At 35.7% G+C, this 131,666-nt stretch overlaps 6 protein-coding genes, 1 long non-coding RNA gene and 4 other non-coding genes across 11 annotated transcripts; 2 read left to right on the forward strand and 9 right to left on the reverse strand.

Moving 5' to 3' along the window:
* Positions 1 to 12,621: 12,621 nt before the first annotated feature.
* LOC142234265 (uncharacterized) lies at positions 12,622 to 14,903 on the reverse strand. The gene is made up of 2 exons (XM_075305356.1): positions 13,093 to 14,903; positions 12,622 to 13,035 (listed from the first exon to the last, which is right to left on the reverse strand). Exons 1-2 carry the CDS (start codon positions 14,600 to 14,602, stop codon positions 12,767 to 12,769), a joined length of 1,779 nt encoding a protein of 592 aa, XP_075161471.1. The 5' UTR covers positions 14,603 to 14,903; the 3' UTR covers positions 12,622 to 12,766.
* A 20,738-nt stretch (positions 14,904 to 35,641) lies between these two features.
* LOC142236424 (uncharacterized) lies at positions 35,642 to 50,142 on the reverse strand. Its single transcript, XM_075307658.1, has 2 exons — positions 49,688 to 50,142; positions 35,642 to 36,547 (listed from the first exon to the last, which is right to left on the reverse strand). The coding sequence occupies exons 1-2, from the start codon at positions 49,696 to 49,698 to the stop codon at positions 35,692 to 35,694; spliced, it is 867 nt and encodes a 288-aa protein (XP_075163773.1). The 5' UTR covers positions 49,699 to 50,142; the 3' UTR covers positions 35,642 to 35,691.
* On the reverse strand, positions 44,330 to 44,966 carry LOC142236425 (uncharacterized). Its single transcript, XR_012722026.1, has 2 exons — positions 44,651 to 44,966; positions 44,330 to 44,592 (listed from the first exon to the last, which is right to left on the reverse strand). It is a non-coding gene; the product is annotated as an uncharacterized LOC142236425 (long non-coding RNA).
* A 4,771-nt stretch (positions 50,143 to 54,913) lies between the features above and the next one.
* LOC142236658 (uncharacterized) lies at positions 54,914 to 65,415 on the reverse strand. The gene is made up of 2 exons (XM_075307896.1): positions 65,278 to 65,415; positions 54,914 to 56,184 (listed from the first exon to the last, which is right to left on the reverse strand). Exon 2 carries the CDS (start codon positions 56,178 to 56,180, stop codon positions 55,278 to 55,280), a length of 903 nt encoding a protein of 300 aa, XP_075164011.1. The 5' UTR covers positions 56,181 to 56,184; positions 65,278 to 65,415; the 3' UTR covers positions 54,914 to 55,277.
* LOC142235634 (uncharacterized) lies at positions 56,234 to 61,388 on the reverse strand. Its single transcript, XM_075306897.1, has 2 exons — positions 57,722 to 61,388; positions 56,234 to 57,594 (listed from the first exon to the last, which is right to left on the reverse strand). Exons 1-2 carry the CDS (start codon positions 61,386 to 61,388, stop codon positions 56,234 to 56,236), a joined length of 5,028 nt encoding a protein of 1,675 aa, XP_075163012.1.
* A 127-nt stretch (positions 65,416 to 65,542) lies between the features above and the next one.
* Positions 65,543 to 76,459, reverse strand: LOC142236659 (uncharacterized). The gene is made up of 2 exons (XM_075307897.1): positions 75,935 to 76,459; positions 65,543 to 66,813 (listed from the first exon to the last, which is right to left on the reverse strand). Exon 2 carries the CDS (start codon positions 66,807 to 66,809, stop codon positions 65,907 to 65,909), a length of 903 nt encoding a protein of 300 aa, XP_075164012.1. The 5' UTR covers positions 66,810 to 66,813; positions 75,935 to 76,459; the 3' UTR covers positions 65,543 to 65,906.
* On the reverse strand, positions 66,863 to 72,046 carry LOC142235635 (uncharacterized). The gene has a single exon (XM_075306898.1). It carries the CDS (start codon positions 72,044 to 72,046, stop codon positions 66,863 to 66,865), a length of 5,184 nt encoding a protein of 1,727 aa, XP_075163013.1.
* Positions 76,460 to 82,149: 5,690 nt separating the features above from the next.
* LOC142237305 (U1 spliceosomal RNA) lies at positions 82,150 to 82,315 on the forward strand. The gene has a single exon (XR_012722442.1). It is a non-coding gene; the product is annotated as a U1 spliceosomal RNA (small nuclear RNA).
* Positions 82,316 to 97,965: 15,650 nt separating this feature from the next.
* On the reverse strand, positions 97,966 to 98,131 carry LOC142237308 (U1 spliceosomal RNA). Its single transcript, XR_012722444.1, has one exon. It is a non-coding gene; the product is annotated as a U1 spliceosomal RNA (small nuclear RNA).
* Positions 98,132 to 102,400: 4,269 nt separating this feature from the next.
* Positions 102,401 to 102,566, forward strand: LOC142237310 (U1 spliceosomal RNA). Its single transcript, XR_012722446.1, has one exon. It is a non-coding gene; the product is annotated as a U1 spliceosomal RNA (small nuclear RNA).
* A 24,862-nt stretch (positions 102,567 to 127,428) lies between these two features.
* On the reverse strand, positions 127,429 to 127,594 carry LOC142237304 (U1 spliceosomal RNA). The gene has a single exon (XR_012722441.1). It is a non-coding gene; the product is annotated as a U1 spliceosomal RNA (small nuclear RNA).
* Between the last annotated feature and the right edge of the window lie 4,072 nt (positions 127,595 to 131,666).

Here is a 131,666-nt window from a genome sequence, read left to right on the forward strand (position 1 = left end):
CGTTCCTCCGTTAAATTCGTACGTCTATGTAGTAAGGCACAATTTCTTTTTGAGTTAAAGAACTCGTCCTTAAATGAAATATTGAATCTTTAGACTTAAAATAAAAACGCTTCAGAGGCAGGCTAAGACAGGATTTGAGGATTTTGTATCTTTGGTTTAACATTTTTGTGGGATTAAAAAAAACATTTTTTTGAAGTATTTGTTATAACTTTAATTTTTAAACTGGTGTTTGTCCCTACGTGAATTGCATTATTAATATACGAGTATCGCTTATGAACATCGAGTACACCCAGAAAAAAGTGACCCTTCTTTAAGTTAAAATGAACTCATTGTGAAGAAATTGAACTTCGTATAGCGCCAAAGACATTTTTATTTGTTTGAACGATGTGATTTTCGTAGAAATTAGGTAGAATGCAATCCATATATTAGTTAACATTTTCCTATATTACTACAGAATGAAAAAATTTAACTGAATTGAATTCATATATGGAATGATTTTATTGAACTTTTTTTCATTCATTTGGACAAATCTTACATATTTGTGGTAAACCTTTTTCTTCAAAATTAGAACTGCTTACATACGTTTTTAAATACAATTTTATATATTTATATAAGCAATTTTTTCTTCAATAAAAGACATGTTTTATGAATATATTGAATATTTTTATTAAGAATCATCAGCATCGACTGGCCTTGAAATATTAGTTTATTATTCCACTATTACCAATTTCCATGTAAATTTACCAACTGTAAATCACATTTTTCTTCTTCTTGTACCTTTCACTTTTCATAAGTTGCTGCCTAACGATTTTGTCTTCCTTTTACAATTTCAATACCTATAAATATAAAAAATCATAAACCAATTTTTTCACAAAAGGTTAGCGTCACTGAATATTACCTGATAATTGAAGACGAATTAAGGGGTTTTTATTCTTCTGGTATTTTCCCACTAATTTAAAATAAGAAATATTTTATATATTTTATTTGTTATTTATTATATTATTTCACTAAATTATTTTTTAACTATCTCTCCGTATATCATAACAACACGATTCCAACTAAAAAACAACCCACGCGCAAACATATTGATTACATCGATGACAGGTATCTATTACAGGAAGATAAAAGAAATATAGGAAAATTTCCTATATTCTAACAAGTGTGTTTCCTTAAGTTTTGAAAGGATTGAATACATCTTAGTATGAACTTAGTACAATGAACTAAAGTATTTTATTATTAAACCGTCGAACTGTACGGGCGTGTTTTCTAATAGCGGAGTATTTCATCGTAATAAGTACTTATTACGAATTTCACGTGTGGTGGAAATAATAAACCACCATGCAGCGAAATTCAAAGTCATCCACTGGGTTGCTAACTTCAGGGCCCAGTGGACGGGTAACGACTGAAGTTATAAATTTGGGCAGCGACCAAGAGTCAGGCCCAATTAGTCGACCTGTAGACGGGGCGACTGGCGGTGACACTTTGGCAATTCGAACCTTTTCTAAGGTGACGACATCAAAAGCAGGCAATCCCTCTCGAAAGAGATTCAAGGAACGAAGAAATGCTTTGTTTATCCTAAAGAAATTAGGATCAGTCGACCCAAGCACGTTGTCGGCTAAGCAAAGCGATTCCTTAAAATGGGTTCAAGGAATTCTTGAAGCTGGAAAAAGGGAACGATCACCGGATGAGCTGCCATCCTCTAAACGGGATCAAAGATCGTTTGCCTCAGTTGCAAAAGACAGCCTTGTGATGGCTATTATTAATAAAAAAGCATTGGAAGGTATGATTCCAAGGCAAAAATGGGGGGAAATTGAGAACGCGATGTCTGGTGTCTACTCAGAGGTGCGAAAAAAGTTTCCCGGACCAAGTCCAAGACGGCAAGATGCTGGATGGTATCAAGGACGATATAAGTTAATAGCTTTTGCGGACCAGAGGTCTATGGATTGCTTTAAAGCTGCATTGATGCTACTTGGTGAAGTTTGGGAAGGAGTCGCTTTGGAGTTAGTCGATAAAAAAAGCCATACCGGCTAAACCTAGAGCACATGCACGGATACCGGCAAACCCTCCTGATCCTGAGTCAATACTAGAGAGACTAAAAGAATGTAACCCAGATCTTCCAACCGCCGATTGGAAGGTTGGTCGTTTGGATGAGGTGAATGGACCAAGACGACATGCGGTGTTTATATTCAACATAGAGTCGCTGCCACATCTAGCCCAGACCCAAGGACCTGTAAGTTATGGCTTTCATGATATCCATATGAAGGTATACAAAAGCGATCAACCAAAGGATTCCGAAACGGACAAGCCTCCGGTAGAGTCAGCAGTGAAAAAATCTCCTAGCGAAGCCGAAGGAGACATAAAAACTGCAGACTATGGCGAAAATCGTATGCGGGAAGTTTCTACAGGCTCAAAACTCACCAAAGCTGAACCGCGGATTGTTGCGAGAGTCACCGAGATCTGTGAAGAGGAAGCCCTTGATGACTCAATTGAAGCGGCTGATGTGACGGTCGTTGAAAATTTGGATGGTTCTACGGTTCCTCCAGATAAATCTTTACCATTGTAAGGCCTCTTGTGCTGCCTTAAAAGTTCTCCTGATGAAAGGACACATAGATATAGTTCTTATTCAAGAACCATACATATATAATAACAAGATCTGTGAATTAAGCACTCCGGGTTTCAAAATTTTGCATAATACCGGTAACGATATAAATCGAGCATGTATAATTGCTGAAAACGAACTAAACTTGTTTCTGCTTCCTTCATTGAGCAATGCAGACACTGTCGTAGCCAGTCTAGAGATATCCAAATGCAAATATTGGGTATCTTCGGTCTACATGGGACATGATAGGGAGATGCCACCCTGTGCCGTTAAGACCTTAGTTGAGGAGTCACACGAAACAAAGACAAAACTCATTATGGGATGCGATGCAAATGCACATCATAGTATTTCGGGAAGTAGTGATACTAATGCAAGGGGAGAATCGCTAATAGAGTTTATTTTGCGTACTAACATGGTAGTTTGCAATAAGGGAGATGCACCAACCTTCGTCACCAGAAACAGGCAAGAGGTTTTGGACGTCACGTTGACCTCTCCGGAACTGAATGATAAGATATCTGAGTGGCAAGTTTTGAGGGAACATAGCTTCTCAGATCATCGCTACATCAGTTTCAGATTGGCTGTTCGTACTTCAAAGACCATATTTCCGCCAAATGTTAGGAAAGCTGATTGGACAATATGAGCACTGTGCAGAGACAAATATGAGCACTGTGCAAGATATCGAACACGCAGTGGAGCGGATTACTAAGGCCTTCAACATGTCACTGAAAGCTGCTTGCCCTAGAGGAAAGCCAAGGGGAAAAAATTGGCCGCCATGGTGGACAACGGAGTTAAGTAATATGAGAAAATCCTGCAGGAAGCTCTTTAACAAAGCAAAGTCCACAAGAGCTCCGGAGGATTGGGACACTTACAAGATAAATCTGAGAGCATATAAACGAGAACTGAGAAGGTCTGAATAAAACTCTTGGGATGATTACTGTAGCTGTATTGAGAATACGTCAGAGGCTTCCAGACTATGGAAGGTTCTAGCATCCACCAACTCCGCTCCAAGTTTCATTAAAACATCGGAGGGCAATTGGACAACGTCCAGTGAGTAGACGCTGGAGGTACTATTGGACACACATTTTCCTGGAAATCAGACGGTTGAACCAGGTTCTGGAGGTGCCACAGTGGCTCAGCGGTCGTTTCCTATCGAGGAAATTGTATCGGAATCTAGAATAAAATGGGCTTTAAATAGCTTTGGACCATTCAAATCCCCCGGGCCTGATGGAATTACACTTGTAAAATTACAAGCAGTGGCTGAAAGAATTATCCCCTGGTTGACGGTGATATATAAACAATGTGTAAACTTAGCATATATTCCAGAAAAGTGGAATGAAACAAAAATCGTCTTCATACCTAAAGCGGGAAAAGCCTCTCACTCGAGTGCGAAGGATTTCCGACCAATCAGCTTATCCTCATTCCTACTTAAGGCCCAGGAGAGGATGATATACATGTATCTTAGAAGTAGCGTGGATTCAAGTTTGCTCTCGAAACGACAGTATGCATACTCGAAGGGCAGGTCTACTGAGACCGCATTGCATGAACTAGTCAGCTTTATTGAAAGCTCACTATCTGTCAAAGAATACATAATCGTGGCGTTTCTAGACGTCGAAGGGACGTTCAATAATGTCCATCCGAGCTCGATATTAAATGGACTGACAACTCTGAATGTTGATCCAGGTATACTTAGGCTGTTAGACGAACTTCTAATAAAGAGGCGTATTTCAGCCACACTAGGACAAGCAAACATACAAAGGTATGTGAACAGAGGCACTCCCCAAGGAGGAGTTCTATCACCTCTTCTTTGGAATGTTGCTATTAACAACCCTCTGGTTTCCCTAGAAAAAGAAAGGATAAAAGTGGTGGCATACGCAGATGATGTGGCGCTAGCAGTCAGGGGAAAATTCCCATCCACAATCAGAGATATTATATTCTAAAGATCTGGAAATTCGAATAGCGAAAATATTACCTTTTTCAGGCTGAAATGTTGGCAATAAGAGAGGTGGTGAATTGGCTGAGAAGTAATGTTCCAACAAATATTGGCATTAATATATACTCAGACAGTCAACCTGCAATAAAATCCTTGGACTCTGTGTTCCTTAACTCGAAAACGGCCATAGATTGCCGTCACCTAATATGGGTGCCTGGCCATAGGAACATACCGGGGAACTGCGAAGCAGATGAGTTAGCAAGGCTAGGAACTACCTTACATATTCCAGGGGAACTAGAATCTGTTAGTATGCCTCTGGCCTCTCATTCTTACTATTTTTAGTCATATTTCATAAAATTTTGAGACAGGCAGATTTCATTAGGCTGTACAATAGAACTAATAAAATTAAAGTAAAACGAAACAATTTTTAATTTAGTATCAGTTTAACGATGGATTATTTTTTTCTGTGTTCTTATGATTTAATAAAAATAAATCAAAATAACTTCTTGAAGAATTTATTCATTTCAATACATATACTACATACCCTCACTAATCTTCATGATATTCGTACAATATTTCATACATGGAAATCCTGATAAAAATTGATTATGCCCTCTTGAGGAGGGAGGGTAGGATGATAGGAACATTCCTCTTGCATCACTAGTTTCTTAAGTTTACAAAAAAACCAAAGCTCCAATGAAAAACCTAAAAAATGCACTCAGTATTTGGGAGATCATAAAACAAACAATTTATCAATGCCAAAACTGGAACTGGGGTTGTACGTCCTTGAGATGGGGCATGTAATGGATGTTCCTGCCATTGGCTGGGTGTGTGTGTAAACACCCACACTCCTCTTCATCTGTGTGTGTGGGTGTTTTTTTCCTTCCCCCTATTATTGATTGGCCCATACAGAAACGATTTTATGAAATTTGTTAGCATTTAAATAAGAATTTTTTCCACTTCCCTACTGATGTGGGTTTCCTTCTTCAGTTTTTCTTGATTTTTTTCTATAAACAATTTGGGATGCTACAATTTCCGATTGAGCATTGGTGTCCCCAATGGTGATTTGGAATTGAAAAAATAAAATAATGAGCAAATATGTTTTATTTCTCGGAATAGATGACGATGGAGAAAATAAAATTTTTCTAAACTTGGAATTTTATTGAAATTTAAGGTCAAATTAGAGATCAAATAGAAATCGAAACCGATGAAATTTCCTAGTATTTCTTGGAAATATCAAACATGGTCCATTCTGTAAACTCATAGAAAAAATAATCCACGGCGTGCTCATTTCAAAAGCACTCGTTCATGAAAGTGAATCGACACACATGTGGTGTCAATCTGACAACAATAAAATGACGCCACGAGTTGTCAAAACAATAACCAGCGTTCGTGATCTGAAAACGTTATGGTTACGAATTTATAAACAAAATTAAAAAAAAAAAAAAAAAACAAGTATATACGGCCGTAAGTTCGGCCAGGCCGGAGCTTATGTACCCTCCATCATGGATTGCGTAGAAACTTCCTCTAAACACTGCCATCCAGAATCGAATTACTTAAGTTGCGGTAACGCTTGCCGATGGCAAGGTATCTTAAAACCTCCTAACACCATCTTCTAAATTGATGTAAGTCCATACGTGGTATATATTAAATCAAAAAGATCGATCCAATACGTATATAATTCAGTTTGACAAAGTAGACATAAAATTTTGACAAAATTTTCTACAGAAATAAAATTTTCACAAAATTTTCTATAGAAATAAAAATTTTGACAAAATTTTCTATAGAAAGAAAATTTTGACAAAATTTTCTACAGAAATAAAATTTTAACAAAATTTTCTATAGAAATATACTTTTGACAAAATTTTCTATAGAAATAAAATCTTGGTAGATTACTTTTGGCTCGAGTGGCAACCATGATTATGAACCGAATAAAATTTGAACAAAATCTTCTATAGAAATAAAATTTTGACAAAATTTTCTATAGAAATAAAATTTTGACAATGATGAAAATTATATTACATGTTAGCCTGATACCGAAACAGGCAATTGACGTCCAAATGCATTATATCTAATTATACAATTATTTTTCGAGCTTTATGGACAGATATAGATTAAGGAACATGGTTAATAGAGCCATTGAGCCATTTCTTTTCAATGGCTCTATTAACCATGTTCCTTAATCTATATCTGTCCATAAAGCTCGAAAAATAATTGTATAATTAGATACAATGATGAAAATTTTATTATGAACCGAATAAAATTTAAACAAAACTTTCTCTAGAAATAAAATTTTGACAAAATTTTCTCTAGAAATAAAATTTTGGTAGATTATTTTTGGCTCTAGTGGCAACCATGATTATGAACCGATATGGACCAATTTTTGTGTGATTGGACCAATTTTGGTATGGTTGTTAGCGACCATATACTAACACCACGTTCCTAATTTGAACCGGATCGGATGAATTTTGCTCCTCCAAGAGGCTCCGGATGTCAAATCTGGAGAACCTTTTATATGGGGGCTATATATAATTACGGACCGATATGGACCAATTCTGCCACGGTTGTTAAAGATCATGTACTAACACCATGTTCCAAATTACAACCGGATTGGATGAAATTTGCTTCTCTTGGAGACTTCGCAAGCCAAATCTGGGGATCGGTTTATATGGGGGCTATATATAATTATGAACCGATGTGGACCAATTTGCATGGTTGTTAGAGACCATATACCAATACCATGTACCAAATTTCAGCCGGATCGGATGAAATTTGCTTCTCTTTGAGGCTCCGCAAGCCAAATCTGGGGATCGGTTTATATGGGGGCTATATATAATTATGGACCGATGTGGACCAATTTTTGCATGGTTGTTAGAGACCATATACCAACACCATATACCAAATTTCAGCCGGATCGGATGAAATATGGTTCTGTTAGAGGCTCCACAAACTAAATCTGAGGGTCCGTTTATACACTGTTAGAAAAATATGTTTTTCATATGTTCCGATATAAACAAAATGTGTTTCGGGCACAATTTTTAAACACAATATATTTAAGTGCAAACATGTAATGTTCCTAAACTAACACTAAATGTTTGGGACACATATGTTAATATGTTAGAATATATTATGTTTGGGGCATGAATGTTTCATAAAAATAATATGTGTGAATGTAAACATATATAAATTTACAAATTTCGAGTAAACATATATATGTTGTGATATTTTATTCAGAGAGCGACAGAGAGAGAGAGAGTATAGAGAAAGAAATAGAGATGGAAACCGGGAGGGTTGACGAAAGATATCAACATAACACAGCGAGAGAATCAAAAGAGAGCAATTTCTGTGAAACTGCTTGTAAAGTTGTTTCGGAAAGTCTAAATATTATTTAATTTGAATACTCGTGTAAAGAGAATAGACATTCGGAAGCGGGCATTAAGTTCGAGTTTTGCTAAAAAATTGAAAAAGGTTATTTTCTTTAAAGTGAATTATTAAAGAAAAGTAAAAGGCAAAACAGGGTCATTTTAGAACGATAATGCCAACTTAATACCGGCCTTAAGGGTAAAAATGAAATTAAGTACAAAACACGATAAGTTTTAAATGCATTTAAAATGGTGTTAAATGCTAGTAAAAAACTGTTCACGGCTAACTAAATTTATGTGTATATTATAAAATTATTTATGTATGTTTATACTCGACTCCACGTTCTTCTTTTGTTAGAGTTTTTGAATTCCTTCCAACATTTCAATCTTTTATACAAAAAACAGTTTTTTGCTACAAAATTGTTATTTTTGCAATAAAAAAAATTATCCAAAAGCTCAGTCCATTTCGTTTATATCAAGCACTGTTCTTTTCTGACTGTAAATCTTTAATAACACACATTTCGAAGTTTCATTGTAAAAATTTCATTTAATAATATAAAAATATAAATACAAAAATTAAAAAAAAAAATTGGTGTTCGGTCGGAGTAGGGATTGAACCCAGGACCTGTTGCATGCAAGGCGGACATGCTAACCACTGCTCCACGTGGCCAACAAATATATGTTTCTGTTGAATAATGTTTTGTTTGCATCGGGTAGTGGGCGCTGCAAACTATGCTATATAAATGTAACTTATAACGATATTTGTCTATTGGTAATTATAACAGCTACGTAGCCCAGTGGTAGTGTGTTGGCTTACAAATTGCATGGTTCCCGGTTCGATTCTCAGTCCAGGCGAAAGGTAAAATTATAAAATTGAATAATTTCTTCAACATTATTTGTATTACAGAAAAAGGTGCCAAGAACTAAAAAAAATCGTGGAAGTGAAAATTATGTGAGGGAATGAGCACAATCTTCTTTGGGGAAAATTCTTCCAAGCATATAATATTTTTGGGCTCAAAATGCTTCACAACATATATGTTCACATAAAACAAACATATTAATGTTTCGGCAGTATCCACTAATATATGTGCTTCCTGCAAAATATGTTTGGAACATATGTTAGAGAAGCGATTTTTTCTGAGGGTGTATGGGGCTATACGTAAAAGTCGACCGATATGGCCCATTTTCAATACCATCCGACCTACATCAATAGCAACTACTTGTGCCAAGTTTCAAGTCGATAGCTTGTTTCGTTCGGAAGTTAGCGTGATTTCAACAGACGGACGGACGGACGGACGGACATGCTTAGATCGACTCAGAATTTCACCACGACCCAGAATATATATACTTTATGGGGTCTTAGAGCAATATATCGATGTGTTACAAACGGAATGACAAAGTTAATATACCCCCATCCTATGATGGAGGGTATAACAAGTAAGGAAAGTCTTAAGTCGGGCGGGGCCGACTATATTATACCCTGCACCACTTTGTAGATCTAAATTTTCGATACCATATCACATCCGTCAAATGTGTTGGGTGCTATATATAAAGGTTTGTCCCAAATACATACATTTAAATATCACTCGATCTGGATAGAATTTGATAGACTTCTACAAATCTATAGACTCAAAATTTAAGTCGGCTAATGCACTAGGGTGGAACACAATATTAGTAAAAAAATATGTGACACATTTAAATCTGAAGCAATTTTAAGGAAACTTCGCAAAAGTTTATTTATGATATATCACTCGATATATTGTATTAGAAGTTTAGGAAAATTAAGTAATTTTTACAACTTTTGGACTAAGCAGTGGCGATTTTACAAGGCAAATGTTGGTATTTTGACCATTTTTGTCGAAATCAGAAAAACATATATATGGGAGCTATATCTAAATCTGAACCGATTCCAACCAAATTTGGCACGCATAGCAACAATGCTAATTCTACTCCCTATGCATAATTTCAACTAAATCGGAGTTAAAAATTGGCCTCTGTGGGCAAATGAGTGTAAATCGGGCGAAAGCTTTATATGGGAGCTATATCTAACTCTGAACCGATTTGGCTGATATTTTGCAAGTTTTTCGAGACCCATAAAATATTCGGATGTACGGAATTTGAGGAAGATCGGTTGATATACACGCCAATTATGACCAGATCGGTGAAAAATATATATGGCAGCTATATCTAAATCTGAACCGATTTTTTCCAAAATCAATAGGGATCGTCTTTGAGGCGAAACAGGACCCTATACCAAATTTTGGGACAATCGGACTAAAACTGCGAGCTGTACTTTGCACACAAAAATACATCAACAGACAGACAGACAGACAGACGGACATCGCTAAATCGACTCAGAATTTAATTCTAAGCCGATCCGTATACTAGAAGGTTGGTCTATGATTACTCCTTCTTGGCGTTACATACAAATGCACAAACTTATTATACCCTGTACATCAGTAGTGGTGAAGGGTATAAATATGTGACACATTTAAATCTGAAGCAATTTTAAGGAAACTTCGCAAAAGTTTATTTATGATATATCACTCGATATATTGTATTAGAAGTTTAGGAAAATTAAGTAATTTTTACAACTTTTGGACTAAGCAGTGGCGATTTTACAAGGCAAATGTTGGTATTTTGACCATTTTTGTCGAAATCAGAAAAACATATATATGGGAGCTATATCTAAATCTGAACCGATTCCAACCAAATTTGGCACGCATAGCAACAATGCTAATTCTACTCCCTATGCATAATTTCAACTAAATCGGAGTTAAAAATTGGCCTCTGTGGGCAAATGAGTGTAAATCGGGCGAAAGCTTTATATGGGAGCTATATCTAACTCTGAACCGATTTGGCTGATATTTTGCAAGTTTTTCGAGACCCATAAAATATTCGGATGTACGGAATTTGAGGAAGATCGGTTGATATACACGCCAATTATGACCAGATCGGTGAAAAATATATATGGCAGCTATATCTAAATCTGAACCGATTTTTTCCAAAATCAATAGGGATCGTCTTTGAGGCGAAACAGGACCCTATACCAAATTTTGGGACAATCGGACTAAAACTGCGAGCTGTACTTTGCACACAAAAATACATCAACAGACAGACAGACAGACAGACAGACGGACATCGCTAAATCGACTCAGAATTTAATTCTAAGCCGATCCGTATACTAGAAGGTTGGTCTATGATTACTCCTTCTTGGCGTTACATACAAATGCACAAACTTATTATACCCTGTACATCAGTAGTGGTGAAGGGTATAAATATGGGAAACATTTAAATCTGAAGCAATTTTAAGGTAACTTCGCAAAAGTTTATTTATGATTTATCGCTCGATATATATGTATCAGAAGTTTAGGGAAATTAGAGTCATTTTTACAACTTTTCGACTAAGCAGTGGCGATTTAACAAGGAAAATGTTGGTATTTTGACCATTTTTGTCGAAATCAGAAAAAAAAGTTTCAACTAAATCGGAGTTAAAAATTGGCCTCTGTGGTCATGTGAGTGTAAATCGGGCGAAAGCTATATATGGGAGATATAACTAAATCTGAACCGATTTCAACCAAATTTGGCACGGATACCTACAATGCTAATTCTACTCGCTGTGCAAAATTTCAATAAAATCGGAGTAACAGATTGGCCACTGTGGTCATATGAGTGTAAATCGGGCGAACGATATATATGGGAGCTATATCTAAATCTGAACCGATTTCAACTAAATTTAACAATTAACGATACTAGTAAACGTACTCCTTGTACAAAATTTTAATCATATCATGGCAAAACTCTGGCTTTTGAAGCCATATAAGTCAAAATCGGACGAAAGATATATAGGGGAGCTATATCTAAATCAGAACCGATTTCAACTAAATTTGGCACAATTAACGATACTATCAAATGTACTCGTTGTGCAAAATTTGAAGCAAATCAGGGCAAAACTCTCGCTTTTGGGGCCATATAAGTCCAAATCGGACGAAAGATATATATGGGAGCTATATAAAAATCTGAACCGATTTTGCTGATATTTTGCAGTTTTTACGGGACTGACAAAACATTCAGATGTACAAAATTTGAAGAACGTTGGTTCATAAATACGTGAAATATGATCAAATCGGTGATAACTATATATGGCAGCTATATCTAAATCTGAACCGATTTTTTCCAAAATCGATAGCGATTGTCTTCTACCCGAAGAAAGACGTTATGTCAAATTTGAGGACGATCGGACTTAAACTGCGACCTGTACTTTGTGCACAAAATTACATATACAGACAGACGGACGGACAGACAGACAGACAGACGGACATCGCTAAATCGACTCAGAATTTAATTCTAAGCCGATCGGTATACTAAAAGATGGGTCTATGACAATTATTTCTTGGCGTTACATACAAATGCACAAACTTATTATACACCACAGTAGTGGTGAAGGGTATAAATATGGGAAACATTTTAATCTGAAGCAATTTTAAGGAAACTTCGCAAAAGTTTATTTATGATTTATCGCTCGATATATCGTTACCTTAATATACAAAGGCCCTAACTCATGAAAAACAAAGTTTACAGGAGGAGGAAAAAACTTAATAAAACAAGAAACGCACCAGATACAAAAAAATTTTAAATGCAGTTTTTATTATTAACATCAGACAAATTCAAAATTATAATAATTTTTTTAATATTTACGTTTTTAATTAATTTGTATGACTTAGGGCTTTTTGGGTTTGAATTTTTGAAAAAAAAAATGAGTTGGGGCTTTTTCTTGCACAACTTAAAAGAAAACAAAATAATATATCAATTCATATTTAAGTAAAGCAAATGTTAGAATTGGTAAAACAGTTTATATTTTAAGAGAATATAAACTTAGGTTTTATAAGGTAATTGTTCATAGAAGTGATGGCAGTCTTTTGGTAGTAAATTTTTTAAGTCTTGCAAATGGTCCCACTTCTTTTTGGATAGTTCAATTTTGTTACTATAAAGTGGACTAGGTTGGGCAGATTTATAAGTCGTCGCGCGTCTTTGTGGCAAAATCACGTACTCGGCACATATATCTGTTTTGTAATATATATATCCTGAGTTGTCATAACCCAATGCTCGTAGCTTGTTAACAGTTGGGTCGCCACTGCTTCTACCTAATTTTAAAACTACAATTTGAATTACAAACAATTTTACTAAACAGTAATACTAACCTGGGCGAATTGATGTGTATCGCTTGGGAATGCTTTCGAAGTCTAAAAAAAAGTCATAATGCAGTTGGTGTGCTTTTAAAGGTGAAGGGGATTGTCGAGCCTCTTTTATCAGTTCCGCAAATTGAGAAGGTAAGTATATTTGCTTTCTTCGCACCTTTCTCTCAATAAGGGAGTGTGTGGAGTCGCATTCCATCTGTGTGTGTCCACTTACTAGGTACTTCTGCTCTATTGATATATTTGTCTCCATACAAAATGTAAGCAAGGCATTGGACAAGGTAACATTTCGGTTTTGGTAGAAGCAGCCATCAGAATAAATGATTATGTGGTGGATTTCTGGACAATAAGCAACAAAGTTTCTTAAATGTTTTATAATGCATGTCACAAAAACAGACGCTACGAGACTTCCATCAGTCTCATCCCACACGAAATTATCAGATTCATGCGTGATGACATTGTACATTGTGAAATTGTGAACTTGCAATTTCATTTTATAATATGCAGAGCTTGCATTTAATTGAGGCACTAGCTTAACTGCTTGCATATCCATACAAAAGACTGCACATAATCCGGAATGTGCATTCATTATGTCATTCCGTTTCTCTTCCCGCATCTTCTCTATTTCTTCTCTGTGTTTGTTGTAGTTTTCGTCAGACACATTCTTTGCCTTATACGATATGCAAATATCACATTCGTCTTTTCTAGGCTTAAAAATTGAGTAATTAGATTCTTTCATTATATTTGCAAAAACTGGATATGACAATTTTTTTATGGCACTTTCATTGCGTGATGCACATTTATCGACGTAAAGCTTATAAATCTCTTGTTGTGACGTAAATGGATGTTCAAAATATAACTTCTTCGATCTCTTTCTACAGTAATGCGATTCCATTTTCGGCAACTCATCTAGCCATTTTTGAAGAACTGCTCGTCTTTCCTTATTGCGTTTGCCATTGTCGGAATATATTTTAGATTGTATGGAAGAAATTGAGTGCTTCTCTGGACTGATTACTGTGCCGTGTTTCTCACCAGAGCGAATCCAATTTCGAAGCATTTTTTCTTTCAATCCTAATGTTGAAAGAAACATTGGCCGGCACACTTGCAATCGGGTAGAATTCTGTCTTAAGAAAAATGCTTTGGATTGCGTCCGTGTTGAATTTTCTGACAAAATTTGTTTTTTCAGCTCCAAAGATACAAGACTTATTACATATAGACGTTTTTGCTCCCATGACATCTCCCAAAACGATTTAAAAATTTCTTTTCGCGTAGACTCCCTCAACTTCGAACAATGCCTTAAAGCACTTCTTTCGCAAAAATTTGATGTGCAAGTTGCACCTTGCTGTCTTGGAGGCTTTTGGCAGAAACGATTGTCTGATATTCCAGAATATTCTTTACCTTTCATCCGATTCATTTTATTAACATTTTGCTTCCATTCTGATTGCCTCGGAACAATTCCTCTAATGCGTTCCACAACATTTGATTTGTCTGCAGAATTTTCGGTGACAAGATCCATAGTTTTTTCTATGTATTATTTTTTCACTATTTATTTAACCGCAATAACCGCTCACAGACATACATAACACAAAAGCAATAAGAACAAAATCCGAAAATCTATGCCTGCTATGTGTTTTGGCAGTAATAAATGAGTTAGGGCTTTTTTTTTGTACTTATTGTGTGGATATGAGTTAGGGCTTTACATTATTAACTTATAACTTCGCTATTTTTCAACGTATCTCCGTAAATTTTTTATGGAAGGTGTATCTGATGGTGCTCTGTCAGAATCGACAAAAAACGCGATTTTGAAAAATTATGAGTTGGGGCCTTTGTATATTAAGGTAACGATATATGTATCAGAAGTTTAGGGAAATTAGAGTCATTTTTACAACTTTTCGACTAAGCAGTGGCGATTTAACACGGAAAATGTTGGTATTTTGACCATTTTTATCGAAATCAGAAAAACATATATATGGGAGCTATATCTAAATCTGAACCGATGTCAACCAAATTTGGCACGCATAGCTACAATGCTAATTATACTCTCTGTGCAAAATTTCAACTAAATCGGAGTTAAAAATCGGCCTCTGTGGTCATATGAGTGTACATCGGGCGAAAGCTATATATGGGAGCTATATCTAAATCTGAACCGATGTCAACCAAATTTGGCACGCATAGGTACAATGCTAATTCTACTCCCTGTGCAAAATTTCAACTAAATCGGAGCAAAAAATTGGCCTCTGTGGGCAATTCAGTGTAAATCGGGCCAAAGCTATATATGGGAGCTATATCTAAATCTGAACCGATTTCAATAAAATTTGGCACACTTGACTACACTACTAATTCTACTCCCTGTGCAAAATTTCAACCAAATTGGGGTAAAACTATGGCTTCTGGGACCGTATTAGTGCATATCGGGCGAAAGATATATATGGGAGCTATATCTAAATCTGAACCGATGTCAATGAAATTTGGCACACTTGACTAAAGTACTCATTGTTCTTCTTGTGCAAAATGTTAAGCAAATTAGGGTAAAACTCTGGCTTCTGGGGCCATATAAGTATATATCGGGCGAAATATATATATGCACGCAGAGAAGAAACATGATTGTCACAATCATATTCGAAGAGCAAAATAATATGATAGGAGCTATTTTTGCGGCGACCATGTAATATTTTAACCTGCAACCATGTTGGCTCAGTGAACATGGTTCTAAGAAAAATATAATTGTCCTCATCTAAAATGTTATTATATTGATAAAAAGAATTTTGTTTGAATGAAAAGACAATGGTCACAATTTAAAATGTTATGGTATTCATTAAAAATGTTTTTCTCCTAGTTAAAAGAACATGGTCACAACCTAAAATGTTTTGATCTTTATGAAAAAACTTTTTTCATCGTCGAAAAAAGGACGCCACTTGAGAAAAGAAAACACAAAACTAATTTTTTTTTTGTTTGTTTTTATTTATTTATAAACTAATTCATTGTTTTTTTTTTTTTTTTCAGTTGTTTATTTTATTCAATTCATATTCTACAATTTATTTCTATAAATAAACAAAAAGATTTATGTATATATAATATTAATTGCATACATAGCCCATAATTGGATACTCAAGTACATTAATTATTACTAATATGTGTTTAACAATTCTAAATTTATAACATACATTTTTTTTGTATTGTGTATAATATATGTAATGAAAAAAAAATTATATAAAAACATTACTTGGATATTTTAATAAATAAAAGCTTGTTGGTATAAGTAAAAGAAGAGAAGTTATAGATTACTCAATAATCCACCAATATCTATTTTTTTTAATAAGTTTTCTTTCAATTACATCTTTATTTGACACGTTAGTATCAAATCTCAAATCATTGTTCATTATTATTTCATTGCGGAAAGCCTTTATGTTGGCTCTTCTGTATAAGTGATAAAAAATTGGAATACCATCTTTGTTCTGAATAAAATCTTTATGATCTAAGTATATGAATGCTTCAGGGGGCACGTATCCTGAGTTTAGACTTTCCCTTATGTAATTATGATCTGTGTAGTATAGAGCTTTAATAGTATTATTTGAGGTACATTCCACACTTCTTATAATGTGATTTCTAATAAGTTTTATTACAAAATTATCTATGCGTAAAATATTAGAGGAGTTATATAGTCTTTTATTTGAGATATATTTAGTAAAATCACTTTCTGCTGATCTGTTCATTGAGGTACAAGCTCGTAGGCATTTTCGTTCAAATTTCCTCAACAGTTCCATGTACGATGGTGAAATGTTAAACCATACAGGACATCCATAGGTTAAGATTGGCCTGACTACTGATTTATACAGTAAGATTTTCGTTTTCGATGTTATTTTCTTAGAATAGAAATGTTGTTTGACTCGAAAGAATGAGTTTCTAGCCTTGGGTATTTGATATCTGATATGGTCGTTAAAGTAGAGAAACTTATCTAGGTGGATGCCTAAGTACTTGACAACCTCACTATTAGGGATTTTCTTATGATCCGGGGCTTCAATTCCGAATGATCTCCAATGTTTTCTAATATTATGATTGCACTTGTTAACAGGTGGCCTAAAAAGTATCGTTTCGCACTTATCATAGTTAATAGTCATGTTCCAATCTTTGGAGTACTTAACCACGCAGTCGAATTTACCCTGTAGATTCACATTTAATTTCTGTATATTGTCATCATGGTGGAAAATTATTATATCATCAGCGTAACCTATAGAATCAGTGATATGATTTAAGAGATCGTAAATGTAAATATTAAATAAAGTGGGGGCATTGACAGTCCCTTGTTGTAACCCGTTTATTATCATGAATTCCCTTGAGCTAACGAATTTTCTGTCAGATACGAAAAAATGTCTCTCGCTTAACATATTGTGAAGTAGTATCCTAATTTTAAGCGGAAAGTTATACCTCTCGAGTTTGTAAAAAAGACCAGGAATCCATATACTGTCGAAAGCTTTCTGAAAATCGATTAAACATGCACCTGTACAAAATTTCTTGTTAAAGTTCCATTGTATAGAAGATACTAAAGTATGTGCAGCGTGGATGGTTGAATGGTTGTGTTTGAAGCCGTATTGGTTTTCATTTATCACAGAATTAGCTTCGATTAGTTTTACTAATCTGTTATTTATGCATATTTCAAAAGTCTTGCTAATATTTGGTAGAAGTGTTATAGCTCGAAGATTACGTGGGTCACTTGAGTCCTTATCTTTCTTGGGAAGATTAACAATTTTTCCAATTTTCCAATGATCTGGAAAGTGACAATTGTCAATAAGTTTATTAAAAAGATTACAGTAAACGTAGATCAGTCTTTCAGGAATGTTCTTCAATGCTATGTTCGGAATGTTATCTATACCTGATGAGAATTTTCCCTTTAGATTTCTGAAATATATGTGAGTTCACCAATGGTGATAGAGTTTTCATCATTTATGAAGTGGTTGGGGTTATTTTCGTTGGCAGATTTTTCTGCTAAAAATCTGTCGAAACAATCCACTACTTTTCTGTGCGTTTCATTTCCTACGTCTAAGTTTTTGTGCCCATATAATAATTCCAGATATGAGCCAATCGCGTCTAGTTTCTGTACGCCTTCTGTGATAAGATACATATCTGAATTACTTTCTACCGCCAGTTCATTAGTATCAATGTCGCAACTCTCAAGAAGATGTCTATCGCTCCGAGGTATACGAATAGTTTCGATTTCTGGTGGATCATTTTTCCTGTACAATTTTCGACATTCTGAAAATATTTGCATTGGGTCTTTTGCATTTATATTACTTAATCTATTGTAATGATATTTGTCCAGCGCATTAGCAATATTCCCTTGAATAAGTTTACGAGTCAGTTTAAGTTTCGACTTATATAAAGCGATATCATTACTTGTAATAAACGTTTGCAACCTATTGTGTTGCTTAATCATTGTTAAAAGTCTATTTTTCTCTTTTTGAAGTTTTCTTAAAAGAGGCGTATTGAATATCTGAAAATGATCACGTTCTTTGTACTTAGGCGTCGTATCGTCAATAGCTCTAATAATAATGTTGTCTAAACTCTTTAAATAATTGTCAATAATACCATTTGGTACATATGAATCGTTTGGTATAAAAAGCGTATTCAAAGAGTTATTTATCTTGTCTTGAAAAGACTTCCATTTCGTCTTTCTGTAGTTTAATTTATAGTCGTTCACAGACTCTAAAAAACTAAAATTTTCATTGCCCTGCGATTTTGAAATGTGCATTTGCACTGCGTTATGGTCGCTATCATATGGAATATTCATTGTTTATTTGTATTTATAATGTCGTTCAAGCAAACATCATATATTTTTACACACTCTATTTTATTTCAATTTCAACAATTAGTAATTATTCCATATTTACATCGTGCCCATCAAATGTACAAACGCAAACATCATGTAACTGCAAATAAAAATAAATGATACCATATAGCAAAATGCAGAACAAAAAACAGGTACATTTTTTCAATTACACTTTCCTTTTTTTGTGGTCACATAAAACCACGTGCCACTTAACTAAATTAACACAAAACACAAAAAATCCGTATTCTTCGTCCATTCCAAGAAACAATCAACACACGACTGATGCGCAAAATGAAAATCGTGTGTACCTGGTCAATGTTTTTATAAAATTCTTTTCGCTGCAAAAAAGTTAAAAAATTAAATGGTCACGAAAAAAATGTAAATGGTCTTTATGGCCATGTAATGGTTCTATACATGTCTATACTCAACCTATAAAAATACTTTTTTCCCTGTAAAAAAGTAAAACAATGGAATGGTCAGGAACATGATTTTCCCGACCATTTAATGGTTTCAAATTCTATCATTTAAATGATAAAACATGTTTGCGGTATTTGAGAACCATTCAAATGCTTATTGCCACCATACATTTTTCTCCGCTCGAAAACTATTTTTACAAAGACAAAATACATGGTTTTCGCGGCAATTACATGCTCTAGATAAGCATTAAATGGATGCGGCAACCATGTCCAAACATGGTTTTTCTGTGCGTTTGAAGTCGATTGGACTAAAACTGCGACCTAGACTTTGATTACAAAAATGTGTTCACGGACAGACAGACGGACATGGCTATATCGACTCAGGAGCCCACCCTGAGCATTTTTGCCAAAGACACCATGTGTCTATCTCGTCTCCTTCTGGGTGTTGCAAACATATGAACTAACTTATAATACCCTGTTCCACAGTATGGCGCAACGTGATTCGAGGATTGTTTCATATGCATTTCTATCGATTGATTGATTTTCCACCAAAGAAGAATTCCAATCAGAGGATGTCATTCATAATCAAAATTAAGTTAACGTGAAGGCAACATTCGTTCAATCGCTGCATAGGGGCGCGTTTGTACATGAGACTATGGTAGTTTTGGTCTGTAAGCTCGATTAATCACTGTCATGCAGTCCTAGCTAACATCCTGCTCTTGTAAACAAGGATTTTAAAGAACCTTGTCGTGGCATTGCACTGTGGAATATTGTTTTATTTTAAAACACATAAAAAAGAGTTAATCATTGGCATGGTAGACTATATGATACCCCAAATCAAGCCTTCTTAATTAGAATGAAAAATATACACCCGCAAATCTAATTCCTAACTACCAATGGAAGTTGTGAACATACGATCTTCGTTCCCAATGGGAATGAGAACTTCTCATTCGTTTTCTATGTAAAAAAGTGTTTGGAAAAAATAATGAATTTTCGTGATAAACGTACACGCAGAGAAGAAACAAGATTGTCGCAATCATATTCGAAGAGCAAAATAATATGATAAGAGCTATTTTTGCGGCAACCATGTAACATTTTCACCTGCAACCATGTTTGCTCAGTGAACATGGTTCGAAGAAAAATAAAATTTTCGCTGCAAAAAAGTTAAAAATTAAATGGTCACGAAAAAAATTTACATGTTCTTTATGGCCATGTAATGGTTCTAGACATGTGTATACCTAACCTATAAAAATACTTTTTTCTCTGCAAAAAAGTAAAAAAAAATTGAATGGTCAGGTACAGGATTTTCCCGACCATGTAATGGTCTCGAATTCTATCATTTAAATAATAGAACATGTTTGCGGCATTTGAGAACCATTTAAATGCTTATTGCCAGCATACATTTTTCTCTGCTCGAAAATTAGTTTTACAAAGACAAAATACATGGTTTTCGCGACAATTTCATTCTCTAGATAAGTATTAAATGGATGCGGTAACCATGTACAAACATGTTTTTTCTGTGAGTGTATACGTCTTTTATTGGGTGTGACAACAATTCTTTGTAGGTTAACTCAAACTTTTTTCAGAGAACGTAGAGGTTGATCATTTGGCGCAAATAGGGTACCATTTTTTATCTTGTCAGGGAGGGGGACCTCCCCTTTACCCCATTTTGGACGGTTCAAGGAAGGTTAGAGGGTTGTGTCTAGATCCACTACTTTACTTTTGGATATAAGACGGGGAGGGGCGTCCTCTTTGCCCGATTTTTTAAAGTGCAGTGAGAAAACTAAAACTCTCAAATTTATTTGAAATTTACAGATAATGTGCGAGGTGGTTATTTTTTGATATTTTGGTAGGGGAGGGAGGCTGCCCTTTACCCGACTTTTTTAATAACAAAAATTTTCGGGCGCTACGAATATGGGCCCCAGGAAAATAAGCCCCAAACAGTAAATGAAGCAGAACCCCAAATTTGGGGTCGTCTTTCATTATGAATACAAGCCCCATGAACATGGGCCCCATTTTTATGAATGATAGAAACGAAGATGGACCTCAAAAAAAACGTTGGGGCCCATTTTCATTAAGTATTTTTGAGTGTAGGAAGATGGGCCCCAAAATTGCGAAAGAGTGCCCCAAAATTAAAAAACATCCATCAAAATAATTACTAAAGATTTTGTACATCTAAGAGTATTTTTAAATACAACTTTTTAATGCTTATTTAAAAATTATAGTTTACATCAATGCACTAAAACCCAATCTTATTATTCGACTGTACTCCATTCGGGGAGAGCCCTAATGAAGAATGTCGCCACATAAAATTATTCTAAGACTAGTTGCTATGTTAATTGTTTACCCATAGCTACTTGTTTACCGTTATTGGTACTGTCGCGTCCATCTGCATTAGTTACACGCGATCAGTATTAATTTGAGTGTCAAAGAAAAAGCGTGCCTAGTTGAAAATGGAGTGTGTTATTTTTACTGGACGAAAAATTAATAATAAATTATTGTATGTGTATGATCAGAAAATGATATATAAAAAAAAAATCGTCGGATAAAGAAGTTGATAAATATGAATGCTGGGTGAAATCCTGTAAAGCAAGGGTTAATTTAATGCCAGATGGGAAATGTGTCTTAGCGAAAAATTATGTGGATCATTGTCATGACCATCAGGAAAATGAATTTAAAGAAATTAGTGTCTTAAACAAAATTAAAAGTGATTGTATCGAAGTTGCTAGCACCCTTTGCGGTACTGGAAATGCTGTGAGTTCGATAAAACATGCTTTTGAAAAAAACTGTGAGAGGTATGTATATAAATAAATAAATAAATAAGATTTTATATCATATTGTGTATGCTATAAGATTTCAGCATGAATCACAAAATATAAGTTTTCCAAAATTTCAGCGCGGATTGCAGTATATTGTCAGCAAAAACTATACACCGTCTCCTTCAACTCCATTAAAAGTGCTGGAGGCATTTCAATTAGAGAAAATTTGGCAACATTTTGGTATAACCAAAGAAGAATCTAAACCGGAGCACTTCTTTACAGCGTGTATCACAGAAAACGATATATCGTACTGTATATTTTCATCAATTAAAACAATAAAATTAATTAAAGAAAACATTGTTCCGGCAAATAGAACATATTTAATGGATGGTACATTTAGTTGTGTACCCCGTGGATGTTTTCGACAGCACTTGGTTATATATATATACAATATTTCGATGAAGTATATAATTTTAGTTATTATTTATAATATATATTAATATACCTATTTTTAGATATTTCCAGTCTTTTTTATACTAATGGATAAAAAGTCATATATTGCATATGCTTTTTTATTGAAATATATAAATGAAAACATATTTCAAATGGAACCGAATATATTCGTAACTGACTATGAATGTGCAATTATACGTGCACTGACAAACCAATTTCCCAGTGTAAGCCTAGTCGGATGCTGGTGAGTGATTAAAATATATAATTAAATAAAAGCTGACACTTTCAATTTCCAGAAATAATTTTCAAATTTTTGTAGAACTATGTGGTCGACATTTAAAAGATTTTTATTGGCAGAAAACAATGTTAAAACAATAGACTATTTAAAAAAATCGCGCGAACATAGTTCTACAAAAATTTGAAAATTAATATTACAATCCTTGTTAGACCTTTTGTGCCCAATTATATACTGGACTTTTGTTAGTGGGAGGAAATGAAAGCATTTTTTGGAAAAATATATTTTGCTTTCATTTCCTCCCACTAACAAAAGTCCAGTATACAAGATTGTTTCTTTTTGAATTATGTTTTGTTGATATTTCACAAATTTTAGGCAAGAATTTATTAATTGAACTTGAATTTATATTTAGGTTCCATTTTTGCCAAGCAGTTCGCAGGTATGTGTCAAAAAATCGTCCATTGTTTCAATACTTGAAAAATTCAAAAGCAGCTATGAATGAATATAAAAAGATAATGGCTCTTCCTTTGCTCCCCCCGACTTTAATAGTTGGCACATTCAATGATATAAAGTTAAAAATTTTATTAATGGACGGAGAGCAAAAATTCAGTTCTTTTTTGGCTTATTTTGAAAGACATTGGTTAAAAAGGTAAATAATTCACTATTTATAATCATTTTTCTTTTAATAATCATAGTTTTATATTATCATTTAGGTTGGACATCATAACATAAGCGTATATAAAAAGGATATACGTACGACGTCTGCGGTTGAGGCATATAATGGAGTAATGGGGAAGCTTATAGAAAAAAATGGGAACTTTTTAAAATTCGTCGAAGCCATCCGAAAAGAGGAATATTTTAAGAGCCGCTCTTTTCAAATGTTGTGCGATAGTGGAGTACCGGTGAAGAAGAAAAAGAAACGTAGTAGTAAAGAAGCAATTATTACAGATTGTACACATCTCCTTGACAATGCCAAAATTACGGCTATGAAATTTATTGAAAGAATTGTCTTTGACAAAAGTATAAGTGATTCCTTACGTGAAACAACTCCTTACGAAAATACGAACGTGGAAAATACAGATTCAGAAACAGACCACAGTGAGGATGAAATTGCTGATGAAGAGCAGATAGTGTCAAACGAAAGCAACAGAAGCTGCGTTGTTTGTCGGGGCAATAGTCCCAATATAGTTTTTATACCCACCACCATAGGATGGGGGGTATATTAACTTTGTCATTCCGTTTGTAACACATCGAAATATTGCTCTAAGACCCCATAAAGTATATATATTCTGGGTCGTGGTGAAATTCTGAGTCGATCTGAGCATGTCCGTCCGTCCGTCCGTCCGTCTGTTGAAATCACGCTAACTTCCGAACGACACAAGCTATCGACTTGAAACTTGGCACAAGTAGTTGTTATTGATGTAGGTCGGATGGTATTGCAAATGGGCCATATCGGTCCACTTTTACGTATAGCCCCCATATAAACGGACCCCAAAATTTGGCTTGCGAGGCCTCTAAGAGAAGCAAATTTCATCCGATCCGGCTGAAATTTGGTACATGGTGTTAGTATATGGTCCCTAACAACCATGCAAAAATTGGTCCACATCGGTCCATAATTATATATAGCCCCCATATAAACCGATCCCCCGATTTGGCTTGCGAGGCCCCTAAGAGAAGCAAATTTCATCCGATCCGGCTGAAATTTGGTACATGGTGTCAGTATATGGTCTCTAACAACCATGCAAAAATTGGTCCACATCGGTCCATAATTATATATAGCCCCCATATAAACCGATCCCCCGATTTGGCTTGCGAGGCCTCTAAGAGAAGCAAATTTCATCCGATCCGGCTGAAATTTGGTACATGGTGTTAGTATATGGTCTCGAACAACCATGCAAAAATTGGCCCACATCGGTCCATAATTATATATAGCCCCCATATAAACCGATCCCCCGATTTGGCTTGCGAGGCCTCTAAGAGAAGCAAATTTCATCCGATATGGCTGAAATTTGGTACGTGATGTTAGTATATGGTCTCTAACAACCATGCAAAAATTGGTCCACATCGGCTCATAATTATATATAGCCCCCATATAAACCGATCACCAGATTTGACCTCCGGAACCTCTTGGAAGACCAAAATGCATCTGCTTCAGTTGAAATTTGGTACGTGGTGTTAGTATATGGTCTCTAACAACCATGAAAAAATTGGTTCACATCGGTCCATAATTATATATAGCCCCCCTATAAACCGATCCCCCGATTTGGCTTGCGGAGCCTCTAAGAGAAGCAAATTTCATCCGATCCGGCTGAAATTTGGTACATAGTGTTAGTATATGGTCTCTAAAAACCATGCAAAAATTGGTCGATATCGGTCCATAATTATATATAGGCCCCATATAAACCGATCCCCAGATTTGACCTCCAGAGCCCCTTGGAAGAGCAAAATACTACCCATTCGGTTGAAATTTGGTACGTGATGTTAGTATATGGTATCCAACAACCATGCAGGAATAAGAAGTTTTAAGATACCACAACCCAAGTAATTCGATTGTGGATGACAGTCTTTCGTAGAAGTTTCTACGCAATCCATGGTGGTGGGTACATAAGATTCGGCCTGGCCGAACTTGCGGCCGTATATACTTGTTTTACCTTGCAAACATTTAATTGTATGCCATGAATGTAACTTAAAGCTGCAGGCGAATGCAATAGAAAGGCATGAAGAAGATTATAAATGTCCTTGTTGCCGTCATGTAGTCCAGGATGTAATGCAAGTGTACTGTACTAATTGTTAACGCTGAAAGCGATTTATTTCATTAATGAATTAATTTTTTGTTTTTAATTTTGATCATTATATTTCTATTTAATGTAATAAAACGATAAAACCAGATTTGATTTAAGTTTAATCTTTAAAATTAAAAACTAGGCATCTGAAAAGCTTAAGAATTGAAAATTGGCCCCACATTAAATGAAAACAGGCCCCAAATAAATTTTAGGGCCCATTTTCATTAGGACATTTTAGGGTCCATTTTCATTATGAAATAGAACCCCAAAAAATAAATGAAATACGACCCCAAAAATGAACCAAATTTCGTGTTGTTGTATCGCACGTAATTATTGGGGCTAATTTTCATTAGACACAGTGGGGCTCATTTTCATGGGGCCCATATTCGTAGCGCCAAATTTTCGCACTTAAAGGAAATTTACAGAGAACCTGGGGGCAGGTTATGAAATTAATATTGGATACCTTATTCTTTAATGTCTGGTCAGGGAAGAGGGACCTCCACTGTGCCTGACTGTTTCCTTAAGTACATATAGTGAAAAAATTACGCTTCTCCGATTTACTTAAAATTTAGAGAGTACATTGGGGGAATGAAGATGGTGTACCAGAATTTTGGGTATTTGATCGGGAGGGGGACCTCCCCCTTGTCTTGCTTTTTGAAAACTGGGCGTATGTTCACAGATTTGATTGATATTTTTAGGGAAGATGGCGTCAACTCAAAGATAGGCTACTTTTAGTATATTGAAAGAACTAAAATTCTCATATTTACTTGAGGTTATGAAATCATTATGGTATATCTGATTTTAATATATTTGGAAAGGAAAGGGACCTTCTCTTTGCCTCGCATTTTGAAATTGCAAGAAAAGTTCCCAGATGTTCTTGGAATGTCCAGGGAAAGTTGAATGTGGTATCGATTTTTTTTCGATATTTTATCGAGGAAAGGAACGTACCTTGTTTTGTATAATAGAGTAATATCTAAACTTCTCCGACTCACTTGAAATTTACAGGGAATGTAGGAGAAGGCAATGAAATTAATACAGTGAACATGATTTTTCGATATCCGGTCATAGTTAAAAAGTAAACTTCGTCGATTTACTTGGAATTGATAAGGAACGTTGGGTAGTTTATGAAATGAACGTAAGGTAAGTAATTTTTCGACATCTAGTTGGGCAGGAGCGAAGGAGAGGGCTCCCTTGCTCGATTATTTGAAACTTGAAAGTAGATGGTTGTGCTTAAATCAGAACTCGATACATAATTTTATGATATTTGCACAGACTTTTTTTAATAAAAAACTTAAATTTATATAAAATTGACAAGGAGCTTAGAGGGTGCTTCATTTTCCGGTATATGTTGCCCTATATTTAACTAATATGATATACTCAATTTTTAAGTACTTTTACTTTTTCCGATTTACTGGGGGGAACATAGATTTTTTGTATGTACACATAAAAAAAATTTCTGATTCAATCACGAAATTAATTCCAATTAGTTTTTTAATTGAAATGTCTTCAATCACAGAAATGATAGTATTAATTAAAAAATTAATTGATCCAATTAAAAAATGAATTGATGCTATTAATTTTTGTTTCAATTAAAAAATGTCTTGAATCAATAAAATTTTTAATTGAATATTTTTTAAAACTCAATTAAATTTTAATTGGAAAAATTTTCGTGAATTTTTTTCTGTGTAGTTTAAATATGATGTTTAATTTTCCGGAATATTGAGGAGGATACCTCCCAGTGACAAACTACACACGAAATCCACAGGAAATGAATTTAAACAAGTATATACGGCAGTAAGTTCGGCCAGGCCGAATCGTATGTACCCTCCACCATGGATTGCGTAGAAACTTCTACGAAAGACTGTCATCCACAATCGAATTACTTGGGTTGTGGTAATACTTAAACATGGTTGTTAACTGCCATATACTAGCACAATGTACAAATTTCAACTGACTCGGATGAAATTTGCTCCTCCAAGAGGCTCCAAAACCAAATCTCGGGATCGATTTATATGGGGGATATATATAATTATGGACTGATATGGACCAATACCCGCATGGTTATTAGACACCATATACTGACTCCACGTACTAAATCTCAATCAGATCGGATGAATTTTGCTTCTCTAAAAGGCACCGGAGGACAAATCTGGGGATCGGTTTATGTGGGGGCTATATATAATTATAGACCGATTTTGACCAATTTTTGGATGGGTCTTTGAGGCCATATATTAAAACCACGTACCACATTTCAACTGAATCAGATGAATTTTGCTCTTCCAAGAGGCTCCGGAGTTTAAATCTGGTGATCGGTTTATATGGTGGCTACATATAATTATGGACCGATACGGACCACTTCCTGCATGGTAGTTAGAGACAATATACTAACACCACGTACCAAATCTCAACCAAATCGGATGAATTTGGCTCTTCCACGAGGCTCCAGAGGTCAAATCTGCGGATCGGTTTATATGGGGGCTATATATAATTATGGACCGATGTGGACTAATTTTTTAATGGTTGTTAGAGACCATATACTCACACCATGTGCCAAATTTCAACCGGATCGGATGAAATTTGCTTCTATTAGAGGCTCCGCTAGCCAAATCTGGGGATTTGTTTATATGGGGGCTATATATAATCATGGACCGATGTGGAACAATTTTTGTATGGTTGTTAGAGACCATATACTAACATCACGTACCAAATTTCAGCCGGATCGGATGAAATTTGCTTCTCTTAGAGGCCTCGCAAGCCAAATCGGGGGATCGGTTTATATGGGGGCTATATATAATTATGGACCGATGTGGACCAATTTTTGCATGGTTGTTAGAGACCATATACTTACACCATGTACCAAATTTCAGCCGGATCGGATGAAATTTGCTTCTCTTAGAGGCCTCGCAAGCCAAATCGGGGGATCGGTTTATATGGGGACTATATATAATTATGGACCGATATGGACCAATTTTTGCTTGGTTGTTAGAGACCATATACTGATACCATGTACCAAATTTTAGCCGGATCGGATGAAATTTGCTTCTCTTAGGGGCCTCGCAAGCCAAATCGGGGGATCGGTTTATATGGGGGCTATATATAATTATGGACCGATGTGGACCAATTTTTGCATGCTTGTTAGAGACCATATACCAACACCATGTACCAAATTTCAGCCGGATCGGATGAAATTTGCTTCTCTTAGAGGCCTCGCAAGCCAAATCGGGGGATCGGTTTATATGGGGACTATATATAATTATGGACCGATATGGACCAATTTTTGCTTGGTTGTTAGAGACCATATACTGATACCATGTACCAAATTTTAGCCGGATCGGATGAAATTTGCTTCTCTTAGGGGCCTCGCAAGCCAAATCGGGGGATCGGTTTATATGGGGGCTATATATAATTATGGACCGATGTGGACCAATTTTTGCACGGTTGTTAGAGACCATATACTAACACCATGTACCGAGTTTCAGCTGGATCGGATGAAATTTGCTACTCTTAGAGGCTCCGCAAGCCAAATCTGGGGATCGGTTTATATGGTGGCTATACGTAAAAGTGGACCGATATGGCCCATTTGCAATACCATCCGACCTACATCAAGAACAACTACTTGTGCCAAGTTTCAAGTCGATAGCGTTCGGAAGTTACCGTGATTTCAACAGACGGACGGACGGACATGCTTAGATGGGCTCAGAATTTCACCACGACCCAGAATATATATACTTTATGGGGTCTTAGAGCAATATTTCGATGTGTTGCAAACGGAATGACAAAGTTAATAACAGGTTGGCTGATAAGTTCTAGGTCTGACACATAGATGGCGTTGCTGGTATTAAATGAAGAATGAAATGAAGAAGAATTATTTCAACCGTCGAACGGAACGGACGTGTTTTTTAATAGCGGATAAAATCATCGTAATAAGTACCTACTACGAATTTCAAGTGTGGTGGGATATTAGGCCACCATGCAGAGAAATTCAAAGACATCCACTGGGTTGCTAACTTCAGGGCCCAGTGGACGGGTATCGACTGAAGTTATAAATTTGGGCAATGACCAAGAGTTAGGCCCAATTAGTCGACCTGTAGACGGGTCGACAGGTGGCGACAATTTGACAAGTCGGACCTTTTCCAAGGTAACGGCATCAAAAGGAGGTAATCCCTCACGAAAGAGATTCAAAGAACGCAGAAATGCTTTGTTTATCCTAAAGAAATTAGGATCAGTCGACTCAAGCACGTTGTCGGCTAAACAAAGCGATTCCTTAAAATGGGCTCGAGGAATTCTTGAGGCTGGAAAAAGGGAACGATCACCGGATGAGCTGCCATCCTCCAAAAGGGATCAACGATCGTTTGCCTCAGTTGCTAAAGACAGCCTTGTGATGGCTATCATAAATAAAGGAGCATTGGACGGTATGGTTCCAAAGCAAAAATGGGGGGAAATTGAGAATGCTTTGTCTGGCGTCTACTCACAGGTGCTGGAAAAGTTTCCCGGCCCAGATCCTCGACACCAAGAGGCTGGTTGGTATCAAGGACGATTTAAGCTAGTCGCATTTGAGGACCAGAGGTCTATAGAATGTTTTAAAGCTGCTCTGATATTAATTGGTGAAGTTTGGGAAGGAGCTGCTCTAGAGTTAGTCGAGAAGAAAGACATACCGGCTAGACCAAGAGCACATGCGTGGATACCTGCAAACCCTCCTGACCCTGAATCTATTTTAAATAGACTGAAACAATGCAATCCAGATCTTCCAACAGCTGATTGGAAGGTTGGCCGTTTGGATGAAGTGGATGGGCCAAGACGGCATGCAGTGTTTATATTGAACACTCAGTCTTTGCCACATCTAGCAAAGTCCCAGGGCCGTGTATGTTATGGCTTTCATTATATCCAAATGAAGGTGTATAAAAACGATCAGCTAAAGGATTCAGAAATGGACAAGCCTCTGTCTGAATCAGAAGTAAGCGGATCCTCTTGCGAAGTCGAGGGGGATACCAAGACATTTGAAGACATGGATAGATACCGTATGCGTGAGGAGGCTTCTACTGCCTCAGAACTCACCAAAGTTGAACCTATGGTTATTGCGAGAGTCACCGATATCTCTGAAGAGGACATTCTTGATGACTCGATTGAAGCGGCTGATGTGACGGTTGTTGAAAATCTCGATGGTCCTACGGATCCTCCAGATAAATCTCCATCATTGTAAGGCTGCATGTGCTGCCTTAAAAGTTCTTCTGATGAAAGGGGACATAGATATAGTTCTTATTCAAGAACCATATGTTTATAAGAACAAAATATGTGAATTAAGTACTCCGGGGTTCAAACTATTGCAGTATACTGGTAATGATGTAAATCGAGCCTGTGTAATTGCTAAAAACGAGCTCAATTTGTTTCTGCTTCCTTCAATGTGCAATACAGACACTGTCGTTGCAAGTTTAGAAATAGCCAAATGCAAATATTGGGTATCTTCGGTCTACATGGGACATGACAGGGAGATGCCTCCATATGCCGTTAAGACCTTAGTGGAGGAGTCACTGAAAACAAAGACGAAACTCATTATGGGATGCGATGCGAATGCACATCATAGTATATGGGGAAGTAGTGATACTAATGCAAGGGGAGAGTCGCTAATAGAGTTTATTTTGCGTACTAATCTGGTAGTTTGCAACAAGGGAGATGTCCCAACCTTTGTCACTAAAAACAGGCAAGAGGTTTTGGACATCACCTTGGCCTCGCAAGAACTGAATGAAATGATATCTGAGTGGCAGGTTTTAAGTGAACACAGCTTCTCAGATCATCGCTACATCAGTTTCAAATTTGATGTTCATATCACCAAGATCATATTTCCGCCAAATGTTAGGAAAGCTGACTGGAATAGGTATAGGGAATCGTTCAATGAGAAATGTGCAAGATATCGACCACGCAGTGGAGCGGATTACTAAGGCCTTCAACATCTCACTGAAAGCTGCATGCCCTAGAGGAAAGCCAAGGGGGAAACATCGACCACCATGGTGGTCTACGGAATTAAGTAATATGAGGAAATCCTGCAGGAAGCTCTTTAACAAGGCAAAGTCCACCAGAGCCCCTGAGGACTGGGACGCTTACAAGAAGAATCTGAGAGGATACAAGCGAGAACTGAGAAAGGCTCAGCATAACTCTTGGAATGCTTACTGCAGCAGTATTGAGAATACGTCCGAGGCTTCCAGACTACGGAAGGTTCTAGCATCCACCAACTCCGCTCCAGGTTTCATTAAAACATCGGAGGGCAATTGGACAACGTCCAGTGAGGAGACGCTGGAGGTACTATTGGACACACATTTTCCTGGAAATCAGACGGTTGAACCATGTACTGGCGGTGCCACAGTTGCTCAGCGGTCGTTTCCTGTCGAGGAAATTGTATCGGAAACTAGAATAAGATGGGCGCTAAATAGCTTTGGACCATTCAAATCCCCTGGACCTGATGGAATTACTCCGGCGGAGTTACAAGCTGTAACTGACAAAATGATCCCCTGGTTGTCGGTGATATATAAAGGATGTATCAACTTATCATATATCCCAGGAAAGTGGAGGGAAACAAAAGTCGTTTTCATACCTAAAGCGGGAAAAGCCTCTCACTCGAGGGCGAAGGATTTCCGACCAATCAGCTTATCCTCATTCCTACTTAAGACTCTGGAGAGGATGATAGATATTTATCTTAGAACTAGCATCGATTCAAGTTTGTTCTCGAAACGACAGCATGCATACTCGAAGGGCAGGTCTACTGAGACCGCACTACATGAACTAGTCAGCTTTATTGAAAGCTCACTATCTGTCAAAGAATACACAATCGTGGCGTTTCTAGACATCGAAGGGGCGTTCAATAATGTCCATCCGAGCTCGATATTAAATGGACTGACAACTCTGAATGTTGATCCATGTATACTCAGGCTGTTAGACGAACTGCTAATGAAGAGACGTATTTCAGCCACACTAGGACAAGCAAACATTCAAAAGTATGTGAACAGAGGCACTCCTCAAGGAGGAGTTCTATCACCTCTTCTTTGGAATGTTGCTATAAACGACCTTCTGGTTTCCCTAGAAAAAGAAAGGATACAAGTGGTGGCATACGCAGATGATGTGGCGCTAGCAGTCAGGGGAAAATTCCCATCAACAATTAGAGATATTATACAGAGAGCCCTCCGGATGACTGAGAAATGGGCGAAAGATAATGGTCTTGCGGTAAATCCTGCAAAGACAGAAATAGTCATGTACTGCAAAGATCGCAAAACTCCCACGGTTAGGCCCATTTCCTTAGGGGGTATTGAAATTCCCTTTAGGGAGTGTGCAAAATACCTTGGCGTTATTTTGGACAGGAAGCTGAACTTTAAGCTTAATATTGAAGAAAGGGCGAGGAAAGCAACGGTAGCTTTATACTCGTGCAAAAAGGCAATAGGAAAAAGTGGGGACTAAAACCAAAAATTGTACATTGGCTATACACGGCAGTGGTTAGACCTATAATGCTATATGGTGTTGTAGTCTGGTGGCCGGCACTTCACCAGCCGACAAGTTTAGACAAAGTTCAGCGTATGGCGTGCTTGTGTATCTCAGGTGCATTCAGCAAGACAGGAACAAACTCCCTTAATGTCATACTGCATCTATTGCCTTTAGACATTTTGGCCAAACAGTCAGCTGCAACAACGGCTGTGCGGTTGCGCGAGCTATCGCTGTGGTCGGAAAAAAGTTACGGTCACAGTTCGGTCCTCAAAATAATGCCAGATGTGCCTAACGTAGTGGATTACACTTTGGCGAGTCCACTTTTCGACAAAAAGTTTAAGACTCTAATTCCCAACAGTGAGGCGTGGTGTACACGGACCCCGGGGAATAAAAGATATATAGATTTCTACACTGATGGCTCCAAATTGGATGGCCAAGTGGGTTTCGGAGTATATTCTAAAGATCTGGAACTTCGAATAGCGAAAAGATTACCTGATCACTGTAGTGTTTTTCAGGCTGAAATATTAGCAATAAGAGAGGTGGCGAATTGGCTGAGAAGTAATGTTCCAAAAAATGTGGGCATTAATATATACTCAGACAGTCAACCTGCAATAAAATCCTTGGACTCTGTGTTCCTCAACTCGAAAACGGCCATCGACTGCCGCAAATCTCTCAATGAGATGGCTGAGCAGTACAATATTCACCTAATATGGGTGCCTGGCCATAGGAACATACCGGGGAACTGCGAAGCGGATGAGTTGGCAAGGCTAGGGACTACCTTACATATTCCAGGGGAACTAGAATTTGTTGGTATGCCCCTAGCTACCTGCAAGCTCATGCTGCGTGAGAAGGCTGTTATGATGGCAAATGTTCGATGGGAGAATTGCAAGGGTTGTAACGACACCAAGCAAATATGGCCCCATTTCAACTTAAACCGCACACTAGATATGCTAATGTTCTCGAGACGTCAGATATCACTCCTGATATCTGCTATAACGGGTCGCTGCCTGATAGGAGATTTTGCAAAAACTATTGGCGCGAAGTATAATGACTATTGTATGAGCTGTCATGATGCGGAGGAAAAAGAATCAATTAAACACCTCTTGTGTGAGTGTCCTGCACTTTGTGTAAAGCGCAAGCAACTTTTAGGAGCATATAGCTTCAGATTACTGGCGGATCTGGAAAACGTTAACTTAAGCAGTCTGCTAATATTTTTGGAACAATCTGGTTGGTTCAACAAAGAAAAATAATCAAGAAGGTTCAGCGGTTAAAACTAGAAGTGCCCATATGTAATAGTTACTTTTAGTTAATGTGGTATCACAATGGACTGAATAGTCTAAGTGAGCCTGAATCTTAATCGGGCTGCCACTTTAACCTAACCTAACCTAACCTAGTATTAAATGCATATTATTTTTATACCCTCCACCATAACTTTGTCATTCCGTTTGTAACACATCGAAATATTGCTGTAAGACCCCATAGAGTCGTGGTGAAATTCTGAGTCGATCTGAGCATGTCCGTCCGTCCGTCTGTTGAAATCACGCTAAAAACGGACCCCCAAATTTGGCTTGCGATTGCTCTAAAAGAAGCAAATTTCATCCGATCCGGCTGAAATTTGGCACATGGTGTTAGTATATGGTCTCTAACAACCATGCAAAAATTGGTCCATATCGCTCTACTTTTACGTATAGCCCCCATATAAACGGATCCCCAAATTTGGCTTGCGATTGCTCTAAAAGAAGCAAATTTCATCCGATCGGGCTGAAATTTTCTACATGGTGTTAGTATATGGTCTCTAACTACCATGCAAAAATTGGTCAATATCGCTCCACTTTTACGTATAGCCCCCATATAAACGGATCCCCAAATTTGGCTTGCGATTGCTCTAAAAGAAGCAAATTTCATCCGATCGGGCTGAAATTTTTTACATGGTGTTAGTATGTGGTCTCTAACAACCATGCAAAAATTGGTCCACATCGGGCCATAATTATATATAGGCCCCATATAAACCGATCCCCCGAACCATGCAAAAATTGGTCCATATCGGTCCATAATTATATATAGCCCCCATATAAATCGATCCCCAGATTTATCCTCCGGAGCCTCTTGGAGGAGCAAAATTCAATTGAATTCATATATGGAATGATTTTATTGAACTTTTTTCATTCATTTGGAAAAATCTTACATATTTGTGGTAAACCTTTTGTACAATTCCGAGACGGCTTAGACTGGAATGGACTGTATAGTTTAATAATCTCCCAGAATCGTAAGTCAGTATGAAAAAACAGAAAGTAAATAAAAAGAGGCAGTTTCAGTATAAACGTTATAAAATTTAGGTTTATTGTGGATGGCGGCTGCTTACCAGTTTGACTGACAAAACACAAGTGAAGTATTGAAAATTCATTAGGCAGACATAATTAATTAGTACAAGGTAATTTAGAAAAGGACAAATATTTGAAAATAATTTGAGTGAAAACTTTCCCTGTGTGAAAGAGAAAGCTGCTAGGGTTACCACTATATCAATAAATAAGCAGATATGAACTTAACTATCTAGGTGTAATTCATTTTAGCAATTCATAGATTCAATTAATCAATTTAATAATTGTTATACGATAAAAATTACTGTTGAACAGAGTTCAACATGCCGCCCCTCTTGCAGCAATGCAACTTAGTATGTACAGGCTCCGGATATGATCCAACCGAAGATCGTACTTTGCGCTATTGGCATGGAGGACGAAGTTTGAATTAATCCAGCCAAGAGTAATTTTGATAGTTGGTCGTTTCCAATGGCAACCTCGATATTCGATGGCTTATAGAAGTGGGGATCAGCCAAAGTACCTAAATGGTTGTATATGGACTGTAGTTTTTTTTCAGTTGTTGCTTCCGGCAGAGCCATGTTAAAATGGGATTTGACGAGTCCAATAATTTGCACCTTTACGGTTTCATCATGATATGATTGAAGGCATAGCGTGCAGAATTCGGACTGGCCCTTTTTGGTCGTACGGATATTTAATCGGTCTACCATCGATCTCAGTATAATTGTCTGCTTTCCGGCCGAATTCATCATCATCCGAACACTGCCTGTACCATTTTGGGCTAACACTCGAGCTAATGCAGTAGGCAAAAATACATGAGTTTTTGATCGGGGACTTAATCGCTCATGTATGTAGTTCCGTTGATTGTGGCCTTGGGATTTACGTCGAGAATTGCTTGTGGTGTGATGTCCTGATGACGAATGCTGAGGTTTCACGGGCTTGTGCCGGATGATTTTGGTAATATTCCGGTTAGAGTTGGATGTGGTGTCAGTGTGGAGCATGGTGTGGTGATTTTGGTTGCAGACGAGACAAGTTTTTCGTGAGCGGCACCAATCACGTGTATGACTTGAACAAAGGCATTTAAAGCAAAACCCTTTTACTTTAACTTCCTCTCTTCGCTCACGAACGTCCATTTGGTGAAATTTCCCACAGTCCTTTAACGCATGCCTTTGGTGGCAGATGCGGCACTTTGGAACGTTAGATACTTGGCTGTAAGCGTAAAATGTTGTTAAGTTGTGAACGGTTGTGGAAATTAATGTTTAGCAGTAGGAATAACACAAAGTTTAGCTATTGGGCGAATTATCAACCCATTTTGGGTGCGGATCTCAGCTACACGTACGTTAGAATCTTGCCCCTTGAAGACCTTCAGTACTCTACCCAAACACCATTCATTAGGGGGGAGGTTGTCTTCCTTGACCACAACAAAGTCGTCTACTTTAAGATTTTGTTGGGTCGTCTTCCATTTGTATCTCCTTTGGAGTTCACAAATGTACTCATTCTTCCAGCGTTTAGCGAAATGAATTTGCAAAGTTTTTAACCGTTGCCATCGGTTCAGCAATGTAAGATTGTCGGAATATTCTTCAGGAACAGCTGTTAAAGCTGCTCCTCTCAGTAAATGACCAGGGGTTAATGGGATTAATTCGTTTGGATCTTCATTGATAGGTGAAATTGGCCTAGAGTTCAAAATGCTTTCAATCCTAACAAGAAGTGTGGAAAATTCCTCAAACGTAAATTTAATGTTAGCAGCAACTTTCCTTAAATGAGACTTCATGCTCTTTACAGCCGCCTCCCATAGTCCCCCCATATGTGGGGCGTGAGGCGGAATGAAATGCCATGAAAATCCGTGTAAATTATACTTATCAGCAATCGATCTATTCACCGTTTTCAGGAATGCCTTATACTCTATGGTCAATGCCCTACTCGCTCCTACAAAGTTAGTGCCATTGTCAGAGAACATTCTGTTAGGTAACCCTCTTCTTCCCACAAATCGGTTAAAAGTAGACAAGAAAGCTTCAGTTGTAAGTTCGGAACATGCCTCTAAATGTACAGCTCGGGTAGAGAGACACACAAATATTGCAGCATAACCCTTTTGCAGTTTAGCATTTCTAAGTCTGGAAGTTTTCAACTCAAATGGTCCAGCAAAATCTACACCAGTGTTAGTAAAGGGTAAGGAAAATGTACACCTCTCAAGTGGCAGTGAAGACATTATTTGAGTGCGAACACGATGCTTGTATACAGTGCATGTGCGACAATTTCTTATACAGTAACGTATTGCACTTTTCAAGCGAATGACATAAAATTCTTGACGAATTGCACGTAACATAATTTTGTGTTCTGAATGCAACAACATCTTGTGAGTAAATTCAATAAACAGTTTACAGAATCGTGATTTTTCAGGTAATATAACAGGATGCCTTTCATTGTAGCTGATGTCAGAACTGGCCAATCGGCCATTCACCCGTAATAGTTTTTGGTCATCAAGAACAGGGTTTAACGTTAACAGTTTGCTTTTTGTGCCAATAGCACGGTTGTTTTTAAGAGCTTCATATTCAGATCGGTAATGAGTCCGTTGGGCCAAACGAATCAGATTAAACTTAGTCAGTAAAATTTCATCTTTAGTAATATAGTCAGTATTAGTAAAATTGACCGTTTGTTTTCTACAATTCCTTACAAAACGGTATACATAGCAAAGAACACGTAGTGCCCGACTAAAAGATGAGAATCGATCTAAAAGATCCTCAGTTTGAGTTTCAGTTAGAAAATTAGTTACTTTTCTTTCAAGTTCAGGCTCGCAAAAGTAATTTTGTTTGGGCCAAAATTCTGCTGATTTTAACAACCATTTTGGTCCATGCCACCACAGTTTATTCGAGTTAAGTTCAGAAGCTGTGCATCCTCGAGAACCAATGTCTGCAGGATTATCATTGGTTGGAACATGTCTCCAAGTAACATTTCCAATGTTGTCCAATATTTCAGATATTTTGTTAGCAACAAAAGTCTTCCAATGATATGGTGGTTTATCGAGCCACGCCAAAGTGATTGTAGAATCGGACCACAGAAAAATGTCAGTAATAGTGAAACTCAAATTTTGACAAACAGATTTCAGTAGCTTTGATAACAGTGTAGCCCCACATAACTCTAATCTTGGTAAACTAACAGTCTTAAGTGGTGCTACTTTACATTTTGATACCAACAATTGTGAGGTTCTAATATTCTCTGAAGAAACAGTGCATATGTAGATACAGGCACAATATGCTTTCTCAGACGCATCGCAAAATCCATGTATTTCAACTCGCTTATCAGGGGAATAGTTGATCCATCGAGGAATCTTAATAGATTCAATATCAGAAAAATTAGAAATAAAATGCTTCCACTTTTCCATCGCATGTGGTTTGACTTCCTCATCCCAATTAGTTCCATCGATCCACAACTGTTGTAAAATATCCTTCGCTACAATAATGATGGGTGCCAACCATCCAGCAGGATCAAATATTTTTGCGACAATTGATAAAATTTTCCGTTTTGTCAAAAGAGTACAGGAAGTAGGAATGTTGGAGACGGTATAATAAAAAGTATCGGACATCGCGTTCCAACGAATGCCTAATGTTTTCGTCTCGCTAGTGTCTTCCAGTTTCAAAAAATCTTCATTTAGAAGATCCTCGGGGGGTACGCCTTGCAGAATATCCGGATGGTTTGCAGTAAGTTTTTTTAATGGGAATCCAGCTGAGTCAAGCAAATCAGTAAGTTGTAATAAATAGTATCTTGCTTCAGCAACCGAATTGCCACCTGACAGAACATCATCCACGTAAATCTGATGTTGCAAAATGGATGCCGCAGTAGGATGCGTTGATTTTCCGTTCTCACTTAATTGTCGTAGAGTTCGGATTGCTAAGTAAGGAGCACAGTTTACTCCAAACGTTACAGTTTTTAAACAGTAGTCACTAATTGTCTCAGATTGCGACTTTCGAAAGAGAATTCTTTGATATTGTCTATCTTCAGGATGTACATAAATTTGGCGGTACATCTTTTGGATGTCGCCATTAAACACATATTTGTAGAAACGCCATCGAAGTACCACATTCATTAAATCATTCTGAAGTATTGGCCCAGTGTGCAGTATGTCATTTAAAGAAATCCCAGTCGAAGTCTTTTTTGAAGCATTAAAAACAACTCTAACTTTTGTGGACGTACGTTCAGGTTTGACAACCGCATGGTGAGGAAGATAAAAAGAGCGGTATCGCGAATCTAAACAAATTTCAGTGGATGATGTCGGCTCCATGTGATCAAGATCTAAATATTCTGATAAAACTTTTGTATACTCGGATGAAAGATCCGGGGACTTTTGCAACATTTTTTCCATGTGCATATATTGCCCCATGGCGGATCGTCTTGATGACCCCAAGACTATTTCCGTCTGTAAGTCTTGCCGAAATGGTAGTCTCACCATATATTTTCCATTTGGTAATCGACTAGTGGTTTCCTGATAAAATTTTTCGCACCAATTGTCGTCTTCCGACAACAAATTCAAAATGGGAACTTCTTCCAACTCCCAAAATTTTCTTATGTCATCGTTTAGTGTATCATTCGATGCTGTCCATGATGCAAACGTGGAAACAGTTCGTTGTGCAGGAGGTCCACTTATTAACCACCCGAATTCAGTATTTTGTGCTAATAAACTTCCTGCCACATTCTTTTTCACGCCCGATTTAATAATGGATGGCAAAATATCACTTCCTAACAGCATATCAATCGGTCCCGGTTTGCAAAAATATGGATCCGCCAAATCCAATTCATTTACGTCAGACCAGTCAGAAATGTGTGTTGGTGACCCAGGCATTAAATGTTTCAAATTAGAAACGACTATCGCAGAAGTGTGTAACATATAGTCAGATTTTCGGGATCTCAAAGTAACATGGCATATTTTCGATGAATTTTCAAGTACAGTTCCTCCAAGACCTGAAATCCTCGTGAAGGATTTCTTGGTAGGAATTTGTAGTCTGTTCACAATCCTGCTAGAAATAAATGATTCCTGTGAACCCTGATCAATAAACACCCTGATAGTGAATATTGTGCCTAAGTGCTCAATTTCAATTAACGCAGTAGGTAAAACAGTTCCTTCGCAAGTCTTAGTGTAGTTCGATTGGACATGCGTAATTGGATCATTATAAACAGCAGTGGACGTACTCGGATGATCTTCAGTATTGGCGTCAACATGGAACGACGTTACATTTGATTGGGAAGTTCGTTGCGTCGCTCTTCGATTCTCAGCGTTGCTGGAATCTTGATGTAAAATAGTGTGATGTCGCTGTTGACATTTTTGACACACGTTATCACTTTGACAATTTCGAGCAGTGTGACCATATCCTAAACAATTGTCACAAAGTTTATTTTCGTTGACAAACTTTCTTTTTTGTGTGAAAGACCATGATTTAAATTTAGTGCAAGTACGTAGCGAATGATTTTGCTTACAAGCTCTGCAGGGTTTATAATTATTTTCAGTTTTAGTGTAGTAATTGTTGGACTTTTGTGAATTGATAGGCGGATTCGATGGTTTTCTTATATCAGTTATTGATTCCAACATATTCAACCGCCTCGAGATAAAATCGTCAAGTTGTTCCCATGACGGCATTTGCTTGTGATCATTTAACGAATTTTCCCATGCCGTTAAAGTTTCATCGGGTAATCTTGACGATACCCAGTACACTAGTATGGGATCCCAGGAAACCACTGATATATTATAAGTTTTCAGTACTGAAAGGCAGTTGTTTATCGTGTACTGTAAATTACGAAGTGACTTTCCCTTTTCAGTGGTAACGCGATCAGATTCAAAAATTTTCCTCAATTGGTGATTAATGAGAATTCTTTTATTTTCATAGCGTTGCCGCAAAGCATCCCATGCTAAACCAAAATTGTCATCAGTCAGAGCGAATTGTTTTACAATTTGGTTAGCTTCACCTCTTGTTTTCGCCCTTAAATGAAATAGTTTTTGGGCAGGTGACAGTTTTGGGTGTTTAATATAAATGGCCGTGAACATGTCCCTAAAACCTGGCCATTTATCGTACCCCCCATTGAAAAGTTCAGTGTCGCAAGGAGGCAGTTTTACAGAAAATCCGCTGTCGGCATCAACAGGTCTATTTTCAATACGCGCCACTGGAACCGATGACATTTCCAACTTTCTTCTTTCGATGTCCATTAAATCAAGAATTGAAGTCTTACATGTCTTGTATGACCTGCAAGATTCATTAAATTTGGAATGCATAGATTCTTTTTCCTCTTTGCTTAACTCTTCACGGGTGGTCATTTCAGTTTCGTAGACCTGAGTCAATGTATGCCATCGACGATCTAAATCATCTAGATCTACTTGCAGACTAGAAAGCGTATGTTCAGTTATATCAATTGCAGCGAAGTTGGCGCAGTAAGTGACAACTTGGTCAGAGAAAAATATAAACTTCTGTGACGACATAATGTGCGTTTCAGTTTCCTAAGCAACAGTACAGACTAACGATTACCGAAAACAATAATCAACAATAGATTATATTCACAGAATGTATTTCTCTCGCCACTCAGAGAGAAAAGTTTTCACAGTTGCTAACAGAGAGCTACTATGATACAAATAGTGCAACAGAAAATTATGTTCCTTGCTATTTCAAATGTGACTCAACAGATCAAGTAAATGAATTCAACAGAGAACTGTAAATAACTTATGCAAAAGTAGGCAAGTTCACAGTTAAAGTCGATTTCCAGGGGCGACTAAAATGGTCTCAACAGAATAATTTAAATACACTCATATAAAAGTAGACATAGGCACAGTTCACCACCAGTTTACAGATTCTGTTTTTTCTTTACCAATATCAAACGGTCAGAGTGGGTTGCAACAATGTTGAATATACCACCAAATAAAAAATGTTGAAGTATACAACCTAACAAACAACATACAAGAAACAGTGTATATGTGCTAAAATGTTATTGTATATTAGCCCCAATAGCTAATGTTCCAACCTTTCACCTCCTCGTAAACTTCTTGTAGCCGTTAGTAAACACAATGTTTATTGTATATGTATAATATCAATTCGTCTTAGGATCTTTAGGTTAACGAACCATAAATGGAGAATGCGCAACTTTTAGTGCAAGGTATCCTCATTTGATAAGAATGCAGCGAGTTGAACAAGTATTTCGGCAGACAGCGAAATCAAAACTTTATCGCTAGAGATCACCACTGATAAATATAACTGTAGATTGTTATGTCTCTTTCGGCAAAGAAAATACAAGTGCTGATAATAAGTACGAATCGTCGCAGCGGATTTGATAGCTGAATTCAAGTTTAAGTTTAATGGTTTTCAAATTCAAGTATAATGTATCCACAAATTTGGATCTCAGTACAAAATCCCTTCTTCGAAATATATTAGTATCTAAATATATTAGTACTCGGAATAAATGGGACTTTGTAAAATTTTCAGTCAATAATAAAATAATGTTGCCTTGAACACTCAGTTTCTTGAAAAATAAAATATAAAAAATTCCACGAAGTACCGACCACAGTCTCAGTGGAACAATGGAAATTCGTGAATTAATTGATGCAAAATTAATCAACTGAAAAAGCCAAGCATAATACTGAAAATGTTATATCAGCTTGACATAACAAAACCAGCTTTTACGCCCAAGAAAGTCGAACTTTAATAAGTTCAATGCCAATCAAAAGAATAAATTCCCATTCACGTCTCAAAATGGCGAGAATGAAACACAGCGTTTCCAATATGGTAATGATTTGCACCAAAATTCATTTACTTTGCCTTTCGTTAATGCTGGTTCTTGTGAGAAGAAAGTAAAAAAAAAACAATTTGTTGCAATTAAAGGGAATTCAAAGAATATAACAAATTTTCCCACTGTGTAGAAGCACAAATATCAATTCCTCCAAAAAAAGACGGAAAATAATTTTGTTCAAATTAAATATTCAATAATTGATTTAAATATTTAAATGTGTAATATTTCTTCTCTTTCGGTACGTATTTCCCTTTATAAGCAAATATTTCATCCACCTGTGATGTTCCACTTCATAAGCAAATATTTAAAAAATTCTACAAGTAAGTAAGTTCCAAATTTCATTCAGGCATTTCATTCATAGGTAAGTATTTTAAATTTCCATAGATAAACCTTTTAAGTTTCCATAGGCAAGTATTTCAAATTTTCATAGGTATTTCAAATTTCAAAGGTATTTTCTTCATAGGTTTCCACAGGTAAGTATTTAAAAATTTTCATAGGTAGACTTTTTAAACTTCGATAGGTAAGTATATCAAATTTTCATGGGTAAGTATTTCGAGTTTTCATTTCTCATGCAATCATCTGACATATCAATCATAAGCACAATTAGCAAAACTTTAATTGTTCAATTGCAAACTTGCTCCTTTGTTATATTAGGAAATTGCACTCACAGCAACTCTTCCAATTACATTAAAAAACAGTGATCCCACCAGGAAAGATAACCTTCGACTAATTTTAGAAAACTTTTTTAGAAAGTTTTAACTAAGCAGTATTAGAATCGCTGATATCACTCCGATATGGAAAAAATAAATAAATATTTTTCGACAAATTCAAGAAAACCAATTGGACATAACTAAGTTTTTCCAATTATTAAAGACAATTTTCTAGTTTTAAGAGAAATCTTGTATTTCAAAATTACAAGAATGTCTTTAGTACCATACGAAATTCATGATGGACACAGTTTTGGCAAAATTTCAAAATTCAAAGAAATAATTAACTATTTTGTAAGACATACGATATTAGGAAATCTTTATGCTTTGTGTGCAATTTTTTTTTCGTTTTTTAGTTCATTTAACTAACGTACGCAAAAAGTTACTTGAGTAAAATAAACTTTTTTCAACCATAATGATTCCATGAACCAATATAAAATTAAATTGGCTTTAGTGAAATAGAGAGTTCACTTTTTTCTTTGAGTGTATGCAGAGAAATTTTTCCAAAATAAAAAAATTAACCAACTAAGTATTATTTCCTTTTAATTCTATATGAAGAAAGCTTAACTTTCCATATATTTTTCAGTGTATAATCAATGGTATTTTTCTGTATAAATTTTTTAATTTCCTTTAGTGTATAATTTAATCATGCAATAGTAAATAAAATCCTCTGTAAATTGTGCAACTTGAACAATCATTAAATCTCCAAACAAGGAAATCATCATTTGTATTTTCCCTTTAAGTGATCTTCCTTTCGCGTGTTTGTCTTCAACACTGTGATGGCAACACCTTTTTATACATAAACATTATTTTTCTTTTATTCATATGTATACTAACATCCACTCACCCCTCTACTTTACCCTCCTCTCGTTGATTCAAACACGTAAGCCTTCAATTGCCAATATGCACCGCATGTGCCTTCCGAGCACCGTTACAACAAAAACACCAACCAAACTTTCGTCCACCAACTCCAACTCATGAAAACCAATAGACCAATAGACAATGATTGGATAACCATTCATATTTTGATTCAACAGCGTAATTTTCCAAATATCTCGCCCTCAATTTTTGTTTTAATTTTCCAAATTTATACTTTTAATTTTGTTTCTATACGGTCTCCTTTTTTCCAATAAACTTTCTTTAAGCTCTCCACTTCAACTACTTTACGTCTTAAAATTTCAATCAAAATGACAATTTGCCGGCTTTGCTAATATGACATCCTCTCTTTCTTAAGATGCAGTCACAGTGATGCCCTATCGATTACAACTTTTTTACTTGCGGGATTACAATATAACAATTTTGATTTCATTTCATTATATATGCAAGAAATGATTTTAGAAGCTCCTAATTCATTAAACTTTCAGTTTGTTTCTGTTACACTGTTAGAAAAATATGTTTTTCATATGTTCCGATGTAAACAAAATGTGTTTCGGGCACGATTTTAAACCACAATATATTTAAGTGCGAACATGTAATGTTCCTAAACTAACACTAAATGTTTGGGACATCTATGTTAATATGTTAGAATATATTATGTTTGGGACATGAATGTTTCACAAAAATCATATGTGTGAATACAAACATATATAAATTTACAAATTTCGACTAAACATACATATGTTGTGATATTTTATTCAAAGCGACAGAGAGAGCATAGAGAGAAATAGAGATGGAAACCGGGAGAGTTGACGAAAGATATCAATATAACACAGCAAAAGAGTCAAAAGAGAACAATTTCTGTGAAACCGCTTGTATGTTGTTTCGGAAAACTGTTTTATGATAAGGCCAAAAATTTGATATGTTTAAGTCTAAATATTATTTAATTTGAATAAAGAGAATATACACTCTGAACCAAGAGAATAGACATTTGAAAAACAAACAGCTTATGTTTTCGCCTTGAGAGCAGCATTTTATGTATGTGTGGACATGTGTTTTGTTTATCATTTTGGCATTATGGGCACAATTTTTTTCTTGGTTCGTTAAGAGAAATCAGGGGTCTTCATAAAAATAACGAAAGGGCACTATACTCTTTTTAGAGTTGGGACAGTAAAATGAAATAAGGAGGAAATAGTGAAAAATTACACAGTAAAATGTAAAAAAACAAACTTTAGTTCCTCTTTATTTAAAAGTAGTCCACGAGGAGTTGACGGACACCATCAAATATAAAAGCGGGCATTAAGTTCGAGTTTTACAGCTAAAACAATTTAAAAAGTTTATTTTCTTTAAAATGAATTATTAAAGAAAAATAAAAGGAATTTTAGAGTGATGGTGTTAAATGCTAGTAAAAAACTGTTCACTCCTAAATAAATTTATGTTTATATTATAAAATTATGTATGTATGTTTATACTCGACACCACGTTCTTCTTTTGTTAGTTTTTGAATTCCTTCCAAATTTTAAAGTTTTGTACAAAAACAGTTTTTTATTACAAGATTGTTATTTTGCAATAAAAAATAATATTTTATCCAAAAATCAGTCAATTTCGTTTATATCAAGCACTGTTACTGACTATAAATCTTTAATAACACACATTTCGAAGTTTCATTAAAAAAAAATTAATATAGTATAAATATAAATGTGTAAATTAACAAAAAAAAAAAAAAAAAAAACAAAAATAATGTTCGGTCGGAGCAGGGATTGAACCCACGACCCTTTGCATGCAAGGCAGACATGCTAACCACTGCTCCACGTGGCAAACAAATGTATGTTTCTGTTAAATAATGTTATGTTTGCATGGGCTCGTGGGCGCTGCAAACTATGCTATATAAATGTAACTTAAAACGATAATTATCTACTGGTGACTATAACAGCTACGTAGCCCAGTGGATAGTGTGTTGGCTTACAAACTGTATGGTCCTCGGTTCGATTCTCCGTGCAGGCGAAAGGTAAAATTTAAAAAATTTATAAAAGTGAATAATTTCTTCAACATTATTTGTATTACAGAGAAAGGTTCCAATAACTAAAAAATTTCGTGGAAGTGAAAATTACGAGTATGTTAGGGAATGAGCACAATCGTGTTTGGGAAAAATTCTTCCAAGCATATAATATTTTTGGCTCAAAATGCTTCCAAACATATAATATGTTCACATAAAACAAACATATTAATGTTTCGGCAGTATGCAATAATATATGTGCTTCCTGCAAAATATGTTTGGAACATATGTTAAAGAAGCGATTTTTTTTGAGGGTGTAGATATCATCGATGTGAACCACTTAAACAAAGTGAAATAATAAATAATTATTTCCCACGTATAATGATTTCGTGTTAACAATAGGGCAAGTATGTAACCACTCAATTAAATGAGAAGCAAAGCAAATATTGTCATCGTTAAGAGAATCCAAGATGTTATGGTTGTCGGCCAGTCCGACTGCGCTGTCAACTTTACAGAATGCAAATGTATTACGCAGAACTTAAGAGAGTTTGGTTGATATTAACGGCACAGGTTTATGATTTGTAATTTTAACAGACGGACGAATAGAGAATTCGTATAAATGATGTTAAAGAGTTATTGACTGAGACTATGTATGAGCGTTTGAAGAGGCTATTAATGTAGAGGATTGTTGTGGCTGAGTGTGACTAGTATTCAAAGCAAGTGTGAGTTAACAGTGGTGTTATTGATCAACGTAAATATTCTTTGAATAAATGTTGAAAACAAATGTTGCGAGTTGACCGGTAAGTATCAACAATATAAATGTGTCTGTTATGAAAATTAGATATGTTGCAGGTAAGTATGCATGAATGTTATAAACATAAATGTTGCAAACAAATGTTGCGAGTCGATTGAGAATATCAAAGGTAAGTATCCATTGTAAATGCTAAAAACATTTCTGCTATGAATCAGGGATGGAAAATGCAGTACTATAGTAATTTTTTCAATACTTTTTCACCCTGGTCAGTACCGTAGTACCCCCGTGAATAATTTAGTACCTTTTGTGTATACATTTTTGAGCCGATATCAGATATATGGAACAATAGTCTTGACAAAATATTTTAATATTTTGAAAAAGTCTTATTTGCTAATAGTCTTTTACAAATTTGGCAAAACAGACAAGTTCATGCGGGAAGAAAATCTCGATATTGTAAAAAAAATTTTATTTCTCAAAAATAAAGAAAATTTTGTCAAAACTTTATTTCTATAGGAAATTTTTTCAAAATTTTATTTCTATAGGAAATTTTGTCAAAATTTTATTTTTACAGACAATTTGGTCAAAATTTTATTTCTACAGAAAATTTTGTTAAAATTTTATTTCTATAGAAAATTTTGTCAAAATTTTATTTCTATAGAAATTTTTTTCAAAATTTTATTTCGATAGAAAATTTTGTCAAAATTTTATTTCAATAGAAAATTTTGTCAAAATTTTATTTCTATAGAAAATTTTGTCAAAATTTTATTTCTATAGAAAATTTTTTCAAAAATCTTATTTCTATTCAAAATTTTGTCCAAATTGTATTTCCATAGAAAATTTTTGTCAAATTGTATGTCTACAGAAAATGTTGCCAAAATTGCATTTCTATAGAAAATTTTTTCAAAATTTTATTTCTAAATTTTATTTCTGTAGAAAATTTTGTCCAAATTTAATTTCTATTGAAAATTTTGTCCAAATTGTATTTCCATAGAAAATTTTTGTCAAATTGTATTTCTAGAGAAAATGTTGCCAAAATTGCATTTCTATAGAATTTTTTTTCAAAATTTTATTTCTATAGAAAATATTGTCAAAATTTTATTTCTATAGAAAATTTTGTCAAAATTTTATTTCTATAGAAAATTTTGTCAAAATTTTATTTCTATAGAAAATTTTGTCAAAATTTTATTTCTATAGAAAATTTTGTCAAAATTTTATTTCTATAGAAAATTTTGTCAAAATTTTATTTCTATAGAAAATTTTGTCAAAATTTTATTTCTATAAAAAATTTTGTCAAAATTTTATTTATATAGAAAATTGTGTCAAAAATTTGTTTTTTTTTATCTAAGGAAAATGTATGTAGTACCATAAAGTACAGCTGTGGCAACCGTGATTACAATACTATGGTAGTCTTTGTAAGCGAATATAATACTAAAACAAGAAAATATTTAAAATTTAGAAGTTGACATACACAATTTTATTTTCTTTAAAATTCAATTTAAGGGAGCTCTTGACAATAATCTTCCAATGAAATTTAGTGAAAAGTACTTTTTCGCTCAAAAAAGTACCTTATTTGTACTTTCTTAAAAATTGTATTTTCCATCCCTGCTATGAATGTTCAATATGTTGAAGGTAAGTATGCACGAATATTATAAACATAAATGTGACATACAAATGTTGCGATTCGATTGAGAATATCAAAGGTAAGTATCCAATGTAAATGTTAAAAACATTTCTGCTATGAATGTTCAATATGTTGAAGGTAAGTGTCGTAGACATAAACAGTGGGTAAGTATGTATGGATCTAAATTTTAGTGTTGCTCGTAAAGCAAAACCACTTCCAATTTACAGTGTTACAAATGCTTTCGTAAAAAGCAGCATTCTTTCTTCATGTAAAGAACTTAACATAGACCTGGTAACGAGAGAATTTGCATTTCTGCAATAATTTCAAACAATTTACACTCGTTGATAGTCTTGAGAATACACAACCAGAAAGAATATCACCCAAATTATCAAACGAGCCAACACAAGATTTTAAAAGGGTCTCGTGAAGAACCTTTTCAAAATTAATAGTTGTGCTTGTAAAGCAATATAGCAGCGCTTTCGTAAAAAGCTATTTCATGTACTTGTCTCATGAAATGTAATGTAATGACTTGTGCTTGCCCAGTAGCACAGGCAGAAACTTTAACAACAGTTGTCATAAAATTTCAACAAAAAATTCCACAATTTTATCCGTTCACAAAATAACAAATTTTACGTACCTCTTTTCCATTATAGATAGAATATACTTTTAAGAATCAGTAATCAGTGGACGTTATCCAAAACTTTTCTTATCTTCCAACTAGTCCTTTGAACGGTTCGATGGACCATGTACAATTCCGAGACGGCTTAGACTGGAATGGACTGTATAGTTTAATAATCTCCCAGAATCGTAAGTCAGTATGAAAAAACAGAAAGTAAATAAAAAGAGGCAGTTTCAGTATAAACGTTATAAAATTTAGGTTTATTGTGGATGGCGGCTGCTTACCAGTTTGACTGACAAAACACAAGTGAAGTATTGAAAATTCATTAGGCAGACATAATTAATTAGTACAAGGTAATTTAGAAAAGGACAAATATTTGAAAATAATTTGAGTGAAAACTTTCCCTGTGTGAAAGAGAAAGCTGCTAGGGTTACCACTATATCAATAAATAAGCAGATATGAACTTAACTATCTAGGTGTAATTCATTTTAGCAATTCATAGATTCAATTAATCAATTTAATAATTGTTATACGATAAAAATTACTGTTGAACAGAGTTCAACACCTTTTACTTCAAAATTAGAACTGCTTACCTTCGTTTTTAAATACAGTTTTATTTATTTATATAGGCATTTTTCTTCAATAAAAGACATGTTTTAAAATATATTAAATATATTTATTAAGAATTAACAGCATCGACTGGCCTTGAAATGTTAGTTTATTATTCCACTATTTCCAATTTCCATATAAAGTTACCAACTGTAAAACGTAATGCTTTTCTTCTTCTTGTTCCTTTCACTTTTAATAAGATGCTGCGTAACGATTTTCTCCTACTTTTACAATTTCAATACCTACAAATATAAAAAATCATAAATCAATTTTTTCACAAAAGGTTAGCGTCACTGTAACATATGAATGTTACCCGATAATTGAAGATTCCAAAATGAAGACGAATGAAGGGGTTGTTAGTCTGTTGCTGTTTTCTTTCTTTATACACCATCACTAACATTGATAGACTTATTGTTTGTTATTTATGTTCAATAATTTTGAAAACAAAAACGAAAAATATTCTCACTAATTTAAAATAATAAATATTTTATTTGTTATTTATTATATTATTTTACTATATTATTTTTTAACAATCCCTCCGTATACCATAACTACGCGATTCAAACTAAAAAAACAACCCACGCCAAACATATCGATTACAGGTAGATAAAAGAAATATAGGAAAATTTCCTATATTCTAACAAGTGTGTTTTCTTAAAATTTTTAAAGGATTGAATACTTCTTAGTACGAATGAACTAAAATATTTTTCTATGCCAAGTATTATTCGTTGTATGATAAGCTTTCTATAATAAAGGATTTCAGTGTTAATCTTTTATAAGAAATTTTACTAAATTTGAGGAAACTTGGTTTTAGTTCATATTTTGTTTATTTTTACGAATGCTTTGTTATCAGTGAATAAAATTTTCTTGTTCAGTCGTAAATTCTTATACCCAGCGAAGAAAACAGTATTAGTAAAATTCCATGCCTTATTCTAGTTAATGAACTATTCATAACTGCTTTCAGTTTAAGAGTTTTTTTACTGAAACAAGTAAATTTTATTATTTCACACAAAAATTTAACTTAATGGAAATAAAATGGATAAACTAAATTTATAAACATTTTTTCCTTTAGTTTCGAAGGCACTTTTTTCTGGGTGCAGGGAAATCAACAATAATTGATTGGTATGCAAAATTGAGGCGTGGTTAAATGAGCACGGAGGACGGTGAACGCAGTGGACGCCCGAAAAAATCCACAAAATGGTTTTGAATGACCGTAAAGATATCAAAGGAAGCTCTGTGCAACAAAACAACTCGTAATACACTCGAGTTTTTCCGTCGATATGTGACAATGGATGAAACATGGCTCCATCACTACACTCCTGAGTCCAATCGACAGTCGGCTGAGTGGACATCAACCGGTGAACCGTCTCCGAAGTGTGGAAAGACTCAAAAGTCCGCTGGCAAAGTAATGGCCTCTATTTTTTGGGATGCGCATGGAATAATTTTTATCGATTATCTTGAGAAGGGAAAAACCATCAACAGTGACTATTATATGGCGTTATTGGAGCGTTTGAAGGTCGAAATCGCGGCAAAACGGCCCCATATGAAGAAAAAAGTGTTGTTCCACCAAGACAACGCACCGTGTCACAAGTCATTGAGAACGATGGCAAAAATTCATGAATTGGGCTTCGAATTGCTTCCCCACCCACCGTATTCTCCAGATCTGGCCCCCGCGACTTTTTCTTGTTCTCAGACCTCAAAAGAATGCTCGCAGGGAAAAAATTTGGCTGCAATGAAGAGGTGATCGCCGAAAATGAGGCCTATTATGATGCAAAACCGAAGGAGTACTACCAAAATGGTATCAAAAAATTGGAAGGTCGTTATAATCGTTGGATCGCTCTTGAAGGGAACTATGTTGAATAATAAAAACGAATTTTGGCGGAGGTTTCAGAATCGTTGAGAGGAGATATTGATGACAACAAAGTTGGATTTCTTGTACTTTTGGACCACTCAAAAGCGTTTGATTCTGTTGATCATCAAAATCTGGCCATGAAATTGAGACGTTTCTTTAAATTCTCATCAACCGAATTGGACCTGATTACGTCGTACCTTAAGGACAGGATTCAAACAGTTTATAGTGGAGGCGATAGATCGGGACCTCTACCTGTATATAGGGGTGTACCACAGGGGTCCATTATAGGTCCGTTATTATTCTCACTATATGCCAACGATCTCCCCCTACAATTAGAGCATTGCAAGACTGTCATGTATGCTGATGACGTCCAGGTTTTCCGGAGCGGCAATGTTGGCAGTATCAGGGACACTGTAGAGAGGCTTAACTATGATCTTAACCGTGTATTTAATTGGGCGAAGGCTAACGGATTATTGCTGAACCCTGCTAAATCGAAATGCCTTATAATACACAGGAACAAGCATTTCCACCCACATGCGCCGGATATTATTATAAATGGTCAGAAGGTAGATGTTGTCACCAGAGCGAAGAATTTAGGAGTAATTTTCAATAGTTCACTTAGTTGGACAGATCATGTCAATTCTGCTGCGGGCCAGACTTATGCTAGGTTAAGAGCGCTGTGGTTTAGCCATTCCTATACGCCACGGAACATACGAATTCTCTTGGCGAAAACTTTACTAGTACCAGGACTGATTTATGGCTGTGAACTTTTTGCTAATTGTGACTCGGGGAGTCTACGGAGGTTAAATGTTGCCTTCAATAGCATCATCCGTTATGTGTATGGACTGAATAGGCGACAACGGGTCGCACATCTAGCGAATTCTCTGTATGGATTCAGTTTTCAGACTCTCCTCAATTCAAAGGCTTTGATTTTTTTGCAGAAACTTATAGCAAAACGGACACCGGATAACTTGTATAACAAATTGAGATTCGGAAGATCAAGCAGAGGAAGAAAAATAATACCATTTAGGCGTCGATGTCTTGTTTCCGAATGGCATTTCTTTATCAGTACAATACGTCTTTGGAACACATTACCGAGCAACATACAAAGCATCAGCAACCCCTTTATTTTTAAAAAGCGAATACTACAATTGTATCGGAATTAATTTACATCTATCTTGTCCTTCATAAACTTCTATTTACATACTATCACGTCTTTGCATTTAAATGTTAAATTTTTCTTCGATATTATTATATATACTAATAACATATTACTTTTCAAAAATTATTTATTATATAAATTATTAATATTTAAAAGAAATGTTTTTCCTCAATTGTTTTTTTTTTATAAAATTTCCCATAGTATGAATTATTGTAATCCTAATTAAGATGGATATTATTTCAACTATTGAAATCTGCACTATAATTATAAGACATTGTCTTGCTGTGTAGAAATATACAAATAAATAAATAAAAATGTGTTTTTCTTTGTTAGACCGGGGACTTATCAGCCAACCTGTTACTTTTTTTTTGGATTTTGTCCGCGTCAGTTGGTTAAATATGTAATACTCATATACCATACAACTTACTTTTTACTTTGAAATCTTCAAAAACATGTGTTTTTCTACATTCTATTTTGTGCCGCTAACTTAATTTTGTCATTTCATTTTGTTCTGCTTCGTTTTTTGCTGTTGGCAATGCTAGAGAAATTGCATCGAATTTCGATCGAATACCGTGATCCAAATTTTAATCGTATCGACAATTTTTTCGATACGATTATGAATTCGATATCAAGGCCGTGATTAGCCCCCTGGTTGATCAAAATTGCATACAAAAATTGTGTAAAAATGTTATTAAAGAAATTTATCTGGAAGTCAAGCGTAACTGGATGTAGTATTAAATATTTTCAGTATTATGGACTTGAGAAAATAGTACAACACTTTATTCGAAATCCGAACCAAAATAAGAGATTCCTTTCACACATGATATAGTGAAAAAATTGCACTTTTTAAACAGTTGAGAATAAGATTTTGATGAAAGCGTTCTCCAAAAATCATATTGGCCGTTTATTTTTTTTTATAGAATATTAGCAGTATATACCAAAAACCATATATACCAAAAATTTGAAGGGGAATATAGATAAATTGCAGCAGAGGGTACCACTCTATCAATTTATTCTTAAATTAAACTAAGAATAAGAAGATAGACTGTTAATTTACATAAATAATGAATTTCTTTTTATTCTTAGTTTAATTTAAGAATAAATTGATAGAGTGATAACATACCACCCTCTGCTGCAATTTTTTCTGTGTTCCCCTTCACATTTTTTTGGTATATACTCAGAGATAGTCTGCATTCAGCTTTTTCAGGTTTGCGACTGTCGCAAAGTTATAAACGTCGTAAACGCCACATACACGTCGTAAATGTAGAATATATAGCAAATATTGCAAACTCAGAATGCTTCAGTCCCTTCAGCTAGGAACAGAATGATATCCAAGATGATGATATTTGCGAAGAAGTTTCAATTCCCAGGAATGTTCGTAAAATTATTAAAGAGTTTAAAAAATTGAGAATTACTATCAACTACTCGATGGTGCAGTAAACATGACGGTCGGTACTCGCTCATAGTTAACCTTTTACAAATTTCTGCAGAAACTGGAAAAGAAATCTGTACAAAAGCGAATCTATGATTGGACTGTATTAGTATTTTTGACCTCGCAAGTGTAATGAACAGTATTGAGCAATCATGTAAAAAAGATAAGTGGGATAAAAACAAAAAAAGGTTTCAGTTTCAATTCAATGATTTATTTTCAGGCGCTCCTTACCGCTTCAAATGGTGATGCACAAGTAAAAGTACATCATATTGATTGTTCAAATAAACGCAATACAAATTTATCTATTGGAACATATTTCAAAAATGGTGGTCACTGTTGAGTGAAAGCTTTGTAATTATTCTTGGTGTTACCACAGTTAACAAAGAAGATAGATGTAACAATTCAAGTGCAAGGTGTCTATTAATTCGTTAGATTCAAATATTCATAATTAAGCGAATTCATATTCATCTCATGAAAAACTAAAAATAAAATACAATAAATGAGTTTTTGTTGAACATGGTTCAACATGCCGGCCCCCTTGCTGTGCAATGATTTAGTAAAAACATGTCCCAGAAATAACCCAACCAAAAATGGAGCTCTGGGCGATAGGCATCGTTGACGACGTTTGTATTAATCCAGCTCGAAGTATCTTCGGTAGTATGTCGTTTGCGATGACAATTTCAATGTTGGTTGGTTTATAGTAATGAGGATCCGCCAAATCCGTTAGGTGTTCGTAAATTGATTGTAGTTTTTCTTCCGTTGTTGATTTTGGAAGAACCATATTAAAGGTAGACTTTACTATTCCACAAATCTGTATTTTTGCTGCCGGGTCATGATATGATTGCAAGTTTATAGTGCAAAACTCTTCTCCATTTTCGCGAGTAGTTCTAAGGCTCAAACGAGACACCAGAGATCGAAGGATAATGGTTTGCATTCCCGCGGAATTTAGCATCAATCGTGTTTTTTGTGGGCCGTGTGAAGTCAAAACCTTTGCGAGAGCAGTCGGGAGGAAAACATGCCTTTTGGGTTTTTTGTGCAATCTCTCGCGTACCATTGGTTTTGAACGCTCTTTGGGTGAGAAGACTGTGGTTGAGTGACTACACGAAGACTTGGGCTGGTCCGCAACTATTAATTTTCGTGACATGGATGATTGAGTACAATGTCTTCTATGGATTGTGTCAACTCCTTTTTTAGCTGCTCGGTTGCTCATATGATGCTTTTGCTGTCCTTGATGGTTATCGATGTGCAGCATAGTGTGATGATTGTAGTTGCAAACGAGGCACGTCTTCCGGGACCTACACCACTCACGAGTATGCGATGAACATAAACATTTGAAGCAAAATCCTTTCTCCTTTATTTCTTTTCGACGTTGATGTACATCCATTTGATGAAACTTCATGCAATCGTTTAGGGAATGCCTTTGTTGACACAGACGACACTTGGGTTGGCTTGACATATTGCTAAAACGTAAAACTTATTAAGTTATGAACGGAATTAGTGGAGACTAGTTTAAGCGGTTGGAAGAATACAGAGTTTTACTAGGGGTCGCGTTATCAACCCGTTTTGTGTGCGCACTTCAGCTACCCGAACATTAGAATCAGCGCCTTTAAATACCCGAACGACTCTGCCTAGACACCATTCGTTAGGGGGAAGATTATCTTCCTTTACAATGACAAAATCGTTAATTTTCAAATTCTGTTGAGTAGTTTTCCATTTGTATCTCCGTTGGAGATCACAAATGTATTCAGTTTTCCAACGCTTTGCAAATTGGACTTGTAAAGTCCTTAACCTTTGCCACCTATTTATCAAAGTTAACTCGTCAGAATATTCTTCGGGGATGGCGATTAAAGCGGCCCCTCTCAAGAAATGACCAGGGGTCAGTGGAATTAAATCAGTTGGGTCTTCACTGATCGGGGAAAGTGGTCGAGAGTTTAGAATGCTTTCGATTCTAATTAGCAAAGTAGAAAACTCTTCGAAAGTGAATTTCACATTAGAAGCAACTTTTTTTAAGTGGGTTTTCATACTTTTCACCGCCGCTTCCCAGAGTCCTCCCATATGCGGGGCATGAGGCGGAATGAAGTGCCATGAAAACCCGTGTAGATTATATTTTTCAGAAATGGACGGCTGTATGTCCCTCAAAAATTTCCTGTATGCAGTAGTCAATGCCCTATTGGCACCTACGAAGTTCGTTCCGTTATCAGAGAACAGTTTCTTCGGAAGACCTCTTCGTCCTACAAATCTACTAAATGTCGAGAGAAAAGCTTCAGAGGTCAGTTCCGAGCATACCTCCAAATGTATTGCTCGAGTGGCCAGACATACGAAAACTGCTGCATATCCTTTTTGCAATTTAGCATTTCTGAGTTTCGATGTCTTAAGTTCAAAAGGTCCAGCAAAGTCCACGCCAGTATTGGTAAAGGGCAATGAAAATGTGCACCTTTCAGAAGGCAAGGTCGACATTATCTGTGTTCGAATCCGATGCTTATATATTGTACAAATGCGACAATTCCTTATACAATGTCGTATTGCACTTTTCAGACGTATAATGTAAAATTCCTGACGAATAGCTCGCAGCATGACCTGATGTTCAGAATGTAACAAGGTCTTGTGAGTGAAATCAATGAACAGCTTGCAGAAACGAGATTTTTCAGGCAGTATTATTGGATGTCGTTCGTTATAACTTATATCAGAATTTGCTAACCGACCATTCACTCGCAATAGTTGGTTTTCATCCAAGGTTGGGTTCAGTGTTAATAGTCTGCTTTTCGAATTAATCGCCAAGTGGTTCTCAAGTGCTTGATATTCAGATGGAAAATACATACGCTGGGCCAAACGTATCAGATTATATTTGACAGACAGTATTTCATCTTTGTCTATAAATTCAGTATTCAATTATAAACCTATAGACAAAACACAGTACCCTCAAAGCTCTGTTAAAAGAAGAAAATCGTTCCAGGATATCGACTTGTTGTGTTTCAATATGAAAATTAGAAATCTTACGTTCAAGATTCGGTTCCGTTAATGTGACAGGTTTTGGCCAGAACTCCGAGGGTTTCAATAACCATTGTGGGCCATTCCACCATAGTGAATTTGCACCCAAATCAGAAGCTGTGCATCCACGTGTCCCAATATCCGCAGGGTTTTCGTTAGTGGGAACATGTCTCCACGTCGCATTTCCTATGTTGTCTAAAATTTCCGAAATTTTGTTGGCAACGAAGGTCTTCCAATGATGTGGCGGTTTTTCTAACCAAGCTAAGGTAATGGTAGAATCAGACCACATATATATATCGTTAGTACGAAAACTCAAGTTTGTGAGAACAGATTTCATCAACTTCGAAAGTAATACGGCTCCACATAACTCCAACCGGGGTAGACTGACTGTTTTCAAAGGCGCCACTTTACTCTTTGACACAAGTAAACTGGAGGTAACATTTTCAGATAGAGTGCAAATGTAGATGCATGCGCAATATGCTTTCTCCGAAGCGTCACAAAACCCGTGAATTTGTACCTTTTTCTTCGGAGAAAAATATATCCAACGGGGAATTTTTATAGTCTCAATATCAGTGAAATTAGAAATGAAAAAACTCCATTTTTCGAAAGAATGTGGCTTGACCTCCTCGTCCCAATCTGTTCCATCAAGCCATAGTTGCTGTAAAAGCATTTTCGCTACCACTATAATTGGCGACAACCACCCGGCTGGATCAAAAATTTTGGCTACAATTGACAGAATTTTCCTTTTTGTTAAAGGAGCAGATGGTATAGAAATATTGGAAACTTCATAATGAAATGCATCACTCATTGCATTCCACCGAATGCCTAGAGTTTTTGTTTCGCTACAATCCTCCAATTTCAAAAAGTCTTCGTTGAGAAGATCTGCGGGGGACATTTGTGCCAGAATATCCGGATGATTTGACGTTAACTTCTTCAAAGGGAAACCAGCTGAATTAAGCAAATCCATGAGCTGTAACAAATAATATTTTGCCTCAGCGATTGAGTGTCCACCAGAAAGAACATCGTCAACATAAATTTGATCTCGCAAAATTGATGAAGCAGTAGGATGTGTGGTCTTTTCGTCTTCACTCAGTTTTAACAAAGTTCTAATTGCCAAGTATGGAGCACAGTTCACTCCAAAGGTGACAGTTTTTAAGCAATAGTCGCGGACTGGTTCCGTTTTGGACTTCCGAAATAAAATTCTCTGATATTGCCTGTCATCCTCATGGACATAAATCTGGCGATACATTTTCTGAATATCACCATTGAAAACATATTGAAAGAAACGCCAACGTAGAATTACATTCATTAAATCATTTTGCAATGTTGGTCCCGTGTGCAAAATATCATTGAGAGAAAACCCAGTTGAAGTTTTCTTTGAAGCGTTGAATACAACTCTAACCTTACTAGAGGTGCGTTCTGGTTTGACAACAGCATGATGAGGGAGATAAAAAGTGCTGTATCGAGATCCTTCGTGAATTTCAGCCGAGGTCGTAGGTTCCATATGATCGAGCTCTAAATATTCAGAGAGTACCTTTAAATATTCAGACTCTAGCTCAGGAGACTTTTTTAAAGTACTCTCCAATCGAAGAAATTGGCCCATAGCAGCTCGTCTCGAAGTTCCAAGAGCTGCTGTCGTTGGTAGATCATCCCGAAATGGTAATCTAACTACATATTTACCATCCGCTTGACGTATGGTCGTATCATTGTAAAATTTCTCGCACCAAATATCGTTCTCAGAAGGTCTTTTTGTTGATGGAATCTCTTCGAGTTCCCAAAACCTCCTGACCTCTTCGTTCAGTGTATCCGAAGAGCTAACGAATGATGCATAACATGAAACAGGCCGAGCTCTTGATGGACCGCTTAAAATCCACCCAAATTCAGTTTCCTGCGCCAAAAGATTGCCCGATACATTCTTTTGAACACCAGGTCTCAAAATAAATGGAAGAACATCACTTCCCAGTAACATATCAATTTGACCTGGCCTATAAAAATAGGGGTCAGCTAAATTAAGTTTCTTCAAAACCGACCAGTCAGAAATTCCAGTAGGGGAAGATGGCATAAAATGGCTCATATTCGAAATAACTATAGCTGTTGTATTCAGTTTAAAGTCTGATGAACGTGATTTCAAAGTAATATTACAGTATTTGGAAGAATTTTCCAACACAGTTCCACCAAGTCCAGAAATGGTTGTAAACGCTTTCTTCGTAGGAATGGCATATTTGTTTATGACCCTGGTTGACACAAACGACTCCTGAGAGCCCTGGTCAATGAAAACCCGAATTGTGTAATTGGATCCCAAATGCTCTATATCAATTAGAGCGGTGGGCAACACAGTACAATCCCCAGAAACAACGAAATTAGACTGAACGTGTGAGACTGGAATATTATTCGTATTGGTTGAAGTAGACGGTTGATCATCGTACTGGGTGTCCAAATGGTGCGTTGAAACTTGTCGATCCCTTTGACTACATTCCCGATAACCACCATGATCAGAATGCAATAACGTATGGTGGGATCGTTGACATTTTTGACAGTGTTTATCACTTTGACAATTTTCAGAACTATGTCCATGAGACAAGCAATTTTCGCATAACTTATTTGTCATAACGAATTTCCGTCTATCAGAAAATGACCAAGATTTAAATTTATTACAAGTGCGTAGTGCATGGTTCTGTTTGCACACTTTGCAAGGCCTGTAGTTGTTTTCAGTTCTAGTATAATAATTCTGCGATTTATGGGTAGCTACAGTAGAACCTGATGGCTTTCTTATATCCGTTATTGACTCCAGCATATTGAGTCTTCTGGTTATGAAATCATCCAATTGTTCCCATAAAGGCATTTCCTTATGGTCATTTAGAGAATTCTCCCACGCCGATAACGTCTCGTCTGGCAATTTCGATGATACCCAGTAAACCAGTATAGGATCCCAAGTGATAACAGAAACATTGTATGTTCGTAAAACTGATAAACAATTATTAACAGTGTACTGTAAATTCCTTAATGTTTTTCCTTTTTCAGAAACCACTCGTTCCATTTCGAATATCTTTCTAAGCTGGTTATTTATAAGAATGCGTTTATTTTCGTAGCGTTGTCGCAAAGCCTCCCATGCCAGTTCAAAATTGTTGTCAGTAAGAGCGAATTGTTTAACAATTTGGTTGGCTTCACCCCTTGTCTTCGCCCTTAAATGAAACAGTTTTTGCGCAGGTGACAGTTTTGGGTGCTTAATATAAATGGCTGAGAACATGTCTCTAAAACTTGGCCATTTATCATACCCCCCATGGAACAGTTCAGTGTCACAAGGGGGCAGTTTCACAGAAAATCCGCTGTCGGAGTCAGCAGGTCTATTCTCAGTTCGTGCTATCGGAAGACACGACGCTTCCATCTTCTTTCTTTCCATGTCCATCAAATCAAGCATCGACGTCTTGCATGCCTTGTAAGACTTACAAGACTCATTAAATTTGGAATGCATTGATTCCTTTTCCTCCTTGCTTAGCCCCTCACTAGAGGTCATCTCAGTTTCATAGACCTGAGTCAGTGTGTGCCAACGACGATTTAAATCGTCCAGATCCACTTGGAGACTGGAGAGCGTATGCTCAGTAATGTCTACTGCTGCAAAGTTTGCGCAATAGGTGACCACTTGGTCAGAAAAAAATATAAATTTCTGTGATGACATAATTACTCCTGAAAGAACGTTATTCAATCGTAACTCGAAAATAACGGACAAAGAATTTATAAACAGCAAAGAATGTTTTGATCAAGTTCTTCAGATAGATCATACGGATCCAAACATGAGAATGAAGTATATCAAAATCTCTCCATTCAATTATACGAATTATATCGCGCGTTCAAACCCGTCTCCAGCCAAGTATTATAATTGTCGTACAGAAATAATAATTGTCTACAGAAATTCCTGTACACGATAGTAATTTTCAGTACCCGTAACAACCAACAGTCTCGAAAATTTCCAACTCCACTGAAAAAACAGTGAACCCACCAGGAACGATAACTGCCGATTAATTTTTGAAAATTTTGAAAGTTTTTAGAAAATTTTAACGAAACAGTATTACAAGCGCTGGTATCACTCCGATATGGCAAAAATAAGTAAATATTTTTTCGACAAATTCAAGAAAATTTATTAGACATAACCAAGTTTTTTTCACTTGTTAAAGAAAATTTTGTAGTTTTAAGATAAATTTTGGTGTTCAAAATTGCAAGAATGTCTTTAGTGACATACGAAGTTCATGATGGACACATTTTTAGTAAAATGTACAAATTTAAAGAAATAATGAACTATTTTGTGAGAAATAGCTTTATTTGTGTATAATTTTTTCGCGCTTTTTAGTTCATTTAACTAACGTACGAAAAAATTATTGGAGTAAAGTAAACTTTTTCCAAACATAAGAATTCTATGAACTAATATAAAGTTAAATTGGCTTTAGTGAAATAGAGAGTTCATTTTATTTATTTTTTTTTTTTCGAGTGTAAAGTAAGCCACGAGGCCAGCAGAGTATCACTAAATATCCAGACGGTGACGCTGTTTACATTCAACAATACTATAGTTCAAATGTAACTCAGTAACCAGTTTATTGTTCGAAACAGAATAAACGAACCTCTTTTCCGAAAGTAACATGTCAGCCGTATACAGAAACAGTATAAATTCGGCTATTGTACATTCCAAACACATAAACAATAACAGAATCCTCGCTCACCACTTCTCCAACATTTGGTGTTCAAACCGATCCCAAGTAGAATTCAATGTCAAATATCACATATGTCACGTATATGAAAATTTTGCCGATTCACAGTAACCGATTGACTATTTCCAAGCCTTCACCACCGTACTGTTGTGAACTTCCTTCTCTCCAGATTCTAAACAGTTCAACACATTATCACCAAAATGTTATCCCAGTGTGGAGCATTCACATATAACATGAAAAAATCAATCTCTGACCTCTGAAACCCCCGATCAAAATTAAATCGTTTACCAGGTAATGCAGTTCAAGATTCCAAATACCAAGTTTCACATCAAACCGTAATTTCCCTTTTGATCGATTCGTGCATATAATTATCGCTTATGGATGAACGAATTAACCCACAGCAGTGAAAATATGTAATCTCATGCAACTGCTATAAGTTGCACTTCCGCCGTAAGCGATAAAGTAGAACAAAGCAAGGAGAGTAATTGCCGATAGTAAAAATCGAAACAGGGAGATTTGAAACCCTTTACATAGAGCCACTTAAACTCTGCCTCTCCAATGATTCCTGCCTTGTGACAACAACTCTATTAAATCTATACCAGAAGTCGTCCAAGGTACTTCATTCCACAGCAAATGTTATCCCGCAATCCTTAGCAAAATGCTACTCCACACTCGCGGAGTTCAACACCAGTGAATAAAAACACACCGACTTCAATTGCGGAATTTACTCAAACTTTATTTCAAGCGGGTATTTCAAATTGTGTATCTCGTAAATATTAAATGTATCCACAGAAAAAAATGTCCATAGTTATTGTTATTGTTGTTGGAAAAAAATTATTTGCTATTAGTTAAATTTTATTATTTTTATCGAAATTTTCCACAGCTTAATGAAATCTTACTGTTTTTAAATATGCCTCAAAAATTTTATGAAATTTCGTGAACTGCAGTTAAAAAGTACAACAAGCCATTAAAATTTCGTGATTTTTACAACGCATTGTGGAAATCTCAAAATGTGGAGTAAAATTTAGTTCAGACCGAAATTTAAACCATTTTCCTTTCGAAAAAGACTTATTTTCAGTTCAAAAATATTCATTCAAATTCATTTAATTTAAATGAATTTCATGGAGTTCCAGTAACAATACCAAATTCGTGAATTTAAATTTAAATTTACAAATCTTCCCATTAGAAGATTAAATGTAAATATGAAACCGATTCTAAATGTCCATATATCTTTAATTCAAGCGTTTTTTTTTTTTTTTTTTTTTTTTTTTTCTCCAACATACTCATATACATTCTACAGGAATCTATGGCAACTCTACTCATAAACAACATGCACTCACCAAGTCATCTTGCAAATGCCTATGCCGTTGCTACGCCTCACCACTCATTGCTATTGCCTCCTCCACAGGGAACGTATTGGCACGTGCTACTAAGCCACCGTCATGTACAAACTAATCTCCAACTTTTCAGCTTGACGCTTCACAATATTTTTTCAAATTCACAAAGAACAGCACCAGCTTTAGTATTCTTTCCTCTTAATCAATTGGCAAATCGCACACATCCAATCATCAACGGTAATATTTCATCAATTTTACACTACTTCCATTTACAATTCAATATGCAGCGAATTCTTAATTTTATTATCTTTATTTCACAACTTTTCCAAATAATTGTCAATCAATTTTCCTCATCGATTTCTAATAATTTTCTTTTTTTTTTTTCAAAATTTATCCCTCGCTCGAACACGTCTTGTCCAAAATTATCTTCCCTTTCTTCTTTCTCCTTTTTTGACAATATGACCAACTTTACTATTGTCACCGCTCTCCCTTTTATGACTACTCCTACAGCATGCTGTGGAAGACAATGAACAGAGATGCCGTACTATCAAACCCTAGTACGTATTCTTGGGATTCGGGAACAAATTAAAAGACTCCCTCCTCGTCTACCACATATTACTTTGCCTTTGACAGAAATACAGGAAACAATTATATTAAATAATGCCCGTTGTTATATATCTTTTTCTAAATTCTTTTCATATTCGTTTCCTCAATCTAAATCAAGTGTAGTAGCTCCAGAAATAATCAAGGTTCGGATAACCCGAAAGTAAGACACATATGGCAACTTGACTGTCGTGAACAATCCAAAGTAAAGGAGTGTTTGACGTTTGAAATTCCTGGTCTGGGAGATCAATGTTAAGAGAGTATTCGTGCGGAGAATTAGCCGAGAGTAAACTGTAATCGTTGTATGTATGCTGGTTATATTTAAGAGAAATCAATGTACTGGTCGCCTCATCCTCACAGAACGTTGCTACGAATTTCGATATTTATGTTAAAAGACGACTAGTTAAGAGTAATGGGAATATCCATGTAAACGATGTTTGAATAGCATTGACTGTGAGACCGAAGTTGGTGTGTTTAGGCATGTATATTAAGACTTGGTGAGAATAAATTGGTGCAAGTACAAAAACACGTAAAATTGGCTACAGTAGCTGTTAAGTGGATACAAATGTCGTAAACATAAGTTCGGGTACGTATGTAAGATGGGACTTTCTACTCCCAACAACATCAATGTTGCTCGTGAAGCAGCTCTCTTTCAGTCTATAGTTAGATCAATGTTAATGCTTTCGTAAAAAGCATTCCTAGTTCCTTTTATAGAATTTAACAGAGCTTCAATATGACTATGTGCGAGCGGTAACAGACTTCAGAAAACCCATAGGATCAGAGAAGTTTTTAACAGAAATACGTGTGCACGATTAAATATAATCAGATATAATCTTTCAATACAATTCGAACACTATTCCACTGAATTGCAATTAAACTAACTCCACAAAATTGACCCGTTCATAAAATAATAAATTCCACGTACCTTTTTTCCACTAAAATGTAATGAATGTTGATGTTGCGTAACTTCTTGGACGTAATCCCACGCAGTTTATTGACCACAATCGATGGACGTAATCCTCAACTTCAATTATTTGCAAATTTCCTTCAGTTCCGTTTGACGGTTCGAAGGACCATGTACAAAAGCGAATCTATGATTGGACTGTATTAGTATTTTTGACCTCGCAAGTGTAATGAACAGTATTGAGCAATCATGTAAAAAAGATAAGTGGGATAAAAACAAAAAAAGGTTTCAGTTTCAATTCAATGATTTATTTTCAGGCGCTCCTTACCGCTTCAAATGGTGATGCACAAGTAAAAGTACATCATATTGATTGTTCAAATAAACGCAATACAAATTTATCTATTGGAACATATTTCAAAAATGGTGGTCACTGTTGAGTGAAAGCTTTGTAATTATTCTTGGTGTTACCACAGTTAACAAAGAAGATAGATGTAACAATTCAAGTGCAAGGTGTCTATTAATTCGTTAGATTCAAATATTCATAATTAAGCGAATTCATATTCATCTCATGAAAAACTAAAAATAAAATACAATAAATGAGTTTTTGTTGAACATGGTTCAACATGCCGGCCCCCTTGCTGTGCAATGATTTAGTAAAAACATGTCCCAGAAATAACCCAACCAAAAATGGAGCTCTGGGCGATAGGCATCGTTGACGACGTTTGTATTAATCCAGCTCGAAGTATCTTCGGTAGTATGTCGTTTGCGATGACAATTTCAATGTTGGTTGGTTTATAGTAATGAGGATCCGCCAAATCCGTTAGGTGTTCGTAAATTGATTGTAGTTTTTCTTCCGTTGTTGATTTTGGAAGAACCATATTAAAGGTAGACTTTACTATTCCACAAATCTGTATTTTTGCTGCCGGGTCATGATATGATTGCAAGTTTATAGTGCAAAACTCTTCTCCATTTTCGCGAGTAGTTCTAAGGCTCAAACGAGACACCAGAGATCGAAGGATAATGGTTTGCATTCCCGCGGAATTTAGCATCAATCGTGTTTTTTGTGGGCCGTGTGAAGTCAAAACCTTTGCGAGAGCAGTCGGGAGGAAAACATGCCTTTTGGGTTTTTTGTGCAATCTCTCGCGTACCATTGGTTTTGAACGCTCTTTGGGTGAGAAGACTGTGGTTGAGTGACTACACGAAGACTTGGGCTGGTCCGCAACTATTAATTTTCGTGACATGGATGATTGAGTACAATGTCTTCTATGGATTGTGTCAACTCCTTTTTTAGCTGCTCGGTTGCTCATATGATGCTTTTGCTGTCCTTGATGGTTATCGATGTGCAGCATAGTGTGATGATTGTAGTTGCAAACGAGGCACGTCTTCCGGGACCTACACCACTCACGAGTATGCGATGAACATAAACATTTGAAGCAAAATCCTTTCTCCTTTATTTCTTTTCGACGTTGATGTACATCCATTTGATGAAACTTCATGCAATCGTTTAGGGAATGCCTTTGTTGACACAGACGACACTTGGGTTGGCTTGACATATTGCTAAAACGTAAAACTTATTAAGTTATGAACGGAATTAGTGGAGACTAGTTTAAGCGGTTGGAAGAATACAGAGTTTTACTAGGGGTCGCGTTATCAACCCGTTTTGTGTGCGCACTTCAGCTACCCGAACATTAGAATCAGCGCCTTTAAATACCCGAACGACTCTGCCTAGACACCATTCGTTAGGGGGAAGATTATCTTCCTTTACAATGACAAAATCGTTAATTTTCAAATTCTGTTGAGTAGTTTTCCATTTGTATCTCCGTTGGAGATCACAAATGTATTCAGTTTTCCAACGCTTTGCAAATTGGACTTGTAAAGTCCTTAACCTTTGCCACCTATTTATCAAAGTTAACTCGTCAGAATATTCTTCGGGGATGGCGATTAAAGCGGCCCCTCTCAAGAAATGACCAGGGGTCAGTGGAATTAAATCAGTTGGGTCTTCACTGATCGGGGAAAGTGGTCGAGAGTTTAGAATGCTTTCGATTCTAATTAGCAAAGTAGAAAACTCTTCGAAAGTGAATTTCACATTAGAAGCAACTTTTTTTAAGTGGGTTTTCATACTTTTCACCGCCGCTTCCCAGAGTCCTCCCATATGCGGGGCATGAGGCGGAATGAAGTGCCATGAAAACCCGTGTAGATTATATTTTTCAGAAATGGACGGCTGTATGTCCCTCAAAAATTTCCTGTATGCAGTAGTCAATGCCCTATTGGCACCTACGAAGTTCGTTCCGTTATCAGAGAACAGTTTCTTCGGAAGACCTCTTCGTCCTACAAATCTACTAAATGTCGAGAGAAAAGCTTCAGAGGTCAGTTCCGAGCATACCTCCAAATGTATTGCTCGAGTGGCCAGACATACGAAAACTGCTGCATATCCTTTTTGCAATTTAGCATTTCTGAGTTTCGATGTCTTAAGTTCAAAAGGTCCAGCAAAGTCCACGCCAGTATTGGTAAAGGGCAATGAAAATGTGCACCTTTCAGAAGGCAAGGTCGACATTATCTGTGTTCGAATCCGATGCTTATATATTGTACAAATGCGACAATTCCTTATACAATGTCGTATTGCACTTTTCAGACGTATAATGTAAAATTCCTGACGAATAGCTCGCAGCATGACCTGATGTTCAGAATGTAACAAGGTCTTGTGAGTGAAATCAATGAACAGCTTGCAGAAACGAGATTTTTCAGGCAGTATTATTGGATGTCGTTCGTTATAACTTATATCAGAATTTGCTAACCGACCATTCACTCGCAATAGTTGGTTTTCATCCAAGGTTGGGTTCAGTGTTAATAGTCTGCTTTTCGAATTAATCGCCAAGTGGTTCTCAAGTGCTTGATATTCAGATGGAAAATACATACGCTGGGCCAAACGTATCAGATTATATTTGACAGACAGTATTTCATCTTTGTCTATAAATTCAGTATTCAATGGATGGTAGACTTGTCGACGACACTTTCTTATAAACCTATAGACAAAACACAGTACCCTCAAAGCTCTGTTAAAAGAAGAAAATCGTTCCAGGATATCGACTTGTTGTGTTTCAATATGAAAATTAGAAATCTTACGTTCAAGATTCGGTTCCGTTAATGTGACAGGTTTTGGCCAGAACTCCGAGGGTTTCAATAACCATTGTGGGCCATTCCACCATAGTGAATTTGCACCCAAATCAGAAGCTGTGCATCCACGTGTCCCAATATCCGCAGGGTTTTCGTTAGTGGGAACATGTCTCCACGTCGCATTTCCTATGTTGTCTAAAATTTCCGAAATTTTGTTGGCAACGAAGGTCTTCCAATGATGTGGCGGTTTTTCTAACCAAGCTAAGGTAATGGTAGAATCAGACCACATATATATATCGTTAGTACGAAAACTCAAGTTTGTGAGAACAGATTTCATCAACTTCGAAAGTAATACGGCTCCACATAACTCCAACCGGGGTAGACTGACTGTTTTCAAAGGCGCCACTTTACTCTTTGACACAAGTAAACTGGAGGTAACATTTTCAGATAGAGTGCAAATGTAGATGCATGCGCAATATGCTTTCTCCGAAGCGTCACAAAACCCGTGAATTTGTACCTTTTTCTTCGGAGAAAAATATATCCAACGGGGAATTTTTATAGTCTCAATATCAGTGAAATTAGAAATGAAAAAACTCCATTTTTCGAAAGAATGTGGCTTGACCTCCTCGTCCCAATCTGTTCCATCAAGCCATAGTTGCTGTAAAAGCATTTTCGCTACCACTATAATTGGCGACAACCACCCGGCTGGATCAAAAATTTTGGCTACAATTGACAGAATTTTCCTTTTTGTTAAAGGAGCAGATGGTATAGAAATATTGGAAACTTCATAATGAAATGCATCACTCATTGCATTCCACCGAATGCCTAGAGTTTTTGTTTCGCTACAATCCTCCAATTTCAAAAAGTCTTCGTTGAGAAGATCTGCGGGGGACATTTGTGCCAGAATATCCGGATGATTTGACGTTAACTTCTTCAAAGGGAAACCAGCTGAATTAAGCAAATCCATGAGCTGTAACAAATAATATTTTGCCTCAGCGATTGAGTGTCCACCAGAAAGAACATCGTCAACATAAATTTGATCTCGCAAAATTGATGAAGCAGTAGGATGTGTGGTCTTTTCGTCTTCACTCAGTTTTAACAAAGTTCTAATTGCCAAGTATGGAGCACAGTTCACTCCAAAGGTGACAGTTTTTAAGCAATAGTCGCGGACTGGTTCCGTTTTGGACTTCCGAAATAAAATTCTCTGATATTGCCTGTCATCCTCATGGACATAAATCTGGCGATACATTTTCTGAATATCACCATTGAAAACATATTGAAAGAAACGCCAACGTAGAATTACATTCATTAAATCATTTTGCAATGTTGGTCCCGTGTGCAAAATATCATTGAGAGAAAACCCAGTTGAAGTTTTCTTTGAAGCGTTGAATACAACTCTAACCTTACTAGAGGTGCGTTCTGGTTTGACAACAGCATGATGAGGGAGATAAAAAGTGCTGTATCGAGATCCTTCGTGAATTTCAGCCGAGGTCGTAGGTTCCATATGATCGAGCTCTAAATATTCAGAGAGTACCTTTAAATATTCAGACTCTAGCTCAGGAGACTTTTTTAAAGTACTCTCCAATCGAAGAAATTGGCCCATAGCAGCTCGTCTCGAAGTTCCAAGAGCTGCTGTCGTTGGTAGATCATCCCGAAATGGTAATCTAACTACATATTTACCATCCGCTTGACGTATGGTCGTATCATTGTAAAATTTCTCGCACCAAATATCGTTCTCAGAAGGTCTTTTTGTTGATGGAATCTCTTCGAGTTCCCAAAACCTCCTGACCTCTTCGTTCAGTGTATCCGAAGAGCTAACGAATGATGCATAACATGAAACAGGCCGAGCTCTTGATGGACCGCTTAAAATCCACCCAAATTCAGTTTCCTGCGCCAAAAGATTGCCCGATACATTCTTTTGAACACCAGGTCTCAAAATAAATGGAAGAACATCACTTCCCAGTAACATATCAATTTGACCTGGCCTATAAAAATAGGGGTCAGCTAAATTAAGTTTCTTCAAAACCGACCAGTCAGAAATTCCAGTAGGGGAAGATGGCATAAAATGGCTCATATTCGAAATAACTATAGCTGTTGTATTCAGTTTAAAGTCTGATGAACGTGATTTCAAAGTAATATTACAGTATTTGGAAGAATTTTCCAACACAGTTCCACCAAGTCCAGAAATGGTTGTAAACGCTTTCTTCGTAGGAATGGCATATTTGTTTATGACCCTGGTTGACACAAACGACTCCTGAGAGCCCTGGTCAATGAAAACCCGAATTGTGTAATTGGATCCCAAATGCTCTATATCAATTAGAGCGGTGGGCAACACAGTACAATCCCCAGAAACAACGAAATTAGACTGAACGTGTGAGACTGGAATATTATTCGTATTGGTTGAAGTAGACGGTTGATCATCGTACTGGGTGTCCAAATGGTGCGTTGAAACTTGTCGATCCCTTTGACTACATTCCCGATAACCACCATGATCAGAATGCAATAACGTATGGTGGGATCGTTGACATTTTTGACAGTGTTTATCACTTTGACAATTTTCAGAACTATGTCCATGAGACAAGCAATTTTCGCATAACTTATTTGTCATAACGAATTTCCGTCTATCAGAAAATGACCAAGATTTAAATTTATTACAAGTGCGTAGTGCATGGTTCTGTTTGCACACTTTGCAAGGCCTGTAGTTGTTTTCAGTTCTAGTATAATAATTCTGCGATTTATGGGTAGCTACAGTAGAACCTGATGGCTTTCTTATATCCGTTATTGACTCCAGCATATTGAGTCTTCTGGTTATGAAATCATCCAATTGTTCCCATAAAGGCATTTCCTTATGGTCATTTAGAGAATTCTCCCACGCCGATAACGTCTCGTCTGGCAATTTCGATGATACCCAGTAAACCAGTATAGGATCCCAAGTGATAACAGAAACATTGTATGTTCGTAAAACTGATAAACAATTATTAACAGTGTACTGTAAATTCCTTAATGTTTTTCCTTTTTCAGAAACCACTCGTTCCATTTCGAATATCTTTCTAAGCTGGTTATTTATAAGAATGCGTTTATTTTCGTAGCGTTGTCGCAAAGCCTCCCATGCCAGTTCAAAATTGTTGTCAGTAAGAGCGAATTGTTTAACAATTTGGTTGGCTTCACCCCTTGTCTTCGCCCTTAAATGAAACAGTTTTTGCGCAGGTGACAGTTTTGGGTGCTTAATATAAATGGCTGAGAACATGTCTCTAAAACTTGGCCATTTATCATACCCCCCATGGAACAGTTCAGTGTCACAAGGGGGCAGTTTCACAGAAAATCCGCTGTCGGAGTCAGCAGGTCTATTCTCAGTTCGTGCTATCGGAAGACACGACGCTTCCATCTTCTTTCTTTCCATGTCCATCAAATCAAGCATCGACGTCTTGCATGCCTTGTAAGACTTACAAGACTCATTAAATTTGGAATGCATTGATTCCTTTTCCTCCTTGCTTAGCCCCTCACTAGAGGTCATCTCAGTTTCATAGACCTGAGTCAGTGTGTGCCAACGACGATTTAAATCGTCCAGATCCACTTGGAGACTGGAGAGCGTATGCTCAGTAATGTCTACTGCTGCAAAGTTTGCGCAATAGGTGACCACTTGGTCAGAAAAAAATATAAATTTCTGTGATGACATAATTACTCCTGAAAGAACGTTATTCAATCGTAACTCGAAAATAACGGACAAAGAATTTATAAACAGCAAAGAATGTTTTGATCAAGTTCTTCAGATAGATCATACGGATCCAAACATGAGAATGAAGTATATCAAAATCTCTCCATTCAATTATACGAATTATATCGCGCGTTCAAACCCGTCTCCAGCCAAGTATTATAATTGTCGTACAGAAATAATAATTGTCTACAGAAATTCCTGTACACGATAGTAATTTTCAGTACCCGTAACAACCAACAGTCTCGAAAATTTCCAACTCCACTGAAAAAACAGTGAACCCACCAGGAACGATAACTGCCGATTAATTTTTGAAAATTTTGAAAGTTTTTAGAAAATTTTAACGAAACAGTATTACAAGCGCTGGTATCACTCCGATATGGCAAAAATAAGTAAATATTTTTTCGACAAATTCAAGAAAATTTATTAGACATAACCAAGTTTTTTTCACTTGTTAAAGAAAATTTTGTAGTTTTAAGATAAATTTTGGTGTTCAAAATTGCAAGAATGTCTTTAGTGACATACGAAGTTCATGATGGACACATTTTTAGTAAAATGTACAAATTTAAAGAAATAATGAACTATTTTGTGAGAAATAGCTTTATTTGTGTATAATTTTTTCGCGCTTTTTAGTTCATTTAACTAACGTACGAAAAAATTATTGGAGTAAAGTAAACTTTTTCCAAACATAAGAATTCTATGAACTAATATAAAGTTAAATTGGCTTTAGTGAAATAGAGAGTTCATTTTATTTATTTTTTTTTTTTCGAGTGTAAAGTAAGCCACGAGGCCAGCAGAGTATCACTAAATATCCAGACGGTGACGCTGTTTACATTCAACAATACTATAGTTCAAATGTAACTCAGTAACCAGTTTATTGTTCGAAACAGAATAAACGAACCTCTTTTCCGAAAGTAACATGTCAGCCGTATACAGAAACAGTATAAATTCGGCTATTGTACATTCCAAACACATAAACAATAACAGAATCCTCGCTCACCACTTCTCCAACATTTGGTGTTCAAACCGATCCCAAGTAGAATTCAATGTCAAATATCACATATGTCACGTATATGAAAATTTTGCCGATTCACAGTAACCGATTGACTATTTCCAAGCCTTCACCACCGTACTGTTGTGAACTTCCTTCTCTCCAGATTCTAAACAGTTCAACACATTATCACCAAAATGTTATCCCAGTGTGGAGCATTCACATATAACATGAAAAAATCAATCTCTGACCTCTGAAACCCCCGATCAAAATTAAATCGTTTACCAGGTAATGCAGTTCAAGATTCCAAATACCAAGTTTCACATCAAACCGTAATTTCCCTTTTGATCGATTCGTGCATATAATTATCGCTTATGGATGAACGAATTAACCCACAGCAGTGAAAATATGTAATCTCATGCAACTGCTATAAGTTGCACTTCCGCCGTAAGCGATAAAGTAGAACAAAGCAAGGAGAGTAATTGCCGATAGTAAAAATCGAAACAGGGAGATTTGAAACCCTTTACATAGAGCCACTTAAACTCTGCCTCTCCAATGATTCCTGCCTTGTGACAACAACTCTATTAAATCTATACCAGAAGTCGTCCAAGGTACTTCATTCCACAGCAAATGTTATCCCGCAATCCTTAGCAAAATGCTACTCCACACTCGCGGAGTTCAACACCAGTGAATAAAAACACACCGACTTCAATTGCGGAATTTACTCAAACTTTATTTCAAGCGGGTATTTCAAATTGTGTATCTCGTAAATATTAAATGTATCCACAGAAAAAAATGTCCATAGTTATTGTTATTGTTGTTGGAAAAAAATTATTTGCTATTAGTTAAATTTTATTATTTTTATCGAAATTTTCCACAGCTTAATGAAATCTTACTGTTTTTAAATATGCCTCAAAAATTTTATGAAATTTCGTGAACTGCAGTTAAAAAGTACAACAAGCCATTAAAATTTCGTGATTTTTACAACGCATTGTGGAAATCTCAAAATGTGGAGTAAAATTTAGTTCAGACCGAAATTTAAACCATTTTCCTTTCGAAAAAGACTTATTTTCAGTTCAAAAATATTCATTCAAATTCATTTAATTTAAATGAATTTCATGGAGTTCCAGTAACAATACCAAATTCGTGAATTTAAATTTAAATTTACAAATCTTCCCATTAGAAGATTAAATGTAAATATGAAACCGATTCTAAATGTCCATATATCTTTAATTCAAGCGTTTTTTTTTTTTTTTTTTTTTTTTTTTCTCCAACATACTCATATACATTCTACAGGAATCTATGGCAACTCTACTCATAAACAACATGCACTCACCAAGTCATCTTGCAAATGCCTATGCCGTTGCTACGCCTCACCACTCATTGCTATTGCCTCCTCCACAGGGAACGTATTGGCACGTGCTACTAAGCCACCGTCATGTACAAACTAATCTCCAACTTTTCAGCTTGACGCTTCACAATATTTTTTCAAATTCACAAAGAACAGCACCAGCTTTAGTATTCTTTCCTCTTAATCAATTGGCAAATCGCACACATCCAATCATCAACGGTAATATTTCATCAATTTTACACTACTTCCATTTACAATTCAATATGCAGCGAATTCTTAATTTTATTATCTTTATTTCACAACTTTTCCAAATAATTGTCAATCAATTTTCCTCATCGATTTCTAATAATTTTCTTTTTTTTTTTTCAAAATTTATCCCTCGCTCGAACACGTCTTGTCCAAAATTATCTTCCCTTTCTTCTTTCTCCTTTTTTGACAATATGACCAACTTTACTATTGTCACCGCTCTCCCTTTTATGACTACTCCTACAGCATGCTGTGGAAGACAATGAACAGAGATGCCGTACTATCAAACCCTAGTACGTATTCTTGGGATTCGGGAACAAATTAAAAGACTCCCTCCTCGTCTACCACATATTACTTTGCCTTTGACAGAAATACAGGAAACAATTATATTAAATAATGCCCGTTGTTATATATCTTTTTCTAAATTCTTTTCATATTCGTTTCCTCAATCTAAATCAAGTGTAGTAGCTCCAGAAATAATCAAGGTTCGGATAACCCGAAAGTAAGACACATATGGCAACTTGACTGTCGTGAACAATCCAAAGTAAAGGAGTGTTTGACGTTTGAAATTCCTGGTCTGGGAGATCAATGTTAAGAGAGTATTCGTGCGGAGAATTAGCCGAGAGTAAACTGTAATCGTTGTATGTATGCTGGTTATATTTAAGAGAAATCAATGTACTGGTCGCCTCATCCTCACAGAACGTTGCTACGAATTTCGATATTTATGTTAAAAGACGACTAGTTAAGAGTAATGGGAATATCCATGTAAACGATGTTTGAATAGCATTGACTGTGAGACCGAAGTTGGTGTGTTTAGGCATGTATATTAAGACTTGGTGAGAATAAATTGGTGCAAGTACAAAAACACGTAAAATTGGCTACAGTAGCTGTTAAGTGGATACAAATGTCGTAAACATAAGTTCGGGTACGTATGTAAGATGGGACTTTCTACTCCCAACAACATCAATGTTGCTCGTGAAGCAGCTCTCTTTCAGTCTATAGTTAGATCAATGTTAATGCTTTCGTAAAAAGCATTCCTAGTTCCTTTTATAGAATTTAACAGAGCTTCAATATGACTATGTGCGAGCGGTAACAGACTTCAGAAAACCCATAGGATCAGAGAAGTTTTTAACAGAAATACGTGTGCACGATTAAATATAATCAGATATAATCTTTCAATACAATTCGAACACTATTCCACTGAATTGCAATTAAACTAACTCCACAAAATTGACCCGTTCATAAAATAATAAATTCCACGTACCTTTTTTCCACTAAAATGTAATGAATGTTGATGTTGCGTAACTTCTTGGACGTAATCCCACGCAGTTTATTGACCACAATCGATGGACGTAATCCTCAACTTCAATTATTTGCAAATTTCCTTCAGTTCCGTTTGACGGTTCGAATGGACCATGTACAAAAGCGAATCTATGATTGGACTGTATTAGTATTTTTGACCTCGCAAGTGTAATGAACAGTATTGAGCAATCATGTAAAAAAGATAAGTGGGATAAAAACAAAAAAAGGTTTCAGTTTCAATTCAATGATTTATTTTCAGGCGCTCCTTACCGCTTCAAATGGTGATGCACAAGTAAAAGTACATCATATTGATTGTTCAAATAAACGCAATACAAATTTATCTATTGGAACATATTTCAAAAATGGTGGTCACTGTTGAGTGAAAGCTTTGTAATTATTCTTGGTGTTACCACAGTTAACAAAGAAGATAGATGTAACAATTCAAGTGCAAGGTGTCTATTAATTCGTTAGATTCAAATATTCATAATTAAGCGAATTCATATTCATCTCATGAAAAACTAAAAATAAAATACAATAAATGAGTTTTTGTTGAACATGGTTCAACAAAATCTATTTATGTCTTGCATTGCTGTTTAGATAGAATTTTACAAAATCACTTTTTGGCTTACTAGAGCCAATTTTCATATCAATTACACATATTCAAAATTGTAGCTAGTCATTCGCTGATGCAACTAAAGCTTCGTTGGACATTATGGACCACGAAAACAAGAATAGTTTGAAGTTGTGAATGAGAGATGTAAATATAGTATAGTTTTGAATAAATACAATATAAAGCTTTTCTTTCATACCTAACTAAATTGAATAAAAAAATATTCACAATTTATTTAATTCAAAATAAGGTTTTCTACACTTGGCTTACAACTTTTGCGACATACGAATTATACCGTCGTAAACGTATGTCGTAAAATCATAGTTTGCGACAGGCCAACCCTGTATATACTGCTAATATTATATAAAAACAAGTAAGGAAAGTCTAAAGTCGGGCGGGGCCGACTATATTATACCCTGCACCAATTTGTAGATCTAAATTTTCGATACCATATCACATCCGTCAAATGTGTTTGTGGCTATATATAAAGGTTTGTCCCAAATACATACATTTAAATATCACTCGATCTGGAGGAATTTGATAGACTTCTACAAAATCTATAGACTCAAAACTTAAGTCGGCTAATGCACTAGGGTGGAACACAATGTTAGTAAAAAAATATGGGAAACATTTAAATCTGAAGCAATTTTAAGGAAACTTTGCAAAAGTTTATTTATGATTTATCGCTCGATATATATGTATTAGAAGTTTAGGAAAATTAGAGTCATTTTTACAACTTTGCGACTAAGCAGTGGCGATTTTACAAGGAAATTGTTGGTATTTTGACCATTTTTGTCGAAATCAGAAAAACATATATATGGGAGCTATATCTAAATCTGAACCGATTTCAACCAAATTTGGCACGCATAGCTACAATGCTAATTATACTCTCTGTGCAAAATTTCAACTAAATCGGAGTTAAAAATTGGCCTCTGTGGTCATATGAGTGTAAATCGGGCGAAAGCTATATATGGGAGATATATCTAAATCTTAACCGATTTCAACCAAATTTGGCACGCATAGCTACAATGCTAACTCTACTCCCTGTGCAAAATTTCAACTAAATCGGAGCAAAAAATTGGCCTCTGTGGTCATATGAGTGTAAATCGGGCGAAAGCTATATATGGGAGATATATCCAAATCTGAACCGATTTCAACCCAATTTGGCACGCATAGTTTCAATGCAAATTCTACTCCCTGTGCAAAATTTCAACTAAATCGGAGTTAAAAATTGGCCTCTGTGGTCATATGAGTGTAAATCGGGCGAAAGCTATATATGGGAGATATATCCAAATCTGAACCGATGTCAACCAAATTTGGCACGCATAGTTACAATGCTAATTCTACTCCCTGTGCAAAATTTCAACCAAATCGGAGTTAAAAATTGGCCTCTTTGGGCAAATGAGTGTAAATCGGGCGAAAGCTATATATGAGAGCTATATCTAAATCTGAACCGATTTGGCTGGTATTTTGCAAGTTTTTCGAGACCCATAAAATATTCGGATGTACGGAATTTGAGGAAGATCGGTTGATATACACGCCAATTATGACCAGATCGGCGAAAAATATATATGGCAGCTATATCTAAATCTGAACCGATTTTTTCCAAAATCAATAGGGATCGTCTTTGAGCCGAAACATGACCCTATACCAAATTTTAGGACAATCGGACTAAAACTGCGAGCTGTACTTTGCACACAAAAATACATCAACAGACAGACAGACAGACAGACAGACGGACAGACAGACGGACAGACAGACGGACAGACAGACAGACGGACATCGCTAAATCGACTCAGAATTTAATTCTAAGCCGATCCGTATACTAAAAGGTTGGTCTATGATTACTCCTTCTTGGCGTTACATACAAATGCACAAACTTATTACACCCTGTACCACAGTAGTGGTGAAGGGTATAAATATGGGAAACATTTAAATCTGAAGCAATTTTAAGGAAACTTTGCAAAAGTTTATTTATGATTTATCGCTCGATATATATGTATTAGAAGTTTAGGAAAATTAGAGTCATTTTTACAACTTTGCGACTAAGCAGTGGCGATTTTACAAGGAAATTGTTGGTATTTTGACCATTTTTGTCGAAATCAGAAAAACATATATATGGGAGCTATATCTAAATCTGAACCGATTTCAACCAAATTTGGCACGCATAGCTACAATGCTAATTATACTCTCTGTGCAAAATTTCAACTAAATCGGAGTTAAAAATTGGCCTCTGTGGTCATATGAGTGTAAATCGGGCGAAAGCTATATATGGGAGATATATCTAAATCTTAACCGATTTCAACCAAATTTGGCACGCATAGCTACAATGCTAACTCTACTCCCTGTGCAAAATTTCAACTAAATCGGAGCAAAAAATTGGCCTCTGTGGTCATATGAGTGTAAATCGGGCGAAAGCTATATATGGGAGATATATCCAAATCTGAACCGATTTCAACCCAATTTGGCACGCATAGTTTCAATGCAAATTCTACTCCCTGTGCAAAATTTCAACTAAATCGGAGTTAAAAATTGGCCTCTGTGGTCATATGAGTGTAAATCGGGCGAAAGCTATATATGGGAGATATATCCAAATCTGAACCGATGTCAACCAAATTTGGCACGCATAGTTACAATGCTAATTCTACTCCCTGTGCAAAATTTCAACCAAATCGGAGTTAAAAATTGGCCTCTTTGGGCAAATGAGTGTAAATCGGGCGAAAGCTATATATGAGAGCTATATCTAAATCTGAACCGATTTGGCTGGTATTTTGCAAGTTTTTCGAGACCCATAAAATATTCGGATGTACGGAATTTGAGGAAGATCGGTTGATATACACGCCAATTATGACCAGATCGGCGAAAAATATATATGGCAGCTATATCTAAATCTGAACCGATTTTTTCCAAAATCAATAGGGATCGTCTTTGAGCCGAAACATGACCCTATACCAAATTTTAGGACAATCGGACTAAAACTGCGAGCTGTACTTTGCACACAAAAATACATCAACAGACAGACAGACAGACAGACAGACGGACAGACAGACGGACAGACAGACGGACAGACAGACAGACGGACATCGCTAAATCGACTCAGAATTTAATTCTAAGCCGATCCGTATACTAAAAGGTTGGTCTATGATTACTCCTTCTTGGCGTTACATACAAATGCACAAACTTATTACACCCTGTACCACAGTAGTGGTGAAGGGTATAAATATGGGAAACATTTAAATCTGAAGCAATTTTAAGGAAACTTTGCAAAAGTTTATTTATGATTTATCGCTCGATATATATGTATTAGAAGTTTAGGAAAATTAGAGTCATTTTTACAACTTTGCGACTAAGCAGTGGCGATTTTACAAGGAAATTGTTGGTATTTTGACCATTTTTGTCGAAATCAGAAAAACATATATATGGGAGCTATATCTAAATCTGAACCGATTTCAACCAAATTTGGCACGCATAGCTACAATGCTAATTATACTCTCTGTGCAAAATTTCAACTAAATCGGAGTTAAAAATTGGCCTCTGTGGTCATATGAGTGTAAATCGGGCGAAAGCTATATATGGGAGATATATCTAAATCTGAACCGATTTCAACCAAATTTGGCACGCATAGCTACAATGCTAATTCTACTCCCTGTGCAAAATTTCAACTAAATCGGAGCAAAAAATTGGCCTCTGTGGTCATATGAGTGTAAATCGGGCGAAAGCTATATATGGGAGATATATCCAAATCTGAACCGATTTCAACCCAATTTGGCACGCATAGTTTCAATGCAAATTCGACTCCCTGTGCAAAATTTCAACTAAATCGGAGTTAAAAATTGGCCTCTGTGGTCATATGAGTGTAAATCGGGCGAAAGCTATATATGGGAGATATATCCAAATCTGAACCGATGTCAACCAAATTTGGCACGCATAGTTACAATGCTAATTCTACTCCCTGTGCAAAATTTCAACCAAATCGGAGTTAAAAATTGGCCTCTTTGGGCAAATGAGTGTAAATCGGGCGAAAGCTATATATGAGAGCTATATCTAAATCTGAACCGATTTGGCTGGTATTTTGCAAGTTTTTCGAGCCCATAAAATATTCGGATGTACGGAATTTGAGGAAGATCGGTTGATATACACGCCAATTATGACCAGATCGGCGCAAAATATATATGGCAGCTATATCTAAATCTGAACCGATTTTTTCCAAAATCAATAGGGATCGTCTTTGAGCCGAAACATGACCCTATACCAAATTTTAGGACAATCGGACTAAAACTGCGAGCTGTACTTTGCACACAAAAATACATCAACAGACAGACAGACAGACAGACAGACAGACAGACAGACGGACAGACAGACAGACGGACATCGCTAAATCGACTCAGAATTTAATTCTAAGCCGATTCGTATACTAAAAGGTTGGTCTATGATTACTCCTTCTTGGCGTTACATACAAATGCACAAACTTATTATACCCTGTACCACAGTAGTGGTGAAGGGTATAATTATTCACAAAATCAAAAACTTCACCAGGCATATGACCCAATAAGAAATCTCACGATTTGTGCCGTGATCGAAAAAGAAATCTTGCCGATTTATGCGGTTTAAATGAATACGAGTATTCATTTAATTCGGATTGACGTCGACAATAGCATGCATTTGTATCTGTTATCTAGCCATGCCTGGAATATCATCGGTGTATAAAGAACCAATCCTGGGTTTTCCAACAAAAAGAGCCTAAAATAAAAGAGTGTTTCTCCTTTAAAATACTGTTAAAACGGAATTTAAAACATAATATATTAGAAGGTAGAATTGGAATTTGTTACTACAATTCCATTTAGTTTAACCGAAAATTTTTGATTTTTTTAAATTTGAAGTTCAATTATTTTATATCACATTAAACTTTTCACTTTTTGTTATTTAGAGTAGTTACCAGAATCTTTGATTTCCATATTATTTATATTTGTAATAAAGTTTTACTTCACTGACACATGTTGAGGGCAAATCCCAGCAACTAACTAACTACAACTAAGTTTTCTGAGATATGAAAGAATTTTTATGGCATGCCGGTAATAAGTATAAAATTTTAAATTTTGACCAAAAGAAACAATCAAAATAGACCATATATGCCAACTACGAATAGGCACAATCATTAAAATGTTTTACCATTCCTGGTCTATAACTATGCGTATAAAAAGGAAGCCACTGTGAGAAGTCATGCCCAGTTACCTGATTGTATGTCTTATCTGGGTATTTAACACAAAGGCTACAAGAAACGTGCGGTATATTTGTTTGCACTGACATCCGAAGGTTATTCAACATGCAATGAACATTCACTCAACATCTCTTTTAAAGACGGATGCATTTCAACCCTCAACCAACCCTCGTCATCTATTGTCCATTCATTCAGAATTTGAATGTTTACATTTTTGCTTTTCTTTCACAGCGCAAATGTGTGTTTCAATGTCAAATTTACGTTGACAAAATAAGTCGAACTTCCTTATAATTCTCATTGGGTTCGTAGCAAACGTGGTATAAATAGTTTGGTTTGTGTTGAGGAAAGCATACTTACCTGGCGTAGAGGTTAACCGTGATCAAGAAGGCGGTTCCTCCAGGGCGAGGCTTAATCATTGCACTTTCGATTGAATTGACCCCTGCGATTATTCCTAATGTGAATAACTCGTGCGTGCAATTTTTGATAGCCGGGAATGGCGTTCGCGCCGTCCCGACCTAAGTGAATACATTTCAAATAATCGAGATAGACTGTTAATGTACATAAGTAATAAACTTGTGCATGGTGAAACTATTAAATTTGAAGTATTACAATCAATTGATAGCACTTGATTGATCAAAATTTTATAAAAAAACAAGTAAGGAAAGTCTAACGACGGGCGGGGCCGACTTTATTATACCATGCAACACTTAGTAGATATAAATTTTCGATACCATATCACATTCGTCAAACGTGTTGGGGGCTATATATAAAGGTTTGTCCCAAATACATACATTTAAATATCACTCGATCTGAACAGAATTCGATAGATTTCTACAAATTATATAGACTCAAAATTTAAGTCGGCTAATGCACTAGGGTGGAACACAATGTTAGTAAAAAAAACATTTGAGTCATTTTGATAAGTTTTCGACTTAGCAGTGGCGATTTGATAAGGAAAATGTAGGTATTTCGGCCAGTTTTGCCTAAATCGGAAAAACATATATATGGAATCTATATCGAAATCTGAACCGATTGCAATCAAATTTCACATGCATAGTTACTATATTGAATCTACTCCCTGTGCAAAATTTCACGTAAATCGGGTAACAACATTGACCTCTATGGGAGCTATATCAAAATCTGAACCGATTTCAACCAAAATAATCACGCATATGCAGAACCTTATTTCTACTGCCTGTGCAAAGTTTCAAGTTCAATTATACTTCCTCTGCAAAATTTCACATAAATCAGAGTAGCACTTTTGCCTCTGTGGGCATATTAGTCCAAATCGGGCGAATGATATATATGGGAGCTATATCTAAATCTGAACCGACTTCAACTAAATTTTGCGCAATTAACGATACTATAAAACGTACTCCTTGTGCAAAATTTCAAGCAACTCAGGGCAAAACTCTGGCTTTTGAGGCCATATAAATCCAAATCGGAAGAAAGATATATATGGGAGCTATATCTAAATCGGAGCCGATTTTAACCAAATTAAGCACACTTAACGATACTATTAAACGTACTTGTTGTGCAAAATTTGAAGCAAATCAGGGCAAAACTCTGGCTTTTGGGGCCATATAAGTCCAAATCGGTCGAAAGATATATATGGAAGCTATATCTAAATCTGAACCGATTTCAACTAAATTTGGCACAATTAACGATACTAGTAAACGTACTCCTTGTACAAAATTTTAATCATATCAGGGCAAAACTCTGGCTTTTGAAGCCATATAAGTCAAAATCGGACGAAAGATATATGGGGGAGCTATATCTAAATCTGAACCGATTTCAACTAAATTTGGCACAATTAACGATACTATCAAACGTACTCGTTGTGCAAAATTTGAAGCAAATCAGAGCAAAACTCTCGCTTTTGGGGCCATATAAGTCCAAATCGGACGAAAGATATATATATGGGAGCTATATATAAATCTGAACCGATTTAGCTGATATTTTGCAGTTTTTACGGGACTGACAAAGCATTCAGATGTACAAAATTTGAAGAACGTTGGTTCATAAATACGTGAAATATGATCAAATCGGTGATAACTATATATGGCAGCTATATCTAAATCTGAACCGATTTTTTCCAAAATCAATAGCGATTGTCTTCTAGCCGAAGAAAGACGTTATGTCAAATTTGAGGACGATCGGACTTAAACTGCGACCTGTACTTTGTGCACAAAATTACATATACAGACAGACGGACAGACAGACAGACGGACATCGCTAAATCGACTCAGAATTTAATTCTAAGCCGATCGGCAAGTCCGTATTCAGGGGGGGGGGGGGATGAGGGGGATCAAACACCCCCCGAAATGAATGAATATTTATACCCTTCACCACTACTGTGGTACAGGGTGTAATAAGTTTGTGCATTTGTATGTAACGCCAAGAAGGAGTAATCATAGACCAACCTTTTAGTATACGGATCGGCTTAGAATTAAATTCTGAGTCGATTTAGCGATGTCCGTCTGTCTGTCTGTCCGTCTGTCTGTCCGTCTGTCTGTCCGTCTGTCTGTCTGTCTGTCTGTCTGTCTGTTGATGTATTTTTGTGTGCAAAGTACAGCTCGCAGTTTTAGTCCGATTGTCCTAAAATTTGGTATAGGGTCATGTTTCGGCTCAAAGACGATCCCTATTGATTTTGGAAAAAATCGGTTCAGATTTAGATATAGCTGCCATATATATTTTTCGCCGATCTGGTCATAATTGGCGTGTATATCAACCGATCTTCCTCAAATTCCGTACATCCGAATATTTTATGGGTCTCGAAAACTTGCAAAATACCAGCCAAATCGGTTCAGATTTAGATATAGCTCTCATATATAGCTTTCGCCCGATTTACACTCATTTGCCCAAAGAGGCCAATTTTTAACTCCGATTTGGTTGAAATTTTGCACAGGGAGTAGAATTAGCATTGTAACTATGCGTGCCAAATTTGGTTGACATCGGTTCAGATTTGGATATATCTCCCATATATAGCTTTCGCCCGATTTACACTCATATGACCACAGAGGCCAATTTTTAACTCCGATTTAGTTGAAATTTTGCACAGGGAGTAGAATTTGCATTGAAACTATGCGTGCCAAATTGGGTTGAAATCGGTTCAGATTTGGATATATCTCCCATATATAGCTTTCGCCCGATTTACACTCATATGACCACAGAGGCCAATTTTTTGCTCCGATTTAGTTGAAATTTTGCACAGGGAGTAGAGTTAGCATTGTAGCTATGCGTGCCAAATTTGGTTGAAATCGGTTAAGATTTAGATATATCTCCCATATATAGCTTTCGCCCGATTTACACTCATATGACCACAGAGGCCAATTTTTAACTCCGATTTAGTTGAAATTTTGCACAGTGAGTATAATTAGCATTGTAGCTATGCGTGCCAAATTTGGTTGAAATCGGTTCAGATTTAGATATAGCTCCCATATATATGTTTTTCTGATTTCGACAAAAATGGTCAAAATACCAACAATTTCCTTGTAAAATCGCCACTGCTTAGTCGCAAAGTTGTAAAAATGACTCTAATTTTCCTAAACTTCTAATACATATATATCGAGCGATAAATCATAAATAAACTTTTGCAAAGTTTCCTTAAAATTGCTTCAGATTTAAATGTTTCCCATATTTATACCCTTCACCACTACTGTGGTACAGGGTGTAATAAGTTTGTGCATTTGTATGTAACGCCAAGAAGGAGTAATCATAGACCAACCTTTTAGTATACGGATCGGCTTAGAATTAAATTCTGAGTCGATTTAGCGATGTCCGTCTGTCTGTCTGTCCGTCTGTCTGTCCGTCTGTCTGTCCGTCTGTCTGTCTGTCTGTCTGTCTGTCTGTCTGTTGATGTATTTTTGTGTGCAAAGTACAGCTCGCAGTTTTAGTCCGATTGTCCTAAAATTTGGTATAGGGTCATGTTTCGGCTCAAAGACGATCCCTATTGATTTTGGAAAAAATCGGTTCAGATTTAGATATAGCTGCCATATATATTTTTCGCCGATCTGGTCATAATTGGCGTGTATATCAACCGATCTTCCTCAAATTCCGTACATCCGAATATTTTATGGGTCTCGAAAAACTTGCAAAATACCAGCCAAATCGGTTCAGATTTAGATATAGCTCTCATATATAGCTTTCGCCCGATTTACACTCATTTGCCCAAAGAGGCCAATTTTTAACTCCGATTTGGTTGAAATTTTGCACAGGGAGTAGAATTAGCATTGTAACTATGCGTGCCAAATTTGGTTGACATCGGTTCAGATTTGGATATATCTCCCATATATAGCTTTCGCCCGATTTACACTCATATGACCACAGAGGGCCAATTTTAACTCCGATTTAGTTGAAATTTTGCACAGGGAGTAGAATTTGCATTGAAACTATGCGTGCCAAATTGGGTTGAAATCGGTTCAGATTTGGATATATCTCCCATATATAGCTTTCGCCCGATTTACACTCATATGACCACAGAGGCCAATTTTTTTGCTCCGATTTAGTTGAAATTTTGCACAGGGAGTAGAGTTAGCATTGTAGCTATGCGTGCCAAATTTGGTTGAAATCGGTTAAGATTTAGATATATCTCCCATATATAGCTTTCGCCCGATTTACACTCATATGACCACAGAGGCCAATTTTTAACTCCGATTTAGTTGAAATTTTGCACAGAGAGTATAATTAGCATTGTAGCTATGCGTGCCAAATTTGGTTGAAATCGGTTCAGATTTAGATATAGCTCCCATATATATGTTTTTCTGATTTCGACAAAAATGGTCAAAATACCAACAATTTCCTTGTAAAATCGCCACTGCTTAGTCGCAAAGTTGTAAAAATGACTCTAATTTTCCTAAACTTCTAATACATATATATCGAGCGATAAATCATAAATAAACTTTTGCAAAGTTTCCTTAAAATTGCTTCAGATTTAAATGTTTCCCATATTTTTTTACTAACATTGTGTTCCACCCTAGTGCATTAGCCGACTTAAGTTTTGAGTCTATAGATTTTGTAGAAGTCTATCAAATTCCTCCAGATCGAGTGATATTTAAATGTATGTATTTGGGACAAACCTTTATATATAGCCACAAACACATTTGACGGATGTGATATGGTATCGAAAATTTAGATCTACAAATTGGTGCAGGGTATAATATAGTCGGCCCCGCCCGACTTTAGACTTTCCTTACTTGTTTTATATAAATAAATATATATTTTTAGCTGCATAGAAAAATCTTATCGAAGATGTTGACAAAAAGCTGGAGGTTTTATTTGAAAAACGCTTACCTATAAAACTTGCACAAATCATAGAATATTGGTTGAAAAGCCCGTCAAACGACGGTCGAAAAAAACAAATTGTTTTTGTTCTCGCACCACAAATTTCATTTTGGAAAATGTCTTTCTGCTTTTTATTTGTGTTTGTTGTTCTTTTTGTGAACATGACTCGATTTGTTTGGCCATAGCAACAACAACGAAACAGACTAACACACATGTGTAAAAGAAATGGCGCAAAACCTGCGAAAAGAACCTGCCTAATTCAGCGAGGGAAGCACTTGGAGAGTGCAATAAAGAGATATTTCCAAACGTGCATATTCTTTTAAAAATTTTGGTCACTTTGCCAGTTACTCAGGGATGGAAAATACAATTTTTAAGAAAGTACAAAAAGGTATTTTTTGAGCGGAAAGGTACTTTTTACTAAATTTCAACAAAAATTTCACTGGAAAATTATTGTCAAGAGTTAAATTTTAAAGAAAATAAAATTTTGACAAAATTTTCTATATAAATAAAATTTTGCAAAAATTTTCTATAGGAATAAAATTTTGCAAAAAAAATCTGTAGAAAAAAAATGTTGCAAAATTTTTTCTATAGAAATAAAATTTTGCAAAAATTTCCTATAGAAATAAAATTTGTACAAAATTTTCAATTGAAATAAATTTTTGACAAAATTTTCTATAAAAACAAAATTTTGCAAAAATTCTATATAGAAATAAAATTTTGACAACATTTTCTACCGAAATAAAAATCGATAATATAGAATCACATTCTTTTTTCGACTAAAACATTCTTGAAGTTCAATAAAATCCGGTTTTTGACTATGTCTTTTACAAAATCGAGATTTTCTTCCCATATGAACATGTTTGTTTTGCCATATTTGTAAAAGACTATTAGCAAATAAGGTTGATAAAGACTTTCTCAAAATATTAAAATATTTTGTCAAAGCTATTGTACCATAAATCTGATATCGACTCAAAAATGTCTACACAAAAGGTACTAAATCATTTGCGGGGGTACTACGGTACTGACCGGGGTGAAAAAGTATTGAAAAAAGTACTATAGTACTGCATTTTCCATCCCTGCATTTACTACGTACTCATCCGAACTTTCATTTTCAACAATGAAGAGATTAAAGGCGTATCTTAGAAATTCGACTAGCGAGAGTAGACTCAATGGATTGCCATTAATGTCGGTTCATCGCCGAATAAATGTGCCGACTGAAGAAGTAATTGATTTATTTGCTGCCCAAAAAGCCCGTCGGCTCAATTTAATATTATAAAACAAGTAAGGAAAGTCTAAAGTCGGGCGGGGCCGACTATATTATACCCTGCACCACTTTGTAGATCTAAATTTTCGATACCATATCACATCCGTCAAATATGTTGGGGGCTATATATAAAGGTTTGTCCCAAATACATACATTTAAATATCACTCGATCTGGACAGAATTTGATAGACTTCTACAAAATCTATAGACTCAAAATTTAAGTCGGCTAATGCACTAGGGTGGAACACAATTTTAGTAAAAAACTTTGGGAAACGTTTAAATCTGAAGCAATTTTAAGGAAACTTTGCAAAAGTTTATTTATGATTTATCGCTCGATATATATGTATTAGAAGTTTAGGAAAATTAGAGTCATTTTTACAACTTTGCGACTAAGCAGTGGCGATTTTACAAGGAAATTGTTGGTATTTTGACCATTTTTGTCGAAATCAGAAAAACATATATATGGGAGCTATATCTAAATCTGAACCGATTTCAAACAAATTTGGCACGCATAGCTACAATGCTAATTATACTCTCTGTGCAAAATTTCAACTAAATCGGAGTTAAAAATTGGCCTCTGTGGTCATATGAGTGTAAATCGGGCGAAAGCTATATATGGGAGATATATCTAAATCTGAACCGATTTCAACCAAATTTGGCACGCATAGCTACAATGCTAATTCTACTCCCTGTGCAAAATTTCAACTAAATCGGAGCAAAAAATTGGCCTCTGTGGTCATATGAGTGTAAATCGGGCGAAAGCTATATATGGGAGATATATCCAAATCTGAACCGATTTCAACCCAATTTGGCACGCATAGTTTCAATGCAAATTCTACTCCCTGTGCAAAATTTCAACTAAATCGGAGTTAAAAATTGGCCTCTGTGGTCATATGAGTGTAAATCGGGCGAAAGCTATATATGGGAGATATATCCAAATCTGAACCGATGTCAACCAAATTTGGCACGCATAGTTACAATGCTAATTCTACTCCCTGTGCAAAATTTCAACCAAATCGGAGTTAAAAATTGGCCTCTTTGGGCAAATGAGTGTAAATCGCGCGAAAGCTATATATGGGAGATATATCCAAATCTGAACCGATTTCAACCAAATTTCGCACGCATAGTTACAATGCTAATTCTACTCCCTGTGCAAAATTTCAACTAAATCGGAGTTAAAAATTGGCCTCTGTGGGCAAATGAGTGTAAATCGGGCGAAAACTATATATGGGAGCTATATCTAAATCTGAACCGATTTGGCTGATATTTTGCAAGTTTTTCGAAACCCATAAAATATTCGGATGTACGGAATTTGAGGAAGATCGGTTGATATATACGCCAATTATGACCAGATCGGTGAAAAATATATATGACAGCTATATCTAAATCTGAACCGATTTTTTCCAAAATCAATAGGAATCGTCTTTGAGCCGAAACAGGACCCTATATAAAATTTTAGGACAATCGGACTAAAACTGCGAGCTGTACTTTGCACACAAAAATACATCAACAGACAGACAGACAGACAGACAGACGGACAGACAGACGGACAGACGGACAGACAGACAGACGGACATCGCTAAATCGACTCAGAATTTAATTCTAAGCCGATCCGTATACTAAAAGGTTGGTCTATGATTACTCCTTCTTGGCGTTACATACAAATGCACAAACTTATTATACCCTGTACCATAGTAGTGGTGAAGGGTATAAATATAGGAAACATTTAAATATGAACCAATTTTGAGGCAACTTCGCAAAAGTGTATTTATGATTTATCGGTCGATAGATGTGTAATAGAGTAGTAGGAAAATTCATTTTGAAGAAGTCATTTTAATAAGTTTTCGACTTAGCAGTGGCGATTTGATAAGTAAAATGTAGGTATTTCGGCCAGTTTTGCCTAAATCGGAAAAACATATATATGGAATCTATATCGAAATCTGAACCGATTGCAATCAAATTTCACATGCATAGTTACTATGTTGAATCCACTCCCTGTACAAAATTTCACGTAAATCGGATAACAACTTTGACCTCTGTGGTCATATGACGGAAAATCGGGCGAAAGATATATATGGGAGCTATATCAAAATCTGAACCGATTTCAACCAAAATAATCACGCAGAACCTTAATTCTACTGCCTGTGCAAAGTTTCAAGTTCAATTATACTTCCTCTGCAAAATTTCACGTAAATCAAAGTAGCACTTTTGCCTCTGTGGGCATATTAGTCCAAATCGGGCGAATGATATATATGGGAGCTATATCTAAATCTGAACCGACTTCAACTAAATTTTGCGCAATTAACGATACTATAAAACGTACTCCTTGTGCAAAATTTCAAGCAATTCAGGGCAAAACTCTGGCTTTTGAGGCCATATAACTCCAAATCGGAAGAAAGATATATATGGGAGCTATATCTAAATCGGAACCGATTTTAACCAAATTAAGCACACTTAACGATACTATTAAACGTACTTGTTGTGCAAAATTTGAAGCAAATCAGGGCAAAACTCTGGCTTTTGGGGCCATATATGTCCAAATCGGTCGAAAGATATATATGGGAGCTATATCTAAATCTGAACCGATTTCAACTAAATTTGGCACAATTAACGATACTAGTAAACGTACTCCTTGCACAAAATTTTAATCATATCAGGGCAAAACTCTGGCTTTTGAAGCCATATAAGTCAAAATCGGACGAAAGATATTTAGGTGAGCTATATCTAAATCTGAACCGATTTCAACTAAATTTGGCACAATTAACGATACTATCAAACGCACTCGTTGTGCAAAATTTGAAGCAAATCAGGGCAAAACTCTCGCTTTTGGGGCCATATAAGTCCAAATCGGACGAAAGATATATATGGGAGCTATATATAAATCTGAACCGATTTAGCTGATATTTGGCAGTATTTACGGGACTGACAAAACATTCAGATGTGCAAAATTTGAAGAACGTCGGTTCATAAATACGTGAAATATGATCAAATCGGTGATAACTATATATGGCAGCTATATCTAAATCTCAACCGTTTTTTTCCAAAATCAATAGCGATTGTCTTCTACCCGAAGAAAGACGTTATGTCAAATTTGAGGATGATCGGACTTAAACTGCGACCTGTACTTTGTGCACAAAATTACATATACAGACAGACGGATGGACAGACAGACAGGCAGACGGACATCGCTAAATCGACTCAGAATTTAATTCTAAGCCGATCGGTATACTAAAAGATGGGTCTATGACAATTATTTCTTGGCGTTACATACAAATGCACAAACTTATTATACCCTGTACCACAGTAGTGGTGAAGTTTATAAATATGCGAAACATTTAAATCTGAAGCAATTTTAAGGAAACTTTGCAAAAGTTTATTTATGATTTATCGCTCGATATATATGTATTAGAAGTATAGGAAAATTAGAGTCATTTTTACAACTTTTCGATAAAACAGTGGCGATTTAACACGGAAAATGTTGGTATTTTGACCATTTTTATCGAAATCAGAAAAACATATATATGGGAGCTATATCTAAATCTGAACCGATTTGGCTGATATTATGAAAGTTCTTCGAGACTCATAAAATATTCGGATATACGGAAGATCGGTGAAAAATATATATGGCACCTTCACCACTTCTATGGTACAGGGTATAATAAGTTCGTGCATTTGTATGTAACGCCAAGAAGGAGTAATCATAGACCAACCTTGTAGTATACGGATCGGCTTAGAATTAAATTCTGAGTCGATTTAGCGATGTCCGTCTGTCCGTCTGGCTGTCCGCCTGTCTGTCTGACTGTCTGTTGGTGTATTTTTGTGTGCAAAGTACAGCTCGCAGTTTTAGTCCGATTGTCCTAAAATTTGGTATAGGGTCCTGTTTCGGCTCAAAGACGATCCCTATTGATTTTGGAAAAAATCGGTTCAGATTTAGATATAGCTGCCATATATATTTTTCACCGATCTGGTCAATTGGCGTGTATATCAACCGATCTTCCTCAAATTCCGTACATCCGAATATTTTATGAGTCTCGAAAAACTTGCAAATATCAGATTTAGATTCAGATTTAGATATAGCTCCCACATATAGCTTTCGCCCGATTTACACTCAATTGCCCACAGAGGACAATTTTTTGCTCCGATTTAGTTGAAATTTTGCATAGGGAGTAGAATTAGCATTGTAACTATGCGTGCTAAATTTGGTTGTAATCGGTTCAGATTTAGATATATCTCTCATATATAGCTTTCGCCCGATTTACACTCATATGACCACAGAGGCCAATTTTTATATAGATATAGCTCCCATATATATGTTTTTCTGATTTCGACAAAAATGGTCAAAATACCAACATTTTCCTTGTAAAATCGCCACTGCTTAGTCAAAAAGTGGTAAAATTGACTAATTTTCCTAAACTTCTGATACATATATATCGAGCGATGAATCATAAATAAACTTTTGCGAAGTTTCCTTAAAATTGCTTCAGATTTAAATGTTTCGCATATTTATACCCTTCACCACTACTGTGGTACAGGGTATAATAAGTTTGTGCATTTGTATGTAACGCCAAGAAATAATTGTCATAGACCCATCTTTTAGTATACCGATCGGCAAGGCCGTAGCCAGGATTTTAATTCAGGGGGGGGGGGGGTTCAACTTAAAAAAAATATTCATATAATCTCATGTGTAGAAAATTTTATTTATGCATAGGTATGTATACAATATTTATACCCTGCTCCACACTGTGGAACAGGGTATTATAAGTTAGTGCATATGTTTGCAACACCCAGAAGGAGACGAGATAGACACATGATGTCTTTGGCAAAAATGCTCAGGGTGGGCTCTTGAGTCGACATAGCGATGTCCGTCTGTCCGTCTGTCCGTGAACACATTTTTGTAATCAAAGTCTAGGTCGCTGTTTTAGTCCAATCGACTTCAAATTTGGTACAAGTATGTGTTTTGGCGCAGAATAGATCCCTATTGATTTTTAAAGAAATCGGCTCAGATTTAGATATAGCTCCCATATATATATTTCGCCCGATATGGACTTATATGGCCCCAGAAGCCAGAGTTTTAACCTAATTTGCTTAAAATTTTGCACAAGAAGAACAATTAATACTGTAGTCAAGTGTACCAAATTTTATTGAAATCGGTTCAGATTTAGATATAGCTCCCATATATATGTTTTTCTGATTTCGACAAAAATGGACAAAATACCAACATTTTCCTTGTAAAATCGCCACGCTTAGTCAAAAAATTGTAAAAATGACTCTAATTTTCCTAAACTGCTAATACATGTATATCGAGCGATAAATCATAAATAAACTTTTGCAAAGTTTCCTTAAAATTGCTTCAGATTTAAACGTTTCCCAAAGTTTTTTACTAAAATTGTGTTCCACCCTAGTGCATTAGCCGACTTAAATTTTGAGTCTATAGATTTTGTAGAAGTCTATCAAATTCTGTCCAGATCGAGTGATATTTAAATGTATGTATTTGGGACAAACCTTTATATATAGCCCCCAACATATTTGACGGATGTGATATGGTATCGAAAATTTAGATCTACAAAGTGGTGCAGGGTATAATATAGTCGGCCCCGCCCGACTTTAGACTTTCCTTACTTGTTTTATAATATTAAATTGAGCCGACGGGCTTTTTGGGCAGCTAATAAATCAATTACTTCTTCAGTCGGCACATTTATTCGGCGATGAACCGACATTAATGGCAATCCATTGAGTCTACTCTCGCTAGTCGAATTTCTAAGATACGCCTTTAATCTCTTCATTGTTGAAAATGAAAGTTCGGATGAGTACGTAGTAAATGCAGGGATGGAAAATGCAGTACTATAGTACTTTTTTCAATACTTTTTCACCCCGGTCAGTACCGTAGTACCCCCGCAAATGATTTAGTACCTTTTGTGTAGACATTTTTGAGTCGATATCAGATTTATGGTACAATAGCTTTGACAAAATATTTTAATATTTTGAGAAAGTCTTTATCAACCTTATTTGCTAATAGTCTTTTACAAATATGGCAAAACAAACATGTTCATGTGGGAAGAAAATCTCGATTTTGTAAAAGACATAGTCAAAAACCGGATTTTATTGAACTTCAAGAATGTTTTAGTCGAAAAAAGAATGTGATTCTATATTATCGATTTTTTATTTCGGTAGAAAATGTTGTCAAAATTTTATTTCTATATAGAATTTTTGCAAAATTTTATTTTTATAGAAAATTTTGTCAAAAATTTATTTCAATTGAAAATTTTGTACAAATTTTATTTCTATAGGAAATTTTTGCAAAATTTTATTTCTATAGAAAAAATTTTGCAACATTTTTTTTCTACAGATTTTTTTTGCAAAATTTTATTCCTATAGAAAATTTTTGCAAAATTTTATTTATATAGAAAATTTTGTCAAAATTTTATTTTCTTTAAAATTTAACTCTTGACAATAATTTTCCAGTGAAATTTTTGTTGAAATTTAGTAAAAAGTACCTTTCCGCTCAAAAAATACCTTTTTGTACTTTCTTAAAAATTGTATTTTCCATCCCTGAGTAACTGGCAAAGTGACCAAAATTTTTAAAAGAATATGCACGTTTGGAAATATCTCTTTATTGCACTCTCCAAGTGCTTCCCTCGCTGAATTAGGCAGGTTCTTTTCGCAGGTTTTGCGCCATTTCTTTTACACATGTGTGTTAGTCTGTTTCGTTGTTGTTGCTATGGCCAAACAAATCGAGTCATGTTCACAAAAAGAACAACAAACACAAATAAAAAGCAGAAAGACATTTTCCAAAAATGAAATTTGTGGTGCGAGAACAAAAACAATTTGTTTTTTTCGACCGTCGTTTGACGGGCTTTTCAACCAATATTCTATGATTTGTGCAAGTTTTATAGGTAAGCGTTTTTCAAAATAAAACCTCCAGCTTTTTGTCAACATCTTCGATAAGATTTTTCTATGCAGCTAAAAATATATATTTATTTATATAAAAATATTCATTCATTTCGGGGGGTGTTTGATCCCCCTCATCCCCCCCCCCTGAATACGGACTTGCCGATCGGCTTAGAATTAAATTCTGAGTCGATTTAGCGATGTCCGTCTGTCTGTCCGTCTGTCTGTATATGTAATTTTGTGCACAAAGTACAGGTCGCAGTTTAAGTCCGATCGTCCTCAAATTTGACATAACGTCTTTCTTCGGCTAGAAGACAATCGCTATTGATTTTGGAAAAAATCGGTTCAGATTTAGATATAGCTGCCATATATAGTTATCACCGATTTGATCATATTTCACGTATTTATGAACCAACGTTCTTCAAATTTTGTACATCTGAATGCTTTGTCAGTCCCGTAAAAACTGCAAAATATCAGCTAAATCGGTTCAGATTTATATATAGCTCCCATATATATATCTTTCGTCCGATTTGGACTTATATGGCCCCAAAAGCGAGAGTTTTGCTCTGATTTGCTTCAAATTTTGCACAACGAGTACGTTTGATAGTATCGTTAATTGTGCCAAATTTAGTTGAAATCGGTTCAGATTTAGATATAGCTCCCCCATATATCTTTCGTCCGATTTTGACTTATATGGCTTCAAAAGCCAGAGTTTTGCCCTGATATGATTAAAATTTTGTACAAGGAGTACGTTTACTAGTATCGTTAATTGTGCCAAATTTAGTTGAAATCGGTTCAGATTTAGATATAGCTTCCATATATATCTTTCGACCGATTTGGACTTATATGGCCCCAAAAGCCAGAGTTTTGCCCTGATTTGCTTCAAATTTTGCACAACAAGTACGTTTAATAGTATCGTTAAGTGTGCTTAATTTGGTTAAAATCGGCTCCGATTTAGATATAGCTCCCATATATATCTTTCTTCCGATTTGGATTTATATGGCCTCAAAAGCCAGAGTTTTGCCCTGAGTTGCTTGAAATTTTGCACAAGGAGTACGTTTTATAGTATCGTTAATTGCGCAAAATTTAGTTGAAGTCGGTTCAGATTTAGATATAGCTCCCATATATATCATTCGCCCGATTTGGACTAATATGCCCACAGAGGCAAAAGTGCTACTCTGATTTACGTGAAATTTTGCAGAGGAAGTATAATTGAACTTGAAACTTTGCACAGGCAGTAGAAATAAGGTTCTGCATATGCGTGATTATTTTGGTTGAAATCGGTTCAGATTTTGATATAGCTCCCATAGAGGTCAATGTTGTTACCCGATTTACGTGAAATTTTGCACAGGGAGTAGATTCAATATAGTAACTATGCATGTGAAATTTGATTGCAATCGGTTCAGATTTCGATATAGATTCCATATATATGTTTTTCCGATTTAGGCAAAACTGGCCGAAATACCTACATTTTCCTTATCAAATCGCCACTGCTAAGTCGAAAACTTATCAAAATGACTCAAATGTTTTTTTTACTAACATTGTGTTCCACCCTAGTGCATTAGCCGACTTAAATTTTGAGTCTATATAATTTGTAGAAATCTATCGAATTCTGTTCAGATCGAGTGATATTTAAATGTATGTATTTGGGACAAACCTTTATATATAGCCCCCAACACGTTTGACGAATGTGATATGGTATCGAAAATTTATATCTACTAAGTGTTGCATGCAGTGTTGCCAACTCCCCAAGGCCGAAAAGCACCATAAATATATTATAAATTCTAACATACCACCTTCCACCACAAAATCGTAAATTAAATGCTTTACTAAAAAAAAAAAAAAAAAAAAAAAAAAAAAAAAAACTTCCGAAGATGTATTATAGCATATTTGTTTATTGAATTTTATGAAGTTAAGGGGGGTATTAAGATCGAGTTTAGCTGCTAAAATAGTCATTTTTTCACAATTACTTTTCTTTAATACTTGGCTATACCCCATCAAGTTATAATAAAATTTGCAGCAAATATGCATAATTTTATGCCTTTTTTTACTGATATAGTTTTCACTTTAGCGACAAAACTCAAACTTAGTACTCACCATTATGAACCGCTATTCAAGAATACACCTTGATGAGTTTTAATGCTTTCGTCCAATTAATTTTGAACAGTGATGTTTTTCAACTTTCAAAATATTAATATATGGAAGGAGTCTATTACTTATTTCAGTTGTGTGACTTTCCTACAGAATACCCTAAATAACAATATTAATTAAAAAATAATCAATGCCAACTTCATAACAATCAAATTCTATATTTGGCAATAAATTTGAGTTTCTTCAGCTCTTGAAAGTCTAATCAAAATTTTTGGATCAATTACTTAATACTGTTCAAAATAAAAAAAGCACCAAAAGCACTAAATGAAAATGCCAGAAAGCACCAAGTTGGTGCTTTTTTTTAAAAGGCACCAAAAAGGTAATTTGGTGCTTTTTAGAAATCAAAAAGCACTAAATTTGGTGCTAAAAGCACCAAATTGGCAACACTGGTTGCATGGTATAATAAAGTCGGCCCCGCCCGTCGTTAGACTTTCCTTACTTGTTTTTTTATAAAATTTTGATCAATCAAGTGCTATCAATTGATTGTAATACTTCAAATTTAATAGTTTCACCATGCACAAGTTTATTACTTATGTACATTAACAGTCTATCTCGATTATTTGAAATGTATTCACTTAGGTCGGGACGGCGCGAACGCCATTCCCGGCTATCAAAAATTGCACGCACGAGTTATTCACATTAGGAATAATCGCAGGGGTCAATTCAATCGAAAGTGCAATGATTAAGCCTCGCCCTGGAGGAACCGCCTTCTTGATCACGGTTAACCTCTACGCCAGGTAAGTATGCTTTCCTCAACACAAACCAAACTATTTATACCACGTTTGCTACGAACCCAATGAGAATTATAAGGAAGTTCGACTTATTTTGTCAACGTAAATTTGACATTGAAACACACATTTGCGCTGTGAAAGAAAAGCAAAAATGTAAACATTCAAATTCTGAATGAATGGACAATAGATGACGAGGGTTGGTTGAGGGTTGAAATGCATCCGTCTTTAAAAGAGATGTTGAGTGAATGTTCATTGCATGTTGAATAACCTTCGGATGTCAGTGCAAACAAATATACCGCACGTTTCTTGTAGCCTTTGTGTTAAATACCCAGATAAGACATACAATCAGGTAACTGGGCATGACTTCTCACAGTGGCTTCCTTTTTATACGCATAGTTATAGACCAGGAATGGTAAAACATTTTAATGATTGTGCCTATTCGTAGTTGGCATATATGGTCTATTTTGATTGTTTCTTTTGGTCAAAATTTAAAATTTTATACTTATTACCGGCATGCCATAAAAATTCTTTCATATCTCAGAAAACTTAGTTGTAGTTAGTTAGTTGCTGGGATTTGCCCTCAACATGTGTCAGTGAAGTAAAACTTTATTACAAATATAAATAATATGGAAATCAAAGATTCTGGTAACTACTCTAAATAACAACAAGTAAGGAAAGTCTAAAGTCGGGCGGGGCCGACTATATTATACCCTGCACCAATTTGTAGATCTAAATTTTCGATACCATATCACATCCGTCAAATGTGTTTGTGGCTATATATAAAGGTTTGTCCCAAATACATACATTTAAATATCACTCGATCTGGAGGAATTTGATAGACTTCTACAAAATCTATAGACTCAAAACTTAAGTCGGCTAATGCACTAGGGTGGAACACAATGTTAGTAAAAAAATATGGGAAACATTTAAATCTGAAGCAATTTTAAGGAAACTTTGCAAAAGTTTATTTATGATTTATCGCTCGATATATATGTATTAGAAGTTTAGGAAAATTAGAGTCATTTTTACAACTTTGCGACTAAGCAGTGGCGATTTTACAAGGAAATTGTTGGTATTTTGACCATTTTTGTCGAAATCAGAAAAACATATATATGGGAGCTATATCTAAATCTGAACCGATTTCAACCAAATTTGGCACGCATAGCTACAATGCTAATTATACTCTCTGTGCAAAATTTCAACTAAATCGGAGTTAAAAATTGGCCTCTGTGGTCATATGAGTGTAAATCGGGCGAAAGCTATATATGGGAGATATATCTAAATCTTAACCGATTTCAACCAAATTTGGCACGCATAGCTACAATGCTAACTCTACTCCCTGTGCAAAATTTCAACTAAATCGGAGCAAAAAATTGGCCTCTGTGGTCATATGAGTGTAAATCGGGCGAAAGCTATATATGGGAGATATATCCAAATCTGAACCGATTTCAACCCAATTTGGCACGCATAGTTTCAATGCAAATTCTACTCCCTGTGCAAAATTTCAACTAAATCGGAGTTAAAAATTGGCCTCTGTGGTCATATGAGTGTAAATCGGGCGAAAGCTATATATGGGAGATATATCCAAATCTGAACCGATGTCAACCAAATTTGGCACGCATAGTTACAATGCTAATTCTACTCCCTGTGCAAAATTTCAACCAAATCGGAGTTAAAAATTGGCCTCTTTGGGCAAATGAGTGTAAATCGGGCGAAAGCTATATATGAGAGCTATATCTAAATCTGAACCGATTTGGCTGGTATTTTGCAAGTTTTTCGAGACCCATAAAATATTCGGATGTACGGAATTTGAGGAAGATCGGTTGATATACACGCCAATTATGACCAGATCGGCGAAAAATATATATGGCAGCTATATCTAAATCTGAACCGATTTTTTCCAAAATCAATAGGGATCGTCTTTGAGCCGAAACATGACCCTATACCAAATTTTAGGACAATCGGACTAAAACTGCGAGCTGTACTTTGCACACAAAAATACATCAACAGACAGACAGACAGACAGACAGACAGACGGACAGACAGACGGACAGACAGACGGACAGACAGACAGACGGACATCGCTAAATCGACTCAGAATTTAATTCTAAGCCGATCCGTATACTAAAAGGTTGGTCTATGATTACTCCTTCTTGGCGTTACATACAAATGCACAAACTTATTACACCCTGTACCACAGTAGTGGTGAAGGGTATAAAAAGTGAAAAGTTTAATGTGATATAAAATAATTGAACTTCAAATTTAAAAGAATCAAAAATTTTCGGTTAAACTAAATGGAATTGTAGTAACAAATTCCAATTCTACCTTCTAATATATTATGTTTTAAATTCCGTTTTAACAGTATTTTAAAGGAGAAACACTCTTTTATTTTAGGCTCTTTTTGTTGGAAAACCCAGGATTGGTTCTTTATACACCGATGATATTCCAGGCATGGCTAGATAACAGATACAAATGCATGCTATTGTCGACGTCAATCCGAATTAAATGAATACTCGTATTCATTTAAACCGCATAAATCGGCAAGATTTCTTTTTCGATCACGGCACAAATCGTGAGATTTCTTATTGGGTCATATGCCTGGTGAAGTTTTTGATTTTGTGAATAATTATACCCTTCACCACTACTGTGGTACAGGGTATAATAAGTTTGTGCATTTGTATGTAACGCCAAGAAGGAGTAATCATAGACCAACCTTTTAGTATACGAATCGGCTTAGAATTAAATTCTGAGTCGATTTAGCGATGTCCGTCTGTCTGTCTGTCCGTCTGTCTGTCTGTCTGTCTGTCTGTCTGTTGATGTATTTTTGTGTGCAAAGTACAGCTCGCAGTTTTAGTCCGATTGTCCTAAAATTTGGTATAGGGTCATGTTTCGGCTCAAAGACGATCCCTATTGATTTTGGAAAAAATCGGTTCAGATTTAGATATAGCTGCCATATATATTTTTCGCCGATCTGGTCATAATTGGCGTGTATATCAACCGATCTTCCTCAAATTCCGTACATCCGAATATTTTATGGGTCTCGAAAAACTTGCAAAATACCAGCCAAATCGGTTCAGATTTAGATATAGCTCTCATATATAGCTTTCGCCCGATTTACACTCATTTGCCCAAAGAGGCCAATTTTTAACTCCGATTTGGTTGAAATTTTGCACAGGGAGTAGAATTAGCATTGTAACTATGCGTGCCAAATTTGGTTGACATCGGTTCACATTTGGATATATCTCCCATATATAGCTTTCGCCCGATTTACACTCATATGACCACAGAGGCCAATTTTTAACTCCGATTTAGTTGAAATTTTGCACAGGGAGTAGAATTTGCATTGAAACTATGCGTGCCAAATTGGGTTGAAATCGGTTCAGATTTGGATATATCTCCCATATATAGCTTTCGCCCGATTTACACTCATATGACCACAGAGGCCAATTTTTTGCTCCGATTTAGTTGAAATTTTGCACAGGGAGTAGAATTAGCATTGTAGCTATGCGTGCCAAATTTGGTTGAAATCGGTTCAGATTTAGATATATCTCCCATATATAGCTTTCGCCCGATTTACACTCATATGACCACAGAGGCCAATTTTTAACTCCGATTTAGTTGAAATTTTGCACAGGGAGTATAATTAGCATTGTAGCTATGCGTGCCAAATTTGGTTGAAATCGGTTCAGATTTAGATATAGCTCCCATATATATGTTTTTCTGATTTCGACAAAAATGGTCAAAATACCAACAATTTCCTTGTAAAATCGCCACTGCTTAGTCGCAAAGTTGTAAAAATGACTCTAATTTTCCTAAACTTCTAATACATATATATCGAGCGATAAATCATAAATAAACTTTTGCAAAGTTTCCTTAAAATTGCTTCAGATTTAAATGTTTCCCATATTTTTTTACTAACATTGTGTTCCACCCTAGTGCATTAGCCGACTTAAATTTTGAGTCTATAGATTTTGTAGAAGTCTATCAAATTCCTCCAGATCGAGTGATATTTAAATGTATGTATTTGGGACAAACCTTTATATATAGCCACAAACACATTTGACGGATGTGATATGGTATCGGAAATTTAGATCTACAAAGTGGTGCAGGGTATAATATAGTCGGCCCCGCCCGACTTTAGACTTTCCTTACTGGTTTTACTATGAAACTGTGTGTATTTCAATATGAAATGTACGTTGAAAAAACAAGTCGTACTTCCTAATAATTCTCATTGGCTTCATGGCGTATATCGTATGAATAGTCTGATTTGTGTTGAGGAAAGCATACTTACCTGGCGTAGAGGTTAACCGTGATCACGAAGGCGGTTCCTCCAGGGCGAGACTTGATCATTGCACTTTCGATTGAGTTGACTCCTGCGATTATTCCTAATGTGAATAACTCGTGCGTGCAATTTTTGATAGCCGGGAATGGCGTTCGCGCCGTCCCGACCTAATTCAATATATTTCCAACAACTAAATTAGAAAACACAAAAAGTGGCCTTGAGTAAAAATCAAAAATTGTTCTAATATGTTATTCATACCCCATAGGATCTTTGCAACACATCAAAATATTCTTTCCAGACGCCATAACGTATACATATTCTGGGTCATGGTTCCAAATCGCTTTTTTCGGAAATAATTCTGTAACTTTTGAACGGATAAAGGTATCAACATAATGTTTTCTGTGAGTGAAAGCTGAAGTGTTTTTCTCTAAGGCTGACTTGTAGGCGTTGAAAGTTGGTCACCTAAGGGGGTTTGAGATTTTGTTTTGGCTGTCAACTCTTCAATTTTGGTTCAAATCGGTTCATATTTATTTACAGCCTTGTCTATATAAAACGATCAAGAGCTAAAAAGGCTTATATAGGCAAACCACTTTTTTTATTTGACATAAACCCCATATTGACTATTTTTAGAAAATAATATTTAAAATAAAACTATACCTTACCATCGGCACCTGTGACCACAACCCAAGTAATTCAATTGTGCATGACAGTCTTTAGAATAACTTTGTACACAATCCATTGTGGAGGATGCACACCATTCCGTCTGACCGAAATTTCTACCGTATGTCTGTAATAGGCAGTGTTACTGCTATTAAGGGTATTTCCCTATACAGGAGGATCATCTATTAGAGATGAAATCTCAGCAGTGAGTGGTTTTCTTTGTGAGACAACGTAGACTATAAAGTTGAAGGTTTTATACCACACTGCAAAAAGTGTTGTTGTGAGGCCAAAGATTCCATGCCCTTATAATACGAACTTTAATTTTTGTAGAAGGCGCATTTCTCTGATATAGAGTCTTTTTCCTTGTCTTAAAGTCGATAAACTTTTTAATGAAGTCGTTTTGTCCTTATATTTAATTAATTCGATGAAATAAAATTTCGTTTTACAAAGGTCAACTTGGCTTTAATATTTCTGAAAAAATCTTCAAAATTAATGAAATCAACTTTAAATTGTTGTTTTTTTTTTGCATCTTGGCTACAAAACTAAAAAGTGTTTAAAAATAGGAGATGTTTTTAACACTTTATTTTAAAGACGTTTTTATTTGAAACATGGCATAATTTGACTTGTAATGGAGTCTGAATTTGGAAATGTTAGTTGTCGTTAACACGTTTTTTAAAGACTTTGATAGCACATGAAGGAAAAGGCTGAAATAGAGTGCATTACATTTTTTTCCCCAGAAGCAAGTACGCAAAACTAAAATTTAAAAGGGAATTGTGTCTTAAATGTGTCCTTACTTCAATACTCCGCTTCTTTGGCTCGGAATCAATATCAAAATCATCATTGCAAAGACAAAATCTTTGGAATCGGGCATGTTTTTTTTCAGTGCACGCAGTACTATGTGTCTAGGGTATTACAACCTTGATTTGTATGAAAATGTATCTATCAGAGATATTGACGGTAGACATAGAATAATATTTATAAGTGAGTAAGACCTAAGGGGCCGTCAGTAGACTGGTCTTCAATTTCCAAAGAGAAAATTTAAAGACAAATTTAAAGAAATTTTAAATGACATTTTTACAATTTCCAATCTTTCCCTTCACAATATGAAATTTTCTTTAACACGTGAGTAATTATGTTTAACCAGCCGATCCGGCCCTTGATTTTGTATTTTTTCGCACTTCCTTTGGAAGACAGTTTTGAAAAATATTTTGAGCTATCGATGCACTGAAAAAATATTGTCGTGAGGCCAAAGATTCATGTCTTAAACAACGAATGAAAATTTTGCTTAGCATAGAAGACGCATTTCTCTAATATAAAGTTTTGTTCCTTGTCCAAAAGTCGATAAACTTTTCAATGAAGTCGCATTGTCCTTATAATTAAGTGATTTGACTTAAAAATGGGTGTCATAACACGAAAGAAAAATTTTTTGTGGTAAGGTCAAACTTGACTTTAATAGTTCAGAAAAATTCCTTAAAATTAATGAAATTGTCTTTATATTTTTGGTCTTTTTGCATCTTAACTACAAAGCAAAAAATCGTTGAAAAATGGGACATGTTTTCAACACTTTATTTTAAAGACGTTTTTTACTTGAAACATAGCATAATTTCTCCTGAAAGTCGAGTTTTGTGTACTTGCTTCTAGGAAGCAAATTTTAATTTTTCACTTTTTCAGCTTTGTTTCTTCATATGCTATCAAAGTCCTTTAAAAACGAGTTAACGACAACGTTATTTTCCAAATTCAGACTCGACTTCTGGTATAAATTATGCTATGTTTTAAGTAAATAACGTCTTTAAAATAAAGTGTTGAAAAACTTGTCCTATATTTGAACGATTTTTTGCTTTGTAGTCAAGATGCAAAAAGACAACCAATTTAAACACAATTTCATTAAATTTAAAGAATTTTTCTGAATTATTAAAGTCAAGTTGACCTTAGCCCAAACATTTTTTCTTTCATTTTATGATACCCATTTTTAAGTGAAGTCACTTAATTATAAGGACAATATAACTTCATTGAAAAGTTTATCGACTTTTGGACAAGGAAAAAAAAACTTTATATTAGAGAAATGCGTCTTCTACACAGAAAAAAAGTGTCTCGTAAATTTAAGAAGATTTTTACAATAATTTATTACAAGAATTTTCTAGAATTTTAGTTCATTTTTCGTATCTTTAACGAAAATTAACTACTCGGAAGGAAATTTTACAAATTCTAAGTAGCAATCGTTTAGTTCATGGCCTACAAAATACGATGGAAATTTCCTTAAAAAATTTCTTAACTGGTAGTTAAAAATTCGTTTGTCATGCTATAAAACTACTTGTGAAATGTAAAGTATTTTCTAAATAATAAGTGCAATTTACTATAAGATTTTTTTGTATGAGAAAATATTTTTTTACGAAAAATTAACTTGAAAGTGGATAGCAATTTCTTACTGACAATTCCCATATTTAATAATTGTTGGTAAAAAATTACCCAATGAAATATTTTTAGTTCACATGTAATTAAATTTATAGACATTTTCGTCAAAAATGGTAGATAACATTTCATGAAAATTTTGCAAATTTTAAGTTAAACGTTTCATCGTTCATAAACTGGTGTGCCTTTACGAATATTATTCTTAGTGTAAATTGTCAGCAGATGCGATGAACTAATGCATAGTACAGAGATCTTTATCGGAATAGTGGAATGTGATTAATGTAAAGATGATGTTACTTGAGTTTTGTTGTGTATACATGAGCGTGGGGTTGTTTTTATTTTTGTTCATTTAGTGGTTTGTGTGTGTGTTTTTTATTCGTGGATGGTTTATTTGGCTGGATGAGGTGTTGTTTTCAATAAAGGCACATGTGTTTTTGTTGTTGTAGGAATGTTTTGGCTTTGCTTGGTTTTGTTTGGCATGCTTCAGTTGTATAGTTGGCGTTGGCGTGGGTTGTTGCATCTTTTAAGCAGGCATGCAACAAGGGAATATAAAGGCATGGAATATTTTGGATTTCTGAGACATATATTGGAGTTTGTTTATTAAACCTTTTAAATGAAAGTTATTAATATTTTATCGGTAGTTTAGAAAAAAAGTTATTAAGAATATTTAGTAAAATATGTTGAAATTGAAAGTGTATTGAAATTTTTATTATTCTATGTAAAAAATTAATATTCAATTCCAGATGAATTTGGAAAATTTTTGTTATATCTCAGCGTATAGTTTATTCATAAATTGGTAAGTATTTTTTAATATGACTTTCTTTTAAAAAGAATATTTATTATGTATATTATTATTTGTTAATTATTTTTTGGAAACCAGTTTAATGTTTTTCTTTGTTGTAAAAACAATATTTAATTTCAGAGCAAGTCCAAATGGATTCAAACAAATTTAAAAAATAGAGAATTGGTAAGTTTTCCTTTTTAAAATTGGCTTTCTTTCAACTAGAATATTTACGTTTTTATGACCTTTTTATCATCAAAATTACAGGTTTTTTAATACCTTATTTTAGTATTTCTTTAATCAAATTTTTTGGAAACCAATGTAATATTTTTAATGTAAAAAACAAATATTTAATTTCAGAATAACCCCTTAAAAAGTTGGAAAAATTTTTAGTACTCCTTTGCTTGTAATTTAATAGTGAATTGGTAAGGATTCTTTAACTTTCTTTTAACCCTGTACATTATCCTTATTTTTTGTACATTAACGTCATCCTTCGTCATTTTGAGTACGGCTTATTTCAAGACGCTATAATTTTCATCGTGAGCGAAAAAGTGAACCAAACTTGAATTTATTTTCTTATTCAATTTGGTTTTAATTAGTATAAAACAAAAATTCATAAAACGGTCGAATTAGTATAACTTAAATTTACCATTTACCAATAGACTAAAATGCATTTTAAATCGAAAATGAAATTACGTGTCGTCATTTTGACGAATGATGACTGTCTAGGGTTTTTTATGCATATTATTATTTTTTTCATTAGATTTTTTGAAAACCTATTTAATAATTTTATTTAATGTAAAAAATAAATATTTAATTTCAGAGTAACCCAAATAAATTTGGACAACTTTTTAAATTTCCCCTCAGCGTACAATTTAATAGAGAATTGGTAAGTTTTATATTAAAACTTTGGCTTTCTTTCAACTAGAATATTTATTTTATTGTATCCTTCACATCGATACAACACAGTTTTATGAGTTTATATAGAATACTTCATTATTTCTCTAATTGTTTCAGGTACAAATTTTATGAGATACGTTTTCCAAAGAAAAGTTGAATTCCTTACACCATTTGATAAAATGCCCCCAAATATGGTAAGTTACAAGCTAAAATGAAGAATTAAAAATTATATTTCATTACATGGTGTTAATTTTCATTATTGTTTCCATATTTTCCAGCAAGATATGTGAAAAATTTACCTACGATGAATAAAAAACGGATAAGTCAAAATGTCCAAACAGTGAGTTCAAATGAACTACTTTCTTGTTCCACGTAGTCATAATTTTTATTCACAAAAAACATTGTATTAAGAACTTTCATCATAAGTTTTTATAATAAAGTAGTTTTGCTTAAAGAAAGTTTAATTTTAATGTATGAAAATTTTCATAATAGTAAAACGGTTTGTTGTTCCTTTAATTATTTTATTTCTCTGTACTGTGGAATGATTGATTTAAAAATAGTTTAGTCGTCGAGATTTTAAAGAGACTGATAACCAATTTTTATTATCAGGTTTCCCTAAAAATAAACAAGTAAACCAAAATAATACTGATTTCATAACTTGGTAGGGGTATATAAATCTTATGGTGTTGTAAAAATGAACTAAAATACAATGTTATAGATGAACTACAATTTAAGAGAATTACAAACTAGACAAGTTGAAAAAAATCTTAAGGGCTAAATCATGGTCAATATTACTACAGTTTAGTTCATTTTGCAATGGAAAAGGGTTCACTGTTTTTTCAGTGTATGCTAAACAAAATTTGCATTCGTATTTTAAAGGCATGAAATCTTTGACCTCACGACAATATTTTTTTCAGTGTGGGTTTGCGTGGTCCATTATGTCTATCCAAGCTTTTGTTGCATCAGCGAATGACTAACTCGAGTTTTGACAATTTCCATGGAAATTGGCTCTAATAAGTCAAAAAGTGATTTTATAAAATTCTCTCTAAACAGCAGTTTAGAGTGCGGAGGTTTCCTTCGCCGTCAGTTTCTGCAGAAATTTGTGAAAGGTTTCCAATGGTTAAGCCCATTTCTTTAGGTGGTGAGTGTACTAAACCTCGGGTTACATTGGACAGGAGACTGAACTTTAAGCTTTATATTGAAGAAAGGGCGAGAAATGGTACTCGTACTGGTACTCGTGCAAAAGGCAATAGGAAATATGTGACGAACAAAAACCGAAAAAAAACATTGCTGAGAATTGAAACTTTTTCGCACATATCATCATCGTAGATATCAACGAATTCGCCGCCTACCTGACGGGGCTGAAGTATTTTGAGTTTGCGACTCAAAATACTTCAGTTTAGGACGTGTATGTGACGTTTACGACGTTTAAAACATTGTGACAGTCACAAACCTAACAAGTATATACGGCAGTAAGTTCGGCCAGGCCGAATCTTATGTACCCTCCACCATGGATTGCGTAAAAACTTCTACGAAAGACTGTCATCCACAATCGAATTACTTGGGTTGTGGTAATACTTAAACATGGTTGTTAACGGCCATATACTAGTACAATGTACAAATTTCAACTGACTCGGATGAAATTTGCTCCTCCAAGAGGCTCCAAAACCAAATCTCGGGATCGGTTTATATGGGGGATATATATAATTATGGGCTGATATGATATGGATTTTTGCACGGTTGTTAGAGACCATATACTGACACCACGTACTAAATTTCAATCAGATCAGATGAATTTTGCTTTTCCAAAACGCACCGGAGGTCAAATCTGGGGATCAGTTTATGTGGGGGCTATATATAATTATAGACCGATTTCGACCAATTTTTGGATGGGTCTTTGAGGCCATATATTTACACCACGTACCAAATTTCAACTGAATCGGACTGAATTGTGCTCTTCCAAGGGGCTCCGGAGGTCAAATCTGGGGATCGGTTTATATGTTAGAGACCATATACTAACACCATGTACCGAGTTTCAGCTAGATTAGATTAAATTTGCTTCTCTTAGAGGCTCCGCAAGCCAAATCTGGGGATCGGTTTATATGGGAGCTATATATAAGTATGGACCGATGTGGACTAATTTTTGCACGATTATTAGAGACCATATACTAACACCATGTACCAAGTTTCAGCCGGATCGGATGAAATTTTCTTCTCTTTGAGGCTCCGCAAGCCAAATCTGGGGATCGGTTTATATAGGGGCTATATATAATTATGGACCGATGAGGACTAATTTTTGCACGGCTGGATCGGATGAAAATTGCTTCTCTTAGAGGCTCCGCAAGCCAAATCTGGGGATCGGTTTATATGGGGGCTATACGTAAAAGTGGACCGATATGACCCATTTGCAATACCATCCGACCTACATCAAGAACAACTACTTGTGCCAAGTTTCAAGTCGATAGCTTGTTTCGTTCGGAAGTTAGCGTGAATTCAACCGACGGACGGACGGACATGCTTAGATCGACTCTGAATTTCACAACGACCCAGAATATATATACTTTATGGGGTCTTAGAGCAATATTTCGATGTGTTACAAACGGAATGACAAAGTTAATATACCCCCCTCCTATGGTGGAAGGTATACAAATGCTGGAAATAGGCCACTTTCCAGCGTTTTGTAAAAACAGTCCATTTTACACCTGCATATTCACCGTATTCCTGTATATAAACGAAAAACCAAGTTGTCCGATATGTTTGGAATGAAAAAGTCAGGTAGTTTGCATAAAATACATAGTAAAGTTGTTCATAAATAACGCCTTCCAGTTTTTCTGAGTGCACACATTGCTTATCTGGTAGGCTTCCTAATTATACCCTAAACCACATGGTGGTCAGGGTACAATAACTTTGATCTGCCAAAAAATGTGCCTACCAGAAATATTGATTTTAGACCCTATAAAATATATACCGATCTACTCAGAATCACCTCCTGAGTCGATCTAGCGCTTGGTGTTCGTCCGTCCGTCCCTGTATTTGTTGTTCGCAGGATTCCGGTCGCAATTATTAACCGATTTTTATGAAATTTGGTATGTGGCATTTTTTTGGTACAGAGACAAACACTATTGAATTTGGAAAAAAATCGGATCAAATTTAGATATAGCTCCCATATATATGTATCGCCCGATTTTCTCAAATTTGGCCACAAAACCCTTATTTATTACACGATCTTATTCAAATTTGGCTTACTCTAATCTTCTATAGTACTGACTATATGTGCAAAATATCATCCAAATCAGCTCAGATTTAGATATATCTCCCATATATATATATATATGTAGCGCTCGATTTTCACAAATTTGCCCCTATAACCTTATTTTTGACCATAGTGGCCTCAATTATCAATCAATCCTACTCAAATTTAGCACAAAGTACTCTCCTGTAATATCAACAAAACCTGCAAAATATAATCCAAATCGGTTCAGATTTAGATATAGCTCTCATATATATCGCCCGTTTTTGAAAAATTTACCCTTTATAACTTTATTTCTGACCATAATAGCCTTATTTAGACCGGATGTTACTGTCATTTTGCATTTGGTAACCTTTTGTGGTATCAACCAAATCTGGAAAATATCGTCCAAATCTTTTCAGATTTAGATGTAGCTCCCATATATATATATATATATATATATATATATATATATATATATATATATATATATATATATATATATATATATATATATATATATATATATATATATATATATATATATATATATATATATATATATATATATATATATATATATATATATATATATATATATATATATATATATATATATATATATATATATATATATATATATATATATATATATATATATATATATATATATATATATATATATATATATATATATATATATATATATATATATATATATATATATATATATATATATATATATATATATATATACAGTCGAAGCTCTGTTTAACGAATATCCCATTTAGCGAAAATCCAATTTAACGAACGTTAAAATTCTTAACTTTGAGTATTCTAAATAACGAACAATTGAACAAAATTTACGTTCGATTTAACGAAAAGGCTTTTAATCTTAAGAAAAATAAACAATAAAAAATCAGCAATATTTGACGATTGTGAGAATGGCTCAAGTCCTTAGGAAATGTCCACAAAGTACGGCATTTCCAAGATATTTAGATTCCATTAAAATGTTTGAAAACACATATTCAATGGCCGCGTAACTGGTAAAGTTAGGTTAGATAGAGTGGCGCAGCTTCGCTACGGGAAATAGATCTACAACAGAACCGGTACAGGACTACTCCCTGGTGTGAATAGACCAGTCCCAGTTCTGGCCGAAACGTATGGAAGGGGACGGGTTTGTCATTGACGGGGCTAAATTTACACTGCAGGCCACGGATTGACCTGGGAGAACTTAGTAGGACTAGACAGGTCCTCATGAAATCTGGGACAAACCCTTAGGTACCGGTATTATTTTGATCATCCAAATTGCATCAGAAAGAAAAACTTTTGGACTATGTTGGCCCATAGGTAAATGTCTAGATCAAATAAAATTTTAAAAGTAAAGAGAGTATAGAAATCAATAAATTATATGAAAATTTAAAAACTACGACAAACTCGAGCAATGGTACTAGTCCTGTAATAGGTCCGTTAGTGGCAATATTTCGTAGGATTGCCAGTTGGACAGGTGGTGAATTTTTCTCTTAATAAAGAGTGCTACCCGATTCTATATTTAGCTCATTAACAAGGAACCTCCGTCTTATAGCTGAAGATAAACTATGAAATATACAGGAATATCAACATCATTAGTGAGAGGGATAAACTACCGATGAAAAACTTTTTTGGCTCGGTCGAAACGGCAATCTAGCGTTGAGAGTACATCTATGCCGACAGGAGCAGCGGAGTAGTGGTGTATGTAAGACGTTTTAGGAAGATGTTACTATGAACACTACCTATGCCTGGCCATTCTTGAAACCGGACACTGGAAACAAATTAGGCAATTCGTCTAAGAAGTTAGAGCACACAAATTATGACATGGGTGTATATAGGCCCCCATACGACAGCGAATCTTGGATCATCTTTTCAATCTAACCTAACGTAGATATATCGAGTTCATCAGGATTATTTTAAGTATTATTTTTTAAGTGTCTCTGTGCTTTAATTTTTTCAAATGATTATGAATTTTTACTCATCTGGTAAAAAAAACTACGATTTTCAATATAAGCTAACATTTAATATTCCCGTTCGATTTGACGAATTTTTCTAAATAACGAAAGGGCCTGACAATATATCGTTCGTTAAACCGAGCTTCGACTGTATATATATATATATATATATATATATATATATATATGCATCGATCGATTTTTCCAAATTTGGTCATAATACTCTTATTATTTAGTAACCAATGTTGCTCAAATTTCAAATGTACATGTATTGGTCTATCGTATTTAGACTTACATGTAGCTCTTACATAAATCTATTGCCCTATTTTCAGAAATTTGGATTTATTACCCACACTAATTTAGGCATTTCCTCTTTTTTAATAATGGTCTCAATATTAGTGGCATACTAAGTTTGTAGGTTCAGAATCAACTATAGCTCCTAATATCAGACATTTCTGTTCAGATTGTGATAAAACGCCCATAACCATGCTCCCCTTAATGTTCTTAAATATGGAAATGCGGTTTTCCCCAAACCTATACCATTGATACCCACCAAACAATGTTTACTAATTCACTAGGTTGTGGTTTAGGGTAGTGGTTTAGGGTATGATATAGTCGCCCCCGCCCGACTTTCTACTTTACTTAGTTGTTTTAACATTGGCTTTGACTGATAAAATTGATTATTGACAAACTCTCCTTTGTTCTTGGGTGTTTTTTGTCTCTTGTTATGTTATTACCTAAATATGGGGTAAGATATGCTTCGCCACGTACTAATGCCTCTTCTTTCTCCAACATGCCAACCGCAATTCCTTAGGGGCTTACACAAGACCTAACATCAGAATATCAAACATGTAAAATCACTAGAATTCAAAAGCGCCGCACCAACAAAGATGTCGACATTAATGATGTTACTAATGACGTCCCAAATGAAATTGCGAGTTTTTCAAGAAGGAAAATTGAAAACAAAAACAGGCTGTATGTTTGTTTTTTTGCCATATCTCGTGGTGCTCAAGTGGTGATCCTTACCAAGGACCAAGTCATGTTGCATGTGTCGGCCGAGATGAATGACTGACTGACAGACAGACTGATATGAAAGCTATGTGAAATTAAATTGAGAAGCGAGTCAGCGTTTTAAAAGTCTTTACATTTCGAATAACTTATTCATATTCTTTACAAAAATAATTACTCATTTATCTGATGACGGGCGTGGGATGTGAAATGAACTGGAGGAGGGAGTTCAGGCAAACGTGACTGAAAAGAAAATTATCATCTTTCATATGCTGAATTGTAAATTACCTTCAAAAGAAGACAATTAATCTCTGTGAAGTTCTTGATTTTGTTTTTCGATAAAAATTAATTTAAAAATGAAACAAAAAATGAAACAAACAAGTAGGCATTTGTATGTTTCCAAAGTGACCCGATTTGGTAGTACAACATGAGTGATATACTGGCAACCTTTCATCTTTAATTGTACTAAAATATGTTAAATTAAATTAGAAGATGAGTTTTAATTCATATATTCATAAAGTAAATTTAATTCAAGTCTAAAGGTGGACGGAGCAAACTAAACAAACCAAAATTTTACGAATTTATAAAAGCAATGTCCACTATCGAAAACATTTTTTTCGGCAGGTTCAACTGTAATTCACATTGGGTTTCATGAATTATACGATTTTATTCTGACAATTTATTGATAAAGGTTAAGTTATGTGGCAGCCCGATGTATCAGGCTCACTTAGACTATTCAATCCATTGTGATACCACAGTGGTGAACTTCTCTCTTATCACTGAGTGCTGCCCGATTCCATGTTAAGCTCAATGACAAGGGACCTCCTTTTTATAGCCGAGTCCGAACGGCGTTCCACATTGCAGTGAAACCACTTAGAGAAGCTTTGAAACCCTCAGAAATGTCACCAGCATTAGTGAGGTGGGATAATCCACCGCTGAAAAACTTTTTGGTGTTCGGTAGCAGGAATCGAACCCACGACCTTGTGTATGCAAGGCGGGCATGCTAACCATTGCACCACGGTGGCTCCCACAATTTATTGATAGTTTCAGTGCAAGTAGAAGATGAACGTCCATCCAACCATCTTGCAGTCTGAAGCGTTTTGCCCAATTAAATTTGACAAACATACTTTTCCCCTGTTGGTTGAGCCACATTTGTAGTTTAGTCGACGTATGGTTTTTGATGTCCTTATCACAGTCGGCAGACTCATATGCTGGTGTATGACTTACAATTAAATCATTAAAACTATCATTGAACCAGCGAATAGAACGGACGAGTTTTTTAATATCGGATTGATTAAATTTTATCATAATAAGTGTGGTGGTACATTATGCCAAAGACAATATACGTTAGAAGATAGGAAATTGGCTTGCGTTATACGAAATGTTGCATTGACGACGCTAGGTCCATACATGTTTGTATTTTTTTTTTATTTGCATTTTCTTGTAATGAAAAACTAAATTTTTTAAATTGAATAATATTAAATTTTGGGCAATAAATTAAAAACTATATGTTTTTTTTTTCGTTTGTTCCAAGGTATTTCCAACTCTTAATTTCTTTTGTGTCGAACCAAACGTGTGAACAACAAGTAGGGACCTAGCGCCGTTATTGGTTTGATATTCTCAGCAGCCAATTTCCCATCTTCCTACATATATTATCTTCGCATTAAGCTACGATGAAGCGAAATTCAAAATCATCCACTAGGCTGCTAACTTCGGGGCCCAGTGGATGGGTTTCGACTGAAGTTATAAATTTGGGTAATGACAAAGAGTTAGGCCCAATTATTCGACATGTAGACGGGTCGACAGGTTGTGTTATTTTGGCAAGTCGAACCTTTCCTAAGGTAACACCATTAAAAGGAGGTAATCCCTCAAGAAAGAGATTCAAAGAACGCAGAAATGCCTTGTATATCCTAAAGAAATTAGGATCATTCTACCCAAGCACTTTGTCGGCTAAGCAAAGCAATTCCTTAAAATTGGCGCAAGAAATTCTTGAAACTGGAAAAAGGGAACAATCGTCAAATGAACTGCCATCTTCCAAACGGGATCAAAGATCGTTTGCCTGCGTTGCAACGGTATGATCCGAAAGAACAAGAGCCTTGTGCTTGGTTGAGGAGTCACTGAAAACAAAGACAAAACTCAATATGGGATGTGATGCAATTGCACATCATAGTATTTGGGGAAGTAGTGATACTAATGCAAGGGGATAGTCACTAATAGAGTTTATTTTGCGTACCAAGCTGGTACTTTGCAATAAGGGAGATGCACCAACGTCCGTCACCAGAAATAGGCAAGAGGTTTTGGACGTTACTTTACTGAATGATAAGATATCTGTGTGGGAAGTTTTTAGGGAGCATAGCTTCTCAGATCATCACTACATCAGCTTCAAATTAGCAGTTCGTACTTCAAAGACCATATTTTCGCAACATAGAGGAAAGCTGATTGGAAAAGTTATAGGGATACGTTCAATATGATGATGATACCAGAGACAAATATAAGCAGGATATCTAACAAATAGTGAAGCGGATTTCAAAGGCCTTCAACATCGCACTGAAAGCTGATACCCTAGAGGAAAGCCAACGGAAGCAAATCGAGGGCAACTGCACAACGTCCAGTGAGGAGACGCTGGTGGTACTATTGGACACACATTTTTCTGGAAATCAGACGGTTGAACCATGCTCTGGCGGTTCCAGAGAGGCTCAGCGGTCATTTCCTGTTGATGAAATTGTATCGGAAACTAGAATAAAATGGGCTTTAAATAGTTTTGGACCTTTCAAATCCCCCGGACTCGAGGGAATTGCTCCGGCGGAGTTACAAGCAGTGACTCGGCATTGTAACGGCGAAAGTCGTTGCACTTGTTTTCCCCTCACCATTTTATTTTATTTCATTTTGTTTTTAAAATTGAAGACTGAATTCATTTCTTTCATTAACTTTTTCAGTTTACATGAATTGTTTTTATTTTTTCCCTTGAAATATTTTCTTTTGAGTTTCCATAAGTTTCTAACATTATTTTCTCTGTCTGTTGGGTAGAACTAAGAATTGTCGCTGGGCACATAAGTGGTAAACAACAAAAATTATAAATTGTAGGAAGATAGGAAATTAGCTATTGAGGAGATCGAACCATTTACCAGATTAGTTTAATACTCGAACCAAACGCGTAAACGACAAGTATTGACATAGCATTAAAATGCAAATAAAAAGAAATTAAGTGCACGAAATAAATTTCCATAAAGGGGAAAATGCAATCTTTTGTATTGTTAACTACTGTTCTTTTCTGACTTTAGGGCTTTAATAAGACACATTTGACAGTTAAAAATTTAATATACTACAATGTAATGTTGAACATTTTTTCGGAATCTTCCGAACATATCTGGAATATATGTAAAAAAAACCAAAAAAAACTTTGGTCGAAGCAGGGATCGAACCCACGACCCTTGGCATGGAAGTCGGACGCCAAACTAAATGTTTGATTCTGTTAAATAAACTTTGTTTATTCGGTTCGTGGGCGCCGCAAGCTATGCTATATAAATATAACTTATATGGATATTTATCTATTGACGACCATAACAGGTACATAGCTCAGTGGTTAGTGTGTTGGCTTACAAAGTGCGGTCCGCGGTTCGATTCTCCGTCCAGGCGAAAGGTAAACAAATTTTAAAAATTTATAAAATCGTATAATTTCTTCTACATTGTTGGTATTACATGAAAAGGTGTTAAGAACTAAAAAACCTGGTGGATGTGAGAAAGATGTGAGGGAAAATGCAATTAGCAAGAAAACAATGTTTTTTTTTTGTTTTAAGTTTGTCTTTATGAAATTGTTTTTACATCCTGGAAAAGAATAAACGTTTATCACAAAAAGTATATACCTTTCTTCCAAATACACTTCCTTACAGCGAAAAGCAAATGAGAAACGAACTTTGTTTGTCTAAAATTTCGTTTGGGAGGAAATAATTATTTTTTTGCGTGTATGCAAAATTCAATGGTGGTGAAATGAGCACGGAGGACAGTGAACGCCGAAAGAGGTGGTTACCGAAGAAAACATCAAAAAATCCACAAAATTATTTTGAATGATGGTAAAATGAAGTTGATCGAGATAGCAGAGGCCTTAAAGATATCAAAGGAACGTGTTGGTCATATCATTCATCAATATTTGGATATGGCGGAAGCTCTGTGCAAAATGGGTGCCACGCGAGCTCACATTTGACCAAAAACAACAACGTGTTGATGATTCTGAGCGGTGTTTGCAGCTGTTAACTCGTAATACACCCGAGTTTTTCCGTCGATATGTGATAATGGATGAAACATGGCTCCATCCATCAGGAAATAACGGTAGCTTTATACTCGTGCAAAAAGGCAATAGGGAAAAAGTGGGAACTAAAACCAAAAATTGGGCATTGGCTATACACGGCAGTGGTTAGACCTATAATGCTATATGGTGTTGTAGTCTGGTGGCCGGCACTTCACCAGCCAACAAGTTTAGATAAAGTTCAGCGTATGGCGTGCTTGTGTATCTCAGGTGCATTCAGCAAGACAGGAACAAATTTCCTTAATGTCATACTGCATCTATTGCCTTTAGACATTTTGGCCAAACAGTCAGCTGCAACAACGGCTGTGCGGTTGCGCGAGCTATCGCTGTGGTCGGAAAAAAGTTACGGTCACAGTTCGGTCCTCAAAATAATGCCAGATGTGCCTAACGTAGTGGATTACACTTTGGCGAGACCACTTTTCGACATAAAGTTTGAGCTCTAATTCCCAACAATGAGGCGTGGTGTACACGGACCCCGGGGAATAAAAGATATATAGATTTCTACACTGATGGCTCCAAATTGGATTGCCAAGTGGGTTTCGGAGTATATTCTAAAGATCTGGAACTTCGAATAGCGAAAAGAGTACCTGATCACTGTAGTGTTTTTCAGGCTGAAATATTAGCAATAAGAGAAGTGGTGAATTGGCTGAGAAGTAATGCTCCAAGCAATATTGGCATTAATATATACTCAGACAGTCAACCTGCAATAAAATCCTTGGACTCTGTGTTCCTCAACTCGAAAACGGCCATCGACTGCCGCAAATCTCTCAATGAGATGGCAGAGCAGCACAATATTCACCTAATATGGATGCCTGTCATGATGGCAAATGTTCGATGTGAGAATTGCAAGGGTTGTAACGACACCAAGCAAATATGGCCCCATTTAAACTTAAACCGCACACTAGATATGGTAGTGTTCTCGAGACGCCGTAAGGCCTAAGCAAATTTTAGGGGCATATAGCTTCAGATTACTGGCGGACCTGGAAAACGTTAACTTAAGCAGTCTGCTAATATTTTTGGAACAATCTGGTTGGTTCAACAGAAGAAAATAATCGAGAAGGTTCAGCGGTTAAAACTAGAAGTGTCCATATGTAATAGGTACTTTTAGTTAATGTGGTATCACAATGGACTGAATAGTCTAAGTGAGTCTGAATCTTAATCGGGCTGCCACTTTAACCTAACCTAACAATCACTACACTCCTGAGTCCAATCGACAGTCGGCTGAGTGGACAGCGACCGGTGAACCGTCTCCGAAGCGTGGAAATACTCAAAAGTCCGCTGGCAAAGTAATGACCTCTGTTTTTTGGGATGCGCATGGAATAATTTTTATCGATTATCTTGAGAAGGGAAAAACCATCAACAGTGACTATTATATGGCGTTACTGGAGCGTTTGAAGGTCGAAATCGCTGCAAACCGGCCCCATATGAAGAAGAAAAAAGTGTTGATCCACCAAGACAACGCACCGTGCCACAAGTCATTGAGAACGATGGCAAAAATTCATGAATTGGGCTTCGAGTTGCTTCCCCACCCACTGTATTCTCAAGATCTGGCCCCAACGACGTTTTCTTGTTCTCAGACCTCAACAGGATGCTCGCAGGGAAAAAATTTGGGTGCAATGATCGCCGAAACTAAGGCCTATTTTGAGGCAAACCCGAAGGAGTACTACCAAAATGGTATCAAAAATTGGAAGGTCGTTATAATCGTTGTATCGCTCTTGAAGTGAACTATGTTGAATAATAAAAACGAATTTTGACAAAAAATGTGTTTTTCGTTGTTAGACCGGGGACTTATCAGCCAACATTATATGCAAGGCTGGTGTACGGGGAAACCGGTCTCTTTTGGTGACGACACGTAGACGCAGCAACACAGGTGAGTAGGGTGGAAAACCAGTAAAAAGAAATTAAGAAGTGAAGTGAACAAAATTAAGTGAAAAGGTGAATCATAAAAAAGTGACCGGTGGTTGGTGTTTCTACTCCGCGAGATAACCGAACAGATAAATCCCAGCCCGTACAGAAGGGTGAAATCGCAGAAATGGATATTAATTGAAAAATGAATTTTGTTTCTATACCCTTCACCACTACTGTGGTACAGGGAATAATAAGTTTGTGCATTTGTATGTAACGTCAAGAAGGAAAAATCGGAGACCCATCGTTTAGTATACCGATCGTCTTAGAATTAAATTCTGAGCTGATTTTTGTGTGCAAAGTACAGGTCGCAGTCCGATCGTCCTCAAATTTGGCATAGGGTCGTTTTTTGGGACAAAGACAATCGCTATTGATTTTGGATCTGGAGTGTTTATCAACCGATGTTCTTCAAATTGCATACATCCGAATATTTTATGAGTCTCGAAAAACTTGCAAAATTAAAAAAAGTAAAATTTACGTTCTACGAATGCTTGGTAAATTTGATTGAAATCGGTTCAAATTTAGATATAGCTCACATATATATCTTTCGTCCGATTTGAACTTATATGGCCTCAAAAGCCAGAGTTTTGCCGTATTTTGCTTCAAATTTTGCACAAGGGGTACGTTTAATAGTATCGGTAAGTGTACCAAATTTGGTTGAAATCGGTTCCGAAATAGATATAGCTCCCATATATATCTTTCGTCCGATTTACATTCAGATATCTACGGAGGCCAAAGTTATTCTCGCATTTCCGTGAAATTTTGCAGAGATAGCAGAATTATTATTCTAACTATGCATGTCAAATTTGGTCGTGCACGTGGCTTTATGTGAACACAAAAAAGGAAAGTGTTATTGAAAAAAAATGTACCTGTTTTTTGTTCTGCATTTTGATATATGGTATAATTTAGTTTTATTTGCAGTTACATGATGTCATGATGGGCACGAAGTAAATATGGAATGATTACTTATTATTGAAATTGAACTAAAATAGAGCGTGTAAAAATATGTGATGTTTGCACGACATTATATATATAAATAAACAATGAATTAGTTTATAAATAAATAAAAACAAATAAATAAAGTTAATTTTGTGTTTTCTTTACTCGAGTGGCGTCCTTTTTTCGACGACGAAAAAATTTTTTTCATTTACGTTGTGACCACTTTCTTGTAACTGGAAGAAAAACATTTTTGGCGAATACCAATATTTTACATCGTGGCATTGTATTTTGATTCAAACAAAATTCTTTTTATCAATATAATAACATTTTAGATGAGGACAATTTTATTTTTCTTAGAACCATGTTCACTGAGCCAACACGGTTGCGGGTGAAAATGTTACATGGTCGCCCCAAAAATAGCTCCAATCATATTATTTTGCTCTTCGAATATGATTGTGACAATCATGTTTCTTCTCTGCGTGTACATAGTGGTAAAGGCTATAATATAGTCGGCTCCGCCCGACTTTAGACTTTACTTACTTGGTTTTATTAATCAAAAGTGGTAACTCGATCAGGGCGTCTTTCCACCCCTTGTATATTCCTTTTTTTCTTATAATCCACCAAGCAGCACATATCGAGCAGCCACTCTTGAACTCCCGTCTCTTATATCCATTGTAAATAAATGTAAGTGAAAGAATATGGTACTGGTGTTCTTACTTTGGGTTGGTGGCTTAACGGAGATTTAAGAAGAAGATTTGTAGGGTCTCCATCCTAATTCTTTGGAACCCAAGTTCCATTTTTTCCATCAGTATTTAGTGAACTTAAGTTCATACTTAAATACTCAACCTTTTTAAAATCAAATCAAGTACTATTTTCAAGTTTGAAACATTAATTCCCTACAGTGAGGCGTGGTGTACACAGAACCCGGAGAATAAACGTTATATAGATTTCTACACTGATGGCTCCAAATTGGATGGACAAGTGAGTTTCGGAGACCTGGAACTGAAAATAGCGAAACGATTACCTATTCACTGTAGTGTTTCTCAGGCTGAAATATTTGCAATAAAATAGGTGGCACCTTGACTGAGAAGTAATGTTCCAACAAATGTTGGCATTCATGTATACTCAGACAGTCAACCTGGAATAAAATCCTTGGACTCTCAGAAACGGCCATCAACTGCCGCAAATCTCTCAATGAAATGGCTGAGCAGTACAATATTCACCTAATAAGGGTATCTGGCTACAGGAACATACTAGGGATCAGTGACGCGGATGAGTTAGTAAGGCTAGGAACTAGAATATGTTGGTATATCTCTGGTTACCTGCAAGCTCATACTACGTGAGAAGGCTGTTATGATGGCAAATGTTCGATGGGAGAATTGCAAGGGCTGTAACGACACCAAGCAAATATGGACCCATTTAAACTTAAACCGCACACTAGATATGCAAGTGTTCTCGAGACGTCAGATATCACTCCTGATATCTGCTATAACGGGTCGCTGCCCGATAGGCGATTTTGCAAAAACTATAGGCGCGAAGTATAATGACTATTGTATGAGCTGGAGGAAAAGGAATCAATTAAACACCTCTTGTGTGAGTGTCCTCCATTTTGTGTAAAGCGCAAGCAACTTTTAGGAGCATATACACGCAAAGAAAAAAAAAACGTTTGGAAAACGTGTACCGAAAACGTTTTTCTTTTGTTAGAGTTTTTTGAATTGCTTCGAAAAGTATACACTTTTATCACCAAAAAAATTCGTTTGTTACAAAATGCTTATTTTTTTAATAAAAAAAGTTATTTTTGAACTAACAACGCAGTCCATTTCGTTTATATCAAAAACTGTTCTTCTCTGACTTATGTTTTTAATAAGACACATTTTACAGTTCATAGTAAAAATTTAATATAGTAGAATGTAATGTTGAACATTTTTTCGGAATTTTCCGACCATATCTGGAATATATGTAAAAAAAAACAAAAAAAACTTTGGTCGCAGCAGGGATCGAACCCACGACCCTTGGAATGCAAGTGGGACGTAGCAACCACTGATCCACGGTGCCCAACTAAATGTATTTTTCTGTTAAATAAACTTTGTTTAATCGCCTCGTTGGCGCCGCAAGCTATGCTATATAAATATAACTTATATGCGTAATTGTCTATTGATGACATAACGGCTACATAGCTCAGTGGATAGTGTGTTGGCTTACAAATTGCATGGTCCGCGGTTCGATTCTCCGTCCAGGCGAAAGGTAAAAAAAAAATTATAAAATCGTATAATTTCTTCTACATTGTTTGTATTACAAAAAAAGGTGCTAAGAACTAAAAAACTTCGTGGAAGTGAGAAAGATGTGAGGGAAAATGCAATTAGCCAGAAAAAAATTTTGAGTTAGTCTTTATGAAATTGTTTTTACATCCTGGAAAAGAATAAACGTTTATCACAAAAAGTATATACTTTTCTTCCAAATACACTTCCTTTCAACGAAAAGCAAATGAGAAACGAACTTTGTTTGTCTAAAATTTCGTTTGGGAGGAAAGAATTATTTTTTTGCATGTAGCTTCAGATTATTGGCGGATCTGGAAAACGTTAACTTAAGCATTCTGCTAATGTTTTTGGAACAATCTGGTTGGTTCAACAAAGAAAACTAATCAAGAAGGTTCAGCGCTTAAAACTAGAAGTGCTCATATGTAATAGGTACTTTTAGTTAATGTGGTATCACAATGGACTGAATAGTCTATGTGAGCCTGAATCTTAATGGGGCTGCCACTTTAACCTAACCTAACCTCCTACGTATATATCTTACGCTCGATATACACTTATAATACTCCCGGAGACCATAATATCGTATTGATTTGCTTCAAATTTTGTACAAGGTGTACATTTGATAGCGTCGTATAGCGTGCCAAATTTGGTTGAAATCGTTCAGAATTAGATATAGCCCCCATATATATCTTTAGCCCGATTTACAATTTTATGACCACAGCGGCCAAAGTTTTACTCCGATTTATTTGAAATTTTGCAGGTATAGTAAAACTAGATTGTAACTATGTGTGCCAATTTTAGTCAAAATGGGTTCAGATTTAGATATAGCTCCCATATATATCTTACGTCCGATTTAGATTCATATGACCACCGGAAGCAAAAATTTTACTCCGTTTTTATACCCACCACCATAGAATGGTGACGGGGTATAATAAGTTTGTCATTCCGTTTGTAACACATCGAAATATTGATTTCCGACTATATAAAGTATATATATTCTTGATCAGGGAGAAATTCTAAGACGATATAACGATGTCCGTCTGTCCGTCTCTCTGTCTGGCTGTCTGTCTGTTGTAATCACGCTACAGTCTTCAATAATGAAGCAATCGTGTTGAAATTTTGCACAAACTCGTCTTTTGTCTGCAGGCAGGTCAAGTTCTATGATGGGCTATATCGGTCCAGGTTTTGATATAGTCCCCATATAAACCGACCTCCCGATTTGGGGTCTTGGGCTTATAGAAATCGTAGTTTTTATCCAATTTGCCTGAAATTTGAAATCTAGAGGTATTTTATGACCATAAAGAGGTGTGCAACAAATGGTGAGTATCGATCCATGTTTTGGTATAGCCCCCATATAGACCGATCTCCCGATTTTACTTCTTGGGCTTATAGAAACCGCAGTGTTTATTCAAGTTACCTGAAATTGGAAATCTAGAGGTATTATAGGACCACAAATACGTGTGCAGAAAATTGTGAGTATCGGTCCATATTTTGGTATAGCCCCCATATAGACCGATCTCCAGATTTTACTTCTTGGGCTTATAGAAACCGCAGTTTTTATCCAATTTACCTGAAATTGGAAATCGAGAGGTACTTTAGAACCGTAAAGAAGTGTGCCAAAAATGGTGGGCATCGGTCCATGTTTTGGTATGGACCCCATATAAATCGACCTCCCGATTTGGGGTCTTGGGCATATAGAAACCGTAGTTTTTATCCAATTTGCGTGAAATTGAAAATCTAGAGGTAATTGAGGACCATCAAAATGTGTGCCGCAAATGGTCCGTATCGTTCCATGTTTTGGTATTGACCCCATATAGACTGATCTCCCGATTTTACATCTTGGGTTTATAGAATCCCTAGTTTATATACAATTTGTCTGAAATTGGAAATTTATAGGTATTTTAGGACCATAAAGAGGTGTGCAACAAATGGTGAGTATCGGTCCATGTTTTGGTATAGCCCCCATATACACCGATATCCCGATTTTACTTCTTGGGCTTATAGAATCCGAAGTTTTTATCCAGTTTGCCAGAAATTGGAAATCTAGAGGTATTTTCGGGCCATAAAGAGGTGTGCCGAAAACGGTGAGTATCGGTCCATATTTTAGTATAGCCCCCATAAGAACGATCTCCCGATTTAACTCCTAGGGTTTCTAGAAACCGTAGTTTTTATCCGATTTGCCTGAAATTGTGAATATTCTGGTATTTTAAGATCACAAAAACGTGTATCGGATTAAGTTTTTATCGGTCCATTTGGTAATGCCTCCATATAGACCGACTTCACTTCTTGAGGGTATAGAAGGCGCACTGATCATGAAAATTGCTCGAAACTCAATGTAAAATTTCCAGATTTTACTTCTCGGGTGAAAATCTACAGATTTAATATTTCAAATCAAGACGGTATTTTATAATTTTCTTGCACACTTACAAGAGATGTTAATGATTCCTCTAAAACTCAAACAAAAATGGTTCTTATAAATCCAGAATCTGATATAGTCCTCATAGGTGAAATCTTTAAATTTATCTTAGGGAAGTGTCCTCAAGTCCTCCTGAAATTTCAAAGAAACCCCTAATATTTGGTTCATGGTGGTGGGTATTTAAGATTCGGCCCGGCCGAACTTACTGATGTATATACTTGTTATTTGAAATTTTGGACTGAAAGTAGAATTAACATTTTACTAATTTGTGCCAAATTTGGTTCAAATTGGTTAAGTCGTAGAAATAGCTCCCACATATATGTTCCCATGTTTTGAGAACATATATGTATATGGGATTTGAACCAAAGTTGGCACACTTTACATTATTAACAATTGCACTCCTTGTGCAACATTTTAAGTAAATCAGTATGAAACTCAGCCCTCTGGGCCTATATCTAAACCAATCTTTTGAAAGATATTCGAGACACATAAAAAATTTGAAAATCCGAAGTTTGAAGCAGATCGGTTCACAAATACGTCATTTATGACCAGATTGGTTATAAATATATATTACAGCTATATCTAAATCTGAACCGATTTTATCCATCCAAAATTAGTAGGGATGGTATATGAGCGAAAAAGGGACCTTATATCAAATTTGAGAGCGATCGGACATAAACTGCGAGTTGGACTGTTGACATAAAAATACATGAATAGACAGACAGACAGACGGACATCACTAAATTGATCTGTATACTAAAAAGTGGATTTGTGACTCCAAATAAATGCACAAACTGGTGAAAGTATAAAAAAACAAGTATATATGGCCGTAAGTGCGGCCAGGTCGAATCTTATGTATCCTCCACCATGGATTGCGTAAGTGATGCCAGGAAGTTTTTTGAAAATTCCCTACGCGGCTCCTAAAAATTCCCTTTTTTCCCCTACACCCAAAAATTTGTTCCCTACATTTTTCCCTACGGTACTAAATTCAAACAAATTTGGCAAAAAAATGACTAATATTTTATATTGAATTCAATTTCTTTAAAATTAATGGTCAGGGATTATATCCTTCAATAAAGGGACCAAATGTACAATAATATGAGTATTGACATTTTTATTCGGATTTCGAACATTGCAACATCATTGCTCATTTTTAACACTACCAACATTTTTCTTGTGGACTTTAATGGCCGCGTGTTTCTTCAGGTCTGATTTCTACAATTTACGAACTTTCCATAAACAATGCATTGGTATTAAAAATCATCTTTTTCGACCGCCTCTAGCCAACGCTTTAATTTAACAATGAGCCAATTTGGTCAAAAGCCTATTTTCTAAATTTTGTTGGAATGGTTTTATTTTCTTCACTAGACGACATTTTTCTAAAACATTAAAAACTGTTGTGAATGTAACAGTTGTAAAACAGTTTTTGAAGATATTCCGGAATAAAAATCCTACATTTACTATTTTTATGTCAGCCTGACACCAACGCAGGCCGACTTAATGTCCAAGTCATTTATAGTAAATATTATTACAATACTTATTCGAGCTTATTGGACAAGTTCTTTTCAGTAATAGTACTAATTCCCTTAATATTCTTGTCCAATAGGCTCGAATATGTATTGTAATAATATTTAATCCTACATTTATGTACACGAATCTGCGTATGCACTGCAAGTCATTTTTGTATTAGAAAATATTGAGAGGCACCAAGTTGAGGAAGCCATCACCTGTTTATGAACCTTAATGGAAGCGTTCATTCCTGCAAATGAAATCTATTTACGCATTTGTAATTAAATACCAATGAAAAACATATTTTAACGTTACCGCTGTACTTTTCTAAATAAAATCATTACAATAACATCGTTAACGGTGATTGCGTATTCCATTCGTTGAAGCTTTGACTACCATATATTTTGGATCTTCAAATATCTGGAATATTAAGGAAAAGTACTCTTCTTGTTGCAAAATGTAGTAAGCTCTGAAAATTGGAAAAATTCCCTACATTTGTAGAAAAAATGAAAAATCTGTCCTTTTTTCCCTACAGATGTAATTTTAGAAAAAAATCCCTACAAAAAAGGATTTTTCCCTACGCATGGCATCACTGGATTGCGTAGAAACTTCTACGAAAACTGTCATCCACAATCGAATTACTTGGGTTGTGGTATCTTAAATCGTTTTCTATATTGTGAGTTAGTCCATACGTGGTATATATAAAGTTGTTTGAAATGTATTGAATTAGGTCGGGACGGCGCGAACGCCATTCCCGGCTATCAAAAATTGCACGCACGAGCTATTCACATTAGGAATAATCGCAGGGGTCAACTCAATCGAAAGTGCAATGATCAAGTCTCGCCCTGGAGGAACCGCCTTCGTGATCACGGTTAACCTCTACGCCAGGTAAGTATGCTTTCCTCAACACAGATCAGACTATTCATACGATATACGCCATGAAGCGAATGAGAATTATTAGGAAGTACGACTTGCTTTGCCAACGAACATTTGATATTGAAACACACATTTGCACAGTAAAATAATGTACACAATCAAAAACTTCACCAGGTATCTACCTAACTCCTATCTAAGATATCTCTACGATTTGTGCCGTTCTATGGGGGATGAAGTGCATGAGCCTTTGAATGAAGGTAGATGATCGAAGATGCAATCTTGTCGATCTATGCCGTTTGTCATGCCTGGAATGTCATCGGAGCATAACTCGTGAGAGTTCCAAGATTTTGTGTCTTGTACACTAGTCAGCAAAAAATGTATGGTTCAACAATTTTTCTGTTTGTAATCGATGTTGATTAGATTTGTTCAGCTTATAGTCTGATAAGTATGTGAAGTATACGATTATACGACCGTTAAACAAGTATATACAGTAAAGGGTGATACGGTCAAAATTTGGTCAATATAAACTTGACGTATTTCTTTCAATTTTGCATTTAAAAAAACCTGAACACCCCTCATTTTGAAGGTGTGTGTGTGTAGAATGTTGATCCTATTTTGATTTTGGAATTCACTCTTCAGTTGTCAAAATGCCGTCCAAGCAAGAAGAGCAGCGTATCAAAATTTTGCTCGCGCATAGCGAAAATCCGAGCTACTCGCACGCAAAGCTGGCAAAATCGCTAAAAGTTGCCAAATCAACCGTTACAAATGTATTTTAAGTGTTTGGGGAACGTTTGTCGACAGCCAGGAAGTCTGGATCGGGGGGAAATCGAAAACCGGAAGCCGCTGAGACGACAAAGAGAGTTGCCGGTAGTTTCAAGCGAAACCCTAACCTCTCTCTCCGAGATGCCGCAAATAAGCTGGGTGTATCGTCTACAACCGTGCATCGAGCCAAAAAACGAGCCGGATTATCGACTTACAAGAAGGTAGTGACTCCAAATCGCGATGATAAACAAAATGCGACGGCCAAGCGCGATCCCGGACGCTGTACACGACGATGCTGACGAAGTTTGACTGCGTGGTAATGGACGATGAAACCTACGTCAAAGCCGACTACAATCAGCTTCCGGGACAGGAGTTTTATACGGCAAAAGGAAGGGGGAACGTAGCAGATATTTTCAAGCACATAAAACTGTCAAAGTTCGCAAAGAAATATCTGGTTTGGCAAGCCATCTGTACCTGTGGCTTGAAAAGCAGCATTTTCATAGCTTCCGGGACTGTCAACCAAGAAATTTACGTGAAAGAGTGTTTGAATAAACGTCTGCTGCCTTTCCTGAAGAAACACGGTTGTTCCGTACTGTTTTGGCCGGATTTGGCATCTTGCCATTACGGTAAAAAGGCCATGGAGTGGTACGCCGCCAACAACGTGCAGGTGGTTCCCAAGGACAAGAACCCTCCCAACACGCCAGAGCTGCGCCCAATAGAGAAATACTGGGCTATTGTCAAGCGGAACCTAAAGAAGACCAAAAAAACTGCTAAGGACGAGCAGCAGTTCAAGGCAAACTGGCTTTCTGCGGCGAAGAAGGTGGACAAGGTGGCTGTACAAAATCTGATGGCAGGTGTCAAGCGTGAGGCCCGGCAATTCGGATTTGGAAAAGCGAAAGCCTAACTGAATATTTTTCCTGAATTTTATACTAATTGAAATTGAAAAAGAAATTTAATTTGATTTTTTAAATAAACGGTTTCACCAATTTACACGCGTTTTCCCTTGACCAAATTTTACCCTTTTAACCCTTTAGCTTTCGCCCGATTTACACTCATATGACCACAGAGGCCAATTTTTAACCCCGATTTAGTTGAAATTTTGCACAGGGAGTAGAATTAGCATTGTAGCTATGCGTGCCAAATTTGGTTGACATCGGTTCAGATTTAGATATAGCTCCCATAAATATGTTTTTCTGATTTCGACAAAAATGGTCAAAATACCAACATTTTCCTTGTTAAATCGCCACTGTTTATGCGAAAATTGTAAAAATGACTCCAATTTTCCTTACCTTCTAATACATATATATCGAGCGATAAATCATAAATAGACTTTTGCGAAGTTTCCTTAAATTTGCTTCAGATTTAAATGTTTCCCATATCTTTTTACTAAAATTGTGTTCCACCCTAGTGCATTAGCCAACTTAAATTTTGAGTCTATAGATTTTGTAAAAGTCTATCAAATTCTGTCCAAGTCGAGTGATATTTAAATGTATGTATTTGGGACAAACCTTTATATATGTAGCCCCCAACATATTTGGATGGATGTGATATGGTATCGAAAATTTAGATCTACAAAGTGGTGCAGGGTATAATATAGTCGGCCCCGCCCGACTTTAGACTTTCCTTACTTGTTGGAGTGTATATTAGTTATGGAAAGTGAACACCAGTCTACGGACTATCCCTTAGGTCTCGATCGATTATAAATATTATTCTATGTCTATCGTCAATATCTCAGATAGATACATCTTCATACAAATCAAGGTTGTAATACCCTAGACACATAGTACTGCGTGCACTGAAAAAAGCATGCCCGATTCCAAAGATTTTGTTTTTTCAATGCTGATTTTGATATTGATTTCGAGCAAAAGAAGCGGAGAATTGAAGTAAGGACACATTTAAGACACAATTCTCTTTTAAATTTTAGTTTTGCGTACTTGCTTCTGGGGAAAAAATTTAATGCACTCTGTTTCAGCTTTTTTCTTCATGTGCTATCAAAGTCTTTAAAAAACGTGTTAACGACAACTAACATTTCCAAATTCAGACTAAATTACAAGTCAAATTATGCCATGTTTCAAATAAAAACGTCTTTAAAATAAAGTGTTAAAAACAACAAATTTAAAGTTGATTTCATTAATTTTGAAGATTTTTTCAGAAATATTAAGCCAAGTTGACCTTTGTAAAACGAAATTTCATTTCATCGAATTAATTAAATACAAGTAAGGAAAGTCAAAAGTCGGGCGAGGCCGACTATATTATACCCTGCACCACTTTGTAGATCTAAATTTTCGATACCATATCACATCCGTCAAATGTGTTGGGTGCTATATAAAGGTTTGTCCCAAATACATACATTTAAATATCACTCGATTTGGACAGAATTTGATAGACTTACAAAATCTATAGACTCAAAATTAAAGTTGGCTAATGCACTAGGGTGGAACACAATTTTAGTAAAAAGATATGGGAACAGCGTTGCCATTTTGGTCCGATCGGACCAAAATTGGTCCAAAATATTTCTAATTTTTAAATTTGGTTCGATGGTCGGACCAAACGGAAATTGGTCCGTTTTGGTCCATTTGCATAAATTTGGTCAAAATTATAAATTTTTTAAATTAAAATTTTTTATTACATATTCAATAGTATCTACGCACTGAAAAAAATATTGTCGTGATGCCGAATATTTCATGTTATTAAATACGAATGCGAATTTTGCTTAGCACAGAAGACTCATTTCTCTGATATAAAGTTTTTTCCTTGTCGAAAAGTCGATAAACTTTCCAATGAAGTCGTTTTGTCTTTATAGTTAAACGATTCGACTTAAAATTGGGTATCCTAACATGAAAGAAAATTTCGTTTTACTTAGTTAAGTCAACTTGGCTTTAATACTTCTGAAAAAAATCTGCAAAATTAATGAAATCATCTATACACTGAAAAAAAGCATGCCCGGTTCCAAAGATTTTGTCTTTACTTTAAAAATTTTGGTATTGATTCCGAGCCAAAGAAGCGGAGAATACAAGTAAGGATACTTTTAAGACACAATTCTCTTTTAAATTTGGGTTTTGTGTACTTGCTTCTAGGAAGCAAATTTTAATTTTTCGCTTTTTCAGCTTTTTTTCTTCATATGCTATCAAAGTCCTTTAAAAACGAGTTAACGACAACTTTATTTTCCAAATTAAGACTTGACTTCCAGTAGAAATTATGATATGTTTCAAGTAATAAACGTCTTTAAAATGAAGTGTTGAAAAGTATGTCCTATATTTGAACGATTTTTTGCTTTGTAGTCAAGATGCCAAAAGGCAACAAATTTAAAGACAATTTCATTAAATTTAA

The sequence above is a fragment of the Haematobia irritans genome, chromosome 4 (genome assembly GCF_050003625.1).
Source record: "Haematobia irritans isolate KBUSLIRL chromosome 4, ASM5000362v1, whole genome shotgun sequence".
NCBI lineage: Eukaryota > Metazoa > Arthropoda > Insecta > Diptera > Muscidae > Haematobia > Haematobia irritans.

Bases quoted from the DNA above. Each gene is read 5' to 3' on its own strand.
- LOC142234265 (XM_075305356.1), bottom strand. From the start codon at position 14,602: ATGGATCTTGTCACCGAAAATTCTGCAGACAAATCAAATGTTGTGGAA. The intron at 13,036-13,092 runs GTTAGTATTACT...TTTTAAAATTAG, and splicing joins ATACACATCAATTCGCCCAG to GTAGAAGCAGTGGCGACCCA.
- LOC142236658 (XM_075307896.1), bottom strand. From the start codon at position 56,180: ATGTCAAGCCAACCCAAGTGTCGTCTGTGTCAACAAAGGCATTCCCTA.
- LOC142235634 (XM_075306897.1), bottom strand. From the start codon at position 61,388: ATGTCATCACAGAAATTTATATTTTTTTCTGACCAAGTGGTCACCTAT. The intron at 57,595-57,721 runs GTAAGATTTCTA...CTGAATTTATAG, and splicing joins AACGGAACCGAATCTTGAAC to ACAAAGATGAAATACTGTCT.
- LOC142236659 (XM_075307897.1), bottom strand. From the start codon at position 66,809: ATGTCAAGCCAACCCAAGTGTCGTCTGTGTCAACAAAGGCATTCCCTA.
- LOC142235635 (XM_075306898.1), bottom strand. From the start codon at position 72,046: ATGTCATCACAGAAATTTATATTTTTTTCTGACCAAGTGGTCACCTAT.